The sequence below is a fragment of the Hylobates moloch genome, unplaced genomic scaffold (genome assembly GCF_009828535.3).
Source record: "Hylobates moloch isolate HMO894 unplaced genomic scaffold, HMol_V3 SCAFFOLD_21, whole genome shotgun sequence".
NCBI lineage: Eukaryota > Metazoa > Chordata > Mammalia > Primates > Hylobatidae > Hylobates > Hylobates moloch.
In genome coordinates, this window is record NW_026652296.1 from 3,481,584 (window position 1) to 3,624,832 (window position 143,249).

At 46.1% G+C, this 143,249-nt stretch overlaps 3 protein-coding genes, 2 long non-coding RNA genes and 1 pseudogene across 7 annotated transcripts in view; 3 read left to right on the plus strand and 3 right to left on the minus strand.

Annotated features, from left to right (window-relative positions):
• Positions 1-1,431: 1,431 nt before the first annotated feature.
• RAE1 (ribonucleic acid export 1) lies at positions 1,432-28,792 on the minus strand. 3 transcript variants are annotated; one of them, XM_032143218.2, is made up of 12 exons: positions 28,609-28,792; positions 25,873-25,969; positions 25,181-25,285; positions 23,282-23,374; positions 14,403-14,489; positions 12,951-13,037; positions 12,766-12,837; positions 11,037-11,144; positions 6,293-6,399; positions 6,136-6,211; positions 5,068-5,262; positions 1,432-1,874 (listed from the first exon to the last, which is right to left on the minus strand). In XM_032143218.2, the coding sequence occupies exons 2-12, from the start codon at positions 25,960-25,962 to the stop codon at positions 1,788-1,790; spliced, it is 1,107 nt and encodes a 368-aa protein (XP_031999109.1). In that variant the 5' UTR covers positions 25,963-25,969; positions 28,609-28,792; the 3' UTR covers positions 1,432-1,787. The 3 variants fall into 3 exon arrangements, with proteins under 3 accessions (XP_031999109.1, XP_058289027.1, XP_058289028.1); XM_058433044.1 differs by lacking the exon at positions 28,609-28,792 and adding an exon at positions 28,461-28,564; XM_058433045.1 differs by lacking the exon at positions 28,609-28,792 and adding an exon at positions 28,034-28,420.
• A 5,702-nt stretch (positions 28,793-34,494) lies between these two features.
• Positions 34,495-48,691, minus strand: SPO11 (SPO11 initiator of meiotic double strand breaks). The gene is made up of 13 exons (XM_032142652.2): positions 48,497-48,691; positions 46,546-46,659; positions 45,216-45,304; positions 44,737-44,803; positions 44,395-44,503; positions 43,659-43,745; positions 43,039-43,075; positions 42,587-42,696; positions 40,112-40,211; positions 39,458-39,495; positions 38,308-38,384; positions 35,646-35,757; positions 34,495-35,147 (listed from the first exon to the last, which is right to left on the minus strand). The coding sequence occupies exons 1-13, from the start codon at positions 48,625-48,627 to the stop codon at positions 35,028-35,030; spliced, it is 1,191 nt and encodes a 396-aa protein (XP_031998543.1). The 5' UTR covers positions 48,628-48,691; the 3' UTR covers positions 34,495-35,027.
• Positions 48,692-48,908: 217 nt separating this feature from the next.
• On the plus strand, positions 48,909-84,609 carry LOC131382234 (uncharacterized). The gene is made up of 3 exons (XR_009211524.1): positions 48,909-49,011; positions 50,335-50,440; positions 84,525-84,609. It is a non-coding gene; the product is annotated as an uncharacterized LOC131382234 (long non-coding RNA).
• LOC116461365 (putative ribosomal protein eL39-like 5) lies at positions 49,747-49,894 on the minus strand (annotated as a pseudogene).
• Positions 84,610-90,069: 5,460 nt separating the features above from the next.
• Positions 90,070-104,155, plus strand: LOC131382233 (uncharacterized). The gene is made up of 3 exons (XR_009211523.1): positions 90,070-90,349; positions 102,729-102,938; positions 103,165-104,155. It is a non-coding gene; the product is annotated as an uncharacterized LOC131382233 (long non-coding RNA).
• Positions 104,156-113,042: 8,887 nt separating this feature from the next.
• Positions 113,043-143,249, plus strand: part of BMP7 (bone morphogenetic protein 7) — a 99,008-nt gene continuing 68,801 nt past the window's right edge. Inside the window, exon 1 of the mRNA XM_032142494.2 lies at positions 113,043-113,472. Coding sequence (XP_031998385.1) covers positions 113,055-113,472 — 418 coding nt within the window. The 5' untranslated portion in view covers positions 113,043-113,054. The remainder of the gene's footprint in view (positions 113,473-143,249) is intronic.

The window sequence follows — 143,249 nt, forward strand, 5'->3', positions numbered from 1 at the left end:
CTCTAAGACTTCATATGCATTTTAGGAAACAGGAACATAAATATTGTAAGAAGCTTAACGATCTCAGTGAATATTTCCTAGATCCTCATTAGCAAACATATAGTGTGCTGTTAAGCTTTAGGCCCTGGGCAGCAGAGAAATGAGCCTTGGCCTCATCTAGGGTTCACTTCCTGGTGGCAGCAAAGAGCTCCCTCCCAGGTTCTGACAGCCCAAGTCCAATCTTGGATTTATGCAAATGTTTTAAATTTGCCAATTACAAAAACTCTCCCCTTGGGGAGGTGGCAAGGTCCCATCCTGGGAAAGCGCATTCTAAAAGGCCTACAATTTAGACTCATTTCCCACCCTAGCCCGTCACTAGGGCTGGTAAAAACAGTGAACCTCTGGCTAAGCTAAAGCTGAATATGAAAGTTGGCTGCTGAGATAATCAAGCTTCAATCTCCCCTGACAGCAGTCTTATGCTTGCTAGATCTTCCCCACGCTGATAAGACCACAGGCTTGATTCATAAAGTGAAGAGAAAAATGAGCTGGAAACCGTTAACCTGAAAATTCAGATATTTTTCTAGTGCACCTGCTTTTTTATCTCTAAAAAATAAATTTTTGGGCTAAAAAACAGGGCTGGAGAGTGGGTGGGTGTGAATTCATTTGTGACCTACCAAAGAATTTAAACCACTGAGCGCAGGTGGTCTCTTCCAGTAGAAAATTTTATTTTCATTGTTTTTTATGAGTAGGCAAACACATCTTACAACATTATCAATACTAGAATTTTACACTCAGCAAGTCAGACTTCACACACTAGTCCAAACAGAAAGGCCTAAGAAGCGTTTGAGATCACAGGTGAAAAATACAGTGATAGACCCAAAAGTCACACTTTTTTTCAGGCCAGCTGAATTTCATTTTGAATACTTACCAACCAGGAATTTTAAATTACACAAAATACAAAAGGAACAGCCAAACAACCACTATTGAGGGTTCAGGGCAATTCCCATGCAGGGGACCGGGGTGGGTAAGAGTTCATGGCAATTCCCATGCAGGGGGCCTGGGTTCTAACTTGAAAGTCACACAAGTGTCACCCACTTGGGCCTTAGGAGGTTACCCACAAATGGTCTGTCACCAAGCAAAAGTAACAGTCCCCATGTGAGTCACTCGGAAATCTGAGCAGCAAGGCCAGAAAGCACTGGGGATTTTGAAGATGGGAATGAGGGAAGCAAGGAGAAACACATTCAAACTCTGCCCACCAGGGCTCACAGAAGCTGCCGTTCTGCGCGGCGGAAGTGAGCGCAGCTGGGGACTCCCTTTCCCCTGAGGTTGCTGCATTTCCCAGAGGGTGTCTGAAATCTCAACTCAAAACCCCACGCTGATGCTGGGCAGGATGCACGTTCCTGAGGTTACAGGGTGGGCAAGGGGAGAAAAGGACAAAGGAAGCTCAGAAAGCAATCTGCAAAAGACTTTATTACAAAATACAGCACAGGGCTCACAGACACTTTTCCAATATTCTCTAACACGTACACTGAAGCACTGCAAAATCCCTGGCGGTGCCCGCAATCTAACGTCTACAATAACCTCAATCCCCTTAGTTACAGAAACACTCTGCAACAGGCAGTGGAATGGAGAGACGGCAAGTCGCCGGGGACGCCTGGGCTCTCGGCTGCTGAACAATGACATCATTTTCTCCAGGGGTTGACATCCATGTCCATGGCTGACAACCCAACGAGGCTGGGACCCAAATTCGTACAGAGATGAGGCAGAGTGGAGAGAAACAACTCTGGCCGAGCCAGAGTCTCCAGCCACTACTTCTTATTCCTGGGCTTTAGCTCTTCGGCTGCATTACGCAGGAAAATGTAATTTTTTTTCTGGGGATTATAAAATTCATGTCCCTAAAGAGAAAAAAAAAACACCAATGATCTTATTATTCAAGAGAAAGTTAGCATTTGTAGGTGCTTTTTCTAGGTGAAGTCCTGTGCTACAATACTGGAAACATATAACTCTCAGAGAAATAAAACAACAAAGATAAAGTCAAATGTGAAGCAGAACTTCAGTCCTCAGAGAAAGGCCTAAGGATGTCGTTGGTACCAGTGTGTCATCAATGTCCTGCTGAGAGAGTCTTCACAGGTTCGTTTTCAACACTGAGCCCCTTTTTAACGCCCCAGGACTTTAACACCAAGATAACTGCCTTGGGTCCCTTGGTCAGAATTAGTTCTGACCTGAGAATGTTTCACAGAAAGGAGGACATCTGACCTGCAAGGTATCATGGGGATGAAGGAGGACACCCCGCCCCACACGGAAGGAGCAACAGACATGGAGTGCAGCAGAGGCATGAACGGTGGTGAGTGAGCCAGAGGCGTGTGCAGAGGTGTGCACGTCTGCCCAGGCCCACACCGGAGGGGATACAGGGCTATACAGCATCGAAAGACCCCCGAAATCAGGATGAGGCCAGACTACAGGGCTGTGAACGGCAGAGGGAGGCCTTTGAACGTTATTCCTCAGGGAAAAGGAGGCTGTAGGCAGGTCAGTGACGTGATCACATTTGAGTTTTAGGAAAAGAGGTGAGTGGGGTGGGCCAGGAAGATGATCCGGAAGAAAGACAGCAGGCAGGAGGCGCAGGTGGGCCAAAGACCTGGAAGAGGGAGGTGGGGCATGGCGCTGGGTGCACTCCGTCACCTGTACTCTGATGACACATTTTTATTCTCTTCCCAACAGGCACGCCAAGAAAGCTCTATAAGTTTTGCTCAACAGTGACCACTAATTCTCATAATTTACAAAGTGTAGTTTTTCTGAACAGTTACTCAAGCAGCAAGCTAATAACATCAATCATATGTGGTCATGACTTTGCACTGGAGATAACTGTCCTTCAACTAAGAACAATGAAAAACCCCTGAAGCAAACTTCTCTTAAACTAAAAAGATGCTAATTTATGTAACCCCCGCAATAAGCTGACACTAATTGCTTAAATGAATGAGTTTTTACTTCAATTTTTAAACAGCACTCAAAGCAATTACCTTTCTCACTGCTTTCAATTTACGTTTTTTAATGCTTATAAGGTATAGAGTCCCGCGTGTCATTTAAGTTAAAATGCAGAATTTTGATGCAGCTGCTGGGATGAGTATGCAAAGAAGAGATTCAATGAAGAGCCCGATGTGGGAGCTGAGGCCTCAGGCTCTATGCATGCCACAGCCTGTCCAACCTCAGCCAGGCAAAACCAAAAAAGTATACTCTTGTCACAAAACTGAGTGCATGGCTTACACAGGTGAATGGATAAACAAATGGCACACCCCACCTGGGAATATTACGCAGCACTGAAAAGTAACAGACGAGTGATTCACTCAGCAGCATGGGTGAATTTCAAAATCCTTATGCTGAGGGAAAGAAGCTGGGGCGAGGGGAAAATGTAGCGTAGGGCTCCACTTATGTAGCATTCTAGAAAATTCAGACTAGTCCATAATGCCAGAAAACAGATCCATGGTTTTGTGTGTGCGTACGGGAAGATTACAGTAATACACACAAAAACCTTTCAGGGAGATGACTGTGGTGGTAGTTTCATGGGTATTTACAGATGTTGAAACTGATCAAATTGTACACTTTAAACAATGACTGCATTTCAATTGTACCTCAATAAAGTTGCTTTAAAAAAAGAATGCAGCTTCATGGCTCACACAGCAAACCCTCAAACAGGAAAACACAGAGGCAGCAGCAGGCCTGGTGGGTCAGAGGGATGGAAGGCAATCAGCTGGACTTCTGTGTCTAAGTTCGGGGCCTCAGGGAGACTCAGGTGCAGCCATGCTCCTGGGACTGGGAAACACTAAAGGTGGAGTGGGCAGGGCCCGAACCAAGGGATGTCTCCAGTCACTGGCTTGTGTGGCAGCAGGTGTCTTGGGAATGCAAAGCGCTGGTTAGAGCCCTGTGGTGGCCCCCCAGGCTGAGACAGCGGGAGGCCAGCAAGGCAAGAGGGGCAAGAGACAGGAGCTGGCAGGAGGACGGGAACCACAGCCCAAAGCAGAATAAACCAGGACATGGCCAAGAAGCAGGGAGGAGAGCTGTATGGAAGAGGAAGGGACAGGTGAGTGCCCGGCACAGACAGAAAGGAAGCTTCTGGATTGGATGAGGAGGACGTGGCCACAGGGACTCTGAGTACAGCTGCAAGAGGCCAGAAAGTACCTGGCAGTGGACTGAGCAGGAGCCAGAGCACAGGGAACCAAGAGGGTAGGTGCCGACACCACTCTCTCGATAGCCTTAATATACAGGGAAATGGCTCCTCGAGCCTTCCATGCTTAGACAGAGGGGAGGAGCTGGTGGATGGGGACAGAAGACAGTAGGAGAAGGCCCAGAAAAGAGCCATGAGGGTGGAAGGAGGCGGGGTCAGCACATGCAGACATGAGGTGAGCAGGAAAGACACTGCAGGCCACTGGAAGCCCCTCCTATGTGAAGCAGGCGACCTCCCCATCGGAAGCCAGGGCAGGGTAGGGGAGTCTAGAAGGCTGTTGTGGGCAAAGGGCAGAGTGGGGTGGGAGGAGAATGATGAAAACCACAAATACAATGATGACAACCTCTCCAGAAGAGCTGAGCAGTGGAGAAACACGCAGGCTAGTTGAAAGCCAACACACTTTCCATGGGGTTGGGCACAGTACCCGAGTCTACATATTTCACCATCACGCCCAAAGGCCTCAAAAATGCAGCCCTGCTCCTGCCAGCTCCTAACTCCCCCTGCCCAAACCACCCAGCCAACCAAGCAACCAACGGCACCCAGGTGAAAGCTCCATGACCCACCCTGCCCCCTTCATGAAGTGCAGCCCCCCGCTTGCCTGTGCTTCTGTGCCCAGGAACAGAGCAGCCCGTAATGGCTCACACTGGCCGAGCGCTTCCTGTGTGCTGGGTTCTGGCCAAAGGCTGTACTGAATACCCACAACCATTTGAGGAAGTCCTGCAATTTCCCCTTACAGGGAGGGGATGGTGACCTGCCCAAGGACACATGTGAGTCCTGAGAAGAGTCACAACTCAGGCCTAGGCCTTCTGAACCCAGAGCCTGGCTCTGCTGCCCTGGAGCGCGCCCAGAGCAGGCCCGGGAGTTCTCACCTTTGACCAGTCGTAGCTGGAAGCATATGCAAATATGTTTCCATTGTGATTGAAACAGCAAGCTGAGATGGGCTGATCTAACTGTTCCGAAGTTTTTAGTTTTGTTCTGGCATCTTTGTCCCAGAAGCTGAATCTACCATCAGATCCCACAGTTGCAAGGGTGCCATGAACAGGATGGAAAGCGATTCCATTTACCTGCAAGGATTGATATGCACAATGAGAAGCCAGGCAGAGGGGCGCGGAGAAGGTTCCACCCACGCACACTTCCTGCTTGAGTTAGGAAACAAAGCGCACAGGTACATTTCCTTCCAGCTGCTGCCCGCTGATCGCAGGAAAACTATCCAGGCTTCCTCCATCAAATGCCAGCCCAGAACCCAATCTTGCCTACTGTGAGGCCTGCACACCAGAGAAAGCGAGCATGTGGACAGCAAGAAACAAGCAGCAGACCTCAGGAAAACGTTGCTTTTGAGCAAACAGATTTCTCAGTCTGAGCTGTGTGTGTGAGCTGTCTACCAGCACTCCTAAGGGAGGGAGAAGACTCTTGGCAAAACATCCTAAGCTTGTGTTCAGAAACAAATATAGAACACTGCTAGTCAGGGGGCACGTTAACACGGAAAACAAGGCTGAGCGCGATGGCTCACGCCTGTAATCCCAGTACTTTGGGAGGCCGGGAGGCGGGGGTGTGAATCACAAGGTCAGGAGTTCGAGACCAGCCTGGCCAATATGGTGAAACCCCGTCTCTACTAAAAATATAAAAATTAGCTGGGCGCCTGCAGTCCCAGCTACTTGGGAGGCTGAGGCAGGAGAATCACTTGAACCCAGGAGGCGGAGGTTGCAGTGAGTTGGTATCACCCCACTGCACTCCAGCCTGGGCGACAGAGCAACTCCGTCTCAAAAACAACAACAAAAATCCACAGAAATCTGAAGCCTACAGCATAAGCCACTTATCTCCGGACATGAACACACAAGCTCTTCAATGATGAGTCTTTTCTGGTCCCACAATTCCTCAGCCACCTCCAAGTCTGGTTTCCAGAAGTATCACCACGGTTAAAGTGTCTAAAAATGTACCGCATAAATGTCCTGAGGAGCTGAAGTGTTGGTTCCATTAGATCGATGACATTTAAACGTGAAGTTATCTTTGGCGCTGAAAGACAAAGGTTCATGTAAGTCTTCCTTTATTAAAGAAAGTTGAGTGAAATCTGCAAGCTGACAGAGTCACACTTACGGGTTTGGGGGGTTGATATAGTGAATAGCAACTCTCCCCTCGATACTTCCCAGGGCAAAACCAGTAGGCTTGTTCTGTTTGTCTTTAAAAATAGCCACACACCGATGCTACAGTTAAAATAAAACAGAGACATAATTACAGCATAATATAAGATTTCATGGCTAACATGAAGGTAAGTCATTTTTACCCCATGTTTAGGTTTTAGAAGAACCAGAAAAAATCACTCAAATATGATACAGCAGTAAGCATTGCTTTCTAACTCCTTAGTAACTCCATCTAAGCAGTGAGTTTATGACCGAACTGCACACCCTGTGCTCCTCCCCTGCCCCCGCTGCTCGCTCTCCCTCTGCCACCCTGCAAGGCTGCGTTCACGTCAGCAGAGCCCCATGGGGTGCGAGGCAGACAGCGGCCCTGCCCGTGGGGAATGGAGACGTCCCTGGCTAGGAAGACACCCCTCAGGAGGTCACCCCAAGCTTCTGCGCTTCTGCCTCCCCAGCTGGAGGAGGGATGCAGGCTCTGCCACACCCGTCTCACAGGGAAACAGGGTGAAGGGGACAGTGGGTGCAGTGGCCATGCTACACACAAGCAACATGCTGCACTTCGCCCAGTGTTGAGTGTGAGGGCCCAAGGGTGGGTCTCCATTCTACAGAAGAACCCAGAGATTCCACTACCCGGCCTCCTGGGCAGAGAAGCCGAGACCACCCTGAGGAGAGGCCAACTTCGGAGTTACCACTTCTTCCTTCCAGTCGTGGCAACCTGGCCAAAGCCTGGAGGGCCATCCACCCTGCCTGAGCTGGTCATCTGAGCTTCTGTGTGAGTTCAGGGGAAGCCTGGCAGGACCTAGGCAGGGGCCAGGCAAGACGAAGGGAGAAGCAGCCTCTGGCATTGTGACAGCTGCTGGGGATGCACGTTTCCTAAGTACGAAGGACAACGGCCTCCTCTTTCATTCCTGTACTGTTTGCTCCCCTGCCTTTTTAAAAACTGCCAGACCATTACTTTTGTGAGTACAAAGTAAAAAAGTAAAGCAAACTGACAAACATCTGTAAGTTCTTAGACGGCAGAAAAGGCCATGGCTGGTCGTCAGCACAGGGTCTACTGTGTGGCACACCAGGAACTGCACAACGCCAGGGGTGCCACTTGCACCAAGAGCCACATGCACTGGCCCTGTGCAAAGGCCGATGGCAATCAGTCCTCAACAACGGAGAGGCCAGGGCGCTAGCACCGAGTGGCAGGAAGTGAAGCCAGATGGGACCAGGTTTTTTTGGGATTCATCCAAAAGGAAATGGGGAGGCAGGGAAGGGCTTAGGCCGAGGTCCGGCAAGGCCAGTGGTGCACTTACAAGAGCCCCTGCCTCACCTCCGGAGGATGCCTTGAACGAGGGCCAAGGTCTAAGCGCTTATTTTATTGTGGTAAGAACAGTTAACATGAGAGCCACCGCTTAACACATTTCTAAGTCTGCATTATTGTTGACTACAGGTACCATGTAGTACGGCATTATCTCTAGAACATTCTCATCTTGCTTAATGAAATTTCATCCCATTGATTAAGTAGCTCCCCATTTCCCTCTCCCCCAATCCCCTGATGACCACCATTCCACCCTTTACTTCTGTGAGTCTATGCTGGATGTCACATTTAAGTGGAACCATGCAGTTTCTTTCTGTGTCTGGCTTATTTCATTTTGCATAATCTGCTTCATGGTCACCCACATTGTCACAAATGGCAGGATTTCCTTCCTTCAGGCTGCATGCACAGCATCCTACCGCAGGTATACACTTCATTTTCTTTATCTGTTCACTTGGCTATTGTGGACAGTGCCATAAAGAACACTAGGAGTACAGGTCGCTCTTCAAAATACCCATTTTGATTCTTTTGAATCAAGACCCGTAAGTGGAACTGCTAGATCGTATGGTGATTCTGTTTTTCATGTTTTGAGGCCTCCGGTTTTCTGTAACGGTTATGGCATTTTGCATGCCCCCAACAGTGCACGAGGGTTCCAGGTTCCCCACACCCTCCCCAGCACTTGTTATCTTTGGGCTTTCTGGTAACAGTGGTCCTGTCAGGTAGGAGACGGTATCTCACTGTGGTTTTTGTTTGCCTTTCCTTGATGGTTAGTATGTTAAGCACATTTCCATACACCTGCTGGATATTTGTATGTCTTCTTTGGAGACATGTCTATTCAAGTCTTTGGTCCATTTTTCACATCACCAGTTTTCTTGCTATTGAGTTGCAGGGGTTCCTTATGTATTTTACAAATCAATCCCTTGTCAGAAATAGCCTCCAAATATTTTCTCCCATTCCACAGGCTGCCTTTTCACTCTCTTCATGGTTCCCTCTGCTGTGCAGGAGCTATTAGTTTAACACAGTTCCACTTGGCCATTTTTGCTTTTGTTGCCTGTGCTTTTTGGTGTCATATCCAAGAAATTACTGCCAAGACCAATGTCATAGAGTTCTGATCTAAGTGCTTTCCAAGATTTGAATTAGATGTGGCAGGAGGGAGGCAGAAAAATGAACAGATTCCCAAATAATTTCAGGGTGGAGGGGAGGAGACTGAGGATTAGTGAGACAGGAGAGGGAAAGTTCAATCGGGGTGACCTCAAGATTTCTGGCTATAACAAAGGAGATGGGAGGTCCCATTGAATGGGCTGTGAAGCACATCAGGAGCAACAGGCTGGTGGTGGCCAAGAGGGGCAGGTTCAGATCAAATGTTCACTCTGCAAATATTTACAGAGCACCTTTTACACTTGAGGCCCTGCTCCAAGTGCTGGGAGGTGGCAACGAATACAAACAAAAATCTCTGCTCTCATGGAGTTTACATTCTAGTAGGCAAAAGAAGTGAAATATTTAGTATGTATATGACATCCATACATACGTATAAAATAGATGGTACTGGTGGCAGTAGCAAGGGAGAATCCTGAGGCAAGGGTAACATTTGAATAAAGAGCCACAGAACGTAGTCTTGGGTTTGGCGTGGGATACTGTAGGCTCAGAAGCCTGGGAGACACACCAAGGAGCTGTCCGACTGGGTGTCCATGTCAGGAGCACAGGAATGAGGCCCGAGTCTCCAGTCCACAGGGCGTGGCTGAGCGACAGTGGATGGGAGATCAGTTGTGCTTGGGTGGAGGAGGCGGCGGCTTAGGGAGACGTCTTGTGGAACCTCCACATTCAGCCAAGAGCCAGCAAGGATAGAACAGCAGCCACAGAGGTAGCGGGTAAAAGGCTGGCAAGACAGGAGCCAGGGGAAGTGTTTCTTGTAAGAGCAGTGAATGAAGCTCTGTTCCAGTAAGAGGATGGCTGTCCAGTGTCCCCTGGAATTACCAATGAGGATGCCACTAGTAGTCACGACAAAAATAGTTCTGGTGGAACAACGGGGCAAAGGTCTCACTGAGTGAGAAATGAGTGGGAGGTGAGGGAACAAAGGACATTTCATGCAAGATGCCCCACTGCGGAAGGAAAAGGGACGTGGGCGGTACTGGAGGAGGATGTGGGGATCAAGGGAGGTGTGTTTGCTAGGATCAACTAGACTCGAGCAAGTGTCAGTACTAATGGAGAAGTACTATGCGGCAGGAGAGACGGGGGTATGGGAAAGAGGTTATACTCTGCATACGGTTCCTGAGAAGGCTGGAGGGCATGGAGTCCCACCACAAAACTGGCCTTAGCAAGACAGTTTCCACCTCATGGGGGAAAAGGCAGGGGAGGAGGCAAGCACAGGCAGATTTCTAGATCCGGCAGGAGAAAGAGGAGGAAGTTCCCATTAGCTTCTTTTTTCTCTGAGCAAGAGCTGATCTGATTGGCTGAGACAAAGACTGAAGAAGCTGACAAGAGTGCAGGCCCAGCAGCCCTATGGCAAGTGGAGGATTAAGCTAAGGAGAAAAAGCTAGCAACCGTCTAGGCGTGATGCAGGCAGAGTGAAGCTGGAAGCTAGGAATTTACAATGGAACCAACCCATCCAGATGTGTAATTTTATTCTCAAGGAAACCAAAATATTTTGCCCCAAAATAGACGTCTCTGACATATTTCAAGATGGCTATTTAGAAGGGCTGGAAATAATAGCTGAAAAGCTATCTTTGGTGGGGAGATTTGTATCTGCAGAGAAAATCGGCATTGATGCAGCCAGGCTTTCTCCAAGGCCCTTCCCTTGTCCTGATTTAGGGAAGATTAACTGCAGTCTGGTGCCGTTAAAGGTCTCAGTTCTCTCCGAGGGTGCTACCTGTGGGGTTTCCTCCACATTAACAAGACCACCTTTGCTACACAGACCTCCTCTTCTCTTCTTCCCATAACCTGTCTTGCCACGAGAACCCAATTTACCATGAGAGCCTGTTCCCCTTCTTTCTGTGACCTCAAGATGGTATGAAAGCATCAACCATATTGCCTTTAAGATCGTTGTAAGATGCTGTGCATATCAATAAATTTGTATGCCATTTCTCCTATTAATCTGTCTTTTACCAGCTGGTTTTCAGTGAACCTCTTCAGAGGGCAAATGAGAAGTTTTCCCTTGGCCCATACAATTCAGTAGCACTCAGCCATGCAGAGGCATGTTTGGAGAAGACATAAGTTCAGTTCATCCAGGGATACCTTAGCATTACTTAGTATTCACTCACTAAGTATTTGTGTTTATATCCTTCAATTCACCCCTCTTTGAACATACCTATAGGTTTTTCAAAGTACAACTGTATTCCAGATGTGAGCACAAGCTTGCATACAACAGGTGCTAAATACATACTTCTTGATTTGACTAATGACACACCTGATGTTTCAGTGGAGATTCTATTCTCCTGAATTCAGAAGGTTGATTCTCTAGTTGATAGACAATCAGGCCCCTCTCTGCAGTTGCCACCACAGCCATAGGGTATATCTAGGGAATGGAGGAAAACAGAGACGTGCTTCAGGTGAAGGAGTGTGCTGCTTTTATACTAATGTATTTGATCAATTTTTGGTTACAAAATTAAGTCTGGATTTTAATAATCCTGGGATTATGTTTCACTAAAACCTAGAGAAATAGTATTTGAAAGTAGAACATTCATATATTTAAAAAAGTCTCGTGTTTTAAAACTAACTATAAAATATGTGGATATTTAGAAAATATACTCAGGAACTAAGAATAAATATCCCCTACACCACCCCTTCAGTTGCTGTCACTATTCCAGCCTTTGTTCTCAGCATTATACTTGGTATGTAGCATATTTCTGTACAGTTCATATCCTCTAATCAAAACATGTTTCATAAGGTCCACGTCACACACTTTTTCAAGCACTAGCAGTAGCTTCTAACGTCCCCTCAAATGAACCTACTACAGGGTTTATTTATCTGTGTCTTGGTGGCCCTAGGCCACTTCCAATATTTCACTATATTACATAAAACAAAGACCAGCCGGGCATGGTGGCTCACGCCTGTAATCCCAGCACTTTGGGAGGCCGAGGCGGGTGGATCATGAGTTCAAGAGATCGAGACCATCCTGGCCAACATGTGAAACCCCGTCTCTACTAAAAGTACAAAAATTAGCTGGGCCTGGTGGTGCGCACCTGTAGTCCCAGTTACACGGGAGGCTGAAGCAGGAGAATCGCTTGAACTCGGAAGGCAGAGGTTGCAGTGAGCTGAGATCGTGCCACTGCACTCCAGCCTGGTGACAGGGTGAGACTCCGTCTCAAAAAACAAACAAAAAAACAAAGACCATCTGTATCTTTGATTATTTTCTTGTGATAAATTCCTAAAAGTGGAATTACGGGATTGTTGGTATAAAACTTTAAGACGTGACTAAACAAATGGAGAAAGTTCCATTTCTTTCGTTCTTTTTTTTTTTTTTTTTTTTTTTTTTGAGATGGAATCTCACTCTGTCACCAAGACTGAAGTGCAACGGCGTGATCTCAGCTCACTTCAACCTCTACCTGCTGGGTTCAAGCAATTCTCATGCCTCAGCCTCCCGGATAGCTAGGATTACAGACGTGCGCCACCATGCCTGGCTAATTTTTGTATTTTTAGAGATGGGGTTTCACCATGTTGGCCAGGGTGGTCTCGAACTCCTGACCTCAAGCAATCTGCCCACCTTGGCCTCCCAAAGTGCTGGGATTATAGATGTGAGCTACCATGCCTGGCCAAGAAAGTTCAATTTCTATCCCACTCAGAAACAGTCCCCAAAGACCTGGTACCACCTCACGAAGTTACTGCAAGTTTTCCTACTGCCATGGAAAGGACATGCTAGATGTCACACTAGAGATGGCATGTGGCTAGCTGCATATGTTCAAATGAGTGGCAGGAAAACCTGACATCCAGCATTTAGTACTTCTAGAAGAAACGCAGCACAAAAATCTCCCAATTGGAGACGACTGAGGCAATCTCAACTTCATCCTTTATATCTGTTACTAAAGCTGGCAGGATTTTTATATTACTCGCTAACTGCAAGATGCCACAAAGTGAGAATACTTATTTTGTTTTTTTTTTTTTTTAAAGTAAATACGTATTAGGTTGAAATCTCTTACCACGTCAGCACAGTAACACCTTTCAGGGAGTTGCAAAACCATCATAGGATTTGACGATCGAGTATCCCAAAACTAAAAGCAAAAAAGAGAAGCCATTATGTGACCATTCAGAGCAGAAGTCGAAATGGTGCAAGAATAAACGACAATCCTGATGGGACCAAACAATGCCCAATTGCACATTGTACCTTTAAAGTCTTATCCCAGCTCCCAGTCATCACACAGCTGTAGTTTGGAGCTTTGATCCAATGGATGGTTTTAACAGGAGCATCATGCTTTCAACAAGACAAAAACAGAACAGGTCAAGGTAAATCTAAGAATGTGCTGAACAGCTTTAGTTGTGGCAATTCAAAGGGAAGAAACTAATTTAAATACTGAGGCCATACGAAACAAAAACCAAAAGATATTTAGCATTTTACCAATCCTTCCTCACTGACATAGTTTGCATGTCCCCACCAAATCCCATGTTGAGATGTAATCCCCAGTGTTGAAGGTGGGGCCTGGTGGGAGATGTCTGGGTCATGGGGGCGGATCCCTCCTGTCTTAGCGCAGTCCTCACGATAGTGAGTTCTCGTGAGATCCGGCTGTTGTAAAGTGCGGCACCTCCTCTCTCCCACAGCTCTCTCTCCTGCTTTTGCCATGTGATGTGCCTGCTCCTTCTCCTGCTCCCTTGGGATTCCCCAGAAGCCGAGCAGATGCCGGCACCATACTCATACAACCTGCAGAACATGAGCAAACTAAATTTCTTTTCTCTATAAATTATCCAGTCTCAGGTATTTCTTTATAGCAATGCAGGGAGGGACTAATACACCCATGATCAAAACAGTCAATTTAACAAAAGAACATATATCTACCTTCCATTCTAGCAAACTTTAATTTTTTTACTCATAATTAAGACATACGTGCGAGTGAAAGTAAGCTCCTCCTTAGGGAGATATTCAGAAATAACAAGTAGGGGATTCCACCACAGTTTTACTCACTGAGGTGACAGGAATTAAGAGATCAATGAGATGTTTCTAGTACACAGCACTGTGACCTGAGTATGCAGTGCCTTCCTGAAAATGTTTCAGCACTGTGCTCTTCCTGAAGCCCCGTTAGCAGGCTGGACCCTCTGGTTCTAGGTTCTCTTATCTTCATTACTTCTGCCCTTGGCATTCTTCACACAGTACCTGCCAGTGGTCCCTGAGTAACGGTAAAAGTTCCACACGTGTGGGGAAATGACCCTTTTACTCGCTGCTCTATTACTGGCCCTTAGACAGAACACTTGCTGAATGAGTAAGTGACCAAATGCAATTGGTAGAAGACCAGCCATGTACGAGGTCCCAACGTCCAACCTGTGAATGGCAAGGACCACCTATGACCTGTCTTTCATAGATTTTAATGTCACTAACTCCTTATGACTCCATCCATACATATATGAAAACCCATGACAAGAAAATCTGTGAACACTAGTTAAGAATGAGAACGGTTATAAAATTGTTATTTTTGTGCTAAAGAGGTTTCTGTTATATTGTCTAATTTATTTGACAGAGTCTAACTGCACGTTTTCTTATTATAATTATAATAATTATTTCACTTAAAGAGCCATCACAGTCCTGGGTACCAGTTGTGCCCAACCTTTCTGCAGAGGCTTCTGTTACCTGTGCGATCTGTATCGCTTGGTTACTGCTGAGGTCCCACATTTTGGCAGTTTTATCACACGATGCCGTAAATACTTTGCTCCCATCCTAAAATAAAATGGAGAAAATTTTGCATTTTAAGAAAAATTACATCTCTAACTATATATACATTTAGATACTACGTTGAACATATTGAGACAAACTTTGGCGATCTTTATTTTTCCAACTGTTTGGGGACCAGTGTACTGCAAACTACAGCATCATACAAAAAATTCATTTTCATCTATTTCATGATTGACTTACTTTTCTAAGCGAGAACATATAAACAGGATTTTAAAAATCAGAAATCACAAACTAGTGAAAACAAACTCTTTCTCTTGTCCCTGATCCCAGGTCTCCTCTCAGCAGCAACCATGGGCCACTTTAAATATTTTTTTCTTATTTTGATAAACTTTAAGCCTTCAGAAAAGTTGCAAAAATACAAAAAATACCCATAAGCACTTCACATAGATTCATCAATTGTAAACATTCTGTCACATTTATCTTTCTCTCTATATACAAAACACGTAACTATAATCACTATTACTTTTATTCAGTCCCTATCTAATAACACTTCAAAGTACATGCAATAAAGCTATGCCAATTTACAAGTCATTGGTCCTATCTAACCTGTCAAATAGATTTAAAAATTAGTGGTCACTGTGTGATGGTTTCACAATATTCACACAGAGAACTCAAAGTAGGTCTTCTTTGTCACTGCAGCTTAAAAGCAGCCAGACATATTATGTCAATGAGTGTGGCTGCAATTCAATAAAACTTTATCTACAAAAATAGACAATGAGTCAGGTTTGACTCATGGGCCATAGTTTGCTGAACCTTGGCCTAGTCTATATTTCATTTTTGGTTCCAGAGCTCAAAAATTGACCACCATTCTCCTCTCGCAAAAACTTGTTCCATTGAAGTGACTTCATTTGAAAGAAGAGATAAAACTTGCTCCTTATGCTTTTAATGAGGTTGTAATTCTACAAATCCTTGAAAACACAGCAAAGGAAAGGTATGAGTGTATGGAGAGGGCTGCCCTGAGTCCAAGTGAACACTGGCCTCTTAATCTCATAATACCAGCCCCACCACATGCCATCAGCACTGTGGAGCAGAGCATGCCAATCTCAGTGGACACGTGCAGACGTAAAGGAGAATCCAGCAAAACACTGGGGAGAGAAAGAGTATGTGTGAATGCTCCACCAGCTGCTCTAAGTCTACCTACTTCAGCCGCAGAGTTTGAACCATGTCCTTAAAGTACCGAAGATTCAACTTTACAAGTTTGGCTTTTATGCCTCAAAGGTAACTTTGAGTCTTCAGCGCCCCTGTGCCTTTACCTACGTGTCTTCCTCTCCCGGGTAGCTCTGACTCTTTCTGTAAAGCTCCATGAGGGAGGCTGCTAAGCACATGGGCTCCATCACCAGGAAGGTTTGGGCCTAGGCTCAGCCACTCACTTTTGTTCTCACAGGCAAGCTCCTTAACCACTTTGTGACAGCACTGTGCTAATCCTTCCATGTAGATTTAATCTAGTCATCACAATTTTCCACTATCGAGAAGTTATATTTGTTCCTCTGTTTGTCCTAAGAGATCATGAGTTTCAGAAGCGTAGGTTTTGCCTACGTTGATTTCCACTTTATCTCCAGGATTTAGCATACAATAAGGGCCTGACAATTATTTGCTGAATTAATAATGTTATTATCTGTTATTACCTTCACTTTATTATTTACTTTATTATTGTTATTATTTTTTTAGAGACACGGTCTTGCTCTATTGCTCAGCTTGGAGTGCAATGGTGCAATCATAGCTCACTGTACTCTCCAGTTCCTGGGCTCAAGGATTCTTCCCGCCTCAGTCTCATGAGTAGCTAGGACTATAGGTATGCACCATCACACTCAGATAATTTTTTTTATTTTTTGAGACAGGGTTGTTGCCAGGCTGGAATGTAGTGGTGTCATCATGGATCACTGCAGCCTCAGTCTCCTGGGATCCAGTGATCCTCCCACCTTAGTCTCCCAAGTAGCTGGGACTACAGGTGTGGGCCACCAAACCCAGCTAATTTTTCTATTTTTTGTAGAGACAGAGTCTCCTTATGTTGCCCAGGCTGGTCTCAAACTCCTGGCCTCAAGCTATCCTTCATCCCAAGCCTCCCAAAGAGTCACTGCACCCAGCCTACCTTCATTTTCTAAACAAGAAAACAAATTTTCGAAAGATTAAACAACTTGGCAAAGTCAAAAGCCTGGAAGAGTCAGAGCTGAAATTTGAACCCAGGCCTCAACTGGATGAGACAATGTTTAAAAAGCTATAGGCACATGGTTTACTTTTCAAGAATCAGCTCTGCTGGCTAGGCGAGGTGGCTCATGCCTATAATCCCAGAACTTGGGGAGGCCAAGGCGGGTGGATCACTTTGAGCTCAGCAGTTCGAGATCAGTCTTGGCAACGTGGTGAAACCCCATCTCTACTAAAAATACAAAAATTAGTTGGGTGTGGTGGTGGGCGCCTATAATCCCAGCTACTTGGGAGGCTGAGGCAGGAGAATCACTTGAACCCTGGAGGTGGAGGTTGCAGTGAGCTGAGATCACGCCACTGCACTTCTAGCAACACTCAAAAACAAACAAACAAACAAACAAACAAAAATTTACCTCTATTCTTGTCTTCTGTAAAGCATTCACAGAAGCCTTTCCAAACTTTACAGCTGCCTTCTGTATTCTTTTTCCCACCCAGCACCAGTTCGTCCTGCCTCCCCCTCAGAACGTACAACTCTCACTCCTGTGTCTGATCCTCCCACTAGATGGTATGAAACTTAGATTCAGTTTTATAAATTCCAGTAGCCATTAGATAACATTTGAGCAAAAGGATTCCTGCATTAGTTAATTCTATTTCTTGCCACACTTTATAAGAAACTTTCTAATTCTGACCCGTTGCCCGATCAGTAAAGACAGACAAAATACATTAGAAATGTTTCAAATCTACTCATGCTGCTACTTTTCCGTGTGTAAACTAAAAATAAGTTGCATACGAAATGAATGCTTCACTTTTCAAACTTTTCATGTATCTATTAACGTAGTGCCACAATAACTTGATCAGGTATGTCAGGAAGACATTTTACAGATGATAAAAATGCCTCAGAGAAGCCGATTCTTGCTAATGAATAAAATGGGAGCAACTGTGGCCCCTAAACTATGTCAAAATGTTTATACACAGAATTATTTCTTATATATAAGCTAAATAAGATCACATTAAAGCAGCGGTCCCCAACCTTTGTGGCACAAGGGACCGGTTTAATGGAAGACAATTTTTCCAGACTGGGGTGAAGTAAGGGTATGATTTCAGGATAAAACTGTTCCATCTCAGATCATCAGGCATTAGATTCTCATAAGGAAGACACAACCTAGATCCCTCACATGCGCAGTTCACAACAGGGTTTGAGCTCCTGTGACAATCTAATGCCGCCGCTGATCTGACAGGAGGCAGAGCTCAGGCAGTAAGGCTCACCGGCCCACCATTCACCTCCTGCTGTGCAGCTTAGTTCCTAACAGGCCATGGACCTGTTCTGGTCCACAGCCTGGGGGTTGGGGACCCCTGCATTAACATATGGCCATAAAATTAAGATCACCCACAAGTTCCCTTTAAATAAGACATCTTGATGGATTAATGACTACCACCCTATTAGCCAGTCACGGGAGCACTGTCATGCATTTGGTATTTTTTTAACTTTGGGGTGCTGTGACTCAGCATGGCAACAGCCTGACTCCTGCCAAATCCATTGTAGCTGAACGTATACTGAATATTCCGGACTGACATAACAACCATAAGGTGTTAATTCATGGTTGAAGGACTTAACAATTAATCAATAGATGCTCATGCATGCACGTATGCTCAATTTCAAGAAGTACTTCCGAATAAATCCGCAAACTCCCCCTCTCCTAATCTGACTTTACCATCCACCTAGGTAAACATACCTTTGCCACACCCCAAACACAAGAGACTAAAATGCAACCCAGTCAGAGCCCAGACATATTTTAACCACAAACACCCCAACAGCTACCCCTCGATTGATGTAATTTTCTAAAAAATCTTAAGGCTCCTCCTACCCAATAAATCCTTCACTATGTATAATAGATTAACTAAACTTCTACCCTAATACTGATATGATACCTTGAGCATAACCCTCTGAAAGTGCTGCCCCAGTACACCATAACCCTAAATCAACCATACTCTAATTATGGATAACCCTCTCAGCCAAACCTCTGCCAATTCAACTTTAAAGACCCTGAATTTCCGGAATTGTAAACAACTATTTCTCTTTCTCTTTTTCTTTCTTTATTTCTTTCTCTCTCTCTTTCTTTCTTTCTCATACTTTAATTTTCCACTTAAGTATTCTATGCAGTTAATGTAGCTTAACCACTCAAAGCAAGACACTGAAAATGTCTAGATGGGTCCACACAACCCCATAAACAGATAGGTTTGGTCCTGACCTTTTTATTAGTTCTTTGTAAGATTACACATGCAAGCACCCCTACCCCAGTGAAAATGTCCTCTAGATCACCTGGATCAAAAGGAGCAGGTATCAAGCATGCACAAATGCAGCTCACAACACTTTGCTCAACCACACCCCCACAGGAAACAGCAGTGTTAAATCTAGTAATAAACAGAAGTTTAACTAAGCTATACAAATATTTAGGGTTGGTTAATTTCGTGCCAGCCACCATGGCCATACAGTTAACCCAAGCTAATAGAACTTGGCGTAAAGAGTGCTAAGCTCCATCTAAGTTGTAAAAAACTCCAGTTGAAATAAAACATACTACGAAAGTAGCTTTAATACCCTGAAGACACAGTAGCTAAGACAAGAACTGGGATTAGATACCCCTCTATGCTTAGCCCTAAACCCTAATAGTTACATTAACAAAACCATTCGCCAGAGTACTACGAGCAACAGTTTAAAACTCAAAAGACTTGGTGGTGCTTTATATCCCTCTAGAGAAGCCTGTTCTATAATCGATATACCCTGATACGTCTCACCACCTCTTGCCCCGGCCTATTTGCCCATCTGCAGCAAACCCTAAAAAGGTTATAGAGTAAGCACAAGTACACATTTAAAACGTTATATCAATGTGTAGCCCATGAGGTGGCAAGAAATGGGCAACATTTTCTATGTCCAGAAAATCTCATGGCAGCCTTTATGAAATCTAAGGGCTTAAGGAGGATTTAGCAGTAAACCAAGAGCAGAGAGCACTTGGCCATGAAGCACGCACACACATCCCATCGCCCTCCTCGTATACTACTCTAGAAATCACTATTACTGATAATTTTCTACACAGGTATAGAGGAGATAAGTTGTAACATGGTAAGTGTACTGGAAAGGGCGCTTCGATAAACCGAAGAAGTGTAGCTTAACCCAAAGCATCCGGCACATCCAGAAGATTTCATCATGACCTGACCACTCAGACAACTTTATCCCAAACCTCGCTAAAAATATTATCAAACTATCTTAATCAAACCATTTACCTTAAACAAAAGTATAGGCGATAGAAATTTCTACCCTGGTGCAATAGACATAGTACCGTAAGGGAAAGATGAAAGAACTATATCAAGGACTAAAAAGCAAAGACAAGACCTTATACCTTCTGCATAATGCATCAACTAGAAATAACTTTACATAGAGAACTATGGCCAAGTCCCCCGAAACCAGACGGGCTACCCAAGAATAGCTGAAAGAGCACACTCACCTATGTGGGAAAACAGTGGGAAGATTCATGAATAGCAGTGATGAGCCTACCGAGCCTGGTGATAGCTGGCTGTCTTAGTTCAACTTTCAACTTACCCACGGAATTACTTAATCTCCCTGTAAGTTTAACTGTTAGTCTAGAGAGACAGACAGCTCTTTAGACCCTTCCTACAGACAGTAAAAAAAATTACCACCACAGTTGGCCCAAAAGCAGCCACTAATTAAGAAAGCATTTAAGCTCAATACCTAACTATCTTAAATTCTAACCAGTCTACTGAAGTCCTAACATCACACTGGACTAATCTATTACTTAATAGAAGCAATAATGTTAATATAAGTAACATGAAGACATTCTCCATTGCATAAGCTCACATCAGATGGGAGTAACCCACTGGCAGTTAACATCCCAATATTAATAAATGATTTAATAAATACCATATTATTTGCACTGTTAACCCAACACAGGCATGCTCTAAGGAAACATTACAAAAAATAAAAGGAACTCAGCAAATCTTACCCCGGCTGTTTACCAAAAACATCACCTCTAGCATTACCAGTATTAGAGGCACTATCTGCCCAGTGACATATATTCAATGGCTGTGGTATCCTGACCGTGCGAAGGTAGCATAATCACTTGTTCTCTAAATAGGGACTTGTATGAATGGCCACACGAGGGTTCAGCTGTCTCTTACTTTCAACCAGTGAAACGGACCTATCCGTGAAGAGGCGGATATAAACAAATAAGACGAGAAGACCTTATGGAGCTTTAATTCATCAATGCAAACAGAAACTCCAACAAGCCTACAGGCCCTAGCCTCCTATCCCTGCATTAAAAAATTTCAGTTGGGGTGACCTCGGAGCATAATTCAACCTCCTAACAACCTAAACCAAGACCACACTAGTCTAAGTGAGTTATTACACATTGACCCAATAATTTGATCAACGGAGTAAGTTACCCTAGGGATAACAGTGCAATCCTATTCTAGAGTCCATATCGACAATAGGGTTTACGACCTCGATGTTGGATCAGGACATCCTAATGGTGTAGCCGCTATTAAGGGTTCGTTTGTTCAATGATTAAAGTCCTATGTGATCTGAGTTCAGACCAGAGTAATCCAGGTCGGTTTCTACCTATTTAACATTCCTCCTAGTACGAAAGGACAAGAGAAGTAGGGCCCACTTCATAAAGTGCCCTCACTCCATAGATGATGCCATCCCAATCTCTTAAATCATCACACATCCTACCCAAGAACAAGGTTTGTTAAGATGGCAGAGCCCAGCGATTGCATAAAACACTTTATCATCAGAGGTTCAACTCCTCTTCTTAACAACATGCCTGTAATTAACCTCCTCCTGCTCATTATCCCCACTCATTGCGATAGCGTTCCTTACACTCATTGAACAAAAAATCTTAGGCTATATACAACTATGCAAAGGACTCAACATTGTAGGTCCCTACTGACTGCTTCAACCATTTGTTGATGCAATAAAACTTTTCACCAAAGAACCCTTGTGGCCCTTAACATCTACTATCACCCTTTATATTATTGCTCCAACCCTAGCCCTCTCTATCGCTCTCCTCTTATGAACCCCCTTCCCTATACCAGATCCTCTAATTTTAATGTAGGCCTTCCATTTATACTAGCCACACCAAGCCTAGCCATCTATCTATTCTATGATCAGGATGAGCATCTGATTCAAAATATGCACTAATCAGCGCACTATGAGCTGTGGCCCAGACGATTTCATATGAAGTCACTCTAGCTATTATCCTGCTATCAGTTCTACTGATATGCAGCTCATTTAACTTACACACACTCATCATAAGAATTCCTCTGACTGCTCCTACCATCATGGCCCCAGCCATAATATGATTTATCTCCACACTAGCAGAAACTGAGCCTCTTTTGATCTAACAAAAGGAGAGTCAGAGTTAGTCTCAGGCTTCAACATCCAATATGCCACAGGCTCATTTGCCCTCTTCTTTATAGCAGAATACATGAATATTATCATAATAAATGCCCTAACTACTACTATTTTCCTAGGAGCACTACACACTGTATATATGCCAGAACTCTATACCACAAATTTCATTACCAAGACCCTTCTAACCACTCTCTTCTTACAAATTCAAACGGCATAACCCCAATACTGCTACGACCAACTCGTACATCTTTTATGAGAAAACTCCTACCACTTACATTAGCATTTTGCAGATGTTATATCTCAACGCCTGTCCTAATTTCCAGCAACCCACCCCAAACACAGGAAATATATCTGATAAAACAATCACCATACGTTAATGCAACATGCTGAGCGCAAAGGTTGTACCCTATAGGATTTCATTTAGATACTCTTGTAAAGGCAAAACTATAGGGACAAAAAAACAGATGAGTGGTTTCCAAGGGCTGCGAGTTGGGAAGGATATGACGACAAAAGGAAGGAAGAGAATTTGGAGGCCGATGGATCTGTTCTATATCTTGAACACAACTCTATGCATTTCTTAAAACTCAGAGCTGTATACCAAAAAGGTTCAGTTTTACAGCAGGCAAATCAGACTCAATAAACCTGACTAAAGGAACAGGTACAAGGCCTTGGAAGGGGCCTCAAGGTTTAGCTTCTTCAGCACTGCAGTGTGTCTGCCTGTCACCAGGCCCCTTAACATTCTCACTACTGTTGGGTTCAGCCACCAGCAGCAATGGCAGGAGAAGGGAGGACAGAGGCTGGGGTGTTCAACCCCTGGCTCCCCTTGCCAGGCCGAGGCCCATCTACAGCTGTTCATCCCCTGCACCAGGCGGAAGCCCCTCTACAGCTGCAGCTCATGCTGTGCTCCAGGAGCCCCGCCCACTGCAGCTTGGCACAGGTGTTTCACCTTCCCTGCTGGCTTCTTCATAAATTGTCCCTTAATCATTAAACTCTCCTTAATCGCACACACAAAATTTAATACGAGAAAAGCTTTCAAAGAAAGTGGCTAACTAAAGCCAACATTAAGAACATCAATAAATGACTATATTTATGTTCAGAAACTTAGAATTCCTACAATATGAACACATATATGCTATTTGTGTTTGGATTATTAAATATTCTAAATCATTCTGTACTTTAAATGGAACACGAGAAATGGAAGGGAACGTACGTCACTCCAGCAAACATCGAGCACAGGCCCAGTGTGCATCTGCTGGGCTTTTGGAATGGTCTGTCCACTGTCTTGAACTTCCCAGCAGCGAACCTGTAGTAACAAAAAAATTCAATGCAAACAAAGCAATTTACGATGTACTGCTTGCATTTAACACCTAAAAACTAATGGGGTACACCTTAACCATACATAGACTTCTCATAGCAACCTAATTATCTAACTTCAAGAACAAGGGAATTAAAATATCTATGAAAGCAACTGTTTTCTTACGCCTAAGCTATTAAACAAATTCTACTGCTTACACATGAAATTGCAGATAATTTTCTCACTGCATCTATGAGATATGTCTTCTAAAGTAGAATATCACTTACCCATTACCATTCAGAGAATCAGACCAAAGTAGAAACTTACCTCTTTTCTGAATACTTTATATAATCTCCCCTCCGTTAAAAAAGTAATACATTTTAGAGATTTTGTAAATATGGCAAAAAAATAAAAATCACCCTAATCACACCACAGACAATCACAGCTAATGGTTCTGTGTGCTCTTAGTCTTCTTTCCATGTACACATATCTTCTGGAAGACACTAGATTATACAGTATCTTCACTTTTGCAGCTACAGCTTTCCTCACCTGCATCACCAGCCTGTTCAACTTTAAACATCCTTTTTTTAAGCAGCAAATCATCTGAAATCTTTCCAGAAATTACATGTAGAAAGCAAGCTTGCTCAACCTCGACTACCATCCTCCCTCCTGTTCTCCTAACCCCTGCTGCCCCTGTGCTGTAGGCTACAGTTCGAAAGCTTTTCCAAAAACTTACAATGGTATTCCATCATACAAACATACCATACATTGCCATTACTACTGGATATTAAAATTTTCAAAATTTTCACTAGCATTATGGTTTTTTGAGAGGCAGTACCAGGTGTTGGCTAACTAGAAGTGTGGGCCTGAGCCCGACTGTGGGTCTGCAGCCTCTGGCTTTGCCACTCACTTAGATACATGACCTGAGGCCAGTTATTCTACTTCCCTAAGCTCAGCATCCTGATCCACAAAGTAGAGACGAAGTTCACAGTGCTCTGGCTGTTATAAAGGTTAATTTAGATAATGTAGTTGAAGTACATTATCAGATTTCCTACTCAAGTCCCAAAAGGGTATCAATGAGATAAAGGGTATAAGCTGCAGGATTTTTGATAACTATCGCCAATTATCCTGTGGAAAAGCCAACTTACATACCTACCAGCCATACATATAGGGTTTCAGCTTATCCTTGCTGGCACTATTATTCTTTTAAACTTTTAATTTTGTTAACTTAATAAAAAAAAAAAAAGAGTCTTAAATTTGCATTTATCTGATTACAAGTATGGATGAATGGTTCAGGTTTATTCTTTCTTGTGTGAAGTCCCTCTTTACACCCTTTGCTTATTTTTCTACCAGAGTTTTCTTTCTTTTAGTAAACTAATTTTTTTGTCTCTCTTTTTGTACATGATGAGTAAGTATTTAGGCAGATCTGTGCTATTATTTAACGTTGAAAAAGTTTCACACACGCCTGAGGAACACTGTCAGGATGCCAAGAAGGGGAATTTGTTGGTGTGTGCCACTGGGTATAATGTTCACTCTGGATGACTATGACATTTGATTTGGGAATAAACTTCAAGAGACTAAACTAAAGTAGAAAATTTCGAACAACACATATGATTGTGCTTTCCTAACAAAAACGGGTGTAAGAACAAATAATATCTGCCATTCAGAAGGGTTCACACCCCCTAAATTGATTTCTTAAAAAAGGCCATCAATAAGTCTAACTGATTCATTTACTTGGGAAACAATGGAGCTAAAGCTAACCTTGGCCATACAAAGAGAGATGATTTATAGAACACGTATTTAAGGAGCACTTACATCATTAGCCCATGATCCTGCAATAAGAAAGTTCCCCGGCAAGGTTGGTGGGCTAAAAGATAGACAACCAATGCTATCATCAGGAGATGATGTTACTTCAATATCCTGGGGGAAAAAAGTCAATGTTAAAATGTATGCATGCTCACAACTTCATTCCAAATTGTTTTCTTTCTCACTAATTACCTCACGGTGGCCTTTCCTTGGGTTCAAGAACTAACTGAATTAGACCTTTCCTTACTTTGATCAAAGAGAGGAGTAAAAAATAAGCTAGAGAAAGTACCAGCACCACCAGGACTAGCAGCAGCAGCAGCAGCAGCTGCTAATGAAATGCCCATGGTCTTGTTTTCTAAATGACCAGTTCACTCTGGCCCCACAGTGCTAGATCACAGTTTTCACCTGCCATCCCCTCTCCCCAACCATGGGAATTCTGAGTCAACAGTCCTGGCTGGGCCAGGCCCTGGGAATCTACACCAGAATCTGCACCTTGGGTGATTCTGGAGACCTGGCAGGCCAGGAAGAACAGGACACAAATACAGGGGACACATTTTATGTGCTCGTTTGAGAAACATGAGTTAGACAGTTTCAAAGCTTTCAGCCCAAAGGAGGCTCCCAAGTCATCTCAAGTTCTGTCCTCGATGGGAGAAACTCTGCCCAAACTCTTCCTACAAGCCCCAGGAAGCTTTCTGTGGTACCTTCATAGGATTGTGATTGTCTGTGGTTGCACTGCCAAACATGCTGGTCCCACTGGTTCCAAAACCTGAGGTTGTTCCAAACAGGCTCATTTTGACCCTAAAAAGTAATGAAAAATGTTAAGGATGGGTTTTCTCTTAAGTAATATCACTGAGAGGCAATGGTAAGATAATTAACTGGCAGAAGAGAAATACTCAAAGTGGCTTGAGGCCAGGCTTCACTTTTCAGACAAGAATGCAATGAGCAGAGTGTTTTCAAAAAATAAACCTTCTATTTTAGAGTAGTTTCAGGTTTCCAGAAATAGTAAATATAGAATTCCCATACACTCCATATTCAGATTCCCCTATTATCTCATATTAGTACGGTTCATTTGTTACCATTAATAAACCAGTATGGATACATTGCAGATTATTTTGTAGTCACCAGCTAGAAAATAAATTCACTCATTTTTTACATAGAGACACTGAGCTGCGCACCAGGAATTTAACAGTAAACAAGATCGCAGGTCCCCGTGCTTTCAGGTTTCCACCTAGTGGGCATTCACTTTCTTACTAATTTCTGCATTCTAGTTTAGGTCAGTATCTGCATGAAACTACCTAGAACAACCAGTCCGGGCAGCGAATCAGCAATTTCTTCGTAAAAGTTTTAAAAACGTCGGGCATCGTGTTTTGGACATTTACCCAGCAAGAACCTCTCCCACGCCGGGTTTTTTCCTGGATATCATAATCTAACAGGCCCACCAGGGTTTGGTCAGGGCCTCTTGCCACTCAGGAGTTGGGACTCTAATCTCACCAGGCTTCATTTTCCTGCTCTGCAAACATAGAGAACATTAACACATTCTCCAGGGCTGCTCTGGGGATCAAATCAGATTATGCAGAAAATGCAGTGTCTAGTTCATAGTGGGTACAATAAACGACTTTTCCCTTCTTTCTTCCTTCCAACTCCCTGAGGACTTACATTCACTGAAACCACATTTCAATCCTACTACCCGTTACACTGAGAAGTCCTCCATACCAGTCACCTCTCCAAAGGGAGCCAAATGGCTGAGTGACATCCTTGCTAACAAGACAACACAGAACGGAGAAACTGCAAGGAATTTGGGGAAGGCATTTGAGTTTTCTCAGCTTCATGAAAAATAAGTGCACAACAAAAGGTCAGAGCAACAGCTACAAGTACATGTATATTTTAGTGAACGTGAGGGGATGTGGCTTGCCAGCCACATTTCTGCCCTCAAATGCAGAGGTATTTGAAATACCAGTTAACTGCATGAACGAACAAAGGCATGACAAGGCTTCTGCAATCAGTCCAGGTGCTGGCTACATGGCTTTGGACAGGTCACTTAACCTTGATTTTCTCATCTGTAAAACAGAGACACTAATAGCCACTTCACAGAGTTATGAGAACTAAGTGAAGCCACACACACACTGCCTAAAGCACTACAGGTTCTTAATAAATATTACTTTCACTCTATTCCTCTACCTCAACCTTCAAGTTGGGAGAGAACATTTCTGCTATTAGGGATGAACTTGGGGAAAAGAACGTGGTAGGTGCGAGTCGTTCGCATTAGTCAGTGTGGACCACACCTTATGCTGAGCACTGGGAAGCTTCCAAAGTTCAGAAGGCACAGGCATCTGTGGGACCCACCCAATCTCTTCCCGCTCTCTCCCACCTTGCTGCACCCCAGCCCTCCTAGCTCTGCTGGCTTCCCTTCTCTCCTGAACACAACAAGCTCATCCCTGCCTTGGAGCAAACCTAGTGCTGTTCCTTCAGCCTGAGATGATTTGCTTCTCCCTCCCCACAGCTACCTCCCTTTGAATCTTCATATCCCAGTTCAAAAGCTGCCTCCTCCGAACTTCCTGGGGTGACGAAAATGGCCCAAATTTGAAGTTGTCATGTTTACACAACTGCATAAAATTTCCAAACTCACAATGTACACTTTCAATGGTTGAAATTTATGTTATTTAAGTTATACTTCAATAAAGCTGTCACACGTATTCTTTTTTAAAGTTACCTCCTCAGAGGCTTCTCTGCCAACTTTAACGTATCTAACCTTCCATCACATCCCCTTGCCTTCTTCACAGCACCAGTCATGACCTGGAATTTCTCGTTTACACTCAATCTCTTCCCCACCAGAATGCTGGCTCCAAGAGGGCAGCCACTTGCCTGGATTCTTCCCTTAATGCATACTCGGTCCCACAGTACAATGCCTGGCCCAGGGCGGCTGGTGTTTAATAATACTTGCCTGGAGAAGTAATGCCTGTACAGTTGCACCTATATACGTATAAAATAAATACTTGGCGGGATAAGACAGAAACAGACTTAGTTTCAGAGAGTGGTAACTGCTACGAAAGAATGAAGCAAGTTGACGTGGAAGAGGCTAAAAGGGGATGCCCTTCTGCAAAGCGGCCAGGGAAAGCTTCTCCCAGGAGCTGACATGTATCTGACGAGACGCCAGACGTGTAAGGGGGAGGGACGGAGATGACAGACACTGCATTAACGCAATGTGACCCTTCCCAGGGGCTCAGTTCCCCCACAAGAAAAGCTATGGATTAGACCCTACGTGACCCTTAAGGCCATTTCCAGCTCTGACCTCGCTTCCAGGGCCCAGTAACGAAGCTTAGTCAACAGTCCCGCTCGCGCCCCAGCACCCCGCAGAAGCGCGCTCCCCGGAGGCAACTCGGCCTCTGCGGGCGCCATGGCGGCGGGTAACGACTGGACGCGCGCGGCACGGGGCCTACCTGGGGGTCTCGCCCCGGCGGAAAGCGGCGGCCGGGAGCAGGAGGGTCTGAGGAGTTTGCGAACCTGCTCTGGCGCGGAGGACTAGGGCGAGGAGCGCGGACAGAAATCCCAGAAGCCCAAAGCCTCCTTAAGCCTGCGGTAGAAACTGCCCTGACTACCACAGAAACAACGCGCGTGCGCCCTGGAGCCACTTCCTGCGTCGCCCGGAAATCGTCGAAGAAAAAGGCTCCTTTTCCCGCAAGGCGACAGCACATGCGCAAAAACGCTTTACACCAGCAGTTTGCGAATTGGTCCAAAGTTGATGTAGCCGCTGCAAGTTGCTAAGCGACTGCTTTTATAAATCCGCAACTGGCCAGGCGCGGTGGCTCACGCCTGTAATCCCAGCACTTTGGGAGGCCGAGGCGGGCTGATCACCTGGGGTCAGGAGTTTCCAGCCTGGCCAACATCGTGAACCACCCCCCTTCCCCGCCCCGCGTCAGTACTAAAAATACAAAAATTAGCCGGGCATGGTGGCAGGTGCCTGTAATCCCAGCTACTTGAGAGGCTGAGGCAGGAGAATCGCTTGAACCCAGGAGGTGGAGGTTGCAGTGAGCCGAGACCATGCCATTGCACTCCAGTCTGGACAACGAGAGCAAAACTCCATCTCAAATCAGTCAATCAATCCGCAACTAGGGCTAGTGCAAGGTAGCTAGCTGTTTTCTCTTGTGAATTAATTATTGCATTTATCATGTATAAACATCTAAAAGATTCTGATTGCTTCCAATTCAAGTCCAAGGCCATCCTCCAAGAAGCTGCTCTAACGCTGCCTCTGAACGAGGCGAGGTCGGCTGCGGGTTTCCCGCCCTGGCCTCCCTGTTTGCCCACTGGGGTACTCTGAGCCTACCTCGGGGCTCTTTGGGCCTCAGTTTCCTGCTGCATGGTGGGGAAAATGATGCCAGGGCTGTTCCTAATTAGGGTCAAGTGAAATCACACGTGAACTACTCTTACTAATAGAACATTCCGTAGAAATGTTAAGGGATTCTTATTACTCACACACATGCCCACTCCAAATATTTCAGTTGGTTGGTTCCTCCCAACCCCTACTTTTAGGAGCGTCTGAAGAAGGAAGTGAAGGAAAAGACAAACCACAAGGAAGGGATTTCGTGAGGTTATGTAGGTACCCTGGATCCTCTCCTTCACTACTCAGTGTGGTCCGCGTGCCTTGACCTTCTTAGGGAGGTTTAAGATCTGTGGTATCTTTTTATAAAATGCAGATTCAGTAGGTCTAGGATGGGCCTAAGAATCCACATTTCTACCAAGTTCCCAGCAGAGATTGCTGGGCCACGAACCACAGTTAAGTACCAAGGCTGTAGATCATTTAGAATCCTGGGCAGCTTTTTAAAAACTGTGATGCTTAGACTGCACCCTTAGAGATTCTGATTTAGTAGGTCTGGGCTAGAACAGAGGAAATTAATATTTTTTAAAAGCTCCCCAGGTGATTCTAAGATGCAGCCAAGATTGAGAACCTCTAGTCTAGATGATGATGGTAATAATAGCTCTTTTGAGCAACACCCTATGCTAAGCGCTTTAGATGCTCCATCTTCTGTAGTTTCCAGAACAGCCCTAAAAGATACCTATTGCAATTACCTCCATTTTATAGATATGGAAAGTGAAGCTGACAGAGGTGATGTGACTTACCAGAGCTCACACAGCTGATACACAGTAGGTCCATGAGGTCTGTCCTGTGCCTGACCCTCCTACCAGCAAAGCTTCAGACTCATCTCTGAGAAGTGCTTCAACTATATTTTCTTATCCTTTTTCAATGGAACTCCTCTTACTATCTTTCCTTTAAACTCTCAAAAGCCCTCCCAAAGCTCTCTCAAGGTTTCGAGGCATATTCTGCCTCATTACATAGTGTATTTGTCTTGTCTAGAGTCCCAGATTTAAAACTTGTATCTACTTCCATGTATATGCTTTGCAGTACCAAGCAGAGTATCTTACATGTGTTTGTTATTAATACTTGTTGCATTTTATGGTTCAATACCCAATGTATCTTCCAGAAGCCTCTATTATGATACAGATTCCTCTATAATCCTGGTTGTTCAGCATGCTCTATAAACTCTTCCCGCTGTTTAGGATTATGTAGTTGACAAACTGCTTTTGCATATACCATCAGTGGAACCACTGAGGAGCAGTATGCTCGCCCAAATATTATAGCTAATATTCCAAGACTCTTGTTATATGAATAATCTCATTTAATCCTCACCATGACCCTACCGAGTCATTATTATTGTTGTTATTCCCATTTTATGGTTGATGAAACTGAGATCAGGTTGTAACTTGTCCCAGCCATAGAGTCAATGAGTAGAGGCAGAATTGGAATGCAAGCAGCCTGCCCCAAAACCTAACTCTACACTTCCACAGGTGGCAGATTATGCTGATTTATGTTTTCCCTCCTAGAAACAAAAAGGGAGAGCGGTATTTTATTTTATTTTATTTTTGAGACAGACTGTCGCCCTGTCACCCAGGCTGGAGTGAGTGCAGTGGCACGATCTTGGCTCAGTGTAACCTCTGCCTCCAGGGCTCAAGCAATTATCCTGCCTCAGCCTCTCCAGTAACTGGGATTACGGGTGCACACCACCACGCCTGGTTAATTTTTGTATCTTTCATAGAGACGGGGTTTCACTATGTTGGTCAGGCTGGTCTTGAACTCCTGACCTTGTGATCCGCCCATCTTGGCCTCCCAAAGTGCTGGGACTACAGGCGTGAGCTACCGTGCTCTGCGAGATCAGTAAAATTTTATCCCTGGGTATGATTGTATGATTATTGAGCCATACAATATAGGTGAAAAATAATTAATAGAAAAATAATTAAATTTGGTAGTGACTATCATTCAAACTGGTAAACTTTTCTGCCATTTTTACACAGGGAATATTTATGAATAAGTACAGTTTCTATTTAATTGCTAGGTGAATAGAAACTGAAGATGCCTATATTCTTAGCAGGAGTTACTTTTCATTTTGAATTTTTAATAAAAGAGATGTAATATGTTGACAAAGTTTTGTGAATAGGTTGGTTGCAAAGAAGCACACATTAAGTGTAGCTTTACAGCGAATTGGGGCATCCAAAGCTGATTAACAAAGCGGATTCCTGTTGAGTGTATCTCACAGAAACCCTCTTGGTTTTCCCCAAACTCTTTTGTTGTGACTCAAGACTCTTTCACCCCATTCCTTAAGACAATGACTTGAAAACATTTCAAAGAAATTTCCACCCAAAATAGTGGAAGGAGTTGAGAGAACAATGAGCGTTTTTGCCAGCAGAGGGCGAGCTTGGCTCGTTTCTACGGGATTGTTTCCTTGGGATACCTGTCTGTAGAACAGTGAACAGACGTTCATTCAGCAAAGAGAAGTACACGTTTCTCAATATTTCACTACAAACACATTCCACTGAAAATCTTTTAATGTACATGTATATATAGCTTAGAGAGTCTGTTCTTTTCCGCAGCACTGAACAGATTATCTACATCAAACTAGCAGCTCAACTGAGACACTCAGTAAGGAAGTCATAGATGGAAACCCTGGAGGGTTTTCCTTATTTTTGTAAAGTGCACTATGATTTTTCTTACCTATGAACTCATAACTTCTGAAATCACTTAGTATCACCAATGATTATAATCAAATTTCTCAGAAAACGGGGGATATTACAAGCAACTTTTACTTTGTTAGGGTCATTATGAACCCTTAAGGGAAAACAGAGTCTCTGAGCACCTTTTTGTTGTACTGGTTTTTGTTGTTATTGTTGTTTGAAACAAGGTCTCACTCTGTCACCCAGGCCTGAGTGCAGTGGTGCAATCATAGCTCACTGCAGCATTGAACTCCTGGTCTCAAGTGATCCTTCCATCTCAACCTCCCAAGTAGATGAGAGTATGGACGTGTGCCACCATGCCCAATTAATTTTTAAAAATTGAGATGGGAGTCCCATTATTTTGCCCAGGCTAGTCTTGAACTCCTGGGTTCAAGCAATCCTCTTCCTGCCTCGGCCTCCAAAAGCTCTGGGATTACAGGTGTGAGCCACCATGCCTGACCTTATTGTATTAGTTTTTATAAATTTTAATTATAAAGATTCCAATCTAAAGTTCTTTCTTGATTAAAATTATGGAAATATCCAAATTAGATACAGTAGATGATGGTAGATGGGATGATTTTTATCAGTTACCATTTTAAATGCTAATTATTATGGTAATCCTTTTTAGAAAGAAATCTCTAGAATTAGAATTCTAGATGGTTCCCAAATAGCTACTAGCACTAATTTTTCATTTTCATCTAATAAAGATAGGTAGTAACGTCAAACTATAGTGTATTTTGCTCTCCTTCCATTTTCATTTCCCAAATAATTGAAAATTATTTTAAGTAAATTTGCAATAATAAACTTGAGATGACTTAATTATCCAAACTGGAGGTATCTGTCTTTTTCAAATTTATTTTTAAATTTGAATGACTATTGTAGATTTGTCACTCCTTCCTATTTTGATAGTATATCCTAAGCCAGATGTGTTGTGGGTTAAACATATTTTTAAGTTAGTAATTTCTTCCTTTACAAAGCATACCAAAGTTCAGTCACACTGTTACATGTTAAAGGAGTAAGTATGGTATAAATTCAGAGGAAAATTTTTCTTCTTTATAAAACTGTTTTTAGAATTTTTGATAGTCTCACGAGTAAGTAAAATTAACAGCATACCAGAATGTTCTCGAAATGTTTGGTTCCTATGTGACCAGGGAATATAACATATTTTGTTAATTGTAGATATGGTATCAGGGGGATCTTGATTTGACACTAGCCAACAATAAGACTTGCAGACCTTTCCCCGCAGTGTGCACACAGACCACAGGTGAAGTACTTTACCTGTACTAGCGCCACGGTACCCACACTTTCTGGGTTTAAGTCCCAGCTCCACTGCTTATTAGTTATGTGACCTTGGGAAACTTATTTAACCTTTCTGTACCTTTGTTTTCTCACCTGTAAAATGGGAATGATTTTTTAAAAGTACCTAGCTCATAAGGTTTCTGTGAAGATGCAATGAGTTATTGTTTGCAAAGCACCTACAAAAATACCTAGCGCATAGTAAGTGCTATGTATGTATTTTCCTTTATTATTATATTACCTTATTTAGTCCTTACTACATACAACCTCTTGGGCAGGCCCAGCCTCACAGGTGTACCACCTGTGCAGTCACCCAGGACCCCAGGCTAAGAAGGGCCTGTGCTTGGTTTAATTCTCTGCTGCTATCATCTTGAAATTCTTAATAAAAAGGGGTCCCACATTTACATTTTGCATTGAGACCCATATTTTCTTGGGGTAAGTAGTATTATTGTCCCCTGTATTATTGTCGCTTTGGACAAATAGCAACCTCAGTGTTCTCACCTGTAAACTATGGTGTAGTTACCCTGTAATTACAAGGTCCTTGGGAGAATTAAATGAGATACTGAATCAGCAGTGATTGGCACATATAAGTTCTCAGAAATGGTATATATTATTATTATTGTTACCATTTCTCTTTATAAAATAACTAACCTAATATTTCCGTGCTTCTATAAATTCTTATTCTTGCTTGCAAGCACAGGAAACTTTCAGTGCAGTTAAAGGTTTACTGAAAGTACAGAATAAAATCATAAAACTCATCTCTGGCAAAATTAAGATAGGTTTATGGAGGGAAAAGTTCACATATTTACTGTTGGAGAGGTACCTTATTAAAATCTGAGGCTTCTGTAGATCTTAAAACTGAAGAAGTTTTTTGTTCTATAGACCTAGACTAGAGAAGCATTCACGACCTTCGAGAAACTTTTCAAATAAATAATATTATCAATAAAAAGTAGGCTCAGTACAAAACAAAGCAAAACACTGAAGACTAGATCAATCCAAATATTTATTCATACTGAATTTTACTAATGTAACAAATGAATTAATGGAGTAAGACCCCTAAAGTATAAAGGCAAAGGAAAATGTAAGAAGAAACCACTGGACCCCAGAATTCATTTGCAGCATCTCAAATTCAGATCATTATGATTTTTGTTACCAGTAAGATACTTTATGCCTTAACATTAGTTGTATCGTAGAAGGTAAATAAAGTATTTTGTAGACTTTGATGACATGTATAAAATATTATTTTTTCAAACATAATTTAAAGGTCAAAATAACATATTCTTTTATAATTTACTTTAGAAGATAGGACAGAAATCTGTCTCTACAGAGGATAGAATAAGGCCTTCTAAAGAAAATTGGAGTACAGCATTTGTTTTGACAAAAAAATATAATTAACGGAAAGTTATTTTATTTCACCTTTACAGAATTAAGAATATATGTTCTTTCCACAGTAGTATTTGCCAATCAAAACAAAACTAATGAAAAGCCTCTGGCAATCAGAAGTTCTTCTGATTTATTTTTATATCCATCCTCCAAATTTTAATTTGTTAGGTAAGTACACTCTGGAAAGATAATCTGATGATAGGAAAGTCAAAGCTTGAATTTCTGCCTTCATTTTAGAGTCTGCCATTATTTCCATCTGTCAATAAAAGTAAAATATACTCATACCGGAGTTCTTAGCTGCATTTCTGTCAATTCAACAAACTAGTAATCTAGAATTGCTTTATTCTCCAAAACCAGGGACAATAGCCTTAAGGGTCAGCCAGAATATTCTAGAGCTGCTACAGCTAAAAATATCTGGAGTGAGAATACTCTGTATGCTGTCTTCAATAATTAGGGATAGTCTGAAATCTTTATGATTTCTTCTTCCTTTTTTTAATCCCACAAACTACAATACAGCCATCAAGAATGTGTATATAACCATGATAAGGATACAAACAGGCCAGCTCCATTCACTGATATCATCTAGTAGCATTCATATGATTCAATTTCAACAACTTTACTGCCAAACAACACTTATGTTAGTCGTGTCATATAAACTTTCAAGAGGGATATTTTCAAAATACGATGTGAATAGCCACTACTAAAGTAAAAGACAATTAAACATGAAACACTTGAGTTGTAAAAGGAAACATACTTCTTTTCTCCAAAATGGTTGGTAGGTAACATAAGGTCTCCTCAGGATACTGTCAAGTTTCATTTGGTCCCTTTTCGTCAGTGGAATCAAACTATCTTTAGGTACATTTAATCTGGAAAAAAGTAGGTGAAAAAAATCAGTAAAAAAGTGTTTCTGTAACTTGAATGTCATGTATTTTGCCTGTATTTATGGTATTACTTCAAGAAACTCAGAAATAAGAAAATTAGTACAGATCTACCGCTTACATCCAGGATTGAGGGGATCTGTCATGTCTTAGACCAGCAAGTTTTCAAGTTCATAGTGGAAGTTTGTGTTTCCACAGTAAGATTCTAAAGTTTTTGTTTTCCTTCATGTCACACTCGTGGGATGACGACAGGATGACAGGAAGACCCATATTGGTTATTAAACAAATGCCAATAGCACTACCATCATGTATATAGATACCAGGGCAGCTTAATAATGTACATTAAGCCTCTCAGAGCTTCACACTCTTCTGGCAGTGAGCTCCAATATGCATGGCCAACGGCTGAGATTCACTGAGGGACTTTGGGTTCCATTGAGTATTTAATTCTTCATAATTCATTGAACATGCTGGGCCATGGAAGTTAGTCTCTCACTTTTATCACTTTACACACATGCACACTCACTTTTATCACTTTACACACACACACAAACACATTCTTACCTATCTAGTTTTAAATTTGAAAAACGTGGAATATAACTTTATCATGGTATGTGTTTTAAAAATAGAACATGAGAGGTCCTGGATTTATGGTGTGGTCTACCTTTTGAAGTCACAAATCCTAGATTTCCCAGGAGAGTCTTTTTCAATGTGTCCATAATTATGACCATTTGCCAGGGGCAGCTCTTGGATAGGGGTGACAATTTGATTGAAAGGGAGGCCTAGAGGATTTCCCTTGCAGCCCGGCTTCTGTAGCTACCGTAGTGTTTTTCCTTTGATTGTATATTCATTTGGAGTGGCTTTTTAGTGCACTGATAGAATTTATGAGATGCAGCTAGAGTTTCTTGAAGCCATTCACCTTAATAATTATCAGATCATATGTCTTGAATTTGTGTTAAAATTGTTTTTATACAAACAGATCACCCCCAAGGGATTTTGACCATGACACACATACACTAAATTGAACACGTTAATCCACTGGAGTGTGAATATTCAAAAATAAAAAATGAAATGTTTCCTCTTGGACCCTCATTTTATAGGAAGTGGCTGATCACCCAAAACCTGTTCACATTCCATATTTAGGAAACAAGCACCTGTTATCAAGGATTGCTCACCACTTAAAGAAATCCAATAAATATGTTTAAATTCATTCTTACTGACCAATTAGAACAATAAAACATTTTAAAATATCACATTAGCAGAGGTGAAAAAAATGTTAATGCCGTAAGCTGAGGGACAGGTGGACTCTTACTCTTCAGAGAAAGCAAGAAACTTAATCTATCCAGACAACAGTCAAACCCTGATTATGGGGATCCCCTTTGACCCACCAGTTCTTCTGGGAATTCAGCCTAAGGGACTAATTAAGGATGTGCATAGAGATTTAGTTACAAGAGACTCCATCAAAGCACGACCTATGAGAATAGAGAATTGGAAAACACTTAAATGGCTACGAGGGAATGGCTGAATAAACACTAGCTCATCTAGAATTAAAACTCAGCAACAAAAGATGCTAAAATAAGAAATGTACTTTATTGACATGGAAAAGTGATCACATTGTGTTGTTGTGTTTTAAAAAAAGCAGATTACAAAATAACAGAGTATGATCTCAGTTATGTGAAAAAGTTACGGCTATGCACAGAAAAAAAATCTACAAAGGTAAGGCTGCTGATCTGTAGGTGATATTTAACTTGTTACTTAAAATTTTTTTCTATAATGAACATATATATTAAACTTGCCAAACTTGAGGTTCCCAAATTTTAATACTCTTAAAATGATATTTTTCTTTCGAAGTTAAAAATTTAAATCTATGACAAAATTGATTCATATGGCAAATGATGTTGTCAATGGTTACAATTTAATTGGATTTACTGTATTGTACTTTTTTTTTTTTTTTGGAGACAGAGTCAAGCTCTATTACCCAGGCTGGAGTGCAGTGGCGCGATTGTGGCTCACTGCAACTGCCGTCTCCCAAGTTCAAGCAATTCTTGGGCCTCAGCCTTCCTGGTAGCTGGGATTACAGGCATACAGCACCACACCCAGCTAATGTTTGTATTTTTAGTAGAGACAGGGTTTTGTCATGTTGCCCTGATTGGTCTCAAACTCCTGGCCTCAAGTGATCCACCCACCTTGGCCTCCCAAAGTGCTGGGATTACAGGCGTCAGCCACCATGTGCCCGGCCTACAATGTATTCTACTTTTAAGTATAAAAAGTGTGTAAAATGTCTTAACCATAAAAGTAAAACAAAAAGTTTTTAGCTAGCTGAAAGTGTAACACATTAACCAAATTCATGTGTTAAATATTTTAGTAGTTGAAACAGAAACATTAATGAATTTAATTCATAATTATATAATCATAAGTCATCGTGGACAACATAAATAAAAAACATTAAGAGCTTTCCCTTGTGGTGACTTTTTATGCTTATTGTTACATATGACAATAAATTGTCATTTTAAATATCCTAGGTCTACTATACTATCTAACCTTTTAAGATCAGAAGGGAGAAGACCAAGCCATCTAATAGCTGGAACTGTGAGATGATGAGCTTCAAAAGACATAGACTAAAATAAAGAACAAAAGTATATTAGGTGAGGCTAAATTGCAGAAAACTAGCATTCTTGTTTTTCAGTCAATTTTTTCACTTATTAAGAAGGACAAGCACTAAAGCTGGCTTCACATGCCCAGAGCCCACAGAAGTAAGAAAACCATCAGCAGCTATGCTAAGCTGGGCTTTTAGTGAAGGTGTTAAAACTTCTCTAAGTGCAGTGGCTCATGCCTATAATCCCAGCACTTTGGGAGACCAAGGCGGGAGGATGGCTTGAGCTCAAAAGTCCAAGGTTGCAGTGAGCTGTCACTGCACCACTGCACTCCAGCCTGAGTGACAGAGTGAGACCCTGTCTCAAAACAGCAACAAAACCACCACCACCACAACTTCTATGTAGTGTTTCTGTATTAATTTTCTAAAGCAAACTATAAATGAAGCTCTCTGACCTACATTTCTTATTGTTCATGATTCCCCATCTTACACCCTGCTCCACCATCCTTTTCATCTGCTATAAATTTCACCATGCATCAGAATCCTTGGAGGATCCCACCCCTGGAGATTTTGGCTCAGTAGTTCTGGATGGGGACTGAGATTTGCATTTCTAAGAATCTTCCAGATGATGCTGATGCTGCTGGTTTAGGACCACACTGTGAGACCACTGGTATATGGTAATTGTAGACACTGGTGGTGACATTTATTGTTTCCGTTTCTCCTTATGGCAGGAGAAAAGGGATTAGAAAAGTCAGAATTCAAGGCTCTATATAATATTTCGAGTACATTTGGTGATCAGACAGCGTTGTTGCTACCCTAGAGCCCCACAGTTCCTTCAGTATGCCAAGAGAGTGCAGGATAATACTGCCGCTTGCCCACAGCTAATCCCACTCTGTCATCTGTGGTTGCACTGGCCATACTGGGAGCTGGAGTCACAGCCGCCGACACACAGATTGCTCCTAGAAGAGGATACTAGGCCCTCAGTTACACTTTGGGCACTCTCAGCCTACTTGAGGGTGATTAGTAAATGCAGAAATCACCTCAATGAATATAAAATATCTAAATAATAACAAAGGAAAACTGCTTTTCTATACTTACCATAGATCCATACTTATAGATGCACATTATTTCTATGCCTGTTAAAAGAAAGTTAACTATAAAATTAGTCTCCTTACATATTACAGGTTAATTTGCACTCTCAAATTTTATCTACTATCTATAATTTTAATTTTGTGGACATCACCAGTGAAAAATTTACCATTCTCAGTTTAATATGACAAAATAACAATAAATTGTCTCAAATAATTATAGACCTAATTTTAATGTAATCATTTTCTTTTAAAATGTTTTATAAAAGTGTCCTGAGAGTAGAAAACACAACTACAGGCTGGGCACCGTGGCTCGCGCCTGTAATCCCAGCACTTTGGGAGGCCGAGGTGGGCAGATTACCTGAGGTCAGGAGTTCGAGACCAGCCTGGCCAACATGGTAAAACCCCGTCTCTACTAAAAGTATAAAAAATTAGCCAGGCATGGTGGTATGTGTCTGTAGTTCCAGCTACTCAGGAGGCTGAGGCAGGAGAATCACTTGAACCTGGGAGGCGGAGGTTGCAGCGAGCTGAGATCACGCCATTGCACTCCTGGGTGACAGAGCAGGACTCAATCTCAAAAAAAAAAAAAAAAAGAAGAAGAAAACACAACTACAAATATGATTTAGTTATGACTATTGTTGTAAATAGTCCAATGACAAATTACCATGTGGATCAGCATCTACAAGAGTGAAAACAGGAACATGAAACGTATCCCACAGTTTCTTGACTAAAAGTCTTGTGTTTAGATCAGGAACTCCCTTTCCCTAAAAGCAAGATGAAAATTAAGAATTTTAACTTCAGTAGAATAAAATGGCTACAACTACACTCTTATTAATAATTTAAAAGTTAGGCCGGAAGCAGTGGTTCACGCCTGTAATCCCAGCACGTTGGGAGGCCGAGGTCGGGGGATCACCTGAGGTCAGGAGTTTGAGACCAGTCTGGCCAACATGGTGAAACCCCATCTCTACTAAAAATACAAAATTAGCCAGGTGTGGTGGTACACGCCTGTAATCCTAGGTACTTGGGAGGCTGAGACAGGAGAATCACTTGAACCTAGGAGGCGGGAGTTGCAATGAGCTCAAATTACGCCATTGCACTCCAGCCTGGGCAAAAAGAGTGAAACTCCATCTCAAAATAATAATAATAATGATAAATTATAGGTTATGCTCATACAATGGTTAGTACTCTGCATGTGGCCACAGCAACCCTGGTTCATATCTGAGTCACAGCACCAAAAAAAAAAAAAAGGTTACATCTTCCTACCTTGGATTTCAGGTGCTGAAAGACTGGTGTTGACTGTGAAAAAAAATGTACATTATATACATACAGAGTGAAGGACTGGGAATTATGCCAGTCCTAGGAAATGATCCTAAGGAAATATTTCAGCAAAAACAGAAATAATAAACATCCTACATATTTAAAGATGGTCACTGAAGTGTTATTTAAAATGGCAAAAACTAATATAAATAGCCAAAATATCTAACAACAGGGATGTGGAGAGGCAGCATAGTACAGTGGTGATCTGCAGCAGTTGCAGGGCTAGGCAGCCTGAGCTCACATCTCACCTCTGCTACTTCTTAGCAGCATGAACTTGAATGAGTAACAAAACCACTCTGTGGTTTGGTGCTCTGTAACAACATATGAGATTATTATAGAAATTAAATTATTTAATAATCATAAAGCACTTAGAAGAGTACCTGGCTTAAATTTAGGGTTTAATAAAACTTAAATGGTGGGATAATATTATGAAGTCATTAAAATAATAATTATGTAGAAAAGTAAATTGAAGAGTGTTACAACAATGTTAGAGAAAAGCAGAAAACCAAATGATACAGGGAGCAGAGGAATTGCGCAGAGCAGCCCTGGAGATTCAGAATGGGCTTTGGGTCACAGCTCCGAGTTTGAATTCCCTCTCTGCCTATCATTAGTGGTATGATGTTGGGCAAGTTTCTTAGTCTCTTTAGGCCGTGGCTTTATCTATAAAATCAGCATAAATATGCCTGTCACACCGAGTGATGGCATTATAGCAACATGGAGTTTATTCAAATCCAGTCCTGGTTTTGAATAGCCATAGAGATGTGGTAAAATACCTTCCTGCATTCCAGTACCCCATTATTAAAGTGAAGATGATGTTAGTACCTACCTCCTAAGGCCGTTGAGAGCCTTTACAAGTTGACATGTGATAAACACCAGTAAATGTCAACTCTTACTATGTCAAGTGCTTAGCAGGGGTCCTAGCTCATCATGAGTACTTATTGTATTTTCATAATGTTCCTTGGGAAAAATAATAGCACATGAACACAGTAGAGGAGTCAAACAGTATTAAAGGACCTGGTGAAAAATGGCTCTTCCTAATATGGCCCTCGAGTCCCAGCCTTTCCTTGAGAGGCATTTGTGAGAGATGTTTATGCAGGCAGTAAGGAGCGCTGCCCTGGAGAAGAGGCGGAATGGAGTCTTAGAAGGGCTGACCAGTTCCACAGAGGCATCCAGATTTGCAGTAGAAGTATCAGACAAAACCAAAAGTTTTTGAACTGGCAAGGAGGGAAATGACAAGTCTGGTGTGGCAAGGAATCGGTTAGGTAGAATGAGAGATAACTGATGTCAGGGGACTGTCTGGAGGCTGCCAGGTGGTTGTCTTGTGTAAGAATGAAAGGAGAAGGATTAAGGAGAAAGGGCTGAAATGAAAGAGATTCCCAAGGCCAATTCAAAAGGACTTGGTGACCATGGGATGTGAGGAGTAAGTTAAACTGACTCTGATGTGTGGACCTCATTGCAGTGTCTGTACTGATAGCCACAGGACAAGTGGCAGGAACACTCAGCTTTTCAAGGAAGAAAGCTTTTGAGTGTGGTTTTAGAACATGAACTTATCAAGGTTACAGTGCTCTATGATCATGCCATGGTACTTCGGCCTGGGTAACAGAGCGAGACGCTGTCTCTATTAAAAAAAAAAAATGAACTTGAGGTGATAGCCAGCTTTGAGGATGTTTAAATAAACACATTGGAAATTCCCATTCTATGATTCCAAAGGATGCATTATATTGAAAACAGGACATTGTGTAGATAATATTGTAAATCCTCTTACCAATCACCATAACAGTATATGTTAGTCTTGGAATTGTAGTAAAGTTAGATAATATACCGTAATCATAATGCATGGAGACAATTTGTTGCAAAAGTTGTCATCTAGAAGCCGCTGAAATGTTGCATCTTTTTCTACAATTAATACAAACTTTGCATCTGTAACTAAATCTGTGAAGTTAAGGCTGATAAATTGAAAGCAAGAGTATTTCAATTTAATCACCAACTAAATTAAGGTGCCATATAGATAATTCAAAAGCAGCTATAGATACAACATTTTAATTTGTACCTTCAAACATATAAACATATCTATTCATATATTCAGATATCTGTCTCTTCCACTAGATGGTGAGCTCCTAAAAGAGTCCTAAAGAAGGGACCATGGTGTGTTCATCTTGACTGCTGTAGGGCCTAACTTGCTCCTTACACATTATGAAGGCTTGGCTTACCAAAGGAATTAATGAATGAATGAACATTCCAAAAGTTTAAATAGTTTTCCCACTTAAAGGATACTCCGAATTCCTTGAATATTCGATGGCACAGCAACAGCCTTTAAAAAAAAAAGTTTTTATCTTACATAAAAAGCAAAATAACCACATTTTTAGTTTATCACAAAGCCCTCTGTTTTTATTTTTCTTTGACCATACCAGTCATCGGAGACTTATTACTCTGTTAAAAAATAGTAGAAAACAGCTTTACCCCTCAGTAAGAAAACCAGCACATGACTCACAGCAATTCTCCCAACAGGGGTACTAAGTTTAGTATTGTGGGCTCTCTTTGTATCAAAGCCCAGCAAATAGTTTAGTATTAAAAATATTACTTTCAGAACCAGAAAATTTTATGAAGATTACTAAATAACACGCTAAAATGATCAAGCCACACTTTATCTGAAAATAATAGTGCATTTTTAAAGAGTTATATATGTATGTTCATTTCAATCTGACATTTGACAACTAGCATAATTTGAAACTATGTAATGTACAGTTCTGTAAAGCATATTCCCATTCAGCTTTCAGTTTTATTTTGAAATCTTAAGCTCTAGGTTACATAACAAAGCAAGAAATAAAATTATGCTTCAAAACTGAAGGAGCTAGAAGAGTTAAAGCTGTGAAAACATCAATGATGCTTCTTACCGTTGTACCACAGGTACAATTCACTTTGGTGCCATCTTCCTCGATATATCTTAAGTTGCCAGCAATTAAACCTTTTGATGTAGATAACTGCAAAAAATAATAGACATATTTGAAACCTGCTTCACGAATATATTTTATGCTATTAAGTCACTCCTTGTGTTCATCTGCTAAATTACTGGCATTTTCACTTGGATTGAAATTTAAGAGATGAAAGAGAAAATATGTAAAGGTATTTAGGAGTTAAAAATGTTTGGTAATTCATCAGTTTGGTCCATTCACCCAAAGGAATATATTGAGAATATATTACTTAAATTTATAGTGAGAAAAATGCAAGCATCAAATAATAGCAAAAGAAGACTATATTATGTTTTAAAATTATGTTTTGGCCAGGCGTGGTGACTCACGCCTGTAATCCTAGAACTTTGGGAGGCCAAGGCAGCGGATCATGAGGTCAGACCATCCTGGCTAACACGGTGAAACCCAGTCTCTACTAACAATACACAAAATTAGCCGGGCGTGGTGGCAGACGCCTGTAGTCCCAGCTACTCGGGAGGCTGAAGCAGGAGAATGGCATGAACCCAGGAGGCGGAGCTTGCAGTGAGTTGAGATCACGCCACTGCACTCCAGCCTGCCCGACAGAGCGAGACTCCATCCCAAAAAAAAAAAAAAAAAAAAATTATGTTTCATACAAACATTTTGTTTTAAAATAAAATGTTTTGTATAAGGTACTACTTACTATATGTAGACTCCTCCTTGACACTTTTAACATACAAGAAATGTCATTGATAATATTGTCGACGACAGTCTGGTTACCAAAGAGTTGGCTGTCAGTGTAATATATGTCCCTATGAAAATTTAAAATACATATTTTTAATTAACCATATTCTCTTTGAATATGACAAGTATTAGAGTGTTAACTGAAGAAAGCTTTAACTGGATGAAAACACAACATATAAAGAAAGTAAATTATGAGCTATAGTTTAGTCTTATGTAACTTTTCAAAGTATATAATAAAAGTTAATCCAACTATTTCTCACGTTACATTTTGAAGAGTAATGTACTAGAACAATATATTTACCTTTTGGTTGCATAAGTGTTGCTCTGTACTAATTTATAAATCATGGACAATATTTTAAGGATTAGAGCTGGAAGATAAAATTCAACAAACAAGTTACTCATCATTTCTCTTACTGATTCAAAAGATACTGCTATCAAGGATTTTAACTTAATTTTAGTTAACATTTAAAAAATTATCTTTCCAAAATGGGAGGGTTAAGTACAGAACAATTACCTGAAGAATCAGTTAAAATTAATTGCTCTATGGACAGCAAAACTGAGAGGATAATTTTGCACTGAACCACATACCTTGAAAAATATGTTTATGTTGATAACCTACTTCCACAGTTATTGACAATGAAAAATTCTAGAAATTTATTTCATGTATGAAAGTGATCTATTAAAAACAGGTAAAATTATTTAACTAGGAACAAATAAAATTGAGAAGATAACAAAATTTATTTATCCTTTATTACCAAAAGCTAGGAACAATTAACTTACCAAATTTTTTAGCTGATTTTGGTGAATCACTTTTGATCTTTCTCGTGGTGCAATGGGATACCATCTGAAGACCCACAGAATCTTCAAACCTGTCATTTTGTTTAAAGCAAAGGAATAAAGTGAAAAAGACAACTTCTAAACACCAAACAATATATACTTATGGTCTTCTGCACATCATTTAAAACCCACATTTCTTCTCAATTTAAGCACTGAAGCTTTAGGATCAACTGGTTTGAAAGCATAGATCATTCCAGGTGATAACTAGGAAATTAGGTTTGTGACATACAGAGGCACTAAGATAAACCATTTAACATAAATGAGCTAACACCTTTGATTAGGGGGTGTGGGAGTGTGTTTGTGTGTGTGTGCATACTTTTTTCTGGGAAGACATTTTTAGTGTATGTAAAATGTTTTCAAATATTTCACAATTAGTTCTTTATTCATTTTAGTAATCTACTCATTTAATAATTTTACTTAATTTAATAAGCTTTGAAATGTTTCATTTCTGATTTACCTGCAAAATTACATTACATAAAATAACAATTTTATTAGGTTGTTAAGCTGAACTGCCAAACTTCCCCTAAAGGTGGCAGAAGGCACCAGGTGGATGTCAGGTGTAAGCTGCTTCAAAGCTAGATAAAATCCATCTTTCAAAACATGACTGAAAAGTATACAGCTTATATTACTTATATAGATAATAACAACAGTGATGAAGGAGACTCAAAATTCCTTTCATTTTGTTTCTGTATCTCTTACAAAATATGAGAGGCTGGAAAAAACCTGTATAACTAGGTTCAAGAATTCTGATAAAGCTCTTTGCTGATTTTACCCTTTTTGGACACATGACTTAGCAGGGGCAGAAGATCTGTCAGGAGAAAGCCTTAAATGTGCTCTATGTTCAGGATACTTTTATTTTGGTCTGGTATCAGGATTGGTTATACTTCCCCTGAGCAAGTGGTTTGCTTTTGTGGCATACGTGAGAATTGCATCCATGGCATCTCCCCCTCTGACTGCTAGAAAGCTTAGCTCCAAGTATGCTGCCTATTCTTAGCAAAGTTATGAGACTTTATCACATGCATTTGGAATTCTAACCTCTTCTGGTACTCCATTCTGTTGGTGCTAGCATTGTTTTCCTTTGCCTCATCTTTCACACCTACTTCTAGTTTTACATAACCTCTCTGTATGGTATGCATTTTGTAAACTTCCTAAATCCTTTTTTTTGGCAAGGTAAAGGCAATAAAATGAAAAAAAATGACCAGAACTCTAACTCAAATAATTTGAATAATGACATAGATATTACATTTAAAAAATAAAAATGCAAAATGCCCACTTTATGTTTTCCCAGCTTGATCTGTTGTCTATCGTGAATGCAGGTGCTTCATTTCTTGCCAAGCTTGTGATTATGTCTTGGATAATATTTTCTATAGATGCAAGAACCTCAGAACTGAAACAATAAACACAGCATGATTCCATCTTAATCATAAATTTTGACTTCATAATATGTAAGATTTTCCCAGATCAATACTAAAGTAACTTTTTATTTTATTCTTTTTTAAGACTAGGTAATTGGGGTGGGGTTTTAAAAAAAGACAAAAAAAAGACTAGGTAATACATGTCAATAATTATCTCTCCCATTAAACCTTTACTACTGCATTAAAACAATTGTATTTACAAATAAATTTCATTTGCTTGTAATTTTACTTCTCAAGCAATTACCAGTTGAAGGTCTCCCTTTTACATTAATGACTAAATTTACAACTATATTTTTATCTACACTTCATATTAACCTACTGTAATCTAGCTGAACTTGAATACAAACTTGACTTGACATACTACTGATAAATGTTTTAATTAAAAAGTGATACAATATTGGCTTTGAATTTCTTTCCCAAAAATGCAACGCAAAAATTTCAAAAGAAACACCTTTTGTGGTCGCACATTACCCTAGTTGATCTCATGCCTTAAAATCAGCTCTTTTGAAATTTAGCGATACAAAAAGGAAAACGTTTAATCACTACCCTGGAAAGAATAAATTGTGAGTTCTGCAACAAACGGTTGACTTGGCAGCTATTACGCCACTCTACAGCAAAATGAGAAGACTAAGCCCAGTTTTCTGTCAGCTGACGGTTAATTTCACAAGCCATCAGCTTCAAAAAATGTTGTTCCGTTATAAACACCATTAACTTATTGTCTAGGAAGAGAAATCAAATGCACTCTAGAAAACGGGCAAAATGTTGAGTTTTAATATCCACAGGAACTTAAGAGTTTTTACTGAAAACTTGTGTTTCAGAAAATGTATTTTAAAACATTTAATCTATTCTAATATTGGGAAGTAAAAACTGACCCAAATATTCATTTTTCTTAGTTTGGAGAAAAAAAGTGGTGCAGGATAATACTGTAACCAACTTTAAGATACAATCAGCTTCGTCTACGCCTGCGATATTAACAAGGGACTTGCCACTCTCCTTTTCCCTCACTCTCCTAAGTTCTCCCTCACGCTAAATTATTTTGTAAAAATTGGTTTGCTTGTAGGTTTTTCAGATTTTTTGGTGGTTGGTTTGGGCTTAAAAATAAAAGGCTGAAAAACTTTGCTGAGCAATCAACCAAGAAAGCGGGTCAAGGAAACAAAGTATTTTTAAGTGAAAGTGGTCAATAATGTAGTCACGTTTTCTGTGGTTAATTCCAACATGGGTAGCTGGAGGGTTCCTGTAATTGATTTTAAATAAATCATTTAAAATATGTACATTCTCTCCACTTGCGAAACAATAAAACATGTTGTCTTATTATAAACCACTTAAAATGTGTTGATGTCTTTGTTAATTCTGAGAAAACCATTCGCCTACTGAGAGAAGACATACAACACTCATTTTCTTTCTTAAAAAAACACACAAAAAAGACCAAAAAAAACCCTTAAAGTTTAACCTAAAATTTTATCCAAAAAACGTTTAAAAAATACAAAGCTAACTGTACCCCAAACTCCCCAACCTATATGGATCTTAGGAAACCTTCCAATCCAGCTGCAGGGAGCCTCTGGAACGTTCTAGAAGGGGAACATCCTAGAAGCCACAGAAGGGGGTCTGCCACCTGGCTTTCTTTTTGAGTTCAAAATAAGGTTTCAAAGCAGGTGGCGGGTACTCAGGAAGGATCTTTTTGGGGGTTCCTGGCTGGCCCACCAAGGGGTGCCTCCTCAGCCTCAACACTAGGAGGCAGCCCGGGGCCAGGAAGAGCGACCGACTTTTCTACAGAGTGGCTGCCTCGCGCCTCGGCACCAGCTCCTGTACCTGGAGGCCAGGCGGCTTCCCCCACTTGGGGGCTCCCTGCCACCTCTCCTCAGGGCAGCCAGCAGGGACTCCCTGTGTCGGTCCAAAACCTCGAAGAACGAGGCCTCGGGCCCCATAGGTGCAAAGGCCATGAGGGCAGACGGCTGCCAGAAGCTCCAGAAGCCCCGTCCTAGGCTGCGCCTTTGGGGCGTGGCTGCGTGCCTTTCCCGCGCTTTCTGAGCTGCCGGCGCGTGCGCACGCCACACACCCAGAGGCGGGGCTGGACAGGCGTATGCGCAGAGCACGGCGTGGAGTGCGCAAGCGCAGGACTCTCAGGCGCGGTCCCACCTGTGAGGCACTGAGGCGGGCGCCTCTCTGAGTGTGGGTCGCTCAGGCATCGGCCCTGCGTGGCTGAGCTGAGAGATGCTTGTGTGGCGTGCTGTAGATATTGGACCCAGAGTCCCTTGAGATGATTTAATTATTCTGGGAGTTGGCTATTTAGGGACAGCAATATCAGCGATTTTTCATTAAAACAGGTAATGATAAAGATCCAACTGTGTGGGATAACAGTTCTCGGCACTGGGTTCAGCTGTGATTGAGGCGAACGCAATCCCTGTCCTTACTAACCTTTCATAGCAGTTGAATGCCTCCAAAGCCCTTTGCTCCCAGGTCTCTCTTCTGATTCCCTTAAGAACCCCAGAAAGTTCCTAATGTGTCATCCTAATTTTGCAGGAGCCAGGAAAGGTCCGCTCCGAGCAGGCAGGCCTGGGTTAAAACCCCAGCCCTCCCACTCTGTAGGGAGTAACTGCGTTACTTTACTTTAGGGTAACTGCGTCTCATATAATGTTTGGGATATATTTTACTAAAAAGTTATTTTGTAGCCACGCACAGTGGTACTCACCTGTAGTCCCAGCTACCAGGGAGGCTGAGGCAGGAGGATGGATTTAGAGGCTCCAGGAGCTGGAGGCTGCTGTGCGCTAGGATTGTGCCTGTGAATAGCCACTGGACTCCAGGCTGGGCAACACAGGGAGATCCCTCCTCAAAAAAAAAAAAAAAAAAAAAAGTTCTTTTTTTTTTTAATGAAAGGTCTCACATATTTATTACTGAACCCAGCCAACCAACGCATTCATAACAGATTCAAAGAGAAAAAATATATTCTCAATAAAACATGTACAACTCTCCAGAGAGTGGTGACATTTTCACCTTGATGTGGTAACATGATTGTGACCTTCAGACAGCATAAATATGTGTGCCCTCTCATGTGCAATTCCTTATAGGCCCAACTTGGTTCTTCTCCAATGTCTCCTTTTGGAGTTGTACCTGATTTTATCCGGTGTTCATCCGAATCCACTGGGGACGATTTTGCTTTTGTTTCTTGGCCAGGAATTGCTTAATCCCGAAAGTCTTGTGGGAAGACATGGCAAGAAGTGGAGTCAAGCACACACCACGATGGCAGAGAAAGGAACGTTATTTCCTTGTTTATGTGAAATTCAAACTTAACTGGCGTCTTGTATTTTATCTAGCTCCTCTCCCTCTATACCATGTCGTCCCCTCACAGACTTGGTGAGTGGTGCCTTTCCCCTACTTGCTCCAAGCCTTCTAGAGCAGAAGATAGGAATTCTGAAGCCCAAGGAAAGGAGTCCTAACTGGGAAGGGTGAGAGGACAGTGGAGCGAGACCCTGGAACAAGGTGGCTCCAAGGCCTTTGGGGGCCTGGTCCTGCATGGGTGGGGTGCTGGGGCTTGGCCCCAGAAGAGCTACTTGGGAGAACTATTTTGTTCTTTCTGTTCCTGGTAATTTGATATCTTTCCAACTAAAACTAGTTTCCCATCATAAATAATGCACTCCCTCTGTTCACAGGGATGGCTGCCTGTGTTGATGGCTGTTCTGCATGTACCAAGCACTGTGTTGACGGCTTTACATTGCTGTTATCACAAATACTTCCTCACTGCCTACCCTGCACCAGGTAAGGTTTATTACCGAGGACACGGCTGTGAACAAGGCAGGTAAACCCCTTCCTTTTAGGGAGCTCAGAGCCTAAAAGGAGGAGAGAACTAAGGGCAATCAGGTGAACTCTTTTTTATTTTTTGAGGCGGAGTTTCGCTCTTGTTTCCCAGGCTGGAGTTCAGTGGCACAATCTTGGCTCACTGCAATCTCCACCTCTTGGGTTCAAGTAATTCTCCTGCCTCAGCCTCCTGAGTAGCTGGGATTACAGGCAAGTGCCATCACACCCAGCTAGGTTTTTGTATTTTTTAGTAGAGACGGGGTTTCACCATGTTGGCCAGGCTGGTCTCGAACTCCTGACCTCGGGTGATCCATCCTCCTCGCTCTCCCAAAGTGCTGGGATTACAGGCGTGAGCCACTGCACCTGGCCAGATGAACTCTTACATAATTAAGTTGGCAGGGTAAGAAATGCACTTAAAATAAATCAATGACTTTAAGAGGTGAAAAATAGTACACCCAATTTACACATGAAGAGACTGAGGTTTGGAGAAATTAACCCTTTTGTGCAAGATTGGACCTCCAGTAAGTGACAGAGCTGAGAGTTAAACCTTGACTCCAAATTCATGCTCTTAACCACTTGGATATGAGGCACCTGTGGGGGTCTGGCTTGGAGTGTATAATCATTCTCTGGGGGCTTCTTTGGTGGTGGTCTTAGTTTTCTCATCTTTCAAATGAGGGTGTGCGGCAGGTGGGTTCTCATGCATCATCCCCAAAGAGGAACAAGCAAAGGAAAGGCCCTTGCAGGCCGGGAGGTCAATGACATCGTCAAGGCTTGTCTGCTGGACGGTGCCTTTCCCCTGGGACTAGAAACATTTCTGTCCACTTTTCCCTGTCCCCTGAGGACAGAGCCTTTGGTATCACTCAGCATTAGACTCAGCCAGAAGCCAGCAGCCTTGCTAGATCTGACACAGAATGAAAGGTCCTGAGCTGGGTGGGGGCACAAGGAGAGGATCAAAACAGTGAAGTGAAGTGAACAAACCCGTAATAAACCTGGCATTCCTGAGAGGAGAAACCGCAAGGTGCGACTTGAAAGGGCTTGGCTGGGGTTCCCACTGCGCTGACAAAAGCAGGAGGGGCAGCTCACCCTCCAGCAGCTAGGCTCTGCCTGTGCCCTGCAGGTATCCTGCTCCACGGCAGGACTTGCAGGCCCTCCCCCAGCAGCTGTGTGCATTACCTTCACATCAAAGTCAACAGTCCCAGCCCCAGGCTGTGAGCAGGAACCAGAAAAACATATTCTGCTCCTAGCAACACATTGCAAATGAAACTGACAAATGCCAACTTGCAGGGCAGTCGCAATACTGAGTTCTCCCTATGGGCCAGGAAGCTTCCCCGCAAACCCTACTAGCCGGTGTTCCCTCCAAACTCAGACTCAGTCCCAGAAACACAGTAGAGGGCCAAAACCTTTGTGCAGGCTGGAAAGGAGTATTGTTTAAATTAGGTGCAAAGATCTATTCCACCTCTAACACATCCAAAAAAGGGAAAGAAGGGAGGCAAGGATGGGGAGGCCCTTTCAACAAACCAGACAGGAGAGGATAGCATACTTCTTACATTTAAACAAGGTGGCTTCTCTAGCAAACGTAAGTGAATTTTAACATTTTGTAGATTCATGGCAGGGCACGGTGGCTCACGCCTGTAATCTCAGCACTTTGGAAGGCCGAGGCGAGCAGATCACTTGAACTTAGGAGTTTGAGACCAGCCTGGGCAACATGGTGAAACCACGTCTCTACAAAAAATACAAAAATTAGCCAAGTGTGGTGACCTGAGGTGGAAGGATCGCTTGAGTCCTGGAGGCAGCGGTTAGAGTGAGCTGAGATTCATGCCACTGCACTCCAGCCTGGGCCACAGAGCAGACCCTGTCTCAAAAAAAAAAAAAAAAAGAAAAGAAAAAAGAAAAATATGTGGTAGATTCTTGTTAGACAAGAAGTAGAGAAAATGCTGTAATATTTTCTTTACTTCTTGAGGGTTTATAGCCATTTTTCCTTTGCATTTTTTAGCTTTCAAAAATTGTAAGACTGCTACATGCTTCTCATAAGATATTGACATAATTTGGAAGTGTGTGAGGTGTGAGTGAAAGAGAAAGAGACCTCCCCGCTCCCCATCACTGCAGCTGCACTGGCTCCACCTTCTTGGGTCCTGCTTTTTTTTTTTTTTTTGAGATAGGATCTCCCTCTGTCACCCAAGCTGGAGTGCAGTGGGGCCATCAAAGCTCACTGCAGCCTTGACCTCCTTGGCTCAAGCGATCCTCCTGCCTCAGTCTCCCAATGTGTTAGAATTACAGGTGTGAGCCACTGCTTCTGGTCTGGTCTGCTCTTCTCGCTGCAACCTTTGGATCCTGGAGTTGTTCCTTCCTGCTCTAAGGCCTTTGCACTTGCCTTTCCCTTAGCAGCTTGGGACCCCTTGTCCTTTTTCTTTCCCTACTCCCCTCCCTTCCCCTCCCAAATCCAACCTGGCTAACTCTCCTGCAGCCTTCAGATCGCCCTCTGAACATCTCCCTGGGCTACACCCCTGTGTCTTGACTCCTGGTTACCTTGTGCCCATAGCTCCATGTGGCACATGGAATGATTGAATGAATGACTCCTCATGGGGTTACCTCTGTTACCTATTCCTTGTATTTTATCCCAGGCATTTTTCTATTCATGCCTAAATTAGCAACGTGTCTAGAGTAAGATCTCACTCCGCAGACTGGTATTGCTGCTTCTGGTAATAATAGGAACTGGGGTTCGCTGACGGTCAGACACTGGGCCCAGTGCTTCATGCATAAAATCTCATTTACCCTCTCCCATTTTACAGCAGAGAAAGTTGAGTACCGAGAAGTATGAAAATTGCTGGGTTTCATAGAGATGCAAGTGACAAGGTGCTGACAGGAAGGGTTTCTTTGATCTAAGCCGCTATATGATATTGCCTCAAAGTCAAGGTAACTTAGTACTGATGAATTAATTTGCTTGTTTTTGTAGCCAGTGATCATGTACCAGGATGTGTGATGTAAAGCAGATCATATCCTGGTGTGAATAAAATGAAATCTAATGTTAAGAAGATCACCAAAATATTTGCAAGCCTATGGGTCATCTTATTAACAAAAGCAGGATGTTCACTTATTTTTAGAGAGTGCTGTCATGCACTACCATGGACCCAACACCAGCTTCCATGACTGTCAACTCATGGCCAATGTTTTTTCACCCACATCCACCCGCTTCCCTACCCTCACACCAGATTATTTTGAAACCAATCCCAAGAATCATATTATTTTATTAATAAGTGTTTCAGCATGTTTCTAAAAAAAAAGGACTCTTAAACACATTATAATTCCATTATCATACTAAAATATATGTTAACAATCATTCTTTAATATCACCAAGTATTCTATCTGTTGAAATTGCTCCAATTGTTTCAGCAATTGTTTTCTTCTCATTTAAAAAAGTTATCTATTTTAATTGACAAATAAAAATTGTATATATCTATCCTATACAACATGTTGTTTTGAAATCTGTATCCATATTTAGCTTGATTAGCTAGATCATGCTAATGAACATACACCTTAGCTCACATACTTATCATTTTTTGTGGTGAGAACACACACAGGTAGTCCTAAAATCTACTCTCAGCGATTTTCAAGAATACAATACCTTGTCATAAACTGCAGGCACCATGTTGTACAGTAGAGCTCTTGACCTTATTCAGCCTGTCTAACTGGGATTTTATATCTTTTGACCCCTATCTCCCCAGTCCCCTAGCCCCCCTCTGTTGCTCACCATGCTACTCCTACTTCTATGAGTTTGGCTTTTTTAGATTTCACATATAAGCGAGACCATGCGGCATTTGTTATGTTTGTTTAGTTTGTTTTCATCAAGATGTGAATAAGGTCCATCCACACGTGGCTGTTGGTTGATATGACTCTTAAGTCTCCTAAATTCTATACGTTCTTCTCCACTTTTCTTTCCTTGCAATTTACTTGTTGAAGAAACTGAGTCATTAGTCCCAGAGAGTTTTGTGCAATTAGGAGTTTGGGGATTGCATCCCTGTGATATCTTTTACTATGTTTTTCTGTTTCAGGTATTTCTTATAAATTGAGAGTTGAATTTGGAGGTTTAACTGTTTCTGGTTTGATGTTTTTTCATAAAAATATTTCACAGGTGGTTTGAAATATTTATTTTTCATTTTTAGGAGGAGTCCTGCTCTGTCGCCGAGGCTGGAGTGCAGTGGTGTGATCTCTGGCTCACTGCAACCTCCGCCTCCTGGGCTCAAGTGATTCTCCTGCCTCAGCTTCCTGAATAGCTGAGATTACAGGTACCCACCACCACACCCAGCTAATTTTTGTATTTTTAGTAGAGATGGGGTTTTGCCATGTTGGCCAAGCTGGTCTTGAACTCCTCACCTCAGGTGATCCACCCACCTCGGCCTCCCAAAGTGCTGGGATTACAGGTATGAGCCACCGTGCCCGGCCTAGGTTTAAAATATTTAGAACCTCCATTATAACCTTCCAGAACTCCTGTGGCTGGGGCTTCCAGGTTGAGAACTTCAGAGCTAGCCTCAATCTCAGCCTCTCATTCACTGAAGTAGCAGCCAAGCCTGGGAGGATAAGTCACGCTGAGCAAAATCCCTGCAGCCTGCAAAATCCCTTCACAGACTACTGACCCAGATGGAGAAAGCTGAGGAGGGTTTTAGAAAAAGCAGCTTCCCTATGCTGCACTGAGTCGCCCTGGGGATTTGCAGGGGAGGTTCCCCGAGCTGGTTCGCTTTCTGCTTGCTAGCACGCAGGGTGGCTTTGTGCCACAGCCCAGCCTGACTCATCCTCTCTGCTTTTTATTTCTTTCCTCCTCACACCCTTGCTGAGCTGCTAATTGCTCTCCTCCACCCTCCCCCTTGGTTGGAATCCTGAGGCCCTGACCTAGAGACACCCCATCACAAGTGTTTTCCAGCCAGCTCCAAAATCTCATCTCTGCTTTATTTGAAAATCAGTCAACATTAAACAGAAACTTGCTCTGATTTAAGGAGACTTTTAAAACTCTGAAGTAATTTTCCTTCTCTCCCTTCACTTCTTCTTTTCCGTTTTTATTGTTTGTTTTCCATTTTTTAAGACTTCTTGGCAACTGGTTTTGAGAGAAAGAGACCCTTTTGCAAAGGACCAGAAGGCATGTCCAGTGTTCAAACCCAAGGCCATGAAACCCCAAAGGTATTTTCCTTTCCACATCTCTGTCTTTTCCACTCCCAGGCACACACCAGAAGGGCTGCCCGATTTACACATTGGCAGGCTTATGATTCATCCAACAAATGGTTTAAGCACCTTCATGGTTCCCAGGGCCCTTCTTAGTACTGGAGATTCAACCAAGCTTGGCATCACCAAGTTCCTGCACACACATTGCTGGGGAAGGCAGATTAAAAAAAAAAAAAAAAGTCCAGGAACAGTGGCTCATGCCTGTAATCCCATCATTTTGGGAGGCTGAGGCAGGAAGATTGCTTGAGCCCAGGAGTTTGAGACCAGGCTGGGCAACACATTGAGACCCCATCTCTGCAAAACATTTTTTAAAAAAATTAGCTGGACATCGTGGCTTATGCCAGTAGTCCTAGCTACTTGGGAGGCTGAGGCAGGAGGATCACTGGAGCCCGGGAGGTTGAGGCTGTAGTGAGCTATGATCAAGTCACTGCATTCCAGCTCGGGTGACAGAAGGAGACCCCATCTCTAAAGAAAAACAAAGAAGGAAAAAATTACACAATTTAAATTCAATCACAATGTGTTAGAGGGAAAAACAATCTGTGTGGTAGGAAAGTGGGTGACTGGGCAGGAAAGTGCAGTGAAGGTGGGAGAGAGGAGGGCAGAAGAAACCTGTCTCGGTGAGGACCTTGGAGCTAAAGCCTTAGCTATGAAGAAGATCTGAGGGGACGAGCTCCAGGCAGAGGGACCAAGGAGCTATGCAAAGGCCCTGTGGAGAGATTCACTGGGAGATCTTAAAGGTCAGAGAGCAGGCCAACGTTGTTAGAGGGATGGGGGGGGGGGGGGGGGGGGGGGGGGGGGGGGGGGGGTCTGTCGGCCACAGTGAGGAAACAGGTCTCTGTTCTAAGGCAGTGATTCCAGTGGGGGCGATTTTGCCCCGAAAGGACATTTGGCAATGTTGGGAGACATTTTTGGTTGCCTCCCATTTGGGGGCAGTTGCTCCTGGCATCTAGTGGGAAGGGGCCAGGGATGCTGCCTATGTCCTGCAAAGCACAGGACAGCCCCCTACCACAGAGAGCTCATCAGTCCCAGATATTAATAGTGCTGAGGTTGAGAAACCCTGGTCTAAGAGTGGTGGGAGGCCATCGGAGGGTCTGAAGCAAGGGAAGGATGTCATCTATGTTAAAAAAGGAGAGTGGAGTGTGGGGAGGGAGAGTGGAGGTAAGGAGATGGGGAAGACGGTGCACTTGTCTCAGTGAGAGATGCTTCTAGATCCAGGAGGCGGACCTCAAGGATGGAGAGAAGGCAGATGCTTTGAGATTGTTCCTGTTCAAGTAAGCTATGGTCAAACATATTTTGGAAATGTTGTACACTATACCAAGATAAGCAGTCTAGCGTGAATCCCAGAGCAAGGCTATTTAAGTTCAGATCTTGGCTTTGCCTCTTGTTAGCTGTGTGGTCTTGCGCAGGATTCTCAACCTCTCTGTGCCCCAGTTTTTCCATTTCTAAAGTGGAATAATAGTGTCCATCTCAGAGGGCTAATGTGAGGAGTAAATTAGTTAATATACATATAAATAAGCTAATAGATGACTAGAACACTGCGAATACTCAATAAGCATTATCTGGTATTAGTACATACTCCTTTTGGGAGTATCACTAGTTATATCCACAAATTGAAGTCTCTGAGAAGACCCGTAGCAAAACTGTTGCTGGACTTGCTTAGCCTGCATTCACTAAACTTATATTTTCATGACACGTCCCCCACCCCCACCAACTCCCTGAACACTCTGAAAACCAGGGATCCTCAGAAAACATTTATTTATTTATTTATTGAGATGGAGTGTTGCTGTGTCCCCCAGGCTGGAGTGCAGTGGCGTGATTTCGTCTCACTGTAACCTCCATCTCTGGAGTTCAAGCAATTCTTGTACCTGAGCCTCCTGAGTAGCTGGGAATACAGACGTGCGCCACCACACTGGCTAATTTTTGTATTTTTAGTAGAGACAGGGTTTCACCATGTTGGCCAGGCTGGTCTTGAACTTCTGGCCTCAGGTGATCCACCCACCTCACCCTCCCAAAGTGCTGGGATTACAGGCATGAGCCACTGCACCCGGCCCCTCAGAAAACATTTTAAAATCATCTTTATTGAGATCTAATTCACACATCATAAAATTCATTCTTTTAAAGTATACAATTCAATGGTTTTTGGTATATTGAAAAAGTTGTGCAATCATCCTCACAATCTAATTTTGGAACATTTTGTCTCCCCCGAAAGAAACTCTGTACTTATTAGTAGTCTCACCTCATTCTCCCTTCCCCCAGCCCTTGGAAGCCACTCATCTACTTTCTGTCTATGAATGTGTCTGTTCCGGACATTTCACATAAATGGAGTCATACAGTATGTGGCCTTTTGTGATTGACTTCTCTCACTGAGTGTAGTGTTTTCAAGATGCTGCCATATAGCATAGATCTGTGTTTCATTCCTTGTTATGGTCAAATGCTATTCCACTGCATGGAGAGACCACATGTAGTTCATCTGTTCATCAGTTGCTGGACACGGGTTGTTTCCAGTTTTTGGTTATTATAAATAATGCTGCTATGGACATTCAGGTACAAGTTACAGTGTGGATACATGTTTTTATTTCTCCTGGGTAGACACCTAGGCGTGGAATTGCTGGGTCACATGGTGAGCTCCGTGTTGAGCTTTTTACAGAGGAGAGCACTCTGAGGTTTGTGGATGCTGGCATTTTGTTTGCTTTGCCATTTCCCCCTTCTTCTCCTTTCTCTCCCTCACCGTTCCCCCGTAGTCCCAGAGGCCAATGAGAACTTTGCTTCTTCCCAAGTGTTTGATCTTGAGGAAGTGATTTATTCTTCTCTCAGCCTCCATTTTCTCACCTGTAAAATGGGAATAAAGATGAAATGGGATTATTTATGTAAAGTGCTTGCTCTAGTGTCTAGTAGTCAACTGGCTGAAGACGTATTGTTACTAGTGGCATCTGTGAGTGTGCATTGTGAGATCATCTTGATGTAAGCAGTATATGGATTGGTAGATGCAGTTGCCAGCAATGCTGTGATGAAGATTCCTGTGTTTGTCTCCTGGGCAGGACGTAGGATACACACATCTTCACCTCCATTGGAGTTTGCCAACTGAATCTCTAAGGCAGTTGAACCAACGCACACTCCCAGTAGAAGAGTTTTCACCACACCATTCTTGCCAAGCCCTGATAATTTCTTACTTTTTGCCCATTCGGTGGGTATGACACAATGTCACCTTATGGTTTTGATTTGAATGCCAGATACTTTATCTGGATTATGTTATTTAGCACTTGCAGACACCTTGTGAGGTTGATACTAATATGATCCTTTTTTTTTTTTTGAGACACAGTCTCACTCTATTGCCCAGGCTGGAGTGCAATGGCACGATCTCAGCTCACTGCAACCTCCGCCTCCTGGGTTCAAGCGATTTTCCTGCCTCAGCCTCCTGAGTAGCTGGGACTACAGATGCCTGTCATCACGCCCAGCTAATTTTTGTATTTTAATAGAGACGGGGTTTCACCATGTTGACCAGGCTGGTCTCAAACTTCTGACCTTGTGATCCATCTACCTTGGTCTCCCAAAGTGCTGGGATTACAGGCATGAGCCACCGTGCCCAGCCATATGATCCCCATTTTGCAGAGGGAGAAACAGACTTTGAGAAGTAAAGGGCTGGCCCATAAAACATGAAGCCAGGCAGTCTGGTTCCAATGCCTAGGCTCTCCATCTCAGCTTCACTCTCTCTCCTTGGAGCCTGGGACTGACAAATAAACATGAGAAAGACCCCAGGGTGACTACTGAGACTGCCAAGAAATTGAAGAACTACATTCATTCTTTCAATAAGCAAATACTTATTTGTGCCAGGCTCTGTGAACAAAATAAAGTCCCTACTCCCAGGGCTTCCAGTCCAGTGTGGGGAGACAGCAAATAGATTTGTAACATCACATAAGCTCTGGGAGAAAAATCAAGCAGGTAAAGGCGCTGCAGGGTGATGTTTATGTGAGGAGGTCAAGGGAGGCTTCTCAAGGAAGGGACACTTGGACAGAGACCTGGACATTTGTACAAGAAGGGATGTAGTGAGGGTGCGAACCACGTGGCCAGCTGCAGGAAGAACCTTTTTGGCAGAGAGAACAGCACGCACGAGACCTGCATGGTGGCATGATTGGGGTGTTTGAGGAATACCAAGGCAGCTGTGGTAGGCAGAACTCTAGAGCTGGCTCTGGATTCTCATTGGCTGGTTATTCAACCAAACAGGAATCCAGGTGCTGCTGCAAAGGGTTTGCAGTTGAAATGAAAGTCCCAAGTCAGTTGATCTTGGGATATGAAGATGATCCTTATGGGACTAATCTAATCAGAGGGGCCCTTTAAGAGCAGAGGATCCTCTCTGGCTGGCACAGAAGAGGTCAGAGGGTTTGGAAGCACGAAAAGGATTCCAGGGGCCCTTGCTGGCTGAAGATAGAGGAAGCCACGAGACAAGGAATGCAGGTGGCCTCTCCAGGCGCTGAGAGCTGCCCCCAGCTGAAAGTCACCAAGGAAATGGGGACTATCATCCTGTAACCACGAGGACCTGGATCCTGCAGTTAGAGAAATGAGCTCAGAAGAGAACTCGAGCTCCTGGTAAGAGCACAGCTGGCAATACATGATTTCAGCCTGAGCAGAGACCCCAGACTCATGCACTGGACTTCTGACCTACAGAACCGTGAACTTAGAAACAGGTGTTGTTTTAAGCTGCTAAATCTGGGGCAGTTTGTTACACAGCGTAGAAAACAAATACAGAAGTTGTGTGGCTAGGACAGGGGGCACAAGGGGCAGAAGGCGGAGATGAGGCTTGGGAGGGACTGATTGCCGTGGTGAGGACTTTGCCTTTTATGCCGAGGGAGGCAGGAAGCCACCAGAAATGTGTGACTCTTAGACCGCCTGGCCCTCTGCCACACACTCGCCTTCTCGCAGGTTCCATCCTGCCCAGTTTTTGTTCCACCACTGCAGCCCACTTCCTTACGTTTATCCATCTATCAACTGATGTATGTATGTGAGTCAGTCAGGCCCTGGTGATTGCAGGGGACGGGAAACCAGCACAAAGTACTTATCCTCCAGATCCAGGGACTTCAGCGTGAGCTGGATCCAGGAACTCAACTATTACTTTCAGAAACCTGTGTCCTTCCATCCCTGCCCTTCGCCCTCTTCTGTGTGTCTGCGTTTTCAGGAGGGCTCCCCACACGGTGGCCAGGATGGTCGCCAGCAGCTCTTGCCTTCACCCTGCCATCCCAGTGATCCAGGCAGAGAGACCCCCACCTTTCTCTCAATGGCTCTCCTAAAAGTCTTGGAGATGACATGCCTTGGCCCAGCTGGGTCACAAGGTCACTGTGAAGCCAATCACAAAAGGTGGGCAGCCGTGGGGAGAATACGTTTAATGGCTGGGCCTGGGCCATGCACTTCTTCCAGGAGGCAAGCGGGGCAGAGGGCTCCAGGCCCACCCTGGACTGTGAAAGTGGAGAGTGGTCCTTTATGGGGTCACTGGGGTGCCACCTGCAGCAAGAGAGGAAGCAGATGCTGGCGGCCAAAGCAGCAGATGCCCCTGAGAGTGGCCAGCTTGGTCCACACCTCCGGGTGCCATGGGTGCCTGCACTCAGACACAGCTTGGAGATTCCAGAGCGTTGCGCTCTGCTGTGTTCAGGTCACCCCCCCATCTCTGCATCCTATTAGGTCTTGGCACAGGCAGCGGGACTTGTGGAACTATGACAGAGCCCTGCCTTTGACCTGGTTGTTTACTGGAGAAATAAATAGAGAAGATCAGCTGAACAGATGCTTGGACAAATGGAGCAGCCCTGGGAGGCACATGCAAGAGTCGCCTTCATAAACAGACATGGCTCAGAAAGTCTGTCTGAGCCCCAAACAAACGAGGCCTGCAGCCAAGCGTGAAGCCAGCTGGGTTCCCTAGCCAGCAAGGACAAGGCCCCCTGGAGCCATGGGTCCACTGGGGCTAGGGGATTGCCCAGGATGCCCCAGCCTGTAGGGGTGGTGGGGGTGCACACTGACTCTTACATTTTCCCCTTGCTATTTTTAAAATGCAATATTGGCTTTGGGAGGCCGAGGCAGGCGGATCACGAGGTCAGGAGATCGAGACCATCCTGGCTAACACGGTGAAACCCTATCTGTACTAAAAATACAAAAAATTAGCCGGGCGTGGTTGTGGGCGCCTATAGTCCCAGCTACTCGGAAGGCTGAGGCAGGAGAATGGCATGAACCTGGGAGGCAGAGCTTGTAGTGAGCCAAGATTGCGCCATTGCACTCCAGCCTGGGTGACAGAGCGAGACTCTTATAAAATTATATATTAATATATATTTATAGATATATAAAATTATATATTAATATATATTTATATATATAATTATATACTTATATATATAATTATATACTTATATATATATAATAAAATAAATTGCAGTACTGGGAACAGGTCTGGGAGGAGAGGGACTGGTTGGCTTGGAGATTCCCCTCCCCAATACCAATAATCATTACAATCAACCTTGCAACGGCCTAAGGAGTTTGTCGGGTCCCCTTCTCCCCCGTACACATATGATTCTCTCACGACATCTCCTCTGTTTGAGCTCCAGCCATACGGGCCTCCTCACTGGTCCTCAAGGACAGCAGGTATGCTTGTGTCTCAGGGCCTGTGCACCTGCTGTTCCCGCTGCCTGTGATGCCCTCCCCACCCCAGCCCCGTGGCTTTTTGCCCCTCACTTCCATTAGGTTTCTGCTCAAGTGCTACCTTAAAACATAGGACTTGTATCAGGCTCTGTTTTGCTGCAGCAGCAAACAACCCCAAGTCCTCCATGCCCCGACACATCAAATGTTTATCTCTCACACACACAACACCTCCAACCTCATTCTAGGGGGTTCTGAGACCCAGGCTGCCACAGACTCCATCTCCACTTTCACGGTCACAGCGTCAGGGGAGAGGGAATGTGGCAAGTCACACAGTGACACCTGTCACTTCCATGCACGCTTTGTTGGCCAAAGCAAGTCACAGGTGTCTGGGAGGAGAGCCAAAAACATGAGTGACTAGCTCAGTGTCACCTCCTTTCTTAGTCACCCTAAATAAGCAGTCCCACCCTGCTTTAATGCCTTTCCTAAGCTGCTCCCCACCTGATGGTATGGATATTTAGCTGTTGTCCCCTCGCTTCCCCCTAGAATAAGGTCCTCCTGAGGGCAGGACTTTGTCTAGTTTTGTTCACTGGTTTGCCTGCAATATTTAACACGGCCTGGCATTCAATATGCATTCAAATAAGTGTTAGTCAAATGAATCAAGAGCAGTATGAACAGTTAATATCGAGGGGTGCTGACCACGTGCCAGCTGCTATGCTAAGAGCTGTTCGTGCATTTACTCATTTGATCCTTGTCTCAACCTTATGGGGGATGTAGGTCTACAAGACCCCCATTTTCCATCTAAGGAAACTGAGGCTCAGACTGGTTGAGACAGTTGCCCATGGTCACACAGCAAGTGAGTGGGCAGAGGCAACCTCTTGACCTACCTCTGAGGGGCCCTCCAACCCAGCTGCTTATCACCAAGAGGACAGGGTCACTATGTCCAAGCACAGAAGTGGAGACAGGGCCTGGTGAGCATTTCAGAGGGCAGAGCAACAGTGGCAGAAAATAATAAAAGTATCTCTAGTTCTTGGGCACCAGGCATGGTACCAAGGGAGGCACATGCACCTTCTTATGGTCACAAGCATTGTTGGAATCCCCATTGAACAGAGGAGGAATCTGGAGGTGATCATACTTTCCAAGGTGCTGCTAGTCTTCAGGAAAAGCTGAGGCCCTGGTCGTCCAGATCTGGAGGCTGAAACACTAACCACAAGGCTGTTCTACCTCTTTGCTGACCTGTACATCCAGAGCATTGCAAAAGAGGCATGAATTTCCATTGTCACTGTGCCCAGGGCCCCTCAGCAAGTCAGCAGGCTCTGCTTTCCTCCGCTGTGACTTTATGAAGCTCCTTAATGGGGACATAATGCAAGCCATTGCCTTATTGCCTAATAGTTTATTGCATTCTGTTTTTCTAGCCCAGAAAAAAAGGCAAATTTTAATGTTTTCCTCCTGTGAATGCTTTTACTTCTGTCCAGGCTTGTCCTTAACCTCTCCCTGGTTTCTGTCTGTCACTCTCCACCCACTCCTTGCCTTTTCTCCGAATTGCTGCAACAATCATATAGAAGAGTGCAGGGACTTCCTCTACAGATGCCTGGGTTCGTGTCTCAGCCCCACCACTTACTGGCTCTGTGCCCCCTGAGCATGATTCTCAGCCTCTCTGAGCCTCAGTTTTCTCATCTGTAAAGTGGGAATAATGACCATTCCTACCTCACAGGGTTGAGGGCTAAATGCATCAACTATGTAAAGACATGTGGTGAATGCTCCATCAGTGGTAGAAACCATCATTTCTGAGGACTCTGGTGGCACCAAACATCTCTTCTAAAGTGTTTGGGGTCCATCGAAGTTGGCACAATATTATTCATGCTTCACTATTTGGAAAAGCAAAAAAATTGCAAACACTCAAATATTCGCTGATACAATACAAAACTGACTCAATCAATTCTCCCTGTGACTGCAGTGGAAAACTCTACAGCTGGTAACAGAACCACCGCATTGCCTGGAGATACGTTGGCTGAAAAATCTGGTTGTGTCACATACCACATTAGTAGGGTAGATTGTGGGGACTTCACCTTCTACATTCCATATTTCTGAGATACTTAAATTATTTTATAAGGTAGAGGTTGTTTTGTAATCAGGAGAAGCAAAAGAGGTGTGAGCTTCATGTAATGGGGTCCACAAGAAACTTTGTATGTCTATGACTTTGTTTCCCACTTCCCTTGACTCAGCTTCAAAGAGTTTGGGGGTTCTTAAAGTAGAAATCCTTGTTACTGGTGTCTTTGGAACTCCTGATTTGCTGCTGAATAAAAACAGAGTTCAATGGGTCTGGTAGGTTTGGTTATGGTCTTGTTGTAAGGGCTCTGCGAATTTCCCTCCTTGTGCCCCATGCAAGTGCTCAGCCCGCCGGTCTTTAAATAAAGTTCAATGCTGCCTGATTTAGTGGCACAGATGGGAATCATGCCTGGAGCTTCTGTTTGGAGCTAGCAGTGTCCTTTCCATCACCCATACTGCTTTCTTCTGACTACCTTGAAAACCATATCCATGTGCTTTGTAATTATTTTATTAGCTCTACATATGGAGGTGGTGCTGGCAGCTGGGCAACCCCTTGAACTCGATTATCTCAGTGACACTCTGCATCCCTGCACGTTTCCTGTCACTTGAGTTTGTCTGCTAGTGCCAGCTCTTCTATTGAGCAAGTGGGTTAAGAAGCACTGTCAGCTCTGAGACCCAGGCTGAGGCAGCCTCCACTTCTACTTGTATTTTTGCAGTCACAGCATCAGAGGAAAGGGAGAGTGGTATGTCACACAGTGACACCTGTCACTTCCATGCACATTTTCTTGGCCAAAGCAAGTCACAGGCGTCTGGAAGGAGAGCCAAAAATCAGCAATTCAGACCTTCTCAGTTAACTCATTAGCATCTTGTTGAGACAGGATAACTTCAGGAAAGAAAATAGCGGGAAGAGGGGAGTAGTCACCAAACCTCTGACTGGAGACCTCTGGGATGATTGTCCTACAATCACTGGGCTTCCAGTGATCAGTCGCTTTTATTTCTACCATCTTTGATGGGGAGTCAGTTTGGCATGTCTTTCAAAATATTGGTTCAGGCCTCAATCTCATATGCCCCAATCCCAGCAGATGAGACCAGCAGTCTTGAAAGTCCCTGAGATTAACTCCCATTCCCAGTTACAGACAACTCACTTTGGTTCCTGGTGGTTAATGGCATAGAATCTGCAGCCAGTGTGCCTGATTCACACCTGAGTTCTGCCTCTTACTAGCTGGCAGCCTTGGGCAAGTTCTCCATCTCCTTGGGTCTCAGTTTCTCTATCTGTAAGATGCTGATGGTAAGGTACCCACCTCAAGATTATTATGAGAACTAAGTGAGTTCATACATGCAAGAAGCTTAGAACAGGTCCTAGCACATATTAAGTGCTCATAAACATTAGCCATCATGATTGCTATTAATATTATTATTATTATTGCTTTTTATCTTTCAGTTGTGATGACAATGCTCATCACTATGAGCACATGCTCAAACTCTGTTCACATCTTTTCTCTGTCCATTTCCATCAGTTTGATAAAAAGATCTGTCTGTATTGGCCAAAGGTTACATTCACCCCCTTTCACAATCCTGGATTTGGTGTCAACTCAGTTTTGCCTCCCTAGAGTTTGAGAATGCCACACACTTCTTTCATTTCATCCATCGCCTGTGATCTCCCACGCCAGACCCTTGCACCCTCACCTCGAATGCCGCCTCCCATCCTCTGCCTTGATGGGTGTTGCTGGTTCCTGGGGATGACCTCGTCCATGAGGTCCTCTGCACCCTCACTACCCCTGCCTCTCATGCCCACAGCTCCCAGTGACTCACCACCATTCCTGTGGGCACTTGGATGGAATCTTCTACTGAGAGCCAACTGCCGTCTAGGTCTCCCACCTATAAGTAGGGCCATTGGATCACACAGTTGTTAAGGTTCTGTTCAAGCCAATATGGGTCTTTAGAACATAGCTAAGAAAATATTGATGATGCCTGTATGGAGGGAATCATGAAACATTATTTAAGGACATGAAAGAAGATCAGAATAAATGGAGCTACGTGGCCATATTCATGGATGTAAGACTCAATATTATGAAGATAGGAATGTATCCACATTTACTGAAGTTCAGTGAACTTGCAGCAATTACTTTTGGATGTTGCATTTCTCTTTTTAAGTCCAGTCAAGTGAAGCAGTGGGAGTGGGGAAGGAACAAATAAATCTGTAACCGGCTGTGATCAATTAGTTGTAAACACCATGGCACATCCTGGGCCAGCCAGGATGTTGCATTCCTAGTAGAACTTAACAAACTGATTCCAAAACTCATATGGAAAAACAAAGGTGAAGAATAATTTAGGCAATTTGGAGAAGAACATGAAGGGAGGGCATACCAGACATCGAGTGTTTACAAAGCTCTAGTTATTGAGAGAGGCTGATATTGAAATAGTGATCGAGAAGTAGATGAATGAAACAGAATGGAAACTTGCTCTGTGACTCAGGTGGCCTTGAGGACAAGGGAAAAGCATGGGTCATTCAAAAAATAATGCTGGGACAACTATTTTTCCATACTTAAAAAAATTGATTCCAGCCATATATCATACTCAACACTCAATTCAGGATGGATTAAACACCTGTGTATGAAAACCAAAACTTCAGAAAAAACATGTTGGAAAATATGACTCGGGGAAGGATTTCTTCTATCTATGAAAACCGAAACTTCAAAAAGAAAATGTTGGAATATGACTTTCAGGGAGGGAAGGATTTCTTGAATACTCCAGGTAGGAAAGCTGAGGAAGATAGTGGTCAGGCTGCGTGTTGCAGCTGTGAGTCACTCCAGCTGCCACCTGCCAGCAGTGTCACGCTGGACACGCTCTTCATCTCTCTATGCTTCAACTGGTAAAATGTGAGTGTGCATTTTGGAAAACTAAATCTACTGCTGCCTTTCCCCATTCTTTTTTCTCCAGCAAAGTCAGTCCAACTCCCACCATGGAAGATGAGTGCTCTGGCTAATTTCTTTCTAGTGAACTGTGGGCCTAGTCGAGGCATATGCCCCAATCCCAGCAGACGAGACCTGAGGGCCTGTGTACCACGGGCTTCGGAGAAAGGCTCGCTCCCTAAGAAAGAGACATCCAGGAGCAGACACCTTCCACCAGCATGTCGTCCAGACTGTATGCGGTACCTGGAACTGCAGCAGCACCCTGTTACCATGAGGGCTCTAGCTGGCGGCATAGATGGGGGAGCACAGAGACGGAAAGAGCCTGGGTCCCTGAAGAGTTTATGGAGACACTGGTCTCAGCTGGGACTGCATGGACATCGGACATCACATTCTGGGAGAAGATACATTGTCCTTATTGTTCAGTCCACTTAATATGTGATCTGTGATCTGTTGTTAGGTTCATTCTGACTGATGTATAATAGTCCTACATCATGATTCCTTGTAAGAATTAAGGGAGGCAGCCAGGCCGGGTGGTTCATGCCTATAATTTTAGCACTTTGGGAAGTCAAGTTGGGTGGATTGCTTGAGCCCAGGAGTTTGAGACCAGCCTGGGCAACATGGTTGCCCATCTCTACCAAAAATACTCCCCCCCAAATTAACCAGGCATGGTGGTGTGAGCTGGTAGTCCCAGCTACTCTGGAGGCTGAGGCAGGAGGATTGCTTGATCCTGGAAGGTCAAGGCTGCAGTGAGCTGGGGCACCACTGCACTCCAGCCTGGGCAACAGAGGGAGACCCTGTCTCAAAAAACAAAAAGAATTAAATGAGGTAACAATGTGTATAAAGCACTTTGCACAGTTCCTAGTGCTGCTGAGAGCTTGATAAATGACAGCTGCGCAGTCGCTAGAACATGGAAGCCCCTCGCCGTGGTGACTGAGTAAGGCTAATGGTCAGTTAGAGGCACTTACAACAGGAAAGGCTCTGGCTGGAGTTCAATGGGCATTATCCCATGAGTCCTCATAAAGTTCATATGAGGTCGGTACTATTATTATCTCCATTTTAAACACTAGGAAACTGAGGCTCAGAGAGGTTAAGGAACTTGCCCAAGGGTCTGCAGCAAGAATGTGGTGGAGCCAGGACTTAAATCCAGGCCAGGCTTAGACACTGCAGAGCTTATTCGTCTACTTTGGGAGACGGTTTCTCCCAGGACAGGAGCCCCGATGTTTCCTTTGTGGAGTGGTGGGGAACATTTTCATGTCATCAACAAATCCTGCTGCGTGGAGCCCCACCAGCTCCTGGAGAGCCCAACGCTGGCCTCAGCCCTCTGCCTCACTGTGTCGTGGCTGGTCCTGGTGCACTCCCCCAGTGAGGCAAGGAAGAGCCAAGAACCCCTGGCTCAAATGCCTCACTAATAGAATTAGAATGTTCTTGTCAAGAAGGATTTCTTTTGGGGACAGCCAAGTGAGCCACATGCTCAGCTTTTAGAGGCAAAAGGACAAACATGACACGTTCTTAGGGACTCAGCTATGGCAGCTGACACTTCCATCTTCAGGGCAGGGCGTACGAAGAGGGTCCTGTTAGTTGTACATGAAATCCAACTTCCTTGGGGGTGTTTTGATGATTGCTGAACACTCTGGACTTTCTTGCTATGTTTCTGTCAGTTTCCTCTTATGACTTCTGCAGGCAGTCTCGGTGCCAGCTCAAAAGGACCTTGATCACTGGGACAGCAAATGGTGGGGATGGCCCCTACCCTCTTGGGAAGTCTTTTCAACCCATCAGCTTGTGAAGGGGAGGGTGAGGTACCTGAATTGGGGGAGGGGACTCCTGGTGAGATCCTTGACCATCTTAACATTACCCACAGCCCAAGGGGAAGCCCTGAGTCTGTTTCTGTTGCTGTTTCTGTTGCTTTTAAATCCCAGCCCTGGCTCTCCATGCAGATTTCCTTAGCCAACTTCAAACTGGACACTGCACAGCTGAATCCCCCGGGAGCACTGGAGCTGGATGCTAATGAAGTCACCACTGAACTCTTGGGAGTCTTCGAAGAAGACAGAGAAGCCGAGAGGCAACATCTGAGGCCACCAACCAGGGCCATTAGCCCACAGGTCACAGCCTCCAGCAGGCCAGGGACTTGTGTGGCTTGTGACTCAGTGTCGGAGATAATTGCACAGAGACCTGTTTCCCTTTTCTTCTTATCCATTTATCTGCAACACTGAAACTCCCACCCTCTTTTGCACAATATATGCAACGAGGGAAGCTGTCCCTATCGTCACGTGCTTGTGAACTGCCATGTGGGTCAGCTTCTCACTGTGTCCGGCTGTCTGGCTGCCATTCCCGGGGGTACAGCATCTCCACTGTGACCCTGCTGAGATTCCATCTTGGGGTTATGGGTTCTTATGTGCTGGTCACAGATGAATGACTTCACATTCTAGGCTGTGCTGATCTTTTTACCACTCACCCAAAAATAGGCAAAAGACAGATCCAAGAGGCCCCTTGCTGAGTCAGCTAAGCTGCTGGTGAGGGGGATTTGGGGAGTCCCTGCAGGGGCCTGGCCTTGGTCGTCACGTTGAGCCCTAGGCTCTGACAGCTGGGGCGAGTGGATGTGGTATAAGCACTCCAACCCCCAGTGCAACCTCATCAGCCATCTCTTTTGGTTGCCATTTCAAAACCCTAGTATAATTTTCACTGCTGTGTGGTGGTATTTAATTTTACCAAAGTATGACAAACTCACACATACATTCCCTTTGGGGCTTTTCTTACTCCTCCTCCCACTTTAAAACATAACACATTTCAAACAAACTGTAAATTCTTCCCCTTTCAACTCCTGTCTGTGTCTTTCCCTTTGGGCTGCTTTCTGTTTCTTCCTATCGCCTTCTGACACGATGTGATGTCTGATGTTACATCTGACTCTCTGGGTGCTGCCGGCAGTGGCAGCTTCAGGGGGACAGAGGCTTTGCAAGTCTTTTGCTGCTTCCTTCCGTGTGTCTAGAATAGCGAGTGTCTGGTGCCTTATAGGAACTCAATCAAGATTTGGTGAACAGTGGCACTAAGCCATTCACTAAATATTAAATTATGGAACAACCTATGATATGTGTTGAGTACTGTGGAGCACATAAATAATAGCCAGATGGCTACCATTGATGGATGGCTGGGTGCAGAGGCCATGGGACATCTCCACATCTGTTCTACATTGCACTAGGGAGCAGTGGGATGTGGGTCAGAAAGCTGGGCTCCAGTGACCAACTGCCTGGGTTCATTTCTGGCCACAGCACTTGGTAGATCTGTGACCTTGGGCAAGTTCTTTAGGTTCCCTCTGTGTCAGTTTCCACATTTGTAAAATGGGGATAATAGAAGTACCCATTTAACTGGAGTATTGTCCAGATTAAATGTGATCACACATGTCAAGCACTCAGACACCCTGCAGGACACAGCCTGGATGAAGGCAGCAGTCACTAAACCCTTCAGCAGCTGATGAAGCAGGAACCATTAGGATGCCCATTAGCAGATGAGGAAATGAAAGAAGCTCGTCAAAGTACTCAGCTGGTAAGCATACGGGGCCTCACAGGAGACCCATCCTGCCCTCAAGAAGCTTACAGTTCAGCCTGGAAGAGGAGACAATTGCACAGATAACGATGCTATGCAGTGCACTTTACAAAAATGTCAAACGCAGACAAGGTGCTTCAATTCCACCACTCGGACCCCTTTTCTTACAGGACCAGCTCCAGGGCCTATATACCCCAGTCACAAACCTGTACTCTGTGACTTCAAACGCCTTGAACAAACTCGCCTGCCATTTCAAGGGAATCTTCACTTATGCAAGGACGTGGGCTGGGATGGGACCTCAGTGTCATGTGGTGTTCAACATTTTACACAAATAGCAGGATTTTTTAAGAGTGTTCTGTGAATAGAAAAAGCTCCAATAATATATGTCACAAACCGGTAGCATTCCCAGTGATGGTTGAGGGTGGGCATGCTATTCCAATCAACAGGCTAAATTCATGATGGGACTTATTAGTGCCTTGTAGCAAATGTCCATGCATTGACTGCATATTTCTGCTGTAAGAGTGCTGAGCCTGGGGACCCAGCACACAGACAGTGTGGCTCCCATGAGCTTCCTATTCCTTAAGCCAAACTGCTCCTTGCAAGGCAAGGCTGTTTGCTGCAACCTCACCTAAGGGAAGCTCCATTCCTTGCATAGCAAGATGAAACTTGCCTTAGATTGAAGGCCCATTAGGGATAGTCATTAACTGGTCCTTGCTTTGAACCTTGCCAATGGTGGTAAATATTCTTTAAAACGGGCTGAGCAGGCAGGCATTTCATTGGGGTGGGCCCTGTTTGAGGAATTAAGTCATCGACTAACAGAGAGTCTGCGATAACTTCACGGCGACTTCCAAGGAGCAGGCCAAGATCTGGTAGCCTCTTTAGTGCTCAAGGTCACCCACGGCTATGAGCATCAGTGGTAGACTTAGGCTGTGTACTGGGGAGAGAAGGTAAAGATTTGCAATAGTGGTCAATGTTAATGAGTACTCCCTATGGGCCAGGCACACGTGCATGACTTAAACTCTTCATGAATAGGAATTATTATTATTAGTTTTGAGATGAAGTCTCACTCTGTCGTTCAGGCTGGAGTGCAGAGGTGCCATCTCAGCTCACTGCAACCTCCGCCTCCCATGTTCAAGTGTTCTTGTGCCTCAGCCTCCTGAGTAGCTGGGATTACAGGTGCCTGCCACCACACCTGGCTAATTTTTGTATTTTTAGTAGAAATGGGGTTTCACCATATTGGCCAGGCTGGTTTTGAACTCCTGACCTCAAGTGATCCGCCCGCCTCTGCCTCCCAATGTGCTGGGATTACAGGCATGAGCCACCATGCCTGACCATGAGTAGGAATTATTATCCCCATTTATGGAAAAAAGTCTGACCGTCACAGAGATTAAGAAATCTGCTTAGGTCACGCAGCTGGAATACTTGATGTCTGATGTTTATGATGTCTTGGATGTCTGGCTCTAGATTGTACACTCAGATTCAACTTGTCTGCAAGTCTCCCTCAAGAGAGAAGACAGGCTCTACAGAGAAGAAGAGGGGGAAGAATGTAAGGGGAGAGGAGGAGGAGAGGAAGAAGAAAGAGTAGCAGGTGTTGGGGAGTGAATTTGGGCAGCTGTGATGATTTGCCCCAGGCCCCCCAAAGGAGCCTGACCTGTTGGGCAGGATGGCCAGCTCACAGCCATCTGCAGAACACCAAGGGCAAATCTAGGAGGTGTGGCCACTGGAGCAACTTCAAAAGCAACTATGTGTGTTTTGCCTTTGGGTATGAGTGAGACTCTAGGTTGCAAGTGACAGAAAACCTAATCAAACCAGCTCAACAGAAAAATAAACATTAGCTCATGTAACTGAAATGTGCAGAGTAGATGGCTTCATTCAGGCAAGGCTATGTCCAGGTGTTCAAATAGTGCCTTTCTCTGTGTTGTCTCCTTTCTCAGGCAGGCACTCTCCCAGAAAGATGGTGGTCTGGAGCTCCAGTTATGTCCAAAGCTCCTAGTAACCCCAGCAGAGAGAATTGCCTTTCACAAGACTTTCAAAAGGAATTCTGAGACTGAGCGGTATTGACTCTGATGAACTTGGCCTGGGTCAGGTGTCCATCCTTGAGCCATCTTTGACCCATGCTTGTCCATCCCGGCTCGTGGGGGTGGGAAGATGCGATACTCTGTGCCCAGTTCACCTGTGGACAGGGATAGGCTCAGCCCCACTGGACTATGTGGAGAGAGTTGCAGGGTTTGGTGGGGGTTTCTGTATTAGCCTACTTGGGCTGCTGTAGCAAAATACCGTAAACTGGGTGGCTTAGACAACAGAAATGTATATTTTCACCATTCTGGAGGCTGGAGGTTCAAGATCCAGGTGTCAAGATGGTCAGGTTCTGGCTCAGGCCCTCTTCCTGGCTTACAGACGGCCACCTTCTTTCTCACTGTGGCTCACACAGCCTTTCCACGGTGTGCACAGAGGTGGGGCATCAACGAGCAAACGCTCTGGTCGGTGTCCCTGCTAAGAAGGGCACCACTCCCATTACATCAGACCAGGGCCTCATGGCATCTAATCCTGGTCATCCCCCAAAAGCTTCATCTCCAAATCACACTGGGGGTACAAGCATTCAGTTTATAGTCTCTGAGGAAAAGTCCTAGAAGAAAGAAAAGATTAACATTCTGAGAAGAGAAGACAAAACCATCAAATGTTCTGTACAATGATCTTTCTTAGAAATCTCTCATAGTGTTCACCTTCTCCCTTTCTGTTGTCATGGCAGTGGCCCGAGGAGCTCTGGCTGTCACCCCTTCAACAGCTCCCTCGCTTGCAGCCCCGTGGCAACCTATGGGCAGAACGCTCTTCTTAAGAGGCTATTCAGGTGTGGTTCCCCCCTTTTAGCAATGTTTTCTTCCAGGGTTATAGAGTAACGCATGACATATTGGAAAATATAGAGAAAAAAATTGCCCACAATCTCACACTCGGAGGAAGCCATATTTCCTTCTAGCGCTTCTAAATGCACTATAGATATTTTTATACAATTGAGGTCATTGTACTCATAGAATTGTATGTGTTGCTGCTTCACTTAAGTAGTGTAAACTTTTCCCTGCATCATTAAAATACCTTTGTAAAGACCCAAAACCATGGTGGCCAAGGGCATGAGGCTGTGAGTCTTGTGCCCCACACCATAGCCAGGAGATCTGGTCACGGGGATAGGCAGCTGTACCAGGACCATGGTGGGAAAGCATACTGGGAAAAAGCAGTTCCCCTGGTGAAGAGAGTGGGTCTGTTTTACAGACAAAAGAATACATGTTGGTACTTAACCTTCTTCCCGCAGGCCTACCTCCATATCCAGCTTCCTGCCTGGCCAGAAGACACAGTGCTCACTCAGCCTATCCCACTGTGTCCCTGGCTGCCCCATCCCTGTATTTCTCCAAAGCTGGGGTCATTGTGATGCCCTGTGTTTCCTGGCTGGGAGCAATCTCCCACCTTCTCCTTTCTCTCTACAGGCATCATGTATGGTGAGGACTGCCTGTCTCAGGGCTATCTAGGCCCAGTCCCATCTTCCCCCTGGGCTGTTCCTTATACAGGTTACTTAACAAGAATCTATGGGGGTGGGCACTGCTCTGGGCTGGAGATGCCATGGACAGCCAACAGGCATGGTCCTGCTCTTCTGAAGTTACAGTCTTGAGAATCAGCCTGTATTAATCTGTTCTTATGCTGCTAATAAAAACATACACAAGATTGGATAATTTTTTTTTTTGAGATGGGGTTTTACTCTTGTTGCCCAGGCTGGAGTGCAATGCGTGATCTTGGCTCATTGCAACCTCTGCCTCCTGGGTTCGAGTGATTCTCCTGACTCAGCCTCCCAAGTAGCTGGGATTACAGGCATGCACCACCACACCCGGGTAATTTTGTATTTTTAGTACAGATGGGGTTTCACCATGTTGGTCAGGCTTGAACTCCTGACCGCAGGTGATCCACCCACCTCACCCTCCTAAAGTGCTGGGATTACAGGCGTGAGACATCACGCCCGGCCGAGACTGGGTAATTTATAAAGAAAAGAGGTTTAATTGACCCTCAGTTCAGCACGTCTGGGGAGGCCTCAGGAAACTTACAATCATGGCGGAAGGGGAAGCAAACACGTACTTCTTCACATGGCAGCAGCAAGGAGAAGTACAGAGCGAAGCGGGGTAAAAGCCCCTTATAAAACCATCAGATCTCATGAGAACTCACTCACTATCATGAGAATAGCATGAGGGTAACCACCCCCACGATTCAATTACCTCCCACCAGGTCCCTCCCGTGACACATGGGGATTATGGGAACTATTAATTATCTTAATACAATTCAACATGAGATTTGGGTGGGGACACAGCCAAACCATATCACAACCACACAAATAACAATGTGACCAGTGCCCTAAGCCTCGAGGGCATCCCTTGAGGAATTCTTCCTTGGGGAATCAGGGATGGCTCCATGGAGGAGGTGATGTCTGAGCTGAAGTCTGACAGATGAGAAGTTACCTCGTCTGAGTGGCAGAGAAGAGAGTTCCAGGCAAAAGGGACTGCAGGTGCAGATGTTCCAAGGAAGCATGGTGACCTCAGAAGTGGGTGAGGCTGGACAGCAGAGAGGTATCGGGAACAGGACAGGAAATGGGGAGAGGAGGCTGGAGAGGACCGTGGATGGAGCAAGTAGCACCTGCAGGACTGGTGCGGGTGTTGGTCCTTGTCTAAGAGCAATCATGAGGTGGGGGTTGAAATGACCAGTATGCCTCAGGCATCAATAGTGAATGGCAGTGGATCAGAGCTTAGGAAATAGAAGCTACTCTAGGTACTCCAAGTTTGTAGGGTTTAATCGAGGAATTGGGGGCTTTTGCAGGAGCAAAGCAGTGAAGGATGGAGATGTTGCCAGGAAAGATCATGGCCTGCTTCACAGAGGGCTCAAGAAGAAGCTCCGGGTGTGTGGTTGTCAGGAGATTACTGGGAAGCCCCTGGGAATCCTCAGGTCTCCCGTGCACCTGGCTGCAGCTGCCTCGGAGATCAGCAGCTCCTTCTTTTCTTCCACCGTCCAGGTTTCTCACAAGAACCTCTCCTTGCAAAAACTAACCTGAAGCCCATGAAAGAAGGATCCTTGGAAACACAGATCCTGCCCCTGCAAAGCCACTTTAGCTGGACACGGATGCAAAGAGAGCCCCAGACACCTGCGTGCATGGTGTGTGGTTCACAGCAGGTGGTTTGGAGTCTGACAATTTGGGTTCAAGTCTTGCTACCACCACTTTTGAGATATGGGACTTAAAGCACGTTATTTATTGTGTGGGTCTCGGTTTCCTCTTCTGTGCCATCCGCCATGGGTTGGTTAAGAAGCTGAAATGGGCTGGGCCGGTGGCTCACGCCTGTAATCCCAGCACTTTGGGAGGCTGAGGGGGGCGGATCACCTGAGGTCGGGAGTTTGAGACCAGCTTTGCCAACATGGTGAAACCTCATCTCTACTAAATATACAAAATTTAGCCTGGCATGGTGGCAGGCGCCTGTAATCCCAGCTACTTGGGAGGCTGAGGCAGGAGAATCGCTTGAACCTGGGAGGCGGAGGTTGCAGTGAGCCGAGATTGTGCCATTGCACTCTAGCCTGGGAGGCAGAGTGGGACTCCATCTCAAAAAAAAAAAAAAAAAAAAAAAAAAGGCCAGGCACGGTCTTAAAATAAATAAAATAATAAACAACCCAATAGAAAAATAGGCAAAAGAAATAGTCTGTTCCCAAAAGGGAAACTCAAATAGCCAATAAACATGTAAAAAACATGTAAATTGATAGCCAACATCACTGTTATACAAGGAAATAGAAAATATCTTTTTTTTTTTTTCAAAAAAAAAAAAAAAAAAAAAAAAAGGCCAGGCACGGTGGCTCACGCTTGTAATCCCAGCACTTTGGGGGGCTGGGGCAGGTGGATCACGAGGTCAGGAGATCGAGACCATCCTGGCTATCATGGTGAAACCCTATCTCTACTAAAAATACAAAAAATTAGCCAGGCGTGGTGGCGGGCGCCTGTAGTCCCAGCTACTCGGGAGGCTGAGGGAGGAGAGTGGCGTGGGCCCAGGAGGCAGAGCTTGCAGTGAGCCGAGATCGCGCCACTGCACTCCAGCCTGGGCGATAGTGCGAGACTCCATCTCAAAAAAAAAAAAAGAAGCTGAAATGGGTTAATATGCACAATGCCCTTAGACCAGCACCTGGAAGTTAGTGAGGCTCACTGTGATTGGCTGCTATTCATGATTCCACAGATGGTTCTGGACTCAACGTGGAGAATGGATATCTACGAAGTGATCGCAGAAGAGGGACAGCTGTCTGGGGAGAGGCAGCACTGACCAGGATGAGATGGTAGTGACAGGGCCACAGCAATGCCGATGCATTTGGGGGCTCCTCAGGGGATGAGATTGGCAGAGCGCGGTTGCAGACTGGAAGTAGGGGCAGGAGGGGGAGAAGGAGGTTTCAACACCAACTCCCTGGGGGTCTGCCTCATGCAGCCCCCTGGATGTCGCCGGAGCTCACTTCTCTTTGAGCACCTGGCTCTTGCTGACAGACTGCTTGGTGCATGGTGGGTGTCACAGGCCCCAAGGAGGGCAAGTTGCAGACGTGGCAGCAGTGCGCAAGAAAGCAACCGCAGGGCCTGAACGCAAGGCTGTAACATGATGCCTGCGTGAAAGAGTCACACGGGGGCCTGAGGCAGGTGCGAGGAAGGTATTTCTGAGAGCCCGTGAGCAGCTGCCTCACAGCTGGGCAGGGGAGCATGCCTGGGGGCACTCTCTGCAGCTGGGGGAGATTTGCAACCTCAGGATCGGAGCACTGGGCAAACCATTCTTGGAGCCTTCCACGGAAGATGTAGCCTGACCCAGAACCTATTTGTGGACGATTTTTCCGGAGAGGTCCAGCGTGAGATGAACTCAAAGTGGGACTGTCGTTCAGCTCAACCACTCTGCAGCTTTTAGGGTGAATCCTCCTCCTGACAGAGCCTCAGACTCCAAAATGGGGTTGATTGTAGAGGACTGAAGTCATGATAGGCGTGAATTTAATTCATCATATTCAGTGGTATGCACTTTGAAAAAAACCGAGATATTTGGTGATTCCTCCTGTCGTTTTACTCAGTGAGTGTCCTGTGGGACAGAGAGCAGGAAAAACTCAATCCTTTGAGGGCTTAGAATGGGCCAGTCATGTTCTCAGAGCCTCACTTGTCCTAGCCCACCTTATTCTATGTGACTCAGTGAGGTAAGCATTGTTATTTTTCCTGTTTTATGGAAGGGGGAAAGAGGCTTAGAGAGAATAAGCACCTTGACCCTGATCCCCCAGCCAGAAAGCTGCAGAGGTGCAGTCGGGCTGTAAGCACTGGAGAAGACCACATACGCAGCAGCCACAGAGCGCTGCCCCCGCTGCACCTCCTGCGTGTCCCCCGATGCCCAAACTTTAACATGGCCCTAGAGGCAGGGCCACGGCAGAGCCAGCGCTTGATGGACAACACAGTGTCCTTTCTCTCGCTAGAGGGAAATCTGGCTCTACCTGACCCCTGAGATGCAACAAATTGGGTTTTCAACATTGAAACTTCCTGGGGGATTTTTTTAAATTTTTTTTTTCTTTTTAAAAACCTAGGTGATCCAACCATCTGATCTTTGGCAAACCTGACAAAAACAAGCAGTGGGGAAAGGATTCCGTGTTTGATAAATGGTGCTGGTAGAACTGGCTAGCCATATGCAGAAAATTGAAACTGGACCCCTTCCTTACACCTTATACAAAAATTAACTCAAGATGGATGAAAGACTTAAATGCAAAACCCCAAACTATAAAAACCCTAGAAGAAAATCTAGGCAATACCATTCAGGACATAGGCACAGGCAAAGATTTCATGATGAAATGCCAAAAGCAATTGCAACAAAAGTAAGACAAATGGGATCTAATTAAACTAAAGAGCTTCTGCACAGCAAAAGAAACTATCATCACAGTAAGCAGACAACTTACAGAATGGAAGACAATTTTTTCAGTCTATCCATCTGACAAAGGTCTAATATCCAGAGTTTACAAGGAACTTAAATTTACAAGATAAAAACAAACAACCCATTAAAAAGTAAGCAAAGGACATGAACAGACACTTCTCAAAAGAAGACATACATGGAACCAACAAACATGAAAAAAAGCTCATCATCACTGATCATTAGAGAAATGCAAATCCAAACCACAATGAGATACCGTCTCATGCCAGTCAGAATGGCGATTATTAAAAAGTCAAAAAACAGCAGATACAGGCAAGCATGTGGAGAAAAAGGAATGCTTTTACACTGTTGGTGGGAGTGTAAATTTCAACTATTATGGAAGACAGTGTAGTGATTCCTCAAAGATCTAGAGGCAGAAATACCATTTGACCTAGCAATCGCATTACTGGGCATATACCCAAAGAAAGATAAATCATTCTGTTATAAAGATACATGCATGCATATGTTCACTGCAACACTATTCACAATAGCAAAGACATGGAATCAACACAAATGCCCATCAATGATAGACTGGATAAAGAAAATGTGCTACATATAGACCATGGAATACCATGCAGCCATAAAAAGGAATGAGATCATGTCCTTTGCAGGGACATAGATGGAGTTGGAAGTCATTACCCTCAGCAAACTCATACAGAAACAGAAAACCAAACACCACATGCTCTCACTTATAAGTGGGAGCTGAATGATGAGAACACATAGATACATGGTGGGGGTAGGGGGCGGGGCAGAAAATACACACTGGGGCCTGTTGGGGGGTGAAGAGGGAGAGCATCGGGAAGAATAGCTAATGGATGCTGGGCTTCATACCTAGGTGATGGAATGATCTTGGCAGCAAACCACCATGGCATACATTTACCTATGCAACAAACCTGCATATCCTGAACGTAAAAGTTGAAGACAGGCCAGGCACAGTGGCTCATGCCTGTAATCCCAGCACTTTGGGAGGCCAAGGCGAGCAGATCACCTGAGGTCAGGAGTTCGATACCAGCCTGGCCAACATGGTGAAACCCCGTCTCTACTAAAAATACAAAAATTAGCCGGGCTTGGTGGCAGGCACCTATAATCCCAGCTGCTTGGGAGGCTGAGGCAGGAGAATCACTTGAACCCAGGGAGGTGGAGGTTGTAGTGAATTGAGATCATGCCCCTGCACTCCAGCCTAGGTGACAGAGTAAGACTCTGTCTCAAAAAAAAAAAAAAAAAAAAAAAAAGTTGAACACCAAAAAAAGGAAATAATAATAATAAAAAACCAAGGTGAAATTTATATAACATATAATTAACCACTTTAAAATGTACAATTCAGTGACTTTTAATACATTCTCGCTGTGCATGCATCACCACTCTGCAGTTCCAGAACACCTTCATCACCCCAAACGGAAGCTCTGCACCTGTTACCTAGTCAGTCCTCATCCCTCTCCCGCCAGCCCCTGGCAATGACTCATCTTTCTGTCTCTTTGGATTTGTCTATTCTGGACATTGCATATCAATGAAATCATAACAATGTGTGATTTTTGTGTCCACCTTCTTTCAATTAGCATGTTTACAAAGTTTATCCATATTGCATCATGTATTGGAACTTCATTCCTTTCACGGCTGAATAATATTCCGTTGCCTGGCTATGCCACAATTGTTTATCTACTCATTTCTGGATGGACATTTGGGTTGTTTCTACCTTTTGGCTATTACAAATAAGGCTACCATGAACATTTGTTTACAGATATGTGTCTGGGCCCCTGTTTTCCATTCTGTTTGTTATATACCTAGGAGTGGAATTACTGGGTCGTGTCATAACTGTTAAACTTTTTGAGGAACTGTCAAATTGTTCTGATGAATTCTTTTTATTTTTATTGTATTATACTTTATTGTTTTGAGACAACGTCTTACTGTGTTACCCAGGCTGGAGTGCAGTGGCATGCTTATGGCTCACTGCAGCCTCAACCTCCCAGGCTCAAGCGATCCTCCCACTTCAGCCTCCCTAGTAGCTGGAACTATAGGCATGTACCATCACGCCCAGCTAATTTTTGTATTTTTTTTTGTAGAGACAAGGTTTCACCATGTTGCCCAGGCTGGATTTTTTTTTAATGGAGTTAACAAACTTTACGTCAAGTACACACATTGTTAGATAAATAGCTTGATGAATTTTTCCATACCTATGGAATAAGAGATAGAACATTTCCATGATCCCGGAGGACTTTCTTGAGCCCCTTTCCAGGCAGCACTTCTCCCTATCCCAGCGGAAAGGTAACCACTGTACTGAATTCTCTCACTGTCAATTAGCTTTGGAACTTTATGTAAATAGAATCATATAGTAAGTTCTGTTTTGTGTCTGGCTTCTTTGTCTCAACACAACGTCCATGAGATTCATTGATGTTGTTGTTATTTTTCATTGCTGTGTAGTATTCTACTAATGAATATACCATAACTTTTTTTTTTTTTTTGAGACAGAGTCTCGCTCTGTTGCCCAGGCTGTGCAATGGTGCGAACTTGGCTCACTGCAACCTCCACCTTCTGGGTTCAAGCGATTCTCCTGCTTCAGCCTCCTGTGTAGCTGGGACTACAGGCACACGCCAGCATGCCTGGCTAATTTTATTGTATTTTTAGTACAGATGGGGTTTCACCATGTTGGTCAGGCTGGTCTTGAACTCCTGACCTTGTGATCTGCCCGCCTCAGCCTCCCAAAGTGCTGGGATTACAGGCGTGAGCCACCGCGCCCAGACTACCATAACTTATTTATCCATTCTATTTTTGATGTATATATTTGAGTTGTTTCCAGTTCTTGGCTCTAAGGAACCAAGCTGCTTTGAGCAGTCCTGTGCTTCTCTTCGTGCCGATGTGCGTGCACTTGTCTTGCTGGTGCCCTCAAGGAGAGCATGCACTTAGCTTGAGTAGGTGCTGGCTGGCAGCTCCCAAAGGGTGGAGCCCATGGAGCATCCACCCTGAAAGGCAGGAGGGTTCCAGCTGTACCACCTTCTCATCAATACTTGGTAGTTTAAGCTTTTTTTTTTTTTTAAGCTATCCTAAAAGAATTTTAGTAAAATTCAACTAACAGAATTTCAATAAAAATTATTTAGCACTTTGAGTGTGTAAAACATTCAGACAGCTTCTAGTTTGAAAAGTATGTAAAAGTTAACACTAAGAACCCCTCTTCCACCCTGCCCCTGTCCATCCACCCCAGTTCACATCCCAACAGGAAAGCCCTATTAATAGTTCATTATTTATCCTCCCAGATATTTTTTATAGATAAAAGGCAATGCAAATATATATATATATATAGTCCTCATTTTAACACAAAAGGCAGAATATCATGCACACTTTTCTACATCTTGCTTTTTCCATAGAGCCGTCTTTCAAAGCTCCTTTCACTTCATCACATGAAATTCACGAGTAGATATGCCGTGATGAGGTCCCTTGCTGGAAATATTTAGGTGGTGGTTGATCGTTTGCTTCTACAGAGAGAACTGCAATAAATAACCTTGTTCAAAAATGATCTTGGTCCTCCTGCTCAAGAGCAGAACTGGCCAGGCATGGTGGCTCACGCCTGTAATCCCAGCACTTTGGGAGGCCAAAGCTGGTGGATTGTTTGAGCCTAGCAGTTCGAGACCAGGCTGGGCAACATAATGAGACCTGTCTCTACAAAAAATAAAAAACTTAGCTGGGTGTGATGGTACAGGCTTTGTGGTCCCAGCTACTTGGGAAGATGAGGTGGGAAAATCGCTTGAGCCTGGGAGGTCAAGGCTGCAGTGAGCCATGATCAAGCCACTGCACTCCAGTCTGGGTGACAGAGTGAGACCCTGTCTTAAAAAAATTATCATTCATATTTACTTATTCATTCTTTCATTCATTCAGAAATACCAGAAATATCACTTGGGGTCCTTGTTAGGTGTCAGGCACTGTTTCAAGTACTAGGAGGAACTGGTCACAGTGGGTCATGCCTGTAATCCCAGCACTTTGGAAGGCCGAGGCGGGCAGATCACCTGAGGTCAGGAGTTTGAGACCAGCCTAGCCAGCATGGTGAAACCTCCTCTCTACCAAAAATACAAAATTAGTCAGGCGTGGTGGCGTGCGCCCATAATCCCAGCTACTTGGGAGGCTGAGGCGGGAGAATCACTTGGGTCCAGGAGGCGGAGGTTGCAATGAGCTGAGATTGGACCATTGCACTCCAAACTGGGCAAAAAGAGTGAAACTCCATCTAAAAAAAAATAAAATAAAATAAAAATAAAAGTACTAGGAGGCATCTCAGGACCTAGAACAATTGGACAGTATGCTGTGCATAAAATATGCTCAATCTAATATTTGTTAGGCAATGAAATGAGTCTCTATAGAGCTTTCCAGCAACACCATTCTTGTTTGCTGGTTGGCTGATTTATTGTTTATGACGGTTTCAACACAAAATCAATTGAAATTCCAGGTTTTACAGTTTGTGAAAATTGTAATCTGTACAAAAAAGTGCACAAATTTGTAAGATTTGCAAAATCTACAATTTATTATTTGTGTGACTTGGAAAAAAATATTTAAATTTCTGAGCTTCAGGCTCTGGACTGTATGAAGGGGGATAATAACATAACCCACAGGTTTGTTCAGGAGGTGGAAGAAAGTGAGCCTTAGAAAGTGCTTAGTGCGGCCGGGAGCAGTGGCTCATGCCTGTAATCCCAGCACTTTGGGAGGCTGAGGCAGGTGGATTACCTGAGGATAGGAGTTTGAGACCAGCCTGGCCAACATGGTGAACCCCATCTCTACCAAAAATAGAAAAAAATTAGCCGAGTGTGGTGGGGCGTGCCTGTAATCCCAGGTACTTGGGAGGCTGAGGCAGGAAAATTGCTTGAACTTGGGAGGTGGAGGTTGCAGTGAGCTATGATTGCACCACTGCTCTCCAGCCTGGGCAACAGAGCCAGACTCTGTCTCAAATAAAATAAAAAATAAAACAATGCTTAGTGCACAGTACCTGCCTGCAGAAAGCCTTCAACAATGCTAGCACTGGTTATGCCTAGGACCTGGACAGCTCTGTGGCATTTCATGAACCCAGAATGGCTGAGGAAGAAGCTGTGTGCAAGGAAGACAGGGGGGATGGAGGATTGTGCCACCTCAGACTTCTGTCCCCCGATCTGCTCTTTCCTCTTCCACTTTGAAGTGGCCACATCGCAAGGAGGGAGAATCTCATCTGTCGCCCCTTAGATCAAAGTCTCCCTGATCTGAGCAGCTGGCAGGTTTCTCTGGGTGTCCTGAGGGGGCTGATGGAACATGGCAGGCCCCACTCCTTGTCTGCCTGCACCTCTGATGAGCGACATATCCCCTAGCACAGCCCTCGGGTCACCTACCTAAAGTCACACTCGATGCCCTGAGATTCCTTTTGCAAAGTATGTGACAGCCCTTTCCAGGTCACTGCAGTGGAATTTGACCTCTGAAGCTGGGCTCTCCCCCTTTCCAGAGTCACAGTATTCCACGGTTTGTTCCCACCCTCCTCCAAAGACAGCAATCACGGCCATTTTCATTTTAATGTGCACTTCTTGTTACGGTATTATTTGTCGATTACAAAAGTCTTATATTCTCATTATAAAAATATAGAAACATAAATGGAGAAAGTGAATCCTTTTCTCTAGAAATGAGCAGTTTGTGAAAATTCCTTTAGAATGTATTTGCCTACCCTGACCATATTTTTTAAACTAAAATGGAATAACTGCATATTGTTTAGTCACTTTCTTTTTCTTGTTTCTTTTTTGACGTTAGGCACATCTTGGACATTATTCCAAATAGAGTCATCCTTTTTTAACCGCTGCAAAGAATCCCATCATATGGATGATCTGTAACAGGGGTCCCCAACCCCTGGGCGAGGACTAGCACTGGTCTGTGGCCTGTTAGGTACGGGGCCACACAGCAGGAGGTGAGTGCCGGCAGAGAGCGAGCATTACCATCTGAGCTTTGCCTCCTGTCAGATCAGCAGTAGCATTAGAGTCTCACAGGAGCATGAACCCTGTTGTGAGTTGCACATGCGAAGGATCTAGGTTGCACACTCCTTATGAGACTCTAACTAATGCCTGATGATCTGAGGTGGAGCAGCCTCATCCCAAAACCATCCCCCGCCCCCACCGCTGCCCAAGTCCATGGAAAAATGGTCTTCCATGAAACTGGTCCCTGGTGCAAAAAAGGTTGGGGACAGCTGATCTACAGTATATTGTTCCCACTCCATGGGTTGATATTTAAGTGGCTGCCAATTCTTTGCTATTACAAATAGCTCTGCAGCAACAAACAGCATTATATGCATATGATATGACACTTGAGGAATTGTAAAATTGAAAGTTGGAGTTACAATTGTAAAAATAGAATTTGGGCCAAATAATAGCCGTAATATCAATCAAGTGCTCACTGGATCCAGGCTTCTCGTTTACTAATTAATTTGATCCTTACAGCGATCTATGAATCAGGCACTGTCAGTCCCATTTCCAGGTGTGAAAATGGAGGCATGGAGAGGTTAAGTAATTGAGATCACATGGCTGGTAGGAAGTATGTTTCGCCTTCTGACCCACATTCCAACACCGACTTCCAGAAAGAGTGTATCCAGGTGTGCTGTTGCCAACTCGGCCTTCCTCCACTATAGCAGAAGCAGAACACAGAGGCCCCCAGCTCACAATGACCGAGCACTTTGTGTAGATTCTGCCATTGCAATCCTTACAACCACCCCGTTAAGTAGGAACCCTCCTTACCCCACTTTACTGTTGGGGAAACCAAGGCACAGAGCTTAAATGTTCACTTGTGATCAGCCTGCTGGTATAAGCAGATTTGGAATTATGATCTGTCGAATTAAAGAGAATTCACAGGAAAGTGGTTTAAGAAGTTTATGGGCACCCAAGACTCCTGGTCCACTAGGTGACCCCTCTCCCCCAGGCATTCCCTTTGTACATCATTGGTGGATTTGGTGTCATTTGTGGATGGCAGTGACAGTGCCCTTGGAGACCTATGGGGGTGGCTGGGATGATTTCGGCACAGATGTCAAAGCTAAGCAGGCTTCCATCTGTGAGAGGGCAAAACTGTCCTCCAGGCGAGGGTTTGATACCCCTTAGTGGGAAGGGAGGGAGGGCAGAGATTCCCCCAAAGGTGAGGAAGCGAGATGGGAGGGATCCTTGCTCTGAGATAGCCTCCAGGTGAGTACCTCTTGGGGCAGCCACCTGTGTGCCCCTCCCCATCTGTTGTCCCCTCCCCTGCACACTGGTCTGGGCTCCTCAGCTTCACTGTGTGGCCTCCCAGCATCCACTCCCAGGTGCTGCCTGGGCCACCCACAGCTTAGTGCCAATTGCTTTACTCAGCTAATTAGATCAGAACTTCAGCCTTCTCGGGTGCCTCTGGATGTCCAGATGTGGGCCTGAGGCTGGGGAGAAAGAAAGACAGTCTTCTTCCCTCAGGGCTTATCAGGAAGGAGACAGACTTATTTCTAAGGAGAGACAGCACAGGCCTGGGTAGAGTTGTGGGTGGCCAACTGATAATGTGGACAAAGCTGTTTCTGGGAGGGATCTCCGAGGAAGAGTGAGACAGGAAAGAAGGGGAGGGGATGGCTTCCTGGCCACTGAGGAAGGACGATGGGGTGGAGTCAGCCCCCAAGGGGTAGCCTAGACTGCTCAGATCCCCCACCCACCCCCTGCCACCGCAAACACACATACCAGGGGCCCACAGAGCCCTGGGGCGCTGCCTTTCCTGCTTGGAGAGGGCTGCCCCAGCTGGGATGTGACCCCAGCCCCTGTTCATGAGTCTGGTCCTGGGACCCTGGCTCCTCTGTGGAGTCTTTGTATGTTTGTGGATCCTTTGCTCTCTCCTTCTCCACTCTCTTAGAGTGAAGACACCCATCTCTGGGGTGGGGAGAGGGCCCTGGGAACCTGCCCTGGTCCCCCTGGCTGCAGCATCGTGTGGTTGCCAGGGCCTGGTAGCCCCTTTTGTCTCCCGCTTCCCCTAGGGCCCCCTCATATCACCTCCCACAGCTGCACAATGGACATGGGATTTCTATTCTGAACCTTTGCACAGGATGCTCTGTCTGTCCCAGAACACTTTTCCCTGCTTCTGGGTTAGGGTAGGGTTATCGTCCTGGGGAACCTTACCCATCCTTCAGATCTGAGGTGACATTTTCCCTGCCTCCCCCACTCATCCTGGGTGGAGTCCAGCTGCTAGCCATGGGTACCTTAGCTGAGTTTTAAAAAGATGCCCTTGTACCATGATTATGCAAGATGCTAACATTAGGGGAAGCCAGGTGAAGGGCAAATAGGAACTCTGCTGGTTTTGCAACCTTGCTGCAAACCTAAAATTATTTTCAAAACAAAAATTAGTAAGCAAAGATGTCCATTCCTCCTGACAGTCTTAGTGGGCTTGATCTCAGCTTCCACTTTTCACATGAGCAGGGCAGCCTGTGTGATCAGACCTACTGGTCCTGTGGGTTAAGGTCTCCCCTTTGTGTGTCCCCCATTAACACAAAGTGTGGCCGGATGGGGTAGTGCCCCAGGATACACACAGGTGCACTCACCTGTGCACTAAGCCCCTGGTCTTACCTTCCACAAGCGTCAGCACAGGGTGTTTGACTCCTAACCTGCTGTTTGAAATCACTTTGCTAAATGTCTTTGCATTAGAGCAAGTTTCCCTGAAGCAGACCCAGAATCACTGATTCACACGCTGGTGGTTTATTGAGGACACGTGTCCAGGAGAAACCACTATTGGAGTCAGGAAAGCAGAACCGAGAAGGGAAAACGTCAAGGAAATTTATGTGATTTTAGGCGCAATCCCAGCCTTACCTGATCACAGGGAGTTCTGGGCTGTGAATGACACCCAGCGCTTGGCCTGCCTGAAGGCAGGGCTGGGCTTTCAGTCTCTGGCTAAGGGCTTCGGGAAGGTAGGGACCAGGTGTGTCCCACTCCCTGCACCTGCAGGGGGAGCATCTGTGGCACAGAGCACCAGGCGCTGGCTGTGGAAGTTGGGAGGAGAGCACAAAAGCAGAAAGGGGGACCTGAGGAGACCTGGGCAGGTCCAGATGCGTGGAGTCAGGAGAACAGACAGTTGGGAAAGGAAGGTAGATGCAAAATGGGGAGAGGAGGGAGAAGCTGTAACTGATGACACGAGCTGGTGCCCCGAGGACAGACTGAGCCCCGCATCCGTTCTTGTTGCCTCTCACCATGGTGATGAGGATGTCACCAGCACTGGGCCCTTTATCATGAAGCTGAGTGCACACCTGGACCTGGAGAAGCTGTAGGAGGAGCCGGGGCCAGGTGGAGCAACAGCAGGCTAGCAGCTGCCCCGGGCCATGCAGTGTGCAGTGGAGAGCAGCCATGTGTGTGCGCGTGCTGCAAGGGGCTGAGGTGGTTTCACCTTCCAGGTCTCACTCGAGGGTCTCCCTCCTCGCCTCCTTCTCGGGTTGCATCATATCCCCCAAAAGATATGTTGAGATGCTAAGCCCCAGGATCTCAGAATGTGATGTTATTTGGAATTAGAGTCATTGCACGTGTAATTAATTGAGGTAATGAGATCATCTAGAATAGGGTGGGCTCCAGATCCAGTAGAACTGCCCTTATAAGGAGAGGGAAACGTGGACACAGACCTGGAGAGGGAAGACACACAGGGAGAAGATGGCCAGGTGGAGATAGAGGCAGAGATTGGGGTGATGCAGCCACAGCCAAGGACGCCTGGGGCTACCAGAAGCTGGAAGGGGCCAGGAAGGCTCCTTCCCCAGAGGTCTGGAGGGAGTGCTGCCCTGCTGACATCTTGATTTTGGCCTCCAGGCTTCTGGAACTGTGACAGAACACATTTCTGTGGTTTTCAGCCATCCAAGCATTCAGAACTTTGTGACAGCAACCTCTGGAAACAGCCTCACAGCAGAAACCCACATGGAAGGCAGTTCTGGAAGTGTGGCTCAGCCAGGCCCTGCAGGAGATCAGAGCCACCCCAGCCTCTGAGATGAATGTCTCCTCCTCATGGAGTTTTGCCAAGCCCCCTCCCATGCCAGTCCTCTGCCCGGCTCCTTCCTGGTGCCAACCACAGTGGCGATTGCGTTGGGGCCCTGGACAGCCTTGCTGGGCTCCCTCAGGAGTCCGTCACTCCCTGAGGACAAGGGTACCATCTGTTTCCTTCTTTGGTTGCCCCAGGATTCAGCAAAGGGCCAGATTCCTTGTAGGGCCTTTTGTAACTGATGGAGAGGGTGGGGAGTTGCAGGGAGAGAGAAGCGCCCATCCCCAGGGTGGCATTGCAGCCGCAGGGGCCCGGTGGGCGGGAGTGGGGCCTCCCTGATCTACTGTACTCTGTTGCCCAGGCTGGAGGGCAGTCAGCTTGTCACCTGATGAACTTGGCTCAAAGAAAACCCAGCTTTTCTTTCCTGTGGGCTTTCTCCGAGTGTTAATTTATCAGGACAATAATAATCCTCCTATGATTTAGGGTTTGGAGGGATTACCAGGCTGTGGGGGTGCAGCTGATAGGCGTTTATTACCTACTTAACCATTTAAGTAGAACAAAAAAGAAAATCCTTGTTGCACAAAAGGTGATGAATGTTTTTGTTAAAACACTCTATTAAAATGATTCATTAACATGACAAAGAATCGCCCGGTCTCCAGGCACCCTTGAGGAGGTTGGAACATCTGACCAGACAAGTGTTTTTGGGGAACTGCAAGAATTCAGGATTTGCTTCTACTCTGCATGGGGTGGGGGGTGGGGAGCACCCCCACCCCATGCAGAGGATGCCCCGCTGCTTTATGGGATGTGGGTTTTTTTAAGAACCCAGACCCGTGTTCTCCTATGACAGTGCTGCTGCAAACCATTTTGCTAAGGGAGCAGCTATAAAGGAGTCCCAGTGGGTTTCCCAAAGTCTGCTATGTATTAGGTCATTTGCTCTTCTTTCCCTTTTAAACAGCAAAGGTGTCAGCTCGGCACGTCACCCCTGTGCCGTCCGATGATAGTGTTAGATCACTCAGGGGCTGACGCACAGTAGGTGGATTCTAAACTTTTAATGAATATAACATGGCAGGAAGTGGCTACCCTGGAGTCATGGACAGCTGGGTCGGGAGGTGGGGAGGGGCGCTTTGGACTGGCCTCGGTTTACATCCTCACTGCCCCGCCCTCGTGTGTGACCTTGAAGAAGTGACTTCTCTCCAAGCTTCAGTTTCCAGTCTGTAAAACGGAGCTCACACCAAGACTTTGTTCCTAGGGCTGTCTCAGGGGTTAAATGAGAGCACAGTGGCAATGGTCTTGGGCCAGTTCCTGGAAGGAACGTAGCACATTGCCTGGCACAGAGCAAATGCTGAGGAAAGTCACTTGGGGCTGTCTTCAGGCTGCATCAGAAAATTCCTCTTTCAGCAAAGACGCCATCTGGCAAGCGCCCTGCAGTCTCCGCCATCCTCTGTAGTTCTGCCAGCTTATTACTGTTTTGTTTTATTTTAAAAATATAGATGACATTTATCAAGTACTCACTGTTATTTCTCCCTTAATTCTCTCCACAGCCCCACGAGGTAGGTGCTGCCATGAGCCCTATTTTCCAGATGAGGAAAATTGAGGCTTAGAAACAGTTAAGTGGCCCGTCCCAGATCACATGGCCAGTAAGTGACTTGTGCCCAATTTGAGCCCTAATCTGTTTGAATCTTTGCCTTTGGTATTTACAAATGTGTCTTGCCAGTTGGGAGAGGCAGGAAATGGGTGAGTGTTTCTTCAGGAATCACGAACCAGAATCTTCCGTGCCCTTTATCTCATCGAAGCGCCACGGCAGCACTTCAAAGTAGATGTTTTATTTGTTTTGATTTATGGCTGCTTGCTCATGAATGTTACTCCTTTGGTGAGGAGGGAGAGGTCTTGGGGGAGGCAGGCAGGCTTTGGAGGAAAAAATGCATTTGGGTTCAGCTTCACGATGGAGCTGTGTGACCCAGGAGACGCTGCTTAACCTCTCTGTGCCGCAGCTTTTTCAGTGGTAATCTTGGCACCTACCTTCTAGGGTGGTCCGAGGCACGGTGTCTATGAGGGGCTATGCCCAGTACCTGCCCACCGTCAGGGCTGAGATAATCTGGCAGGACCGTGCTGGCCTCCCTGTCATTACTCAGCGGGTGGTGATGATCTATGGGGTTTCCACCACTGCACACTGTTCACACCAGTCTGACCGCTGATAACTCCTCTACTCCCAACAACAGATCTCCCTATTTTCCTTTTAGTTGAAGATGAAATTCATATTTCTATTATCTACTATAGGTGTGTCTGAGAGCAAAAAGGGAAAAACATGTGATTTAAAGCCTGGAATTCAAACCCCTCAAATCTTTGAAGCTACAGCCAGCTGAGAAAAATTGCAGTCAACTGTAGTCATTCATGTTTATCAGGGGGAGAAAAAAAAAAAGGTTCACTCCAAACAAAAGCCCTTACCAGGGAGAGGGAAAATATGAGAAGTATTTGGTCGGACGCTTCATTTGCTCCAGAGCCCGCCTCTGAGCGGCTTACCCAGCAAGGCATTCCGGCCACTGGGGGCTCGACCTGTCCCCCACCCCAGGACGTTATTAAGTTGGAAATAATTAAGGTTGCTAAGTGACTTCACCCCTTGTGAAACTGCTAGAAAGGAATCCAATCATTGTTTAATTAAAAAATGAAAAAAGAAAGGCTAAGAAGGGCAAAAGAAAAGGGAGGAAGGAAGAAAAACAAGGAAAAAGGGAAGGAGGGAAGGAAGGAATGGGGAAAGGAAGAGAGGAAAGGGAGCTGTGTGATGTGCTCAGGGAATGGGCTCAGAGGCTAGGTAGGGGCATCTCTCCCTATCACGCAAGACTCCATCTCCTGCTCAGCCGCACTGCGGTCCCTGCCTTTGCCCGCCCCTGTGGCCATCATCCCTCCTGGCACCACTCTTTAGGCAGCTGCCTCCTCCCTGCCACCAGGGAGGAACAAAGTGAACCTGGAGTTCTCTTGGCGTCAGACGCCAGCTTCTAAAGGCTCAAAGGGGCCCTGTTAACACACTGAGCAGGAGTTCCGATTCAAGAGTGGCTCATGTGCTTCCCAGCCATGTGGTCTGGGGAAACATCTTTTAACCCCAATGAAGCTGCCATTTTTGTAGGTTAAAACGGTCAGATATCAGCAATTCCATAAGGTCCCACCTGAATTGCTTAAAAGGAAAGAGTGTAGGAGTGCTTTCCAAATGGGCAAATGTCGTCCTACTACGAGGCAGTAGCGCGTTCCTCACGCAGTCACCGAGTATCTCTGAGATGCCAGCGTTGGGCTAAGCTGGTACGTAGTGTGGACCTGCTTAATCCTTGTAGCAACCCCCAAAATGGATGTGGCTGTTTTGCCATATTGTAGATGAGGCAGCTGAGGCTCAAACAGCCCAAATCTCATGCCTAAGGACGTTCTACTAGAATGTGAAGCAGCTAGGATTTGAACCCAGGTAGTCTGGCTTCAGAGCCTGGGCCCTTCACTATTAGTCAACCACCAACTAATTAAATCGATACATTCATTTGTTCAGGAAATATTTATGGAGTTTTCTTTTAATGGACCATGCACTGTTCTAGGCATTAGAAATGCAGTGATAAGGATGAAAGAGACTCTTCCATGGCGAAAGAGAACATGTGGCAGATAAACAAAACATATTACAGAGAGTGGTTGTCCCCAGGGGGAGAGATTTTGCTAGGGTGGTCTGGGTAGTGATATAGAAGGAAGAGGCAGGGTAGCTGGAACATCTGGAACGGGGCAAAGTGATACTGGCGGGCAGCAAGTTGGGGGGGGCAATTGTGGGCTGTGGCATGGACTTCTGGGGCCACAGTCCAGGCAGATGTAGCCTGGACCCAGGGCAGGAGAAGTGGGTAGGGTCAGACTCTACCTTGAAAGTAGAAGCAGCAGGACCTGCTGATGACTTAGATGCGTGGGAAAAAAGAAGGCTATTATTTTTGTTACCCCAAGTCCACAGCTAGTAAGTTGTAGAGCAAGGACTGGAAGCCAGGCTCTTCACATGGGGCAAATATTCCCTTCACCATTCATTACACAAGCATTTATTGAGTTTTGTGCCAGGTGCTGAGACAGCCCTGTTCTGCCCTTCCAGAGCTTCTATTCTCCAGGGGAAGGCAGACTCCAAGCCACAAAAGTCATTGGGACCCATATAATTATGTAGGTGCAAAGAAGCGGGGTGCCCCAACATGCAGCAAGGAGATGGACCCCATCACTCCAGGCTTCCTGGAGCCTGCAGAGGGGCAAAGTTGGACTATAAAGATAGCTGGCTGGGCACACTGGCTCACGCCTATAATCCCAGCACCTTGGGAAGCCAAGGCGGGTGGATCACAAGGTCAGGAGTTCGAGAACAGCCTGGCCAACATAGTGAAACACTGTCTCTACTAAAAATATAAAAATTAGCCAGGTGTGGCGGCATGCACCTGTAGTCCCAGCTGCTAGGGAGGGTGAGGCAGGAGAATCGCTTGAACCCGGGAAGCGGAGGTTGCAATGAGCCAAGACCGCACCATTGCACTCCAGCCTGGGCCACAGAGGGAAACTCTGTCTCAAAAAAAAAAAAAAAAAAAAAAGCCAACACCTTCTGATGCTTCCCAGAGGCCAGGGAGTATGCTGAGAAGTTTACATCCATTATCTTATGTCAATCTTTATAAGAACCTGGGAGGCTGGGTGCAGTGGCTCACACTTGTAATCCCAGCATTTTGGGAGGCTGAGGCAGGTGGATCACTTGAGTCCAGGAGCTCAAAACCAGCCTGGGCAACATGGTGAAACCCCATCTCTACAAAAAAAAAAAAAAAAAAAAATAGCTGCACATGATGGCACACACCTGTAGTCGCAGCTACTTGTGGGGCTGAGGCACGAGTATTGCTTGAGCCCAGGAGGTCAAAGCTGCAGTGAACCGTGATTGCACCACTGCACTCCAGCCTGGGTAACAGAACAAGACCCTGTCTCAAAACAACAACATCAAGAAAAACAACCCCCAAAACAACAAAAGCCTAGGAGGAGGAAACTATTTTTACTCCCTCTTTACAGATGAGAAAATCCAAGTTTTGGGGTGGTGGGGGCAGGTTGCCCAAGGTCACACCGCTGGCAGAGCTGGGACTCAAACCTTGGGGCTCAGATCCTAAACGTCACCCCTTCCCTCTCTGCTCAAAGTTCTCTGATATCAGCCCCTTCTCATCACTTCTTAGAGACAAAGAGATGTGATTAACAAATCAATATGTCAAATACTAAGCATGTTCTACCTCCAGACAGTCTTTGATGATGGAAGCAGGTATGTTTGGGGGCAGGGTAAAAGGTTTGAGCTGAGCAAAATTTGATGAAAGTCCAGAATTGTGCATGTTTTTTTAAATTACTTTCAGATTTAATAGAATATCATTCGGTGTGATTTATTCTACTCAAAGATTGATTAGTAATACAACTTGAATAGTATTCCATTTCCCCCACACAATTTAGGATGATTTAGTGCCAAATAAAGACTAACCCTAAAACCTGTTTCTTTAAAGAGCCCCAGTCGCCCTTGTTCTAATGCACTTGGAAAGGAGAAATTGTGCCTCCACCAGTCAGACAGCAATTCGATCCTTCCTGAACCTCAAACAAATGAGGGTCCTTCCCATCTCAGCGGCGGTGGGTGCTTTAATGGGGTCTGAGTCACCTCCACCTAGCCCAGGGTTTCTCGACCTCAGCACTATTCTCTTCTGGGCCGGATCCTCCACTGTTGGGGGGCCCATCCTGTGCATCAGAGGGTGTTAAGCAACATCCTTGACCTTCACCCACTAAATGCCAGTAGCACCCCCTTTCCCCAGTTGTGACAGCAAAAATGTCCCTAGACATTGCTCCATGTTCTCTGTGGGGGTACAATTGCCCCCTGCTGAGAACCACTGATTGCTTTTGTGGGGAACCAGAGCATGTTCTTCAGAGGCAAACTTAAAATCTCACTCAAAAGTGGGGAAAATCCCTCTGAGGGATAAATCACAGCTTTTCATTTTTTAGAGACAGGGTCTCGCTCTGTTGCCCAGGCTGGAATGCAGTGGCGTGATCATAGCTCACTGCAGCCTCAAACTCCTGGGCTCGAGGGATCCTCCCACCTCAGCCTGAGTAGCTGGGACTACAAACGTGTGCCTCCATGCCCAGCTATTTTTTTTTCTTATTTGTTTTGTAGAGAGATGAGGTTTCACTACATTGCCCAGGCTGATCTCGAACTCCTGGGATCAAGCTATCCTCCCACCTCGGCCTCCCAAAGTGTTGGGATCACAGGCATGAGCCACCATGCCCGGCTTGTTTCCTTGTTTCTTTTGTCCCTGTTGCTACATGGACAGCATCCTTCAGGTGCCACTGGGGGACCCTCAGAGGACTGACACCTGCAGACGTCGGGGCTTAAGAGGGGTGTGGAGCAGGCAGCTACTTGTGCCCTGGCTGTGGTTGGTATCTTTCCATCTGTTTCTTCCCTTCTGTATCCTGGATTCTGCATGAACCAAACAGCCCCCTGAGGCCTCAAGATGAAAAGTAAAGTGGTCAGAAACGTGCCTCCCTTAATGCAGTTGGAGTTCTTGGGCTGAGGAACACATGTTGTTCCATTTAGTGGATTTGCTCTACCAGCTTCTGGGTGTTCAGCTTTTGGGAACCCCTATCCCTCCAGGATGACGTTTGATGTTACTGTGTGTGTGTCCCTAACACTCTGCAGGCAGTAATTATAGAAATTTGCGGGACGGTCCTCGTCTCGACGACCCCCTCCCCCTTTTCCATCTCAGACAACAAATAAAACAGCCCAGCTTTCCTTCTCAGCAGGGCCACCAGGGCTGAGCAAAGGGCCGCCGGCCCCTCCCCAGGGTCCCTCGCGCTCCCCACTTGGCTCTTTCAAGGGCGTTTCAATGAGCAGCCTTGTTGAGACCTCCACTAGGGCCCGGCCTAGAAGGGACCATTAAAAACAGTTTCATCAGAACAAAAGAGGTTCTGTTCTTATTGTCCCCCTGGCTGCAGTTTGGAGGCAGCAGCTGAAAATCTATCTGGACCGAGCAACAAATCTGGACTCAACCACGCTGTGGAGTTCGCCCTCAGTAGGGATTTCTGGATGGATCCTTGGAGCAGATAATTTACAGCTAAAGCAAAACACAAGGAGAAGCTTTTTATTTGGCACAAATGTTTTCTATTAAAAGCCTTCGGAAGCCCCGGTAACTGGAGCTCTCTTCTTCTTACACGAGCTTGAGGTGATTGTATTCCTCCTGCACACTGAGCCCCTCAAAAGAATTCCTGGTTTGAATGCCAGTCTTGTCTGCGAGGAAGAGCGTGGAGCTGTGCTATGAAAGATCGCATGGAGCCCAAAGCATGTGGAAGGGGAGTGTCTTTGGGTTGATTTTAAATGCTGGCCCTGAAAGCTTTGTGGTTGGTGATTTTCTGCTGCTGAGATGCACCAAACAGGCAGGGGCATTTGTGGTCTGGACATAGGGAGAATTGCCCCAGAGTGGAACTGTTTGTCTGTCATGGGGGATGGAAACTTTTGTGGCCAGCTTTCTGGGACATCAGATGAGGTCAGTGCCACCAATTCCACGGAATGGACTGCCTAAAAGAAGTTAGTTTAAAATTTCTGTTTGTTTTTAAAAAGTTATTTTTAGGCTGGCTGTGGTGGCTCACACCTGTAATCTCAGCACTTGGGGAAACCAAGGCCGGTGGATCACCTGAGGTCAGGAATTCGAAACCAGCTTGGCCAATATGGCAAAACCCCATCTCTACTAAAAATACAAAAAAATTAGCTGGGTGTGGTGGTGGGAGCTTGTAATCCCAGCTACTTGGAAGGCTGAGGCAGGAGAATCGCTTGAACTCGGGAGGCAGAGGTTGCAGTGAGCCAAGATCATGCCACTATACTCCAGCCTCAGTGACTTAGGGAGACTGTGTCTCAAAACAAAACAAAACAAAAAGTTTTTGAAATTTTTTTTTTCCCGTATTGCCAAAGATGAAATTTCGAGAGATGACTAGTTTCAGCAGCTTATTTAGTTTGACCTCTGGAATCCTCACACAGATTTCCAGAATGGTCATTTTCAAAGCTGCCAGTTAGTGTCTGTGTGCAGGGCCTAGTGCGGCTCAGAACCACTTTCATTCGGGTCATGAATTTGTTGAAACAGAGGAGTCGCAGGAGGCAGTTTTGCTGTTCTGGATTCTCAACTCCAGGAAAAACGTCCCTGCAAGGCCCTGAGGACGACCCCCAAGTGCAAACAAGAACCATCCAGAAAGCTACAGGCCAACAGGTGTATCACAGCATTTCTGAGAATTTTATACCAGATGGACGTCAGCAATGTTGCTTTCCCTGTGCCCAACAACCAGGATATTCCTGGAGTCTGTTTTTCTTTCTCCCTTGAGGAATTCAGAAGTGCCCTCCTCAGGAAATGTCAACTGCGAGGCCAGCATGAAGAGTGGGACTGGCTGCCAGTCATTTTCCTTTTCCTTTTTTTTTTTTCAAGACAGAGTCTCACTCTGTTGCCCAGGCTGGAGTGCAGTGGGGGTGATCTCAGCTCATTGCAACCTCTGCCTCCTGGGTTCAAGCAATTCTCCTGCCTCAGCTTCCCGAGTAGCTGGGATTAAAGGCACCTGCCACCATACCTGACTAATTTTTGTATTTTTAGTAGAGATAGGGTTTCACCATGTTGACCAGGCTGGTCTTGAACTCCTGACTTTAAGTGATCCGCCCACCTTGGCCTCCCAAGTGCTGGGATTACAGGCGTGAGCCACCGTGCCCGGCCAGTTGTCATTTCTTAAGTTGATTTTGTGTTGGGCACTTTCCATGGATTATCTCATTGGTTCTTCCCAGCAATCTGAGGGAAATAGATGAGAGAAATAATTCTGCCCATTTTACAGATGAGAAAACAGAGACCTGGAAAGGTTTGGCAAATTGTCCAGGGTCGCATGGTGAGCGAATGGCAGATTCTGATTCAGGAGTCCTGGGTGGGCTGAGGTCCTGCTCCTGGTGGTGCTGAAACCCCATCTCTATTAAAAGGACAAAAATTAGCCAGGCATGGTGGCAGGTGCCTGTAGTCCCAGCTACTTGGGAGGCTGAGGCAGGAGAATCGCTTGAACCCAGGAGGTGGAGGTGGCAGTGAGCCGAGATCGCACCATTGCACTCCAGCCTGGGCAACAGAGAGAGACTCCATCTCTAAAAAAAAAAAAAAAAAAAAGGAATGCTTCTCCCCAGTGATGTGAGCAGCTCCCTTCCCTCTGTCCTGAGGGGTCTCTGCTCAGATCCGGGGCTTTTCCTGATCACTATAGCTAAAGTGGCATCCTTGTCTCTCTCTGCACCCCTGCCCTGTGTTACTGGGCCCCGTCTAACAGCCGTATTAGGGTAAAAAGTCCCCTGTGTGGAAAAGTTTGGTCCGTGTTGTTCACTGCTGTACGCACCACGCTCAGAACAATGTCTGGCACATGGTAATACTCACTAAATAATTAATGCAAGAGGATAGAATGAACCCCTAGAAGAATCTATTCAAAAAGCAGACAAAAGGAGTTTAAAATTCAAAGTAGGAACAAAGACGGGCACAAAAACCAACACAAGCAAAACCCAGCAGCAAGCGATGGTCGCTTCCTGATTGAGCAGCTGTGTCTTGAGTCCCCGCTACCTGCCAGGTGTTGAACCAGGAGCCGGGAGCCTGCGGCAGATGGTCTCATGACGGAGGTGGATGAGAAGTCAGGAACCACACTGGACTGACTTAGGGCCGCAGCTGAAAAAGGGCAGGGGCTCTGTGAACTCCTCTATCGATCAAGTGTTGAGCACTGACTGTATGCAGAGTCCCGTGTTAGACACAGAAAGTACAAAACAGCGTATGCGGCATGTCCTCTGGGAGCTCACAAACCAATGGGCACGTAGCACCCAGTGCTAATGACCTGCAAACCCATGCCAGCACAGAAATTCAGAGCTGGAAAGGTCGTTGTCCGGGGTAAGCATCTGCTCCCCAGGGCCTCTGTCTACAGAACCCCAGTTCAGCTGGGTGCTCGGCCATCAAGGGGGGTTTTTGATCAAATTTTTTCTTTTCTTTTCCTTTCTTTTCTTTTCTTTTCTTTCTTTTCCTTTCTTTTCTCTTTTCTTTTCTCTCTTCTCTTCCCCTTTCTTTCATTCTTTCATTCTTTCCTTTTTTTGAGATTGCATTTTGCTCCTGTCGCCCAGGCTGGAGTGCAATGGCGCCATCTCGGCTCACTGCAACCACTGCCTCCAGGGTTCAAGTGATTCTCCTGCTTCAGCCTCCTGAGTAGCTGGGATTACAGGGGCCCGCCACCATGCCCAGCTAATTTTTGTATTTTTAGTAGAGATGAGGTTTCGCCATGTTGGCCAGGCTGGTCTTGAACTCCTGACCTCAGATGATCTGCCCACCTCTGCCTCCCAAAGTGCTGGGATTATAGGCGTGAGCCACCATGTCCAGGCAAATTTGGTTTCCTTTTTACTGACCCAGTGTCCCTTCCTGGATTCAGGTGACAGTGTCCCCCTGCTTTGGGGAAATGGTGCCTGCCCTACGATATGGGTCTCTGGTGGGGCTGACCCAGTGCCCTGACCTCCACCCTGACTCAGAGGTGAGCAGGCGAGGCTGGGAAATCCAGGTGCTCCCTTCCCCATTTGCCATTACTGGTGTGCAAGGTGAGCCAAGACCTGGGAGCAAGAGGCTCTCTCTCTCTCTTCCCAGGGTCACTTGCTGGCCTTGACATATGGCAATGCAGAGGAAACCTCTTTGTGGTAGGAAATAATGAAGACAGCATTCTGATAGATGCCGAATTGAAAGACGGAGACAGACAGAAACGGAGCCCCAGAGACAGAGATTACTCCATGAGCCCCTGGGCACAGCGTTGATAGGACTTCCCCATTAGGGACACCACTCTGAGTTGGGCATTGAGCCGTTTTGAGTTGGGTTTCTGACACTTTCACATGATAGATCTCTGACTTAATATAACAGCTTGTGAAACACTCTACCCTCTCCTCCCTAATTAAAGACTGAGAATGTAATTCCAGCACTTTGGGAGGCTGAGGCGGGTGGATCACAAGGTCAAGAGATCAAGACCATCCTGGCCAACATGGTGAAAACCCATCTCTACTAAAAACACAAAAATTAGCTGGGCGTACTGGCGCGTGCCTGTAATCCCAGCTACTTGGGAGGCTGAGGCAGGAGAATTGCTTGAACTCAGAGGCGGAGGTTGCAGTGAGCAGAGATTGCGCCATTACACTCCAGCCTGGTGACAGAGCGAGACTCTGTCTCAAAAAACAAAAAAAACAAAAAAAAAAATTATAGAGAGAGAGAGAGAGAAGTCCCGCAGTGAAGAAACATGTTTCCCTTTCTGGAGCCCATGGTTTCTTAAACTTACTTGACAGAAAGTCATTTTCCCTCACAACATGTGCAAACATTTTGGTGAACCGGAGAAACAGAGAGGGTCCTCCATGCAGTGAAACATTGAAGGGGTGGAGGTGATATTTGCAATACGAAACTCTTCTGGAAAATGGGGCTTTGGAGTGGCTCCTTGAAGCCAGACATAGAGAATTATCTAGATGAAACCTTCCTGTGCTGTTGTAGAACTTAGCTCCTGAGTAAAGAATTTTGTGTCTAAATGGGGCCATTTTCACAACACGACTTTTTTGAGTCACGTTCTGTTGTTTTATCTATAAAAATTCTGCCTCAGAGACAGGCCTGCTTTTTAAATGCAGGGTGGTTTTATCTGCTCAGCCTGTTTATTGCTTCATGCCAAGAAGGCTTTCTGAAGTCACAGATGCCTTGAACCTCTAAGCAAGGGACTCAAAATGTCCACACTAGATTGATTTCTTTTCTCTCCTTAAAAAAATGGAAATAAAAGAACCAAATGTCTGTAAATTGAATTTTCTGGTTATAATGAGGCTTTCGAACCCCTGTAAATCATCCTTTTGTTTCTCTGGTTCCCACCCCACCCCGCCAGCAAATTCCTACGTGGCATTTGGGGATGAAAGAATATTACCCCACAAAAACAAAATCAGGGCTCCAGTGCCAGAGATGTGGAGGGTTGTAAGGAGCCATTACGGTGGGGTCCAGGGAAGGGAGGTGGTGGTGGCTTGAGGTGTAGGGTAGCTTCTACCCTTCACTGGAGCCCTAAAGAAAAAACCCTGGACTTGGTATCTAAACAGCAGCCTCAGGAAATGGTCTGGGTCTAAGGTGACCACAATCTTTTGCAAACTCTTTGATGTCTGGGAACATCATGTTTCCCGACTTTGCAGATGCAGGCAGCTCGCTGGGAGCTTGTTGGGAGCAGAGATGGGTGGGGCAGAAGTCTGGCTGAGGAGGGACACTGAGCCTTGGAGGAGGAGAACAGACCGGGGCCAGCAATGCCCACGTCTGGAGACACTGTTCCGGGTCAGAGTTCACTGGGCTGTGAGAGTTAAGCACTGACTCGAGCCACCCCAAGGAATGTGGTGGGATCATAAAGACACCTGTGTCTGGGGACCTGGGCACAGGGAACCATCGACTCCAGGAAAAGCTGGAGTTAGGAGGGGCTTCTGGAGCCAAGCATCCCAGATGCTCTTGTGGGTCACCACAGGGCCTTTGCACCCACCGTTGCCGCTACGCACAGTCCCCTCCCCCTACTCCTCCTAGGCCTGGCTTTGGAGACCTCACCTCCTCAGAGAGGCCTTCCCACCCTCTGCTCTCAGCCTCTCGCTGGGCTTTCTTTTTCTCCATGCACTTGTCAGTCACTCCTGCTTCTCGTCCATCTCCCCTAACTAAAATACCTGTGTGAGAAGTCTTGAATATCTTTCCACTGCTGCCGTCTCATGGTCTGAAAGAGACTGTCACATGGTGGGAATAAATTAATATATATGTGAAGGAATCAATGAATGAATAAAATTTCAGGGCTGCTGGGTACAGTTGCTGAGAGTGTGTACTGCACAACTCCGGAGGTCACCGTTCTCAAAGGCAAGAATAGAAATGTTGATCCCAGGGTGCACAGTGTACAACCTACACTACTGGACCCCAGTGGCCTGAGCTCCTTTATAAGGCCAGCTTGCTCACCACCCATCATGGCCACACTTTCTACCTCTTGACCTGGCCTCACTCCTGTAACCTCGTTTTCTCTGGATTTCCTATTTCAAATACCCAAGGAAGTGAATCTGATAACTCTGGATAGTTGTCTTGCCTCAAGCTAGGTCATCAGTCACTCTGGGCAACTTAGAATAATGGTGTTCACATGACATCCTCTATCCTGATTATTTCTGGCTGGGGAGAGGGCAAGGTTGCCTGTGGTGGCCACCTGTGTGTGCAGCCTGCCTGGACCCATGCAAATACTTCACACACAATGTCTCATTTTATCCCCACGACATCCCAATAAGGCAGCATATTTATGTATGTATGTATTTATTTATATCTGAGATGGAGTTTTGCTCTTGTTGCCCAGGCTAGACTGCAATGGCACAATCTCAGCTCACTGCAACCTCCTCCTCCAGGGTTCAAGTGATTCTCCTGCCTCAGCCTCCCGAGTAGCTGGGATTACAGGCATGCACCACCACACCCAGCTAATTTTGTATTTTTTTAGTAGAGACAAGGTTTCGCCATGGTGGTCAGGGTGGTCTTGAACTTCTGACCTCAGGTGATCCACCCACCTTGGCCTCCCAAAGTGCTGGGATTATAGGCGTGAGCCACTGTGACTGGCCAGGCAGCACTATAATTTTACCTACTTTACAGGTGAGGAAATGGGCTCAGGGACTGCTATCAGGCTAGCTGAATTAAAACATGGTTCCATTGCTTTCTGGCACTGGAACTGATTAATCTGAGCCTCAGTTTCCTCATCTGTAAAATGGGCACAAAAATATCTATTTCAAAAGAGTTGTGAGGATGAAAGGAGGTGATGCAGATAACTGGACCAGACGTCTAGACTATTAGCCGTCATTGGTACTGATGTCTGTGGGTGTGCTGTCCTTTCCTCTGACTTGGAAGTGCTTGATGCCACTGTCTGCAGTGATGCCGGGGGTGGGAGGAGCTTGCATATGTTCTGAACACTGGACGAAAATGGAAAAAATTTGTTTTTTAGGGTTTGTGTTCCAAGGCTCAGTTGTCTGGGGCATGAGTGCTTGAAGGAGAAGAGAAAAGCACACCGGAATGCTTGCACACGTGCTCCGGCAAGTTTGCATCTGACCCTCAAGGCTGTTTTGTCACCTGATCTCCCAGTGACTCTGAGATGTGTGATGAGTCCGGCTCAAGGAATGGGGAGCTCAGGGGCATGCCCACTGCCACTCAGCAGGTGAGTGACAATCCCGAGTCAGGCAGTATTCCAGACAGAAACCAAGATGTGCTCGCAGAGAGTTCATTCACTCATTCAGCGAATATTCACTGAGTGTCAACTACATATGGGACACTGTTCTGGGCTCTATTCACGGTAGTGAACAAATCAGACCAAAACACACGCCCACATTTCCACGGCAGGAGAGAGACAATGAACAAATAAACATGTAACTCTTGTATTTCAGGTGGTGTTAAGAGAAAAAGAAAACACGGGTTGCTTCTGATAGATGGGCAAGGGAAGCTTCAGTGGTGAAATATTTGAGCAGAGACCTGGAGGAGGTGAAGGAGGTGAATATCAGCATGAGCCTTCCAGGCAATTGGCACAGCAAGTGCAAAGGCCCTGAGGCTTTTTGCAGAACCAAGGACATGGCTGATGCTTCTTGCTTTATGCATAAAAGCCCCTTAGTGTAGAATTGCCAGACAGAATACACGGTGAGAGGTTAAGTTTGCATTTCAGATAAATAAAGGCTCATTGTTAGTGTAAGTATGTCCCGTGCAATTTGGGACATATTTATTCTAAAAAAAATTAGTCATTGTTTATCTAAAATTCAGATTTAACTGGATATCCTATATTTTTTATTTGCCAAATCTGGCAACTCAACTCAGTGGTTTATTATCATGTGAGCTATGGAAATAAAAATCTCATGCTGGCTTTACAGGGGCAACTGGCTGGGTGAAATAGGGGATCAGAATTGGGTCATCCAGGTTTGAATGCTGGCTTTGTCATTTGTCAGCCATGTTTCTTGGCCAAGTCCTTTGACCTCTGGGCCTCCAGATCTTCATCTGTGAAATGGGAGATACTGCATCCAATTTCAGGGCGATTAGAAGACGAGAGCTAATCAGCAAAGCTTGGACATCAGATAGCTGTGTCATTCATGCTAACTCTTATTAGTTGTTGCATCATATGTAAGATGAGCTCAAATCTGTTAATCTTCCCATACGATCTTTTCACATGAGTTGTGACTAACCTGTTATATTTAGAGTAATGGTTTACCAATGGGGAGGGAATAAAGATAAAACTCAAAGTAAACGAATACGATTTTTTAAATGAGCAGAAACACAGTGAAGGAGGCGAGAGAAGGAAGAAAACAACAGAGACGGAGAGAAGCACAATGTGGGGTGGTGAGGAGTTCCCAGGACTCTGGGAGCGAGGAGCCCAGTCTAATCCTAGCTCTGCCCTGATTCACTGTAAGGCTTTGGGTCCAACAGTTTCTCTTTGGGTGTCAATTTCTCTATCTTCAAGATGAAGGAGTTGAACCATGTGTCTGCAGGACTTTTGTTGTAACTGACTGGAAACTCAGTACACAATGGCTTCAACTGAATAGTCCTGGGTGGGGCTGGCTTCAGGGATAGTGGGCTCCAGGAGCTCACTCATGCTGTCAGTCTCCTGCGTCCTCTTGTTTTACTGTCCTGTGGCTTCTCTCACAGGGCAGGCTCTCCCAAAGGGAGGGAAGATGACTGCCAGCAGCAGCCCCTGACCTAGCAACCCCAGTGGGAGGAGAGACCCCTTTACGGGTAGTTCCAGCAAAAGTTCTAAAAGTTGAATCTCATTGGCCTGGATTAGGTCACATGACTGTCACCGAACCCATCGCACGGGCACCTCTGGTTGACCAGGCTGGGTCATGTGCCCACTCTGAATTTTAGACAAGAGGATAGTTCAACCTGAAATATAGGGACTGACGGTGAAGAAGGGGCATTTCCACTGAGGAAAACAGAGGAAATCTTGGCCAGGCACAGTGGCTTACGCCTGTAATCCCCGCACTTTGAGAGGCCAAGATGGATGGATTGTTTGAGGCCAGGAGTTTAAGTCCAGTCTGGCCAACGTGATGTAACCCTGTCTCTACTAAAAATACAAAAATTAGCCAGGCGTGGTGGTGCACACCTGTAATCCCAGCTACTCGGGGGGCTGAGGAGGGAGAATTGCTTGAACCTGGGAGGCAGAGGTTACAGTGAGCTGAGATTGTGCCACTGCACTCCAGCCTGGGTGACAGAGGGAGACTCTGTCTCAAAAAAAAAAAAAAAAAAAAAAAAAAGACAAGAAAACAGAGGAAATCTTTGCAGAAGAAGGAGAAAAGGCAGGGGTCTCAAATTAGGTGAGCTCCAAAGTGTTTTCTGTGGAACCCTGGGAGCAGAGAAAATGGTAGTGAAAAAGAAACCAAGCCTGGGGATTCTGGGCCCCTGCTGGGATCACCTGATAACAGGCAGGTGTCCAGTCCGATTTGAACTTCAGATAAACAACGAGTAAATTTCAGTATGAGTATATATAATATATATACTCCAATATAATGGGATCTACTCATACTAAAATTCATTCATTGTTTATCTGAAATTCAAATTGAACTGGACACCTTTTTTTTTTTTGCTAAATGTGGTAACCCTAGTCCCTCCCCTGCTCTATGTAACCGAAGAAGCTCTGTTTCTGTTTTCTGTGTTGAGCATGTGTGAAAAACTCCTTGACCAAAAGTTTTAGCTGCTGAACAAAAGAGAAGGGCTGTATTTTTTTAACTGACATGATTGCCATGCCCTCTGCAGCTCCCCAGTGCTGTATCCAGCAGGGCTCCTGGCTGCAGGCAACAGAAACCAGCTTGGGCAGGCTGGTGCAGAAAAGGAGACCACTAGAGGATCTTGGGGGCTCAGAGAACCCCTGGGAAGGCCAGAGAACCAGGCTTGGGGGCTCTGTAGTTGGGACACAGCCCCAGATCACTCTGCAGAATGGTCTGGGTCTGCACTGATAGCTTCTGGGGTGGGTGCCTCTGACTGGCTGAAACTTGGTCACCTGTCAGGGCTCTGGCTGCAAAGCAGGCTAGACTGTGCCTCTCTGGATCACCAGATGGGGCATCCTCAACCATAAGAGAGGGCTCAGATCTAGCTGGGAGGAGGGAGATGCTGAAAAGCAGAAGCAATGAACACTCACTCCTGCCCTTGCAGATGGAATTCTGGTTTTTGATGTTTCTGGGGAGAAGGGGAGTTTATCAGATCAGTCACCAGGGCCAAACAGCAGAGTTTTGCTGGGAAGGGACTCTGGGGAAGGTTAGGGTCAGATTTTGCCTAAAGGGGCAGACAGTTCCAGCCTTTTCAACCACTGGCTCAGTGGCCCTTGAATCATGAATTCAATGGAGCTGTCTGGAAATGTACCATCCTTAGTGTTCCTTTGGTTTGGGTGATGGGTTGGGGGAGGCTGGGCACATCCTCCAGACACAGCAGAGCCCTTTATGAGGCCAGGGGCAAACCAGATTCATCGAATCTGACTGGTAGATGTGTCTTCTTTGGTCTAATAAGCAAAACAAGTTGAATTAGTTGCTTCTTTGGTCTAATAAGCAAAACGAGTTGAATTAGTTGCCAACAGACTAACATTGAGAGATGTCACATTCAAACTCAAGTTTCTAGCTTCTCTGGAAAATCAGAACTTTCTGGTGATGTTGGAATCAAATTTCTGGATGGCATCACCCATGGGCATGTGGTTTCCAGTTCACCCCAGTCTGCACCCTCCTTATTTATCCAGGCCAGTGTCTCCTGCCACCTGTCACTGTGTCTGTGCTCATGATGGCCTTCCACTAAATTAAGAGGAAGAGAAATATTCCCTGAGCCTCATGTTGCATCTCTGTATTTATGTTACCTGGTTGGTGCCCGTTGGCTTTTGAGTGCATGACTTCTGCAATAAAGGAGGAATTGAAGAGGGGCTCAGAGGTATGTTCCTCAAACACTGATAGGGCATCTACTGTGTGCAAGGTCTCTATGGGTACTGGGAGGTCCCTACAGGACTAAGACAAACCCTGTGTTTTGGTGTACCTCAATGTTTAAGGACTTAAGTCCTGGAACAAGATAGCCGGTGTCAGAATTCTGATTTTACCATTCACTCACCATTGGTGTGGCTTTGGGCAGGTTCCCTCAAGTATTTGAGCCTCAATTTCCTCATCTGTAAAATGGGGACAATAATAATAAAAATCATATAAGGTAGTTGGGAGAATTAATGAGTTAATTTAAAAAGACACCTGGAATCACAGATATTGAAGTTTTAATTTGAAGCCCCAATTTGTCACCTATAACTTCAGAAATCTAGAGCCTCGATCCTCAACATACAGCCTGAAGACCACAGCCTCCAAGCCCCCAGGAGCTAGTTAGAAGTGCAGAATCTCAGCCCACTCAGACTGACTGTGGGAATCTATGTTCTAACAGACCCCCAGGGGATTCACATGCACAGTTTGGTTGGAGAAGTGTTGCTTTAGGTTAAAGCAAGGAAGGAAGGGGCTGCTCTCAGGTCACTGAACGTGCACTGATGCTTAAAGGCCTGGGCTGTGTAGACAGATGTGGCTTTGGATCCTGGCTCCATTACAGATTGGCTGTCTGACTCTGGACAAGGTGCTCTCTGGACGTTGCTCCTCCTTCTCCAAACTCTGAGGAGCAGAACCAGCCTCTCCATGCAGTGAGGAGTTGTGGGTGATGTGGGCTTGGGCAGTGCAGGCTTAGCAGGTGTCCAGCAGAAGCAAGTGCTCCCAACAGGTGACAGGTCGGCTGCTCCCCTGTCATGTTTTGAAAGGAGGAAAGGGCTACCTCTAATGCTGACCCAAGGATAGTTAGTGCTCAAAACCGTACCAGACTTCCTCCAATGAAGGAAGAAATAACAGCCCTGATAATAATAAACAAAACCACTGCTTCCCCCTAGCTGGCTTCCAGATCCTAGAAATCCTGCATGGTATCAGCTTTCTCTAGAGTGTGTGTGTCATCTGTATTTTCCATTTGGAACTGTGGCCACTGTCATGTGTACTTAAGACTGGTGGAAGACGTTTAATCTCTTATTCTGCTGCTTTTAAAGTTGTGCAAAGAAAATCTCAGAGTGGGCAAGCGTGAGGAGTCCAAGCCTCCCGTGCAATGAGAGATCTGTGGGGGAGACAAAATTTCACCACAGGTGTGCTCTAATAATTTCCTCTGCAGCGTCCACCTCTCTGCACACAAGGATTTTCAAGCCTGTGCAGGAGGCGGCTCTTGGCCCTCTATTCCTTGTTGGGGTTGGAGGTCCAGGTCATCTGGCCTTAGCCAGGTGGTGTGGACAGAGAGACAGCGGCCCACTGGCTTCCTTGGCTGTGCTCCCCAGGGAGCTCCCAGGCCAGCTGAGCCTCCTCTAGGGCAGATGGATGAAGATGAGGTCCCCACCTCGCTGAACAATGTGTGTGTCAGCAGAATTCTTTTCTTCTTTTTACTGCCTTAGAGAGACATGCTGACTTGGTCAAAATCGCTTCGGCAAGATGTGACTGATGATGTAGGAAGTGAAAACTCCTGGCCCAGCACTGGGAGGCCAGCAGGCGAGGGGCGCGGACACTGGGATGGGGCCGCCTGACACAATAACACCCCTTACAATTCCAGGCCGTCTTTCATCCAGGCAAAGGCGGCCCCAGGTGTGGAGCAGACTGGGGCAGATCGGATTACGGTCCTGGAGCCCGGTGCTGGGTGCCCTGGCCAGGGGAACCACAACTGGGGGTGTATGGGTTGGGGGCTAGCTGCTGGGGAAATGAGATAGGCCCCAGGGAAGTCCCTGGGCCCCAGCTGGCCTGCAGTGGGCCTAGGCACAATGTGAGGATCGGAATGCAGTGATGACCCTTTCCTCTCTCATGCTCCCTTCCGCTTCGCTCTCTCTTTTGCTCTTGCTCCCAGAGTCAGGATACATTTGCTTTTCTGTTTCTTTTTTTCTTTTTTTGAGACGGAGTCTCGCTCTGTCGCCCAGGCTGGAGTGCAGTGGCGCAATCTCGGCTCACTGCAAGCTCCGCCTCCCGGGTTCACACCATTCTCCTGCCTCAGCCTCTCCGAGTAGCTGGGACTACAGGCGCCCGCCACCACGCCTGGCTAATTTTTTTTTTTTTTTGTATTTTTAGTAGAGACGGGGTTTCACCGTGGTCTCGATCTCCTGACCTCGTGATCCGCCCACCTCGGCCTCCCAAAGTGCTGGGATTACAAGCGTGAGCCACCGCGCCCGTCTGCTTGGCCAAAAAGCAGACCATCATGAAAAGTTTTGTTGTTATTTTGTAACTCAGGAGCCTTTCCTGTTACCATATTTTCCTTTTCATCCAGATGGTAACTTAATAACATTTATCAAGGGTTTTCTCTGTGTCCCAGGCATTGTGCAAAGCCCTTTCCATGAATTAACTTCTGAAACCTCACAGCCATCCCAGAAGACAGGCGCTATCAGTCCCCCCATTTTACAGATGGGGAAACTGAGGCGTACAGAGGTTAAGTCCCTTGCCCATGGTGCACAGCTGGAAGAGACAGAGCTGGGGTGTGAATGCGAGTGGGCAGGCTCCAGTGCCCAGGCTACCTCCTCCACACAAGACTTGCCCTCGGCAATCTCAAAGCCTTTTCTGGTGGTGGGCTCAGCTCCCAAGCTGGCATCAGATGCACTCCCAGCCAGGTATTTCATGCTTGCTGGTTTTCATTCATTCATTCGGCATTCACTGAGGGCCTGGTGCAGTCTCGGGGTGCCTCTCGGGGAGGAAACAGGGAAAAGAAAGACCCCCCACCCCAAGCATGGATCACAGGAAAGATAAGGCTAAATGGGGGTTTGTGGGAGTTCAGAGGAAACCTTATCTCTTGAGGTCTTGGATATGAAGGGCATGTTGTCTCTTCCTCTTGCATGAGAAAAGATGGCGTCTCAGAGGAAGGGTTGTTGGGGTGAGGGATCTGGGAGATGCCTTAGCTTGGCACCTGCACTGGCGCCTGCAGTCAGCCCTCGGTCAACTGGTCTCTTTAGGTATTGGCTGTGCTTATTACTATTCATTCAACAGGTACTAACTGAGCACCAGCTGTGTGCCAGGCTCAGAATGGGCTCAGGTGAGATGCACAAAGAAAGGTAAACTAGAATCCTTGCTTAGACACTGACAGATAAGTTGTTTCATATGTAAATTGTAGCACCAAGACCTGCTGCCCCTGCCCCCAGCCTCACCTGCTTGTGAAGATCCCTCCAAAAGATTTGAGAGTAGATAAAAAGCAGAGACTACTGCTGAAGAGCAGGGCTGCTTTGGCTCCTTATTATTTCAGACTTTGGAAGAAAATGACCTCCTTTCTCTCCACTGGCACTGGAGGTGGCATAGCCTGCCCCTAGCAAGCCAGCGCTGGAGGGCGTGTGCAGGGCTGGGGACCGAGCCTGGTTTCTATTCCCTGCTCTGCAGGGCTCAAGCACTTGCTGTTCCTCCACCTGGGATGCCTTTCCTTGGAAAAGCCTGTCTCTTTCTTGTCTTTCAGGACTCAGGTCAGTGGCATCTCCTCCAAAAGCTCCCCTTCCCACCCTCCATCACCTCACCCTGTTTATCTGCGCCCCCACCCCCACTGCCTGTCACTTATCACAGGCTGAAGTGACCCAGGCTCTCCAGTTGTACACTCTCAGATGGACCCTGGACGACTGTGGCACTTCTGCAATTTCCCCAGTCGCCCTGGGGTAGGATTCCTGCATGCCACGATGCCCACCTTTCCTTCTCCCTCCTGCATGTCCTCCTCTGCCTGGCTTCGGAATTGTTCCCAGAGAGAGTGATGGACAAGACCTGCCTCTCCTCCAGTCCCTGAATCTTATTTAAGGCTCTTGCTTTGCTTCCCTGGCCTGGAGGCCGGCTCCTTGATGGAGTCCACCATGTGGGTTCGCTCGTGGCCGTGTCTTCCTGCCCAGCGTCGTGCTTGGCCCTGGGACTGGCCACATAATATCTGGGCCAGGTGCAAAATTAGTACGGGGCAGGGGGCACTTTGTTCATAGGTGATTCAGAACTGCATATGGTGACCCCAGATTAGGAAACCAAACGTGGGGCCCTTAAGAGCTGGGGGACCCTGTACGACTGTCCAGGTTGCAGGCCCCACAGCTCCCCTCCTGATATCCTGTGCTCCATGCTTGTCTGTTGAAGGAAGGAGTGAATGGATGAAGAGCAGGTGGTGGGGGTGGTTTGAGGGCCTTGCCTGGTGGGTGGGCAGAGGCCCCTCCCTGGCATGGGGCTCGGGACCTGTTCCATCTCACAGCCTGGGGCCTGTGTGTAAATGTCCAGGACCCGAAGGCTGGCATTTTTCTGCTCCTTGCCTGGCCTCTGGCCTCCCCTTTCTCCACCCATGTGGCCCCTCAGGCTGCCATCTAGTCCAAAAGCCCCCAAGGGAGACCCAGAGGGCCACTTGGCCAAACTACTTCTGCTCCAGAAAACTGTAGAAGACCATAATTCTCTTCCCCAGCTCTCCTGCTCCAGGAAGGACAGCCCCAAAGTGAGGCTTAGCCAGAGCCCCTCCCAGAAAAGCACCTCCCCCCCCCCCCCGCCCCGTTCCCCAACCTCAGCCCTTCCCTGTTCATCCCAAAGGCTCTCTGAGGACCCACTCTCTCACCCAGCCCCAGGAGGGGAAGGATACAGGATGAACTGTTACCCTGCTGCCCTCACTGCCACCCTGGGTGCAGTAATTCCCTTGAGATCCCACACCGGCAGAGGGACTGGTGGATTCTGAGTGGTCTGGGGACTCCCTGTGACAGCGTGCATGGCTCGGTATTGATTGAGGGATGAATGGATGAGGAGAGACAGGAGAGGAGGCCGATGGGGAGGTCTCAGGCACAGACCCTTGGAGGAGAAGAGGATGCGAAGACCAGCGGCTGGTTCCCCAGGCACTGCCACGGGGAGGGCTGATGGGGAGCCCTAGCGGTGGGGCTGGGGTGTCTGGTCTCAGGCTGAGGGGTGGCTGGAAAGATACAGGGCCCCGAAGAGGAGGAGGTGGGAAGAACCCCCCCAGCTCACACGAAGTTCACTTACTCAACAAATCGTGACTGCGCAGCTACAGTGGCTACCAGGCGCTGGGTTCAAGGCACTGCGGGTACCAGGAGTGCGGAGATCGCTGATCCGGTCCCCAGTGCGCTGGGTGTCTAGCGAGGGTAGGAAGGCAATAAAGAAGGCACGGAGTAACTCAAACAGCAATTCTAGACAGCAAGAGAAAGTACAGGAAAGAAAAGAAATGTGCGCGGGGTGAGGCGAGGAAACAACCTCAGCTTGGCAGGTCTTGGAGGTCTCTGGGAGGAGAAAGCAGCGTGTGATGGCGGGCGGGAGGTGGTGAGCGGGGAGAGGTCCAGGCGGAGGGAATGGCTAGCGCAGAGACAAGCTGGCAACGGGTTCAGGGAGGCGCGGAGGGGTCAGCGTGGCTGGCTTAAAAGCATACAGGGACTGAGGGGCAAGACCGGCTCAAGGGTCACCGCTTCCAGGAAGCCTTCTATTTCCGCGCCACCTCCGCGCTCCCCCAACTTTTCCCACCGCGGTCCGCAGCCCACCCGTCCGGCTCGGGCCGCCTTCCTGGTCCGGACCGCGAGTGCCGAGAGGGCAGGGCCGGCTCGGATTCCTCCAGCCGCATCTCCGCGACGTCCCGCCAGGCTCTAGGCACCCCGTGGGCACTCGGTAAACATTTGTCGAGCGCTCTAGAGGGAATGAATGAACCCATTGGGCACAGCTGGGGGGAGGGCGGGGCCGAGGGCAGGTGGGAGGCCGCCGGCGCGGGAGGGGCCCCTTGAAGCCCGTCCTCCTCCTCCTCCTCCTCCGCCCAGGCCCCAGCGCGTACCACTCTGGCGCTCCCGAGGCGGCCTCTTGTGCGATCCAGGGCGCGCAAGGCTGGGAGAGCGCCCCGGGGCCCCTGCTATCCGCGCCAGAGGTTGGAAGAGGGTGGGTCGCCGCCGCCCGAGGGCGAGAGCGCCAGAGGAGCGGGAAGAAGGAGCGCTTGCCGGCCCGCCTGCCTCCTCGCTGCCTCCCCGGCGCTGGCTCTCTGGACTCCTAGGTTTGCTGGCTGCTCCTCCCACCCGCGCCCGCCTCCTCACTCGCCTTTTCGTTCGCCGGGGCTGCTTTCCAAGCCCTGCGGTGCGCCCGGGCGAGTGCGGGGCCAGGGGCCCGGAGCCAGCACCGAGCAGGGGGCGGGGGTCCGGGCAGAGCGCGGCCGGCCGGGAGGGGCCATGTCTGGCGCGGGCGCAGCGGGGCCCGTCTGCAGCAAGTGACCGAGCGGCGCGGACGGCCGCCTGCCCCCTCTGCCACCTGGGGCGGTGCGGGCCCGGAGCCCGGAGCCCGGAGCCCGGGTAGCGCGTAGAGCCGGCGCGATGCACGTGCGCTCACTGCGCGCTGCGGCGCCGCACAGCTTCGTGGCGCTCTGGGCACCCCTGTTCCTGCTGCGCTCCGCCCTGGCCGACTTCAGCCTGGACAACGAGGTGCACTCGAGCTTCATCCACCGGCGCCTCCGAAGCCAGGAGCGGCGGGAGATGCAGCGCGAGATCCTCTCCATTTTGGGCTTGCCCCACCGCCCGCGCCCGCACCTCCAGGGCAAGCACAACTCGGCGCCCATGTTCATGCTGGACCTGTACAACGCCATGGCGGTGGAGGAGGGCGGCGGGCCCGGCGGCCAGGGCTTCTCCTACCCCTACAAGGCCGTCTTCAGTACCCAGGGCCCCCCTCTGGCCAGCCTGCAAGATAGCCATTTCCTCACCGACGCCGACATGGTCATGAGCTTCGTCAACCTCGGTGAGTGAGGGCAGGCAGGGGTACACGTCTCCTTTCGGGGGCACTTTGAGACCGGGAGGGAGGGAGCCGCTTCATCTATACAGCCCGCCCAGCTTTCCGCTCCTGGCTGAAACCGCAGTGCCTGCCCGAGGGTCTCCCACCCACAGCCCTGTGACTCCCAAGCTGTGTGCGCCCCCAGGTCGGGCGCGCTGGGCTCGGTGGGCCTGCGGGGGTTACTGGGAAGGAGGGATCCCCCGAAGTCCCTTCCATGTTACGCCGCCGGCCGCATCTCTGGGGCTGGAGGCGCGGGCCGTTCAAAGCGCGGGGCTCGGTCATGTGAGCTGTCCCGGGCCGGCGCGGCTCGCGCTACCTGGATGTAAAGGGCCCTTCCCGGCGGGGCTGCCTTCCCGCCCTTCTTGGGCCCCTCTCAGCCCTGCCTGGCCCTGGCATCGCGGCCGTCGCACTCCCTTACCCGCCCTGACAAGCCCTACCTGTCCCCTCGTGGTGCGCCCGCCTTAGCGTACCGCGCGCTCCGAGCGCCTTGGGGCCCCTCTCCGGGCCTTCGGATGCCCCATTCTCTCTTGGCTGGAGCTGGGGAAGAAACGGTGCCATTGATAGTTTTGTTTTCTTTCTTTCTTTCTTTCTTTCTTTCTTTCTTTCTTTCTTTCTTTCTCTTTTTTCTTTCTTTTTTTTTTTTTTTTTTGAGGCGGAGTTTCGCTCTTGTCGCCCATTCTGGAGTGCAATGGCGCGGTCTCTGCTCACCGCAACCTCTGCCTCCCGGGTTCAAGGGATTCTCGTGCCTCAGCCTCCCGAGTAGTTGGGATTACAGGCATGCGCCACCACGCCTGGCGAAGTTTGTATTTTTGGTAGAGACTGCGTTTCTCCATGTTGGTCAGGCTGGTCTCGAACTCCCGATCTCAGGTGATCCTCCCGCCTCAGCCTCCCAAAGTGCTGGGATTACAGGCGTGAGCCACTGTGCCCTGCCGCTAGTCTTGTATTTTTTAATATTTAGTGGTAGGTCCCGGGCCGGCAGAATCTATTTTCAGCATTTATCACGTGTGGCGCGCAAACCACAGGTTTTGGCGATTGGGTTGCGCGGGATCTCCGAGCTGACGCCGCCTGGGCGGCTGGGGGTCCCGGTTTCCGACTGGAGCCGCGACGACCCCGGCGACAAGAGCCTGGGGCTGCGTCGAGGGCCAGGGAGCTCCCCCTCCATCTGTGCGCGCACATTCTCCAGACTTGTTCAAACTAACCCCCCGGCAGCGCACTGCGGGACTGATGATCAAATATTTGGTTTCCCAGATAACACACCCCGATAGCGCTGTTTCCTGAGCCGCTTTCATTCTACTTGTGTAACTTGCTGCGAAAACCCGAACCAAGTCAAGACAGCAAACTCACGCCCACGGGCGCTGTGTCAACATAGAAATAATGATACTGAAGCCCCACGCTGGGCACCCAGGGCGTGGACTGGGGGCGCGGGGGAAGCGCAGATCCGCCTTCATGCTTCCCCCTCCTGATAAGGTCCCTGGAGTTCCCAGGAGGCCATTGTCTGTACTTAATAATAACTAAATCCAACTAGTGAACCAAGCTTCAGCGAGCAAGGGGTGGGAGGTTTAGATGCCAAAATACCTTCAAGAAAGTTTAAATTATACTAAGCAGCCAGTTAAGAAGGAAGCAGCAACATATGACCTGATTTAGAAGCATCTCCAAGATGTATGAGGTGGAAAGAAGCAAGGTGCAGATGCGTGGGCTGCATGTGTGCTTGTATATCATCGTGTCCTCCTGGAGGAAGACACCAGGAACTGGAGAGAGATTTTACTGGAGGGGTAGAGAGGCGGGGGCACAGCTGGGGCTTAGGGAGTGGGAGCTGGGGTCTGATTTTTCGTTGTCTGCACTTCTGTATATTTGTGATTTTTTTTAAACAATGTGTATTTATTAACTATACCAAAAACTAAAGGAAAAGTCCAAATACATACACATAAATAATGAATGCAGAGCTCTGTCGCCCTCCTGAAGCCTGGGGTTAGCCAGGGCCCTTTCTCTGGTGGGGGATTTATAGCATCTTCCGTTCTGTTGGGTACCCCGGACTCCCACTGGATGTGCAGGTCCCAGTGGCTGCCTTCAGAGCCTGGCTGGGGTCATTAAAAAGGTATTTGTAATCTCTGGCTTTTGTAGAAGGCCCTGCAAACCAAGAGCAAAAAAGCCCCCAGTGCTTATGGGCCGGCAGTGTGGGCTAGGCCCTGGGGCTCCTTGTCCCCCAGAGAAAGACCAGGTTGCTCGGAGGGTGCCTCTGGGAACTTTGGTGCGGGCTATTTGCTCCCCCCACGGCGGCAGGAGCAAGCTGGGACTTGTTTGGGAAGGCCACAGCTGGGTGGTTTTCCTCCTCTGGCTGTACACACACCTTTCAATCCATTTCTTTCATCTTGAAAGGACAAAGACCGGCTTGTCTGAGCCTCTTAATCAGTCAGGCTGGCTTTGGGCTTTGTGGGACCCTGACTTTCTCAGGTCTAGCTTTCTGGGACATCACTCCAAATTAGATGGCAGAGTGGCTTTTAACAGAGTGCACTGACCTTGTTTTCTTTCTCTCTCTGTCCCTAAACTCGAGGTCATTAGGTGAAGACTTGGGCTGCAGTTTGGCGAGACGCTTCTTGTAGATGCTTCTAATGTTGGCCTTTAATTTCTGCTAAGCAGCAGCACAGGAATAAATTGCCTGTCCCGTCTATTCTGTTGTAGCTTGGAATTTCTCCATAGGAGGGACTTGGGGGTGGCAGTAGGGGTTGGAGAGGGTTGGGGGGAGGTGTAGGAGACTTGTCTGGCCACTGAGTTTGCTGAGAAAGAACACTGCTATACTGTTTTTCCTTGGATTGCAGATCATGTTATCTGTAGTATTCGAAGTTTTGTAAAGGCAAGTTTATTCTCACAATTTACATAAGAGTGAGAAAATATCACTTGCACATATCAAACTATTACTTATTATTATGGTGGGACTTTGGCGGGGGCAGGGGGCATGGGTGAGGATCTTGGCAGCCTCTGCTGCCCCTTCCCCCTGCATTGCATAGCTCTGCTGTCTTGCAGGCAGGCGGCCTGCGTGCGCAGGGGGGACCCCTGCCTGAATTCTGAAGGCTTTTGCAGACCTGGTGCATTTATTCTTCCTTCTGTCTGCCGCCAAACTGGTTTTTGTTCCTATAAGTCGTTCTTGGAATTCAAGTTTTTTGCCAGGCTGAGCGGGATCTAAACTACAGGGGAAACTAGAGGGGAATTTACGACAAAACCAGGTGGTGGGAATGAGGACTAAAGGCTGCACCTTATGACAAAGCCCAGCCTGTACCATAAAGCCCCAGGCAATGTGAACTGAGCTGCCTGAGTGAGACTCCCATCTTCCCAGCCTGGGCCCCTTAAGTTCAATGGCAAGATTTGTAAACTGGTTTGGATTAACAACCCCGACTCCTCTGTGTAGACTTAATTTTGGAATTCAAAACAGCTACCCTCTCTTAAATAATCCCCAGGCAATGGCGGTTCTGCACACTGAATCTAGCCATAGCCCGTTACCATTCTTTCTTTTGGAAGATCCAGCAGCTCTGTTAGGAATCTTCTAAAGTAGCCGGCTGGCACTAGGGGAGTGGAAGTCATCATGTTTATCTCTGGTCCAGGTAATGAAGGCATGAAATTTGTGTAATCTTTGAAGCTAAATTGAAAAGAAGAGAAAGTTGGAAACCTATCATTATTGGAGTCAGCCTATAAAAGTGGCTTTTGTTAATGTAGCTGAAGAGTAGGGAGAAGGCCGTGCAGTTTGATTTTTGCTTTATGCCATCTGGCTGTCCTTTTTGTTGACAAGTGTTTGGCATTAAGACCTTTCCCATTGCCCCTCAAGAGCAGGCCCTACCACTGTAGAGTATTAGAAAAAGATTCTGTTACAGTTTAAAAATTTCCTTCAGGGAGTGCTTCGCAAAGGGGAGCATGGACTGCAGGCATTTGCAGCTGTAACCTGGCTTGTGTTAAAATTTGGAAGGGGCTGCTCCACATTCCAGCACTCGGAGCGCCGGCCCTCACTGGTGAGCAGCCAAAGGTTAATATAGATGTCACACAGCTCCCCCTTTCTTTCTTTCTTTCTTTCTTTCTTTCTTTCTTTCTTTCTTTCTTTCTTTCTTTCTTTTTCTTTCTTTCTTTCTTTCTTTCTTTCTTTCTTTCTTTCTTTCTTTCTTTCTGCAGAACGCCTTTGCTATAGGAGTGCACCAACAGCTGTGTTTTTCGTAACCCTTTCAAAATCACTTCTTTTAAACCTCATTTTCCTGCTTATATAAATCAAAGATTTTCCTCCACTTTTCCCAAGCATGTATGTGACCTAGCTTTGAACTTTTTTCATCTTCTATGTATTTTCCTTCTGGAATCAAGGCAGGGTAAGGCTGGGCCCTGGATGCCAACTTGGGTGGCTGTTTTTGGTTTTGGTTCCAGGGTTGTCATTCGGTTGTGGAGCGGTCCCCATGGAAGGGGTAACAGAGATGGCCCACTTGCAAATTAGTTTCAGGGCAGCAAGGGGGATGATTCTCTGAATGCACAGAGACAAGAAACCGCTTTTGAGATGCAGCCCTCTCAAGCTACGGTTTGGGTCTTTACCATGGCATAGTAGGCTATCAAGCCTTTGCCGAGATAAACACAGCTGGTGCGCGATCCCCTGACCACCAGAATGCCTGCGATGTGAGCGAATATCACATGTCTGCTCAACTCAGAGACAACTGATGACTTCATTCCAGGGAGAGTCCCATCTAAGTTGATTGATCACTCCTATCTCTTTAATATCTCACCCTCATTTGGTAAGGTCATATTTGGCCCATTGCAAGAATCAGCGTGTCCTAAGTCTCCCCCGTCTCCACCCTTCCCCGTCTGCCCATCCGTGTAACAGGCTGAATATTTTGAATGGGGAGCCCTTTGCACCATGCTTCTGGCCACATTAATTCTTTCACACTCATTCTTCAGTCTTAGCGGGGGGGCTGTCGGCACACTGGTTTCTTGGCAAGCCACTGCAAGGCTTCGCCCTAATGCACTCTGGCACTGTCACCGGGGTTAGGGCACAGGCAGGGATGTGTGGGACCTGTCATGTTGTTGTCAGAAGGAATGTGCGGATTAGCCTTTACAGCATAGTGGTGGGAGAGCACTGCAGCTGTGTACACTTATTATAAAAGATTTAAGTCCCACTGGTAAAATCAATATATTGAATTGCACAACCCTCTGCTTTTAATTAGTTTAAATCAAATGCGCCGGTGCCATTTTGCCTTCTCTCGCCTTCATGGGGTGAGGAAATACCAATATTTACATAGAAACTGTTAATTTGTGGTGAAAATGATAACACATTTAGCTTTACACACTCAAATTGCTCCAACTTGATGGATCCCAGATCAACGTGGAGTTGAGCTGAGGAGATGACGTCACCAGGAGCAGGGCAGAGACACCCGTGATGTCTGTTGCCTGGACCCTGAATTCCAGATGCAGGTGGACATGTGTGTAGAGGCAGTGCTTGGGGATGCTGGTCCTTCAGGAAGCGAACTGGTTCTTTCTATTGCAGGTCAGAAACCGTGAGATTTACCTACATCATCTAAAATCCTTTCTCGGAAGCATTCTTACAAAATTGCGAAGTGGGCGCTTGCTCTTGGGTCATTTTGAGCCTATTCTCCCAGCATGCAAGGGTCATTTGTGCTGGGAAGCTCAAGGCACGGTGCTTTATTTATTCCAGAGCTTCACATGCTTTTCTTTCCAATCCCTGAAACAGTTTATAGAGGAAGGGGGTTTGTTCACTGCAAATGATCCCATGTACGACCGCGGCTATTATGTGAGCCGTTTGGTATTAGCTGTCTGTTCAAGCTGGGATTGAATTCCGGGTTTTGCAGCAAATGGCATCTGACAAATAATATTTGACAAAAAATATGACTTGGTATTTCTTAATATGGAACAGATAGTTCATTTAAGCTTCCCCGGCAAAAAAAAATTGCTCAAACCCAAACTGAAACAGCAATGCCAGGGAATACCAGGACTGCTGCTGTGTATTTTTTCCCTCTCCAAAGTAGAGTGTTTATGATTTGGGGGGATATCAGAGCGCATGAAGTTTGACACTTACTTATGCGAAACTCAGGCAAGCATGTGCAATACCGCCTTTTCAACATTTGTGTCGGAAGGCATTGTGGGGAGCCGCGCAAAGCCTGTGCTGATCCGCGTGGAGTGGATTGAATTAATGACAACTCCGAGAGCACCAGCTTTAGGGTAATTGCTTTATTGTTTTGGAGCCAGGGTGCTTATAATCCGGTTCCTGTGCAAACATGTTGAACGTGTGTTAATGCATTTCCAAACCAGAGCCTCTCACACAACCCTGCTTTTCATTAATTGATGTCGGTAGCATGGTACAGTATTTCAAAGGGCTGGCCAAGTATAAACTGTGTTTCCAATTTCCTTCCTTTCCTGTGTTTGGAATGCCAATGTTAATTTGTTCCCATGCAGGAGCGGGGGCTGCCAACCGCGGCTTTCTATAAAGGGCTTCACAGTGAAGGCTTCCAGCCCTCGCTGATGCTTGGGGCTGCCTGGCCAAGTCTCCTGACACTTTGCAGCTAATTCTGGGTGATATATGGAGTGGGGGGTTGGGGGCTTCACTGCCGTGTAACGGAAGTTCCCGGTGACAGCAGTGGGTGTGACTTGGCAAGGGAGAGTGGAACGGCATCCACAGTGATTCTCTTTAGACACAGCCTAAACCCGTGTGTCTGTTTCCACTATGACTGCGTATTAGCTGTGTGACCTTGGGCAAGTTACTTAACATCTCTGCATTTCTGTCCTCATTTTATAAAGGCTACGAGAGAATCTCTTCCTCAACAGATTCTAAAGAAATAGAAATCACATCACCCATGCGCAGAGGCCGTCACCTAGTAGGTGTAAAACAAATGGTAGCTCTTGTTTTTATTGTGTTGGCCAGATGAAGATTTATGTTGGTATATTAGTCCAAATTTCAGTTTTTAAGTACTTAATCTTAAAATACTGAGATTAAACTGCCCATGTTATTTTAAATGTCAAGAAAATGGTCCCCAGAGCGTGAATATGTGTGCGCCTCCCTCTTTCAGAGATCACTGGAATTTGAATGAACACACCAAACTTATTTGAGGATGAATAGAGTCTAAGGCTGAATCTTTCCCCCAATTTTAGCGTCTGTGGTTATTTAATGATTTTACTACTTGGGAAACTGGAACTCAGTGAGAGGGTATACCAGAACTCTCTGTAGTGCCTTTGCAACTTTGAATTAAAAATTAATTTCAGAATAAAGTGTTTCATTTAAAAAATTGCATTACTGAAGTATTTCTTCCCAATCCTTTCTGGAAGACGGTCAAAGTACAAATTGTCTTTTCCTTCAAGGGAGTGACAAGCCCAAAACACTCATTAACAGAACTGCACAACTTCCCCACTTTTTATTGGAGCAGGTGCAAGGCTGCCCAAGGCTCCCGCAGCTGGGGTTAGGCTGCAACCACAAAGCCCTGTGTGGATTCAGTGTGTTTAGAAGCCTCTAGAGACCAGAGGACGAAAGAGAATGTCTTCAGGGCCAGATACCGAGGGGTGGCATTTCTCATTCAAGACTTTCCGTAAATTCCCTTCAGCTCTTTCTGTTTGAAAAATCCGACTTACCAAGTATTAGGTTTCCCTGCATCTCTGAGGTCACGTGTTCTATCACATCTTTATCTCCCTGGAGTAGCTTTCAAGTTTCAATCTTTTGTTGCCTGGCTTAATTAAATTTGGCCACGAATAAAAACTTGCACCGTTTCCAAAATCGAGGACTTGCGTGTTTCTAAGCGCTGGGTTTAGGCTTGCCCTGTCTTGTGCTTCCAGCCTCTCTTCTGCTTTCATGTAGTTTGGACTACATGAAAAAAAAAGAAAAAGCTAAGCTCTTAGCATGACAGTTGGCATATAATGGTCCAAGTGCTCACCCCCCTGGCAACGTACACAGAGGCAGGCAAGTTTTTTTTTTGTGGCTTGTGTTTTGGCCTTCAATAAAGGACACTTTTCCTGTTTTTTTTTTTTTTCAGACAGCCTTATTCTCCTGCCCATGCACAGCCTTGCAGAATTCTCATGGCATAGAAGGTGCTCAGATATTGGTTGTTTCTGTGCACGTATGGCATGAAGACATTCTAAGCAGTCTCTTCTAAATGCTTTTGATCTCTAATTCCCACTACTACCTTACCCTACATGGTAATAAGTTGTATAACTACTGCAGGATAGCTAGGATAGCTTGTGCTTCATAAAACGTAGACAAAAATAGAAATTTAGGAGACACTAAAGCTAAAAGCAATACAAAATTTTGGTGTTTGTTAATTAATACAAATTTTAACTAATGAATCGTTTTAATTTTAATTGTTAACACAGTTTTAATTAACAATATACATTTAATTAAAACGTAATTAAATTTTAATATAATTTAATTAAGTTTGCAGTCACGAAAATTGGCAATGCAATGGACTGTTCTTTGATGTTTTCAAAATCATGATTTAACAGCTTAGGATCACTGATCTAAAGGTCTGGTCCCAAATTTTGATGACCCTTCATCTGGTCAGTATAAATGAAGTCATTGTATATGAAGAAACTCACAATCTTGGTGGGTTAAAAATCCCAGAAGTTTGTTTTTCATTTGTATCAAGTTATAGCTGTATCGTGGGTTCAGGGTGGAGGCGTGGAGTTCTGCACATTGGTGGCAGCAGAGTCCCTGGGAGAGGCTGAGGTCCTCGGAATGTCACGAATAAGGTGACAGAAGGAAAGACAATCTGAACTGTGCATTGGCTTTTAATATTTCTACTTGGAAGTGACTTTCTCTAACTTCAAAAATTTCTATTTTTGTCTGTTTTATGAAGTACAAATGATCCTAACTAGTAGTTATATACAACTTATTTCTTTCTTTCTTTCTTTTCTTTTCTTTTTTTTTTTTTTTTTTTTGAGGCAGAGTTTCGCTCTCGTTGCCCAGGCTGGAGTGCAGTGGCCCGATCTTGGCTCACTGCAACCTCCGCCTTCCAGGTTCAAGCGGTTCTCCTGCCTCAGCCTCCCAAGTTGCTAGGATTATAGGTGCCCACCACCACGCCCAGCTAATTTTTGTTATTTTTTTGTTATTTTTTATTTTTAGGAGAAATGGGGTTTCACCATGTTGGCCAGGCTGGTCTCAAACTCCTGACCTCAGGTTTTATCCACCCGCCTTAGCCTCCCAAAGTGCTGGGATTACAGGCGTGAGCCACCTTGCCCAGCCACAACTTATTTCTATTTAGGGTATGTACCCCAAAATTTACTCTTCCACCTGAAAGAGCTTCTGTTCACATTTCATGGGTCAAAGTGAGCCATGTGGCCAAACCTGACCCAAGGTAGGCAAGGAGATGACGATGCCACCACTTGCTCAGAAAGGCAAAGCACCAGAGAATGTCTAGGAAATGGCACAGATGACACCACGCTGTCATGACTGAAGCATCTCTCACAAGATTCAAAGGCAGAAATGTGAGAAGTAAGTTGTGGGGTGCATTATTGAAACCAGAGCTTCATTTTTCAACCCCACCTGTCAATTATGCAGATATTTTTGTTGAAGCTAGTGAACTCCCATGATTGTCAGTTGGAATTTGTTTAACAATTGTAATTGTAATATATCTTTCCCTGACTCCCAATGGGTTCCTCTTGCCTCCTCCCCTTTTGCACTCCATTTTGGAGACTGATGTTCTGGAAGCTTCCATCTCACTGAAGTACTCAATTGGTTCAACAAGAATAACATCTCTTTCCATTCCCTCTTGTAAAGTGACTTCCCTGTTTATGACTTGTCTTTCAGCAAAGGCAAGCTTCAGCTTTTGTCTAGTTCACTACCTAGAGAATTAAGGAGTGTTACTCTGCTCCTGGCTAATGAGGTGACTGCTGGTGTTTCCCCGGAAGGTGCAGGTTATCACTTTGCCATGAAATCTCGTCCACAATGGAAGAGCTGCTTGCTTTCTCTACTGGGCCTCAGAGACATTCCTTTTGCTTTCTTTCTTTTTTTTTTTTTTTTTTTTTTTGAGATGGAGTCTCTTGCTGTCCCCCAGGCTAGAGTGTAGTGGCATGATCTCTGCTCACTGCAACCTCCGCCTCCCAGGTTCAAGCAATTCTCCTGCCTCAGCCTCCTGAGTAGCAGGGATTACAGGCTGCCACCACCACACCCGGCTAATTTTTGTATTTTTAGTAGAGATGGGGTTTCACCATGTTGGCCAGGCTGGTCTTAAACTCCTGACCTCAAGTGATCCACTGGCCTCAGCCTCCCAAGGTGTTAAGATTACAGGCGTGAGCCACTGCAACTGGCCCCTTAGAGACATTTCTTAGTCCAGGCAGGATCTTGCATGGCTGAATCTAGAGATTAAATTCAGAGACCTCTTCATCATCTAAATGCATCACTGAAATGGACTGTACACCTCAGAGGGCTAAGATCTTTCTGTGTAGCAGCAATGGATTCAGAGTAGCCATCTTTATGGGGCCCTCATGCAGTTCTCTCAGCATTCTGCAAGGTAAGCAGTGTCATTTCCATTTTAGGGAGGAGGATGCTGAAGGGGCCCAAACATGCACAGCCAGGAAGTATGGGGCCGATGTGTCTGTCCAGCTCTTGCTGGGTGCAGAGCTGCCCATTCTTTCCTCCTGAACCTGTGGGGTATTGAATAGTAGCAGGGAGCGTGGAGGAGATGATGTTGAGACCATTAAAACAGAAGCCGAGCCCATGGCCTTGACTCTGTGGTCCTGTGTTCTGATGAGTGACATAGAGATAAGCAGGCACACACCTTTCCCTTCTGTTATGCACCCTGCTTGTGATACCTCCCCTCTCCTTGGTCTTTATGGTTTAAAAATAATTGTCAGGGCATAGGGCCCTGAGTGCCTGTGGGGGGCACCTACATGTACCCCATACCCCCTCCATGGGAAAATTCCAGAGCCAGCCAGAGATTGGTATTTTAATAGCAATTCCTCAAGATGCTGTATAAAAAAGACCACAGAAACAGTCTTTTCCATATGTCCCAGCATGCCTTTGTGTATGGTTTGTAATATTGTAAAGTCCCCAAAATCAAAATGTGCATGAATGGGGGATTCGAGAGAGAAGCAGGTGTAGCTCTGGGAGGGGATATGGAATAGAGTTGCCCCAGCACAGGGACTTCTTTTCGTTTTTTTCTTTTTTCTTTTTTTTTTTACTGTATCAATGTAGACTGGAAACAATGTCAGAAGGGGAAAGCAAGTAGCAGAAGGATGTTTAGGATGTAACCATTTGTTAATTACACATATAGGCACCCCCCCAACCTCCCACACAAGGGTACCAACTCATAAATGTATTGTTTGTGGGTTCATACACATTGCAGTAATACTGTGGACACACGGGCAGGAAGGACTCCCTACCTTCAGGGTGAGAGCTGCCCCTGGGGAGGAGGGAAAGGATAGTTTTGATGAAAGTTTCAAATAAATCTCACCTATTTCTATCAAGTTTTCTGTCTTTTAATAAGAAGAAACCAAAAGAGGCTGGGCACGGTGGCTCACGCCTGTAATCCCAGCACTTTGGGAGGCTGAGGTGGGTGGATCACCTGAGGTCAGGAGTTCGAGACCAGCCTGGCCAACATGGCGAAACCCCATTTCTACTAAAAATACAAAAATTAGTGGGGTGTGGTGGTGGGCATCTGTAGTCCCAGCTACAGAGGAGGCTGAGGCAAGAGAATCGCTTGAACCCGGGAGGCAGAGGTTGCAGTGAGCCGAGATCACGTCACTGCACTCCAGCTTGGGTGACAGAGCAACTCTGTCTCGAAAAAACAAAAACAAAAACAAAAAAAAAAAAACAAAAGAAAGTACAGTGTGGTATCCTGGACTGGATCTTAGACCAGAACAAGGACATCTGTGGAAATACTGGTACAGTCTGAAACAAATCTGGAGTCGAGTTGACAGTTACACAGCAATGTGAACGTCTCGGTTTTGTCAAATGTCCTGTGGTTGTGGAAGATGTTCACTCTGGGAGGACTGGGTGAAGGGTACCCAAGAATTCTCTGTACTAGCTTTGCAATGTTCTTATAAAGTTATTCTAAAATGAAAGGTTTATTTATTTTTTTAAAGTAAGCAACTATGATGCTACCTCTCATCATTTCTCTGTTATGGGTGCATGGATGTCCACGAGCTCAGCCACCAGCTGCTCTTTGTGGTGGTCCTGCCATTTCCTAGGCTGGGGGCAGGAGAGCCAGTCCTAGAGCCTGTTCAGTGTGGTGCCCTGAAGGCCAATAACGAATCAATCTACGGACCCATTAACACGACAGAGACTCAGCAAGTAAAATAAAAACCCACAGGACAGTGCCCTGAGAACTTTAAAACTCTCTTTTCCTCGTTCATAAGGTGCCCGATATAAAGCAGCTGTTAGTTTATGGTCAAGAAAGAGGGGGTAGGGTGGGAGGAGATGTGGAAGATCTTTCAATTTTCTTCTTGGTCCTGAATTTTGTAAAATGCCCCCTACTCCATTCCCCAATCTTCCCCCTTCTCAAGTTTCAGTTTTTGACTGACTTGACCTAACATTTCTTGAGAGAGAAGCCCTTAAAAATGGCAGCAGGGCCTCAGAACCTTCCAGGCTAGTAAATGTTTATGGGATGGAGGCACTGGCTGGTCATTTCCTTTAGGAGGAAACAATAAATGAAGCTACTTACCTTATGCCTACTCAGACCCTGAGCTCCTAATTATCTTAATATACTGGCGGGAAGTGGGGATGGAAGGGGGTGGGAGACCCAGAAATCTCTGCGCCTCTGGAACTTGGAAGTGCCCTTTTTAGTACATTTAGTGTACAGTTTCTCAGCCTGGGCACTATTGGTGTGTTTAACCAGATCGTCCTCTGCTGGGAGCTGTCCTGTGTATTATAGGATGTTTAGCAGCGTTCCTAGCCGTTCCTCCAGGATCTGACAACCAAGTGTATCTCCAGACATTGCTAACTGTACCCTGGGGGGCAAAGCTGCCCCCAGTTGAGAACCACTGGTTTAGGGTAACTTGCCTCAACCTTGGGAATTCATCTGGGAGCCTTAGCCTCAAACCCATTGACCCACAGTGGTGAGTGGGAAAAACTGCATTTCTAGATGGACGGGTTATTTTCTGGCTGAAAGGAGCACAGATTGCAATCAAAACTCGAGCCTTCTCCTGGGAACACAGCTCTACCTGGCTTTGAAACACCCTGGAGACTGAAATGGAGCTGAAGTCTCTAATGAGCAAGCATTGTCTCCTGGGAACCAAAATACTTGACTGCACCTTTTGCTCGATGATGCTAAAAGTTTATAAAACACACATTGAGGACTGGCCCCTCTTTTATTTTTATCTTCAGACGTTCCTCAGGAAGAATAGGGCAGATCTCTCTCTTACCTTGTTCCCCTCTCTTGGCAGGTAACTTACTCGGGGGTGGGAGAGGGGGGGTGAGCACAGAAGCTATATTTTCCCGTGTCTCCCTGTAGCTTAAATGCTGCTTGGAGCAGGGAGACCTGCTTGCTTCAGACCCCAGCCCACGGGCCAACTCCAGCCCACGGGCCAACTCCAGCCCACAACCTGTTTTTGTACAGCCTGTGGGCTAAGAATTGCTGGTACATTTTTAAGAAGTGTGATAAATACTCAAGAAGAATCATATTTCATGACACTAAAATGACATGAAATTCAAATTTCAAGGTCTATAAATAAAGTTTTATTGGAACACATCCATCCACTTATGCATTTGCTCTGACTGCTTTACTGCCACTGCAACAGGGTTGAGCAGTTTCCACAGACACGATGGTGACCGAAGCCTGCAATAGTTTCTGTCTGGCTCTTCATGGAGTTTGTTGATCCCTGCTTTCCACAGGCTATGTCCCCTACCTGGGAAAGTGCAAAAAGTTAAAAAAGCCTGAGTTTTGTTTTGTTTTGCTTTGTTTTTTTGAGACAGAGCCTTGCTCTGTCACCCAGGCTGGAGTGCGGTGGCGCGATCCTGGCTCACTGCAACCTCTGCCTCCCGGGTTCAAGCAATTCTCCTGCCTCAGCCTCCCAAGTAGCTGGGATTACAGGCGTGCATCACCATGCCCAGATAATTTTTGTATTTTTAGTAGAGACAGGGTTTCAACATGTTGGCCAGGCTGGACTCAAAGTCCTGACCTCAAGCGATCTGCCTGCCTCGGCCTCCCAAAGCACTGGGATTACAGGCGTGAGCCACCGTGCCCGGCCAAAAGCCTGAGTTTTGTTATCTGTCCCTTTTGTCCTTCTGCAGACAGTGACTCAGCCACACTTCCTGCCCCCCTCCATGTTCACCGGAGCTCCTCGGAGTCTGCGGAAGCTCTGGGTTAAAGGATGTGCCCTCGGAAGATCCCTCTGCGTCTTTAACATGAGGCATGTGCTGTGAGTCCCCACAAGGGTGATGTTGAACACAGTGAGGCTTTTCCTGCATTTGCTCGGTCCCAGCACCCTGTTCTCCTGTGTTCTGTTTTTGAAAAAATTCTAAAATGTCTCAGATGGTAGTTAAGAGTTTGGGTCTGAGTCAGACCATCAGACTGCAGAGCCCCCACCGCTCTGCCCCCACTTCCCCGACTGAGGCAGGTTGTTAAACCCTGGGTCTCCTGTTTCCTACTCTGGGGTTAATGTGGATGCCTGTCACCTGGGCTGCTGTGAGGATCCCATGTGGGGAGACAGGAGGAGGGCTGACCTCGGGCCGCCTGCAGCTGGTGCCTGGGGATGCCAGTGGTAGGCAGCAATGCTGTCATTTGCTACACCGTAGCCAATCAGGAACCCACCGTGCACAGGACCTGCCTGTGCCCTCAGCTCAGCTGCTCTGTTACCCACCGTGGTGGGATGTGCTGCTGGTTTGTGCTGGGATCCAGAGCAGCCAGTGGGCACGGTGGCCCCCAAGCCGTGTCTCCACAGGACTTGGATCAGGGCAGCTGGCCTTCTCTTTGCAATGATACCTCAGCTGAAATGGGAGGCTTGTCGGTGTCGACTGGGCACAGGCAAAACAGGAAACTGGCTGTATTTTGATGAATCCTGTTATACTAGAAAATTGCCTCCTGCTGATTAAGATCTGTGTTTATTGGTGCAGAGTTTTAAGGAGACACCCAGATCTGCCCACCCTTGCCAGCTGGGGGCACAGGCAACCTGTTGGGTTTAGACAGTTGACCATGGGCTGGCCTACTCCAAAAAAAGCACATAAATAAAACTTTCACAGTAAAGTTGCATATTTTTCTTTTATTTCTCTGAACACTGTTCATGTCAGACTTAGTGGGGTGGCATTTCTGGGTTTCGCCCACTTTTTGATATGGGCAAATGAATTTCTCCTTTTTTTTTTTTTTTTTGAGTCAGAGTCAGGGTGACAGGTTCTGTCACCCAGGCTGGAGTACAGTGGTACGATCTTGGCTCACTGCAGCTTCTACCACCGGGCTCAAGTGACCCTCCCACCTCAGCCTCCTGAGCAGCTGGAACTACAGGTGTGTATCACCATGCCTGGCTAATTTTGTGTGTGTGTGTGTATATAGATATATTTATATAATATATATTTATATGTTTATATTTATATTTTAATATATATTATATTTATATTTATATGAATATATTTATAAAAAATTTTTTTTGTAGAAATTGGGTTTCACCATGTTGTCTAGGCTGGTCTCAAACTCTTGGGCTCAGGCAGTCCTCCTGCCTCGGCCTCCCAAAGTGCTGGGATTATAGGTATGAGTTACTGCACCTGGCCCATTTCTTCATTTTAAGTGAGGACCTGCCCATGCCAGATGTTCATTAAATAGCATGATTTCAACATTTATTTTATGTATGTGAAAATGGGCTCAGGAATGACAAATCACTTGCCCAGCTTTGGGGATGGCAAGTCTGTCTGTCTTTGGGTCCAGGTCACTGGTGTGTGTCTTCAGGCAAGTTACTGAAAGGATCGGAGTGCTCTGGGCCTCAGTTTCCCTCTATGGTGGGCGGCTCAAGGCTCAGGACACTGGGATCAAATGAGATTGTGGCAGGAAGGGGCTCAGTCCTCACCTGCAGGGAACTCTCAATAAATAGGACTGCTCCTGGCTGCCTTGGGGTTCCAGTCTCTTCTAGGCTCATCTGTGAACATGACAGTAGACCGATGTCATTGGGGAACATGACAATGGCCTGATGATGTTTTAGTTCAGCAGCTGCAATTCATTGGAGATGCCTGGACGTTCGTGACCAAATCCAGCCCTCATATCCAAGACTATACACTTCCCTAAGTACCTTCACATTTGAAACATTATATGTATCTTATTTACTCAACTCTCATCATAGATTTTGAAAAGAATCCGGGGCATTTGAAAAAGTGTGATGCAGTCACCCCTGCATCAGGGGTAGGCTAAAGACAGCAGGTAGGACAGACATTGGGCAGAGTGGGAATTACCTTTGAATTCCCATGGGAAGCTGTTTCATTATGCAGTGTCTCCGTGTGGCTGAGTCCCTTCTCCCAGTTTCTCTTTCAGTGTTGTAGCAGATCGCTGCTTCTTCCGTTGCATATGGGATGAAATAATCTGCTTGAGTGTAGGAACTGTATCGTACCAAAATACTTACCTTCAAACACTAGAAGGTAAGAAGTTTGGTATGATACAGGTCCTACACTTAAGGACCCTCTGGGTGTTATACTTAAACTTAAGGACCTATAACACCCTCTGGGACAGCAGATACTATAAGAGATACACATCGTAATGGCCACTACCTGCTTCTGTGGAGAGGAATGGTGTTTCATTTAGAACTCGTTCAGCAGTCAGCCGGGCACAGTGGCTTATGCCTGTAATCCTAGCACTTTGGGAGTCCGAGGCGGGCAGATCACGATGTCAGGAGATCAAGACCACCCTGGCTAACATGGTGAAACCCCGTCTCTACTAAAAATACAAAAAAAAAATTAGCTGGGCGTGGTGGCGGGCACCTGTATTCCCAGCTACTCAGGAGGCTGCGGCAAGAGAATGGAGTGAACCCGGGAGGCAGAGCTTGCAGTGAGCCGAGATCGCGCCACTGCACTCCAGCCTGGGGGACAGAGTGAGACTCTGTGTCAAAAAGAAAAAAAAGAAAAAAACAAAACAAAACAGAAACAAAAAAGAACTCATTCAGCTGCAGTTCACAGAACACCTGCCTAGCATGGCTTCAGCACAAAAACATGTCATTATCTCCCCTAACAGCAAGTCTTCAGGGAGGCGAGTTCACGTTTGCAGAGGCAGCTCAGTGATACCATCCAAGCATCCATGAGCTTCCCACCTCCCCCTACCACCATCCTCAAATTCCTCATGTCTCTTACCTCATGCTTACAAAATTGCTGCTGCTGGCCCAGCCAGTTCATCCTCATGCAGTCTCACAGTCAGGGCAGGAGGATGGGGAATGGCGCAAAGAGCTCTCCTTGCCTGCCTGCCTACCTCTTGGTTTCCTAGAAGTTCCTTGGAAGACTTCTCCTTAAGTCTCTTGGGCTAAACTGTGTGTAAGCCCCTGTCTTGTTGCTTCGAAGGAAGGTATGAAGGTATGCAGCTGGCATCTAGCCAGCATAGTGGGAGGCAGGGAAGGGAAAAGTGGGTTGGAAGTGGTTGTTGGGTGGCCACGTTCAAATGATTGAAATGGTTTCTCTCTCCCTCTTTGTTGTTGTTTCCTGTGTTGTATACAGTTAGATTTACAAAAGGTATTTGTACATGTGATGTGGCTCCACTGTATGCACATATAAATAGAGGCCCTAAGCAAGCTTCCAAAGCCTCCAGGTGATAGTGTTCCACTGTGAATATATACAGAAGGTTGGTTGCACATCGACATTAATTTAACCAGACCCTCTGTAGCCCATAGAGAGATTTTAGTTATTCTTTAAACTCAAACCTGCCTACAAGTAGGTGTAACATTAGCTCTAACTTCGAAGACTATATAGAACTCTAGCCAACAGCCAATTGTTTGCTGAAAACAAGCTTTGTTTTATTAACATAACCCTCCTGATCTCCTGAGATAGGGGCAAAATTTCTTGAAAATGACCCGAGGAGGTCAGGAATTATTGTCCCCTGGGAGGAAGCAGAGGCTGGGGTGGAGCTTGGTTTGAGTTCTGCTTGTGGGACAGGCGGCTCCTGTTTCCCCTGAGTGGAGGATGAACAGAGCAAGAGACTCAAAGCATTTTAAGAATCTGTGTCAGTGTTTGTTAGCCAAGGGTGGAGAGCTGCTTGAAAGAAACGCCTGCCTGCCCTGGTGAAATGGTGGAACCTCATGCTTACACTAGGAGCCTGATCAAATGTTTTCTAGTAAAGGGTTCTGGCCACCTATAGTCCTTCTGCTTATTCCCATGGGAGACTAATGTGATAGGGTCTGGGTGCCTCCTTAAGCCCATTGGTTGGAAGAGATGATTAGGGAGAAGCTGAGAGGTGGTTCTGAAAAATATTTTGCTTTCTAATAAATGGCTGCTGAGCAAACGGAACTCTCTGTTCTCTTCCCCATTTTCTTGCCTTGAATGTGGTTTTGTGAAGACATGTTGCTTGGAGCCACAGTAGCCATCTTGTGACCATGGGACAAGAAGCCTAAGAATTAAGTCAACATGCAGACAATGATGGAGCAAAAAAGAAGAAATTGGGATTCTTAGTCATATGGTGGAACTACTACATTCAACTACAATTCTTGGGGAGAGGCTCTTAAGCAGTTTTAATCACATGTTCACTCATGAATCAGTTGGGTCTAAAGGGTAGACCAGGCTACATCAACACACTTGCTGGAGTCAGCCTCTGGCCCTTTGTGCCTGGGCTGGGGTGTGGAGGTGTGTCTACTATCTGATTACAGCCGTGTTAGCCATTGTATAATCATCCCAGTAGCGAACATTTGTCAAAGACTTACTATGTGCCAAGCACCCTTTGTCCTCTTTTGGTGTTTTTTGAGATGGAGTCTCTCTCTGTCACCCAGGCTGGAATGCAGTGGTACAGTCTTGGCTCACTGCAACTTCTGCCTTCTGGGTTCAAGTGATTCTCCTGCCTCAGCCTCCTGAGTAGCTGGGACTACAGGCACGTGCCACCATGCCCGGCTAATTTTTGTACTTTTAGTAGAGATGGAGTTTCACCACGTTGACCAGGCTGGTCTCGAACTCCCAACCTCAGGTGATCCACCCACCTCGGCCTCCCAAAGTGCTGGGATTACAGGCGTGAGCCACCGCACCCAGCCTGTCCTCTTTAGTTAATATTAACGTATTTAATTTTCATGACAGCCATTTCAGGTGGGGGCAGTTATTATCACCCCTATTTTACAGAGCAGATAAATGAGCAGAGAGCAGTAGCTGGCCCAAGAACACATACCCAGTTAAGCGTCATTGGATTTGGAGATCCAGTTCCTGGAGCCTTCCCTCTTACACTTGATCCTGAACTGCTTCTCAAGCCTGAAGGATAGGTTGGAGCAGGCCAGTCAACAGCGTTGCTAATTGGAGAGTCTCACATGAGGGCAGGAGGAAGCCACATAGGGGTTTTACAGTTGTGCGTGTCAGGCCTAATGCCCCGTATCTTTGCTTATCAAAGTTTCTGAAAACCAGGATGTATTTAAATTGATTAAGATATTGGTATCTTTTCCCCAAGAGCTTCTGTTGAATTGATTGTGCCTCTTAGTATGGTGACAAGCGTGTGTTGAGTAGAGCTGGCAATGGGTAAAGCTAACAACAATTATTATGAATAAAACTGCTAATTGAGTTTTAATGAAACTGCTTATTGAGGTGTAACGTGTGCAGAACAGCACAGAAATCAAGAACACATGTGAGTGTTTGCAAGGCAATCACACAGGGTAACCAGTGTGTAGATCAAGAAGCAGAAGCGACCAGAACCCCCTCGTACTTGTACCCAGGGGTAACTTGTCCTGTTTTCTAATAGCATAAATTAATCTTGCCTGTTTCTAAGCTTTATATAAATTTAATTGTACAATAATACTTTTAAATCACTAACCACGGCCAGGTGCGGTGGCTCATGCCTGTAATCCCAGCACTTTGGGAGGCCGAGGCGGGTGGATCACAAGGTCAGGAGACTGAGACCATCCTGGCTAACATGGTGAAACCCCACTAAAAATACAAAAAATTAGCCGGGCGTGGTGGCGGGTGCCTGTAGTCCCAGCTACTCGGGAGGCTGAGGGAGGAGAATGGCGTGAACCTGGGAGGCAGAGGTTGCAGTGAACCGAGATCGTGCCACTGCACTCTAGCCTGGGCAACAGAGCGAGACTCCGTCTCAAAAAAAAAAAAACAAACAAAAAATCACTAATCACAGGAGCAATGATTTGGAAGGAAGACCCCAAGTAGAACTTTTTGAAGTCTGTTTGCAACTCTTCCAGTTACATTTCACATCGGATACAAAATGTAATTTAAAAACCATTCTCTGGGCCCCGTGGGGTGCCTCGTGCCTGTAATTCCAGCACTTTGGGAGGCTGAGGCAGGAGGATCACTTGACCTCAGGAGTCCAAGGCTTCAGTGAGCTGTAATTACATCACTGCACTCCAGTCGGGGGTGACAGAGTGAGACCCTATCTCTATAAAAAATAAAAATTAAAAAAAACCACCACTTTTTTGTTTTGATCTCATATCCTCCTGCTTCCCACACCAGAAAGAGGTTCAAAGGACAACCATGCAATTTGAAGGGTGTTTTGATCGTTTAGCTTAGGAATTTAAGTTCGAATTCTTACAATGTGAATTTGAAATGAGTGAGGCTTTCCAAGACTTCCAGTTCCACCAAATCTCCCCTATCAGCCCCTGGGGCGGCTTTTGTATGTCTCTGCACCTTCCCGTTTTCAGAAATGAAGCTGATTATTCTGGTCCAGGGACAGAGTGTGGCTTTAAAGAATACTCTTATTTTGAAAGGGAGACAGGGGCTGGGCATGAGGGAAAGGCAGAACCATCTTTTCCTTCACTGCACCTGCATCTCCTGGGCCTAATGAGTTTAGGCTGATGGAACCCAGGCCCCAGGAAGGATTATAAATTCTCATTTGATTTGATTTGCCTCTAAAATACCTTAAACCAGCTGTGCCTGCCCAGCTGACCCAAGCCTCTCTGGCTGCTCTGGGGGGAAGGTCTGAGCAGGCCCCGCCTGTCCTGGGGAAGGGAGGGAGGACGGCAGCTTCACTTCCCCCACCTGGCTGCTCTTGGGGCCTGCTCTGGCCTGGCTGGAGCAGGCAAGGCACAGGTCTCTGCTGCCCTCCCTGGTGGCCAGCCTCCATGTCCTTGAATTCTCCCAACAGCCTCAGAACTGGGGGCATCCCCATTTTATAGAGACAAAAAGTTGAGCCTTCCAGAGGTGGGTTAACTTGTCCTGGGTCACTGCTGGTGATTGGCAGAGCCTGCATGTGACCCAGACCTCCAGGCCCCATGGCCCACGCTCAACCCCATTTCTCTCCTGCATCCTGGGCTGAGTGAGGCTAAGGAGCGGGTGTCTTCCTCCTGATTTGCTCACGGAGAGAGTTTCAAAACCCACTTCACTAAGTCTCCGGAGAAGCTGCTGAGTGCCCAGCAAGTGAGCGTGGGAGGTGGTGTATGAACGGTGCTAAGCAACAGAGCAATCAGAGCGAATAGCTTCCAAGACTATTACATGTGCCAGGCACTCCACGGACACTCTCCTTTCCTCTGGTTCTCAAAGTGGGGTTTCTAGACCTGCATTATCACCATCACCTGGGCATGTGTTAGACATTCATGCTCTTGGGCCCACCCTAGACCACCCACCTTAGACATGCTGGGAGTGGGGCCCAGTGGGCTGTGCTTTAATAAGCTCGCGTGTGACTCTGGGCATCCTGAAGGTGGAGCATGCCTGGTCTACTTTACTCCTGGGCTTTAATTGGCAGCCCAGTGGAGTCAGTGCTATTACTAGCTCCACCTGCATTTTACAGAAGAGGAGTGACGCGCCCCAGCAAGTGGCAGAGCCGAGACTCGCCCTCTCGCCCAGCTCTGCTCTGGAAACCTCCTGAGTCCTGCTCCTTTGCCCAGTTCTTACTCTCCTGGAGTTAAAATCTAGAAGAGAGGACAGTGGAGAAACAGGTCAGCAGGCCCCTCACCAAAATAATCCCAGTAGTTAGGCTATGGGAGGGAAATGAAAGGGGCTGAGAGGGAAGGAGGCCCAGGGAGAGTGTCAGTGGGGGTGAGACCAACTCAGCCGTGGGGAGGGGCCGTGGTGCCCGGGCAGGCCTGGAGCAAAGCCTCTGCGGTCTTGAACTTGGCACGTCTGACAATTACCAGCAGGATACCACTCGCCAGGTGCTTGGAGGGGAATGTTTGCTCCCTAGGTGACCCCATGAGCAGAGTGAGGATCCTCGTACCTGTTGAACAGCCCCCATCCCAGGCCTCAAACCCACAAGTCAGGAGTTAAATTCCTGAATGTCTCACACCAGGAACGCCATTTCATTATTTTTTTTTAAATTTTTTTTTTAGGGCAGAGTCTTGCTGTGTCACCCAGTCCGGGGTGCAGTGGTACGATCTCAGCTTACTGCAACCTCCACCTCCCAGGTTCAAGTGATTCTTGTGCCTCAGCCTCCTGAGTAGCTGGGACAATAGGAGTGCGCCACCATGCCTAGCTAATTTTTGTATTGTTAGTAGAGACAGGGTTTTGGCATGTTAGCCAGGCTGGTCTCCTGGACTCAAGTGATACACCTGCCTCGACCTCCCAAAGCGCTGGGATTACAGGTGTGAACCACCAATCCCACAGTTTTAAAGAAAAACTTTCTCCTATATCTCTGAGAACATAGTCGGGGACCCTCATTTGCAGTGGCCCCTCTGCAAACCCTTGGTGCTACAAAGCAGTGTGGGCGACAGCACCTCTGCAGTGATGGGGACACCTGCAATCTGGGCTGTCCACTAGGAAGGCCATAAGCCACATGCAGCTGTTTAGATTTTATTTTATTTTTTTTGAGATGGAATTTTTGCTCTGTTGCCCAGGCTGGAGTGCAGTGGCACCTTGGCTCACTGCAACCTCCACCTCCTGGGTTCAAGTGGTTCTTGTGCCTCAGCCTCCCAAGTATCTGGGATTACAGGCACGTGCCACCATGCCTGGCTAATTTTTGTATTTTTAGTAGAGACGATGTTTCAGCATATTGGCCAGGCTGGTCTCAAACTCCTGACCTCAAGTGATCCACCCGCCTCGCCCTCCCAAAGTGCTGGGATTACAGGCATGAGCTGTTGTGCCTGGCAGCTATTTAGATTTAAATTAATGACAATGAAATACAATTAAACATTCAGATCTCAGTCACAGGAGCCACATTTCAAGTGCTCAGTAGCCCCACGTGTCTCAGTGTGCCTTACCAGACAGCACAGATAGAGCCTCCAAGCTGCCCCGAGGTGTTAGGGTGAACCGCATACAGGTCAAAACTGGTAGAGTATCAGCAGCTTTACATGGTACAGTCTAATAGGCGAGAAAAGGGACTTCAGAGAAATTCAGTCCTTTCCTTTGTTATGGGAGGAAACCGAGGCCCAGTGAGCCTGGGGTTATACCAGCCAGCTCACAGCTCAGATGAGGCCAAACCCCAGGTTTCTTGACCCTCTTGAACTCTGCCTGTCTGTCTGTTCAGATTAAGGACGCTCAACTCAGCACTAGTCACATTTGGGGTTGGATGGGGGGCCATCCTGAGCATTGTGAAATGTTTAGCAGTGTCCCTGGTCTGTACCCACTACATGCCAGGAGCACCCCCTCCTAAGTTATGACAACCAAAAATGACTCCAGACATTGCCCAAGGTGCCTTCATGGGAGTGAGGGGAGGAAAAAGTCAGCTCTGGCTGAGAATTACTGGTTCTTTTCCCTCAATTTCAATGAGCTGAGGATGGGGTTGGAACCCAGAGATCCCTGGAGACTGCGTTCCTCCCTCTGGGAGGTGGGAAGCCATAGGCCAGGGGGCTGCCTGGGTCTATAGTAGAAAGAGAAACATGTGCTTACAGCCCATTTTTCTTTTCAGCTCTACGGGCATCTGGGTCTTTTTAGGCAAAGAACTGGCCTCAGCTCTAGAGATAATTAAACCCATCTTTTCTCCCTTTCCCTGCCCCATCCCCTAAACCCTTTGGTTCATTCAATTCACAATGATAACATTGTTCAAGCAGCACTGCACACATGTTGACATTGAAGTGTTTAATCTTGTGGTACAATCATTCCCTCTGGCCCCTACCCCAACATCTGTGCAGGCTGCAGGCTCGGGGCTCATGACAAGAGGGTGGCCAGGGAGATGGCTGCCTGTGGTCTCGCCTCCGGGTCTCATGTCTCTGGACGCAGCCCCCCAGCACCTAACAAGGAGGCAGTGTCTCCAAAGACCCTCTTGGAGAGCCAGGAGGGTAGGACTCCAGGTGGTACTGCTGGCAGCTGAAGCATTTGGTGGAAAGTTCGAGAGTTGAAGCAGTTCAGGGACAGGGGAGACAATGCTGCCTGTGTGCCCTTTGCCAGGCAGGGCCCTGCCCCCCAATCTGGGGGCCTGGGGAGGGGTGACGAGGAGATGGGTGAATGCTACGAAACCTTCAGGCTGTCAGCCTCCCTCCCTCCCTCCCTCAAGGACTGGCATTAGGGCAGGAGCAAAATTTACAAGCCTGAGAGGGAGCTGAGTCTGATGCAGAACCTTCACTTTGAGTTTAGCTTTGGAGATTTATGTGGCGAGCGCATCGAGTGTGCCAAGAGCAGAGCGTAGTTCAGCTCAGAGCTGTCCTTATCGAATCATTGCCACAGCTAAGAGGTCACTGGCAGCTCCCATGTGAGGAAGAGAGTTGGTATGGCTGAGTGGGGAAGAGTATGGGCCTTTGAAGATTCAGATCAGCTGTGTGACCCTGGGCAAGAGACAGTCTGAGCCTCAGTGTCCTCATCTGGAAAGTGGGCACGATGTGTCCCCCTGCCTCTGAGAGGGGTTTTCATAAGGATTCAATGAGATGATGTACAGGACATGTGAAGTGGCAGCCAGGCCACTGCCTGGCTGCTCACCTCACAGCCATCAGGATGGTCACTGATATGGTTTGGCTGGGTCCCTACCAAATCTCAACTTGAATTGTATCTCCCAGAATTCCCACGTGTTATGGGAGGGACCCAGGGGGAGGTAATTGAATCATGGAGGCAAGTCTTTCCCATGCTGTTTTCATGATAATGACTAAGTCTCACAAGATCTGATGGTTTGATCAGGGGTTTCCACTTTTGCATCTTCTTCATTTTCTCTTGCTGCGGTCATGTAAGAAGTGCCTTTCACCTCCCGCCATGATTCTGAGGCCTCTCCAGCCATGTGGAACTGTAAGTCCAATTAAACCTCTTTTTCTTCCCGGTCTCGGGTACGTCTTTATCAGCAGCATGAAAATGGACTAATACATTAATTGGTACCAGTAGAGTGGGGCATTGCTGAGAAGATACCCAAAAATGTGGAAGTGACTTTGGAACTGGCTAACAGGCAGAGATTGGAACAGTTTGGAAGACTCAGAAGAAAACCGGAAAATGTGGAAAAGTTTGGAATTGCCTAGAGACTTGTTGAATGGCTTTGCCCAAAACATTGATGGTGATATGGACAATAAAATCCAGGCTGAGGTGGTCTCAGATAGAGATGAGGAACTTGTTGGGAACTGGAGCAAAGGTGACTCTTGTTATGTTTTAGCAAAGAGCCTGGTGGCATTTTGTCCCCACCCTAGAGATTTGTGGAACTTTGAATTTGAGAGAGCTGATTTAGGGTACCTGGCAGAAGAAATTTCTAAGCAGCAAAGCATTCAAGATGTGACTTGGGTGCTGTTAAAGGCATTCAGTTTTAAAAGGGAAACAAAGCATAAAAGTTCAGAAAATTTGCAGCCTGACTATGCGATAGAAAAGAAAAACCCATTTTCTGGGGAGAAATTCAAGCTGGCTACAGAAATTTGCATAAGTAGCAAGGAGCCTAATGTTAATCCTCAAGACCATGGGGAGAATGTCTCCAGGCCATGTCAGAGACCTTCATGGCAGCCCCTCCCATCACAGGCCTGGAAGCCCAGGAGGAAAAAGTGGTTTCATGGGCCAGGCCCTGGGTCCCCCTGCTGTGTGCACCCGAGGGACTTGGTGCCCTGTGTCCCAGCCACTCAAGCCATGGCTGAAAGGGGTCAATGTACAGCTTGGGCTGTGGTTTCAGAGGGTGGAAGCCCCTAGCCTTAGCAGCTTCCATGTGGTGTTGAGCCTGTGGATGCACAGAAGTCAAGAATTGAGGTTTGGGATTCTGCACCTCGATTTCAGAAAATGTATGGAAATGCCTGGATGCCCAGGCAAAACATTGCTGCAGGAGCGGGGCCCTCATGGAGAACCTCTGTTAGGGCAGTGGGGAAGGGAAATGTGGAGTTGGAACTCCCACACAGAGTCCCTAGTGGGGTGCAGCCTAGTGGAGCTGTGAGAAGAGGGCCACCGTCCTCCAGACCCTAGAATGGTAGATCCACCAACAGCTTGAACCGTGTGCCTGGAAAAGCCACGGTCACTCAATGTTCGACGCCAGCCCGTGCAAGCAGCTGGGAGGGAGGCTGTACCCTGCAAAGCCACCGGGGTGGAGCTGCCTAAGACCATGAGAAACCACCTCTTGCATCAGTGTGGCCTGGATGTGAGACCTGGAGTCAAAGGAGATCATTTTGGAGCTTTAAAGTTTGACTGCCCTGCTGAATTTCAAACTTGCATGGGCCCTGTAACCCCTTTATTTTGGCCGATTTCTCCCATTTGGAATGGCTGTATTTACCTGATACCTGTACCTCCATTGTATCTAGGAAGTAACTAGCTTGCTTTTAGGTTTTATAGGCTCATAGACAGCAGGGACTTGCTTTGTCTGAGATGAGACTTTGGACTGTGGATTTTTGAGTTAATGCTGAAATGTGTTAAGAATTTGGGGGACTATTGGGAAGGCATAGGTGGCTTTGAAATGTGAGGATATGAGATTTGGAGGGGCCAGGGGTGAAATGGGTTTGGCTGTGTCCCCACCAAATCTCAGCTTGAATTGTATCTCCCAGAATTCCCATCTGTTGTGGGAGGGACCCAGGGGAGGTAATTGAATCATGGGGGTGGGTCTTTCCTGTGCTATTCTCATGATAGTGAATACGTCTCACAAGATCTGATGGGTTTATCAGGGGTTTCAGCTTTGCTTCTTCCCCATTTTCTCTTGCTGCTGCCACGTAAGAAGTGCCTTTCGCCTCCCGCCATGATTCTGAGGCCTCCCCAGCCATGTGGAACTGTAAGTCCAATTTAACCTCTTTTTTTTTTTTCCCTGGTCTCGGGTATGCCTTTGTCAGCAGCATGAAAACAGACTAATACAGTCACTATCCAACAAAACAAAACAGAACAGAAAATCACAAGTGGTGGTGGACATGTGGAGAAATTGGAACCCTTCCCGACTGCCGGCGGGAAGGTAAAATGCTGTAGCCACTATGGAAAACAGTATAGTGCTTCCCCAAATATATTGAAAATAGAACTACAATATGACCCAGCGATTTGACTTCTGGGTATGTCCCCGAAAGATTTGAAAGCAGGGTCTCCAAGAGATATTTGCACACCCATAGTCATAGCAGCATTACTCACAATCACAAAAACGTGGAAGCCACATACCATTCAGGGATGAATAAACAAAACGTGGCCCATCCATACAGTGGAATATTATTCAGTCTTAAAAAGGAAGGACATTCTGACAGGCTACAGCACGGATGAAACTTGAAGACATTTTGTTAAGTGATATAAGCCAGTCACAAAAGGACAAATACTGTGTGATTCCATTTACAGGTGTTGCCCAAAGCAGTCAGATTCACAGAGACAGAAAGTAGAAGGGTGGGTGCCTGGGGCTGGAGGAAGGAGGAAGAAAGGGGAGTTAGTGTTTAATGGGGACGGAGTTTCGGCGTTGCAAGATGAAAAGAGTCCTGGAGACTGGATGTGCAAGAATGGCATCCTGTGTGTTTAAAATGACGGAACTGTACACATAAAAGTGGTTAGGATGTTAAATTGTATATTCTGTGTATTTTACCACAATTAAAAATAAAAGTTTTAAAAAATGGTGGCTGTTTACCTGGCTTAGGGGTTCCATGTGTTGTCAGAGCTGCAATCTAAGCGAGCTTCTATGAGCTACTCTGCTACAGTACACCTGAGGGCTCTCACGTCCATGCTGGGGCAGCCAGAAAGTCCTTGTGGAATGAGTACAGTGGAGGTGTTATCTGAACAACGTGTATCATTGTCGACTTCTAGGCGATGTTCTGTTTCTCTGGGCATAGAGCATTCTCCTCCCTTCTCCCAAGAGCTGTGTGTGTCAGTGTGGCCTCCCCAGGCTGCTCTTGTTATTAAGAGGACATTTTCCTGTTAGAGTAATCAGGTATGTCTGTTCCACTTTCCAGAATTCCCAATTTATTGCATGCCTCTGGCGGCTTTTTCAAGCTCCTTAATCTTGCCATGTAAATCTTTGAATGAATGAATGAAGACCCATCATCAAATTTCACATCCCTGAAACTGTGGGCGGTAAACTGCCTCCTAACAGCAGCCGGGATAAATCAGCTCCAGTGAGTTCTGGTGTGTGCCAGAACCTTCCAGATGAGCTGTAGCCCTCCAGGGAAAGAGCGAGCCAGGGTTGGTAGTTTTAGAGTTAAACGGGCACCGGGAAGTTCCAGGATATGGGGCCCTAAGCAGTCCTTGGGTCCGTGAAAACCCAGTTCTAACTTCTGGTTATAATGTAGACTTCGATTAGTTCTTTTAGCTCCTTGAGCCTCGTCCTCATTAAAGTGGGGTGTGGGGGTCTATCCCCAGCCCCTAACTGGAGCCGAAGAACGCTTTGGACTAGTCTGTGCTCACAGAAACCAGATTCTGAGTGAGGAACGTGGAATTCTAATGCTGGACTTGTGGTTTTTGCCTGGAAAGCATCCCTTTGCTCATAAAATATTTGTTCCTGCCTCGTAGTTTAGCGGCATCTTTGGGGGCAGTGAGAGGACCGCATAGTCTGGAAGGTTAACCAGATTTTTTCTGAAGACCATAGAGTTTTGGAAGGAGCTGCTGGGTGATTATTTACTATCCATTTATCAACTCTTTCCAGCCCTGGCTGGGAGAGCGGCTTCAGGAGGAAATGAAGGCGGCTTTGCCTGGGCTGACGGTTCCCCTGTTCATGGATACAAATATCTTTCATATGCAACTGGCCACAGTCTTGCTCATCAGGTGTTTTTTTTTTTTTTTCTGCATGGCTGTCCCCGTGAGAGCTGCTTCCTGAGGTCTCTGAGCAACCAGTGGCCAAATCCAGTGAATAGTCCCCGGAAGAGGGGTCTCCCTGCCCCCTTTCTCTGAATCTGGCCACTGTTGGGCCATCTTGCCCTGCCAGTCCTCTGGTCCTTCCTTTGGACCAAGTCCTCCTGGTGGCATCATTCTCCCCCTCCCAGGTAGCCCCCAAATACTGCTCCAAGGTCATGCTGGTCTTTCTCATCATAAATGCATTTTTCCTGCATAACTTTATCCATAAACCCAATTCAACAGCTCCCAGCTTGAGCATTCTTGCCAGGGTTATCCAAACCTCTTTTTCCAACTGTCCAGTTGAACTTCCTGCAGGTCATCTCAAGTTTCACCTGTCTGCAGCCACACGTGTTTCTTCCCTACCACTTCACCTCCTGAGTGCTCTCTCCTGTGTTGGTATCTACTGATGGTGTTATCGCCCTCATGGCATTCCAGGCCAGCAGTGGGCAGCATCCTCTAGTTCCCCCTCTTCATATGCTTGCTTGTGATTAACTGTCTTGTCTCTTCCCCTAGAGAAGCACTTCTGGTCCATTACACTTCTGGGGGCCTGACGAGAGATGGAAAATGCTGACATCTTTTCTCTTGAGCCAGTCAGGATTGATAGTGGCTGCCTGGGTGCCAGAATTAAGAAAAGAGTGTTGCCATTGTTTAGTGATGC

Excerpts from the sequence above, each read along its gene's own strand:
- RAE1 (XM_032143218.2), bottom strand. The coding sequence starts at position 25,962 with ATGAGCCTGTTTGGAACAACCTCAGGTTTTGGAACCAGTGGGACCAGC. Across the intron at positions 11,145-12,765 it reads GGTGTTACTGTGCTGACGTG|ATATACCCTATGGCTGTGGT; the intron begins GTAAGAGATTTC and ends TCCATTCCCTAG. Across the intron at positions 6,400-11,036 it reads AATCTCCACTGAAACATCAG|CATCGGTGTGTGGCTATTTT; the intron begins GTGTGTCATTAG and ends TTTTAACTGTAG.
- SPO11 (XM_032142652.2), bottom strand. The coding sequence starts at position 48,627 with ATGGCCTTTGCACCTATGGGGCCCGAGGCCTCGTTCTTCGAGGTTTTG. Across the intron at positions 44,504-44,736 it reads AACACTTATGCAACCAAAAG|GGACATATATTACACTGACA; the intron begins GTAAATATATTG and ends AAATTTTCATAG. Across the intron at positions 43,076-43,658 it reads ATTGTACCTGTGGTACAACG|GCTGTTGCTGTGCCATCGAA; the intron begins GTAAGAAGCATC and ends TTTTTTTTAAAG.